Raw genomic sequence first — 144,179 nt, forward strand, 5'->3', positions numbered from 1 at the left:
ACATAACTTATATAAATAAAAACTAATACAGAATTTTGAAGAATATTTTACAGAGGCTTGAAAATTATACTTTTTTATCATTTGCTACACAATGTGTTAAAACACTGCACACTGAGAATGAGAGTGATTGCTCAAAGACACAAATGTGACACAATTTTTAAATATCTGTTAAAACACTAAAGTCATATCTGGTATTAAAATATTTTGGATTCAGGCACAAAGCTCACTGATTTTATATTATTTTATTTTACTTTGAGATATAGTTAACATGTAATATTGTGTAAGTTTAAGGTATACAACATGTTGATTCGATAGATTTATATATTGCAGTATGATCACCATTCTAGCATTGGCGAACACCAGCATCACCAGCATCAGGTCACATAGTTGTCATTTCACTTATATGGTGAGCATATTTAAGAGTATCTATTTTCAGCAAATTGAATGCATACTTAAGAGCATCTATTTTCAGCAAATTGAATGTATATAATACAGTATTGTTAACTATAACCAGAGTGCTGTGCATTAGATCCCCAAAGCTTATTCATACTCTATCTATAAGTTTGTGACAATTGATCAACATCTCCTCAATTCTCCTACCCTCAAAGCTGTGGTAACCACCATTCTACTGTTTCTATAGGTCAGAGTTTTAGATTACAATTATAAATGATATCATACAGTGTTTGTCCTTTTTTGTCAAAATTATCTCATTGAGCATAATGCCTTCAAGGATCATCCATGTTGTCACAGATGGCAGGATTTCCTTCTTTTTTCATGGCTGATTAATATTTCATTTATATATAACATATAAAATAATACTTTAAAATAATTGTTTTATATATTATATATAAATGGAATATTAATCAGCCATGAAAATAACATATATATTATTATATATAATACATATTTTTGTGTAATCTCACCTCTTCTTTATCATTCATCTGTTGATGCATACTTAGGTTGTTTTCAAATCTTCACTATTGTGAAAAATGCTATAATAAATATGAAAGTGCAGGTATCTTTTAAATGTCCTGTTTTCATTTCCTTTGGTTATATGTCCAAAATGGGAATGCTGGAACATATGGTAGTTCTATTTTGAAGTTTTTGAAACACCCATTCTGTATTCCTTAGTGGATGCACCAATTTATATCCCCTGAACAGTGCACAAGGGTTCCCGTTTCTCCACATGCTCGCCAACAATTGTTATTTCTTTTCTTTGTGATGATAGCCACTGTAACAGGTAGAAGGTGATATTTCATTGAGGTTCTGATTTGCATTTCCCTAATGATTAGTTATGTTGCATACTTTTTCATGTACCTCTTGTCTATTTATAAGTTTTCCTTGGGGAAAAAAAAAAGTCTATTCAGTTCTTCTGTCCTTTTAAAAATCTGATTGTTTTATTGTTATTGAGTTGTATAGTTCTTTATATATCTTGGATATTAACCTCTTATTAGATATATGGTATACAAATATACTTTCCCATTCCATAGGTTGCCTTTTCAACTTTTTTGTTTGTTTGTTTCTTTTATTGTGTAGAAGCTTTTTAGTCTGATGTAGCCCACTTGCTTTTTTTTTTTTTTTTGTCTTTTTATTTTTTTGCTCTTGTTACTCTGCTGTAGGGGTCATATTAAAAAAAATAAATCATTGCCAACACCAATGTCAAAAAGCTTTCTTGCTATATTTTCTTCTAGTTTAACAGTTTCAGATTTTATATTTAAGTCTTTAATACATTTGAGTTAATTATTGTGAGTGCTATAAGATTGGCTTCAAATTTTATTTACCACATGTGGGTTATCTGGTTTTCTCAACACCATTTATTGAAGAGACTATCATTTTCCCACTCAGTATTCTTGGCTCCCTTGCATAATATTAGTTTACCATATATTTGGGGATTTATTTTGGGGCACTTGAATCTATCCCATTTAGTTCATGTGCCCCTTTTCATGCCAATTACATACTGTTTTAATACTATAGCATTGCAGTATGGTTTGAAATCAAGAAGTGTGATGCCTTCAACATTATTCTTCTTTCTTAGGATTGCTTTGGAAATTTACAGTTTTCTGTGGTTACATATGAATTTAAGAATTGTTTTGTCTCTGAAAATGCCGTTGGAATTTTGACAGGAATTGCATTGAATCTATAGATGATTTTGCATATTATGGACATTTTAACAATATTAATTATTCTGATTCATGAATATCAGATACATTTCCATTTGTTTGTCTCCTTCAATTTCATTCATCAGAGTCTTGTAGTTTTAAGTGTACAGATTTTCACTTCCTTGGTTACATTTATTCCTAAGTATTTTATTGTTTTTGATGCTATTGTGAATAAAATGGTTTTATTTCTTTTTCAGATATTTCATTGTTATAGAAATACAAACGTTTTCTGTATGTTGATTTTATAACCTGTACTTTACAGAATTCATTATTTCCAACAGATTTTTGGTTGAATCTTTAGGATTTTCTATATATAAGATTAGATCATCTGAAAACAAAAACAATTTTACTTTTTCCTGTCCAATGTGGATGGTTTTTATTTCTTTATTATTGCTGTGGATAGGACTTCCAGTACTAAGTGGAATAAAAGTGGTGAGAGTGGGTATATTTGTCTTATTCTTGATCTTGGAGGACATCTTTCAGTATTTCACTATTGATTATGAGGTTTTCTATGGGTTTGCCATTATATCCAATCTTTATTATATTGAGGTATGCTCTTTCTACACTTAATTTGTTGACAGTTTTTATCATGAAATAATGTTGTATTTTGTTAAATGCTTTGTCTGCATCTATTGAGATGATAATATAATTTTTATTTTTCATTATATTACTGTGTTGTATCATATTTATTAATTTGCATATGTTGAACCATCCTTGCATCCCAGGAATATATCCCACTATATTTTGGTATAAGATATTTTTATTGTGCTGCTGAATTCTGTTTGTTAATATTTTGTTGAGAATTTGTGCATTTATATTCATCAGGGATACTGATTTCTAGTTTTCTTGTAGTTTCCTTACCTGGATGTGATATCAGAGTAACACTAACCTCATAAAGTGAATTTGAGAATGTTCTCTTTTCTTCAATTATTTGGAATATTTTGAGATGGATTTTTGTTAATTTTCTTTAAATGTTTGGTACAATTAACAGTGAAACCATCTGGTTCTCGGATTTTCTTCATTGGGAAGTTTTTATTACAGATTTCATCTTCTTACTATTGATTAGTTCATATTTTTCTCTTTCTTCATGATTTAGTATTGGTAGGTTGTATATTTCTAGGAATTTTTTTCTTTCAGTTTACCCAATTTATTGGCATAGTTGTCCATAATAGTCTGATGATCCTATGTATTTTGGTAGTATCAGTTGTAATGTCTCCTCTTTCACTTCTGATATTATTTGAGTCTTCTCTCTGATTTGTTAATCTAGCAAAAGATTTGTCAATTTTGTTTATGTTTTAAAAAAACTATATCTTAGTTTTGATTTTTCTTATTATTTCTTGGTCTTCATTTCATTTATTCCCACTCTGATCTATGTTATTTCCTTCCTTCTGCTAATTTTCTCCTTAGTTTGTTTCATCTTTTTCTAGTTCCTTGAGCTTTAAACGTAGGTTGTTCATATGAAATCTTTTTTTCTTAATATATACATGTATTGCTAAAAATGCCCCTCTATGAACTGCTTTTGCAGTATCTTATAGGTTTTGGTATGCTTATTTCCATTTTCATTTGTTTCAATATTTATTTTTTTTAATTTCCCTTTTGATTTCTTTGATTTATTGGTTGTTCAGGAGTGTGTTGTTTTATTTCCACATATCTGTAAATTTTCCAGCTTTCCTCTTATTGTTGATTACTAGCTTCATACTATGGTTGGAAAAGATACTTGGCATGATTTCAATCTCCTTAAGTTATTTAAGACTGCTTGAGACTTAATTTTTGGCATATCATATTATCTATACTTGTGAATGTTCCATGTGCTCCTGAGAAGAATGTGTATTCTGCTGCTAATAGACGGAATGTTCTCTTTATATCTATTAGGTTTTTTGATCTACGGTGTGGTTCAAGTCTAACATTTCCTTATTGTATTTCTGTCTGGATAACCTAATCATTGCTGTAAGTGTGGTATTGAAGTCTCTTACCATTATTGTGCTATTGTTTATTCCTCCCTTCAGTTCTGTCAGTATTTTCTTAATATATTTAGGTGTTCCAATGTTTTGTGCATATATATTTAAAGTTGTTATTTCTTCTTGATGAGTTGATCCCTTTATCATTATATGACAACCTTGCTTGTTTCTTGTTACTTGTGGTCACACAGCAGCCTACCCATTTGTCCCCCCTCCCAACCTTTCCCTTAGGAAAGAAAAATCTGTGGGACTGTGCCTCTCTGGGATTGAGTTTATAATACCTGTGTCTCTCCATCTGGTCTTCAAGAGAAGGGTCTGCGGTCAAAGACGAGTAAGATTCCTCACGGGAGGAACAACTCAAGTCAGACGGGACCCCATTGAGACCCCAATGAGCTGTTATAAGAAATAATAGGACGGAGCCTTGCCCTTCCTTCCTCCTTTTTTTGTGAGAAGATGCTGCTTATCTCTGCTGCTCTCTCTCACCTAATTGTGAGAGGTCCATTAGAGCAATAAAATCTAGCTCTTTCTGCTCAGCTCATGGAACAGTTTCACCACGAAAGACTCTCTCCCCCAGGGAGGTGCGTGCAGCACCTTAGTCATAATGGGACTATATGCTTCGTCTGCTTTGGGACAAATAATTGGGTTTTGAAATAATTTTTCTGGCATAGTGTAAGAGTTTCACAGACTCTGCCTCTAATCATGTGATGTTTTTTGTTTGTGATCAATAAATACCGTGTGTAACCCGATTCAGGACTCCAGTCTCTTGAGGCTGCGAGTCCCTTGGTCCTCTGTGATTTAGCTATATTGAGTCTCTGTCTCTTTATTATAGGTTAACCCTGTGCCACCTCCCTCGCCTTCCCATAGCTTGTGTTGTGCAGGTCGCAACAGTTACTTTTTTTGGTTTAAAGTCTATTTTGTCTGATGTAAGTATAAAGACCTCTGCTTTCTTTTGGTTTCCACTTACATGGAACATCTTTTTCCATCCCTTTACTTTGATCCTTTGTGTGTCCTTAAAGCTTAAGTGAGTCTCTTTAGGCAGCATATTGTTGAATCTTCTTTTTTTTAACACATCCAGACATTTTATGCTTTTTGATTGGAGAAATGAAGCCATTTACAATTTGGTAAACTATTGATATGTAGGACTTACTACTGTCATCTTATTGATTTCATTCTGTATGTTTTGTAGTTTCAGTATTCCTTTTTCCCTCTTTTGCTGCATACCTTTGTGGCTTGGTGATTTTTCTTGGTGGCATGCTTTTTCTTTACCTTCTGTGAATATACAACAGGTTTTTGCTTTGTGGTTACCACAAAACTTACATAAAACAGCTTCTAGATATAACAGTCTATTTTATGTTGATAACAGTTTTAGTCTCATACAAAAACTATCCTTCTTCCTCCCTTTTATGTTTCTAATGTCACGATTTACTTATTTTTCAATTGTCTATTCATTAACAAATTATAGTAGATGTCATTATTTTAATAATCTTAATTTAATCTTTGTACTTATAGTGAGAGGTTAACACACCATCATATTACAGAATAGAATTTTCTGGATCAGACTACTTATTTATCATTACCAGTGTTTCTATATTTCCATATGTTTTCGGGTTATTAATTAGTGTCTTTTCATTTCATTTTAACAAACTCTATTCAGCATTTCTTCTAAGATAGAAGAGTGGTGACAAACTCCCTCAGCTTTTGTTTGTCTGGGAAAGTCTTCATTTTCCCTTAATTTCTGAAGGATAACTTTGCCAAATAGAGTATTCTTGGCTGGTATGCACTTTTCTTTCAGGACTTTGAATATATCACCCCACTGTTTCCTGGCCTCTAAGGTTTGAGCTGATAATATGCTGATAGCCTAATGGGGGTTTCTTTGTAGGTTACAAACTTTTTTTCCTATTTCTGCTTTTATGATTTGCTCTTAGTCTTGAATTTTGAGTTCTATTATAATTGGTCTTGGAGAAGGTTTTTTCAATTGAAATAATAAGGTGATCCATTAGATTCATGCATTTGGATGTCCAAGTCTCTCCCCAGCTTTGGGAAATTCTCAGTCAGTTGAGGACAGTGCAAGAAGGCAATCATCTGCAAGTCAGGACCAGAGCCCTCACCAGAAGCCAAACCCTATCAGATCTTCCTTTTGGATTTATAGCCTCCAGAACTGTGAGAAAAATATGTGTATATATCTGCTAAGTAACCCATGTCCTATTATTTTATTATGGCAGCCTGAGTTGACTAACATGGAAAGCCAAAAATAAATTTTCTACATGTCTTATGTTCAAATTTTGAAGAAACCCATGATGATCACATGTATAAAACTTAATAATGTGACAGAAAAAATTTTCACTGGTATGATTCTAAATAACTTCCAAAAATGCATCATTATGCCATAATTGCACTTGTTACTAAATATGATAATTATACAATGTAAAATAGATTTGTGTAGACATTTTTGTTATTTGAGTTTATTTTTACTGTAATTTTTTTCATTATTTTTCATGCTTTTTTTGAAATGGGTAATTTCTCAAATCAGAAAGCATGTATGTGATATTGAAAAAAAGTACAAATGGGTCATGTTGTTAAACAAATAAGACGAGAAAACAGTACTGTTTAATGTCAGACTCCCAAAACCTTGTTGATTAAAAAATATAAAACTAGTAATTAGTTTATATATGAAAAACATTTATAATTAATTTTCAATTTTGAGCTGTGATAGAGTTAAAATAGATCATCTAGCACTAAAAATTAGAAAATTGCTCCAAGTAATAGTAAGTCTCCATGACAAAAATCAGCTCAAATCAAAATTATACTCATATATCCTTCATATACTCTGAAAATAATATTAAATCCAATCACTGTTCTCATGTTTTGGTCTGTAATTTCAACTTTAAATTTTGTACCGATATTTTTAGCATTAGAAAAAAAAAGAAGCTATGAACTTCAACTGTGCTACTTGAAAAATAATACTGTATTATTACTGTACTGTATTATAGTATTGTATTAGTAATACAGTAGTAGTACTGTATTACTGTATTATTAGGGTATTTGATAACTCTGAAGGCTGATTTTTTTTTTGACTAAATTTAGAAATGTTCAAATAAAATATGACTTTTGATAAATTTAAATGATTATTGATTTATTCTTGGCCCTAGTCATGTGTGTGCAAAGGACAAACAGAAGTTTGATTAAAGAGAGAAATGCCTTTTGCAGCTAAGACAAATTCACAGAGCAACACTTATGCCTCGTTCCTGTTTTACCAGTCCAGGGAAGCTGAAACAATACTAGTCATATTCTATCATCCAGTACAGTGATTGCAATAAAACTAGAAGCTTCATTCATTATTAGATAATGTTTTGGGGACTTTAATATCCACTGACCCTGCAAGGAACGGCATAGAATGCAGAGCAAGAATCCCAGCGGACTGTGCCATGGTTTCTGAAAACAATCTGTTAACTCAGAGAAAATATATATATGCCCTGGGACTAAACTGTGTGTTTTTTTGCTCTTCTCTCCACATCCACCATTTCACAAATTTCGGTCAAATTCCAGAGCAGGATATATTAAGCAGGTTTCAGGGTATTTCTTTTTGTTTTTTAAATCCCACAGTCAACATCAAACTAATAATTACATTGTACTTTCCCTTTTTCTAAGGAAAACTAGATATTTCCTTTCACAAATATTATGCAATCAAAGATACCCAAATACACAAAATAAAATATGAACCAGTTTGTCCCACCAAGATAATTAATTTATCAGTGTTCTTTTGGGAAATTTTCCCTAAAATCACACATCTTCATTGTAAATAGCATGGAAAAAGAATAGACATAATGCTAAGCATATCTGGGTAATCTGAATATTAGGTCCATAGACAGTAGCATTGTCTAAAGTCTTACTTTTCTTCTCAAAGGCAGAAGAAATGAATCCTATTAGTAGTCCTGCCCAAAGAAAAGGCCAATTCGAGAGAAAGTATTAATATAAAAAATGGTGTTCTCTCTTTCTCTTTTTTTTATTCCTATAAGGCACTCAAGCTTTATCTGATCTCTCTAACAGAAACAAACATACATATTTAGCAATTATATTGGGGGTCCCCCCAAAAAGTATACACATGACTTGCATTCATCTTTTGCTAGTGTATATATTGAGTATTACAATTTTAATACAGTTTAAATACAGGTTTTAAAATGTGAATACATTTTTTGGCACCTCTGTATATTTCAAATCATACTAATAATCTAGTGAAGAGATTTTTAACTTCTCCTAGAATGCCTCCATTTTAATGTAGCAAAGAGAGGACAGTATTTGACCGAATGACAACAGAAAACATGGAGCTTCAGAACTTACCAACAGGTATATATTTGGATAGCAAATTTTCAAGCTCACATCAGGTCTCACCATGAAGACTCCTGTGTATGTTTTCCCAGCTTAAAAGTATTTCTCAGTGAGAAATGTGGCATGAATTTTCTGACAAATTAGCCTGCAACATTCAATCCCACTCATTGCATAGTCAGTGAATTATAATGTTTGATTACTGAGAATAACTATAACATGGCCAAGACCAAGAGGAAATCACTTGAAATACTTCTGCGTTAGTGCATGGCTTAGGAAATCTTTTAACCGGCAAGCTATCCTTCCTCCCTAGTTATCCTGGTCATAATTCTTGTGTGAAAACTTATTTATCTTGAAGCCAACTAGCACTGGTGCAACCAAATATTGAGTGGGGCTCATTCCCTTTCTTTAGAATGAGCTATTTTATACACAATTGGGAAAATGCAAGATTTGCCTGCAGTCTTTCTGCCTTCACAATCACATTTGGTATCTTCTCTTCATCCTACACTATTGTAACCCACCTTGTCAACCCAAACAGAACTATCAGATAATAAAGGATTTAATAAACTAATTGAAATTGAGGTGTCAATATTTCAAAGTGATTAATTACATTACTACTTTTGAATACTGGTTAATACCTCAACCAAAAGAAAAAAGCATTTCTTACAAAGTAATGTCATTTCATTTTTTTTTTCCTGAAAGTACATTTAAGCAAGAACTTTTTCATATCACTTATATCAGTGTTTTCCAACTCCACTGTACATTAAGGCCTTATCACTTAAAGGGCCGCAAAAAATACTGACCATAAATCTCCCCTCAAGACTCTCTCTCATCTCTGATTTGGTACATCTTGGGTAGGGTCTAGGAATATCTGTTCATGAAGCACAACTGGAAATGGAAACAGCTGATTAAATCTCACCTTTGAAGAGCAGCAGCTTATTCAATTTAAGATTGGTGTGGGTGATTGGATTGATTCACAACAATGGGATTTGATGTGAACTCACCTTATTGCATATTTTGCTAAGGACAGAAGTTTCTACAAGTTGGATTAAAAATAGGTAAAATGAGGCAATACAGGATTAGTTTATATGTATGATGTTACATGTCTGATCAATGATTCTACCTTCTATCAAAAGCCAAGGATTCTCTAAAAAATTCATTGTCACCATATTATTGCTGAAAAGTAGATGCCTCTAAACAGATAAATGTGCACATTTTTCAAAAAAAAATATTTTTTTAACTTGAAAATATTAGATTCTCACTTGTGGTTTTAGTGAGAAAACATATTGGTAAAATGTCTATAAATTAAACAACTTTTTAAATTGTGTTTTTATTGTAGTCATTAGACATACATTTTCAACTAGTACTGCATATTTGTGTGCAATACACTTACAGAAAAATCACATACGTATTCACTAGAGATTAATAGGTAGTTAAAAATGACCCTTTACTCTCCAACTTAATTCAAGGTCTTATGGAAATCTTCATTAATTAGACCACAGCAAGTTTATATAGACATGTTTATTCAAATCAATGTGCCTAAAAAAAAGAGAACAGTCATACTCCAAGTAACAGATGGCAACCCTGGTCGTAGGAAACTGCAATAGTTTATGAAATGTTTTATTTAACATTCAGTGTACCTGCTTCTATAAAATTCAAGCAATTTTTTTGTTTGTTTGTTTTAATTTTGTTTCACAGTTGAGTATCATTGTATTATTCTTTAAGGGTTCAGTTTGTTCTCACTGCTCATCTGTATCGTGCTCAACTATTTTCTGTAACTAGAGAAATCTCAAAACAGGTGTTTAAAAATGCTACTATTTTCCATTTGGCTCACAATAGGAGAACAATGCAAACAGTCATTTCCCCGTTTGGCTCTGCACTAGTGAGAAAGTGCCATAACAGAAGTAATCACTCAGAGAGATAGTAACATGTATTCCCTCTCTGGTAAAGCTATAGGGCACTTGAAAGATGATTGGTTTGTGAGACTAGCATTCTGAAAACGGAATAATCAGGATACAGCTGTGGTGAGAATAGGGAATAAAGAACAGGTTGATATACATATATGAATGTATATGTAGTATTAAAATATGTATGTTTAGATAACTCCACATTCAGGGGTCTGTCATGTCTTTTATTCTTTTTATATCAGTGAACAAAGAGGGCTCAGACTTTTAGGTCATCCTTTATCCACCGCACCCAATCTCTGAATGAGTCTTCAAATATCTGTAGGTAAGGTAGGTGATCTTTCTACTCCTTTTCCATGTATAGTCATTAAAAATCTGCTAAAATTGTTCCTCTCTAGTACTCATAAACCTATGTCTCCGTGTTTTTAAATTATTATTTTGCATGATTATGGTTAGTCTTCAACTTTACTAACTAACATGTGGCATTTGACCCAGTTGATATTTCTCTTCCTTTGATACCCTTTCTTCACATTGTATCCAGAATACTACTATTCTGGTTACATTTCCTACTACATCACTGGCTAATCCTTATCAGTTTTTTCTGCTGATTCCTCCTTTTCTTTATGACATCTGATGGCATTCCATGGGACCTTACAGTCATTCTTATAGTCTTCCTTGGCTTATTTCTCAAACCCCATATTTAGTTCATCAGGAAATCCTATTGGTTCCCCCTTCAACTATCTCTTGAACATGGCCTTCAGTACTGCTTCCTTATTATCAACTTCTCCTACCTGAATGAGAGCAATAGGAGAAAATATGTGATAGCCTTGATTTTCAATTTCACTTTTGTAGAAAGACAAAACTACTGCTACAACGGGTCAGAAGACTGGAGGAAACAACAGATATCTACAACACTTCTCTGCAATCCTAAGATGGGTGAAATGGCAGGGAATCTCAGAACGTTACCCTTTGCCTCGGCAAAGATTATGTATATGCTTACAATTGTCAACAGAGAAAGAAAAATACAATAGCTGTATCTCTCTTTCACTTTCTGACCAAAATTATAAGGTGATTGTACTCACACAGCAAATTCCTAACTATTACACTTCATTTACTCTATTAAGTTTTATTCTACAGTTCAGATATTTAATGGGAGAGACTATTATTTTCAAAATATTGGAAGTTCCTATTCCTATAATATATACAATGTGTGGTATTTGGAAAGAGTTACATAATCATAAAACTATATGTTGGCTAAAGTATAATTCCACTGGAATAGTGCAGTCATAAAGGAAGTTATCTTTAAGCTCATAATCAAATCAGTAATGACAAATATTTCCTGTTTTGACATTATAAGGTAACATGGATTGCTAAAGGCACTTTAAATTTAGAGAGACAATATATAGCTTAACTATTCTTATAATTAAAGTGTTTGTTTTTATAACAACTACAAATACTTGAATTGTTTGAAATATGTTGGTTCTTCTATTTTATTGGATTCTATAAAGTAAAAACTAAACGTTAATTATAACAAAATAAACTATGAAGTTTATGAACAAAAAATTGATAATATATTTTTACTCATTTTAACTCTCTGAAACTAAAAGTATTCATAGTTTGGTATGCTTTCTTATATACAATTGTCCATCCTTAAAAACAAGAAATGAAAAACAGGAAAAGGTCCAAAATAGCAAATAGATAAACACTGTCAGACAACTCCCATGAGCACATTTGAATTAAAACTAAATGAAAGAATGATCAATCCCGAGAGTCATCTGAAGACTAGCTGAACCCCTATAAATAATGATATAAAGGAGGGGGTGGAGGTGGGAGATGAGGGTAAGGGGGATCAAATATATGGTGATGGAAGGAGAACTGACTCTGGGTGGTGAATACACAATGGGATTTATAGATGATGTAATACAGAATTGTACACCTGAAATCTATGTAAATTTACTAACAATTGTTACCCCAAGAAAGAAAGAAAGGAAGGAAGGAAGGAAGGAAGGAAGGAAGGAAGGAAGGAAGGAAGAGAGAAAGAAAGAAAGAAAGAAAGAAAGAAAGAAAGAAAGAAAGAAAGAAAGAAAGAAAGAAAGAAAGAAAGAAAGAAAGAAAGAAAGAAAGAAAGAAGGAAAGAAAGAAAGAAGGAAAGAAAGAAAGAAGGAAAGAAAGAAAGAAGGAAAGAAAGAAAGACGCTGCATCAAGACTGGTATGAGGGGTGGAAATGTGAAACAGGCTGACTCCAAACCCACAGTAGAGCACCAGGAAAGTCACCTTAATGGCAGAAGTCCCTTCTTAAGACTTCCCTTCTTAAGAAGTCCCTTCTTAAGAGTCCCACATCAGGCTTCCCAGCCCCAAAGTCCTGAGATAGGAAGAGAAGTTCCCACAATACCTGGCAGTGAAAATCAGTGACAAGTCTGTCCATTCATCCCAATGAAATGGAAGGCAGATGGAAACCCAGATGTCATCTTAAATGGCCTATGCACAGACTCACTTGCTTGCAAACACTCATTCTAGGCTCCGGCGGGGGGAAGAGGGATCAACTCAAGAGGCACCAGCAACATACCGGGAAAGATTGAGCTGTGTGGCTGCATGGCAGGGGATGGAAGGACAGCCACTATTACCCCTGTGTGGAGCCTAACTCACGTGTATCCTACAGGAGGCCACCATCTTTTCTTTGTTGAATCTACCCCACAGGGCCAAATCTGAGACTGCATAGGTCTGGTAAACTCCAAGCACGCACCACCTTGATGATTCCTTTGGACCCTGCACCACCTTACTAGTTCAGTAGCACTTGGGGCCCTACCCCACATGCTTCTGGAAGCTTGTACAACAGCAGATGGCCAATGGTGGCCTGGGAAATATTATGAATTGGGTGGTCATCCCCAGCTTGCACTGCAGCCTTTCTTGGGTGGCGCTTGGGAGTATGTGGGCCTTAGGTGAGCAGTGGTTGTCCGTGATGATATCTAGGCATTTTTTGGAGTGGCCTCAGATTTAATACTGGCACAAAAACTGAATGTGCTTTAATTTTGTAAAAGCTACCAGCCACACCCTGTGAATCTCTGGGACCCCGCCTCACCTAACTTGGATGCATCACCAGAGGTCCTGTCAACACCAAGTCAACCAGGCCAGCCCACACACCTAAGGAGGCTCTTTCAGTGGCTGTGACTTATGGGCAGCCAGCAGGTGGCAAGAGGTCTAGGGGGACCCTGGGTCTTATGCTAAGCTTCATCAGGCCTGATACTGGTGGCAGCCAGCCTCAATTCACAGCAAGGCCACCCACAGACACTTTCAGGTGCAGCACAGGCAGCACCTAACTGAATATAGCTTTGTAGCTCCTATCAGATAGCCCTGCGCCAATTAGAGGCAAGGCTAAAAATGTCCTGCACAGGAGCCCCTCCTAAGAGGTACCAGAAACAACACATCTGAGGCTGGCCTCAGACTACACTATTAGCCCTGCAAGTGACACACATAAAAGGGGGTCTCAACAGACATAAGAGCCCACTGGGGATTTCCCCTGTGAGGGGTCAGCCGCCACATAGCAGCTCATACACTGCGGGGATAACCAATCCTCACAGCCAGTCAGCCTGGGAGCTGATCCCAACCAGTGATGCACCAAAAGCAATCAAGGCCCAACTACAACAAGAGAATACACACAACAAACATAAGGGACATTCCTGGAACACATGCACAGGTGATCAGGGAGACTGAACCACTGTACACAGAACACTTACTACATGAATCTACCCAGCAAAGACTGAGAAACATAGGAAGTCTACTTAACACATAGAAGTAAACAGAGACAGCCAGAATGAGGAAACAAAGAAACATGTCCCAAATAAAAGAAGAACAGGAGAAAACTCCAGACAAAAAACTAAACGAAGTGGAGGCAACCAACCCACCAGAGACAGAATTTGATACTAATTATAAAAATCGATACTGGTCATAAAGAAGTTGGTGAGAATTTCAACTAAGAGATAGCAAACATAAAGAAGGCCATCGAAGCCATAAAAAGAACCAGTCAGAAATAAAGAATATAATAACCAAAATAAAGAATGCATGAGAAGAAATCATCAGCAGATTAGATGAAGCAGAGGATCAAATCAGATATTTAGAAGACAACGTGCAGAAAATACCCAACTGAAACATGACCACCACCACCAACAAACAAACAAACAAACAACAAACAATTAATAGTTTAAGGGATTTCTGGGTTAACATCAAGCACAAAAATATTCACATCAGATGAAAACCAGAAAAAGAAGAGAGGGAGCAAGGAATTGATAACATATTTGAAGAAATAATGAGAAAACATCTTGCACTCAACCTAGGAGCACCTAAATATGTAAAGCAAATATAGACTGACATAAAAGGCAGAGATAGACAATAACACAACCATCTTAGGGGACTTTAACACCCCATTGACACCAATGGATAGATCTTCCAGACAGAATATCAACAAGGAAACAGTGGCCATAAATGACACAGAATAATAGATTAATTTAATTGACATTTTTAGAACATTTCACCCCAAAGCAGAATCATATACACTATTTTAAAGTGCACATGGAATGTTTTCCAAGATAGACTACATGGTAGGCCACAAAACAAGTCTCAATAAATTTAAGAAGATTGAAATCATACCATCATCTTCTCTGACCCTAATGTTATGAAACTAGAAATCAATTACAATTAAAAACAAAATCCTGAAGAACAAACACAAACACATGGAGGCTAAATAACATGCTACTAATCAATGAATGGATTAACAATGAGATCATGGGGAAAAAAAATTAAAAATATCATGAGACAAGCGAAAATGAAAACATAATGACCCCCAAACTATGAGACACAGCAGAAGTAGTCCTAAGATTGAAATTCATAGCAATGCAAGCCTATCTCAAGAAAGAAGAAATATCTCAAGAAAGAAGAATAAAGGGTATATATAACAACCCACAGTTAACATCATACTATGGGAAAAAGCTAAAAGCATTCTCCTTAAGATCAGGAATAAGACAAGGAAATCCACCTTCATCACTCTTATTCCTCATAGTACTTGAAGTCCTAGCCACAGCAATGAGACAAAAAAGTGAAATAAAAGGCATCCAAATTGGAAAGAAAGAAGTAAAACTGTAATTATTTGCAGATGACATATACTATATATGGAGAACCCCAAATATTCCACCGAAACTATTAGAACAGATATATGAATTCATTAAAGTAACAGGATACAAAACTAATATTCAGAAATTGGTAGAATTTTGATATACCAATAAAAAACTATCAGAAAGGGAAATTGAGAAAATAATTCCAATTATAATTGCATCAAAAATAGAATAAAATACCTAGGAATAAATTTAACTAAGGAAGTAAAAGATCTGTTTTCAGAAAATTGAAAGACATTTAAGAGAAAAATTAAAGAAGATATAAATAAATGAAAGCATATATCATGGTCATGGATAGGAAGAATTAACATTGCTAAAATGACAATACTACAAAGCTATGGTAATCAAAACAGTAGGGTATGGGCATAAAAACAGACACATAGACCAATTGAACAGAATAGAGGGCCCAGAAATAAATCCATGCCTATATGGTCATTTAATCTATGACAAGGAGGCAAGAATTTACATTGAGGTAAAGCTGTCTATTTAATAAATGGTGCTGGAAAAACAGGACAGATACATGCAAAAAAGTGAAAGTAGACCACCTTCTTACATCATGTACAAGAATAAACTCAAAATGCACAAAATAAACTCAAAAACTTAAATGTAAGACTTGAACCACACAACTCTTAGAAGAAAATATAGGAAGTAAACTCTCAGACATTACCTTTAGTATCATTTTTACTGATATATCTCCTCAGACAAGGGAAACAAAGGATAAAATAAACAAATGAGACTAAATCACACTAAAAAGTTTTTTAACAGCAAAGGAAATAATTAGCAAAACAAAAAGACATCCTAGTGAATGGGAGAAGATATTTGCCAATTATACATCTGATTAGGGTTAATATTCAAAATTTATAAAAATACTCATACAATTTAACATCCAAAAAAGCCAAACAATCCAATTAAAAAATGGGCAGAGGATCTGAATAGACATTTGGCCAAAGAGGACATACAGATGTCCAATAAACAAATGAAAAGAGGCTCAATGTCACTGATCATCAGAAAAACACAAATTAAATCAATAATGAGATATCAGAATGGCCACCATGAATAAATCAACAAACAACAATAGCTGGAGAGGATGTCAAGAAAAGGGAAACTTCAAGTACAGTTGGTGACAATGCAAATTGGTGCAGCCATTATGGAAAATAGTATGGTGGTTCCTTAAAAAATTAAAAATAGAACTACCTTAAGACCCAGAAATTCCACTCCTGGGTACTTACCCCAAAATATCAAATCCAAAAACACTAATTTGAAAACATATATGCACCCCTATGCTCACTGCAGCACTATTTACAGTAGCCAAGATATGGAAACAACCCAAATGCCTAGCAATAGATGATTGGATAAAGAAGAGGTAGTACATACCTGTGTTTCCCTGAAAATAAGACCTAGCCGGACAATCATCTCTAATGTGTCTTTTGGAGCAAAAATTAATATAAGGTCCAGTCTTATTTCACTACAAGACCGGGTCTATAATATAATATAATGAATATGATATGATTGATATGATATGATATGATATGATATGATATGATATGATATGATAATATAGTATAAGACCGGGTCTTATATTACTTTTTGCTCCAAAAGATACATTAGAGCTGATTGTCCTGCTAGGTCTTATTTTTGGTGAAACACGGTATATACAATGGAATGTTACACTTCCATAAAAAAGAATGAAATCTTACCATTTTTGACAACATGGATGGATCTAGAAGCTATTATGCTAAGTGAAATAAGTCAGACTGAGAAAGACAAACATCATTTGATCTCACTTATATGTGGGTTCTACAGAACAAAATCAACAAACAAATAAAATAGAAACAGACCCAGATACATAGAACAAACTGATAGTTACTAGTTCGGAGGGGGCTTGGGGGGCTGTTTAAGGAAGGTGAATTAAGAAGTACAATTGGTAGTTACAAATTATTTGTGGAGATGTAAAGTATATTATGGGAGATATGGTCAATAATATTGTTAAAACTATGTATAGTGTCAAATGGGTACTAGACGTTTTGGGGAGATCAATTCATAAATTATGTAAAGGTTTAACCTGTAAGATGTATATATGAAACTAATATAAAAATATTGAATGTCAATTGTAATTTAAAAAACAGTCACAGAGATAACAAAGTATGCATAGGGAATATAATTATTAGGATTGTAGTAACTATGTACAGTGTCAGATGGGTAATAGACTTTTTGAGGTTGTCACTTTGTGAGTTATATAAGTTTCCAATCACTATGTTGTTTTGTGCTTCTGAAACTAATAAAAAAACATATATATATATATATATATATATATATATATATATATATATATGTATGTATATGTATATAAGCTTTCTTGAAAAATTAAAATAAAATCATGTTAAACATATTACTATAAAGATTGATATTTAAAATTTAATAACAAATCATAGATATATCTCTGATACATTTATAACAATCTAATCCACTTTTTAAAACCTTCTATACTGTTTTCTATTATGGATGCATCATATATTATTTAATCATTCCTCCATTACCAAACATTCAGGTTTTTCTAGATATTTGCACCTTTAAAAAATTCTGTCATAAACATATATAAATAGATAGATAGGCAAGTAGATTTATATCTATATCTATATCTATATCTATATCTATATCTATATCTATATCTATATCTATATCTATATCATCATCTATAACTACCTCACCTATAAATTAGATAAGATAGATATGAGATCGATATTTGCTCAGCTCCTTATCTATAATAGTTCTATTTATTTGAACTCATGAGAAATCTTTAATATATTTTTATGTTCCTGTTTTCACTGCAATCATTTGAGTATGATTAACATTTTTCCTATTCTATCATAATATAATTGAATTGTTTAGTGTGAGACCATCAGCAACATTTTTAGTCAAACTTTATTTCTAATAAAAAATATATTCATGAAATATTTTTCATATAAAAATATATGCAAAGAAAGTTAACCTATCATCCCCCTGAAATGTTGAGGATTTACTGAAGAGAAATGCCTAGTTTACATCTGTATGTACAACCAAAATATACTTGTAAGTGGATACTCAGCTTGTGGAGTGCCTAAATAATGCAGTTTCCAAAAAAGCACAAATCAGCAAAGAAAATGTAGTTGCATCTCATTTTAATCTTTAAATCATTTCTTGAGGCCATGTAAATCAGGGTGAAAATAATTTTAATCCATGAAAAGTATCTTAAAACTTTTCTCTAAATCTCACCCATTCTCAGTTTTTCTCTACATGGTAAAATTTTCCCCTCAGGTTTCAATGGCTATATAAACTTACTGTTATCCAGTTCATATTACTTTTTCTTTCATTCCACAGGATATTTCCTAAGTAATTTCTCGCCTATGCTAAGAACACTCAAAGGTTAATATTTTTGTCCCAGTCATACTGATCATTAGATGTTACACTGTTAATAGTTTATCTCATTCTTCTACAGATTTTTCCCATGGTGGTCAACTTTATTAGGAAGATGACAATCTTGATGTGATTCAGTTATTTTCTTTTATCCAAATATTTTATAGATAGACACTTTTTACCTACATAGAAGCATTGAATCTTCTTATAAATTGGGAAAAATATACATGTCTATATAACCTAATATTAGTAATATAATATAGTATAAGATATTATGGCAGACTGTTCATCAAAGGTTTATAAAAGGGGGATGATTAGCACAATTAATTAGTACTCCTACTTTATGTTTCTATTGGAAATTATGAAAAATTTAAAAATAAATTTTATGTATTTATAAACATAGATATAAAAATGTTGCCCTAGACAGAAGGACTTTTAACAAGGTTAAACATTTTCTCTCATATATAGACACACAAAAATGACTAATCAATCTGGAGTAATCTATTCCAATAAATAAACTAATTATTGATATTAGTTTGAAGCTAATTAATAATAATAGATTTATAAATGGACAGTTTGAACATAATTACCGCAAACGTGGTCTTATACAACCATGATGTAGTCTTTGTTATCATTATTAGATCTGAATGTTCTACCTGATAATTATCTTAACATACTCGGCATTTCATATATATTATTAATCCTCTGTAAAACATATTTTAAAATTTACAAAATTCTGAATGGTTGGGACAATTATAATCTTAAACAAGGTTTCAAAATATTTCAAACTCTTAGCCAACTGGATCTAACAAAACTGATACTATTCTCTAGAGTGTATGTTCATAATAATTACATTAGAGGATAAAAACAGATTTTATTCATGTCATTAATTCCTCAATAATTTAATTGGTAAATAATTATTCAAATAATTAGTATTGATTCTGGAACTTGTTTGATAAATGAGACAATCTTAAAAAGTATGAATACTGGATGAAATAAATGATCATTAAATAAGTCAGGATTTATGAAGATGATCCTTCCTTAGGAAAAAAAAAAAGCTCTCTTTTTTAAGTAATTCACTTTAATCTAAATGGAACTCTGGTGTTTATGAGTAAATTGTTGAGGGGAATACATGCAATAAGTCAAGATCTTAGAAAATATAATTTCAAACGTACTTATTGAAAATCTGTCTTGAAGGCTCTCTGTTAGGTACCTCACAGTCTTTTGAAAGTGTGATGGTTAAAGGTGATTCTAAAGTGATAACCTTCTGAAATCATTACTATGAAGACTAGAAGTCCAAAATATATCATAACCTACTCACAGAACACACACAGGCATACACAGATAGGCACAAACTTTTTCATTGGAACGACAGGAAATCAAACATGTACATACAAAGACATTGTGTGTTTGTGGTATATTTTCTAAATTTCTGCTCCTCCTCACCCCTGCTTGTAGGGGACAAAATAGTGTTCCTTCACCTTCTTAGGATCCCTGGCTGGATCTGAATATTAAACAGAGAAAGACAGATTAATAGGAAAATATCATACAAATTTATTTGACATAAAATTTATGTGACGTGGGAGGCTTCATAAGAAAATAAAGACTCAAAGAAACAGTCAAGCCTGAGTATGTTGGGTGGCATTATAAATTGGTGCATCCACAATGGAAAACAGTACGGAGGTTCCTCAAAAAATTTAAAAGAGAATTACCATATGACCCAGCAATTCCTCTTCTGGGTATTTATCTGAAGAAGCCCCAAACACTAATTTGGAAAGGTATATGCATCTCTCTGTTCATTGTAGCATTATTTACAGTAGCCAATATGGGGAAGCAACCTAGGTGTGCATCAATAGGTGAATGGATAAAGAAGATGTGGTACATATATACAATGGAATATTACTCTGCCATAAAAAAGAATAAAATTGTGTCATTTGAGTCAACATGGATGGATCTAGAGATATTATACTGAGTGAAATAGGGCAGACAGAGAAAAGCAAATACCCTGTGATATCATTTATATGTCAAACTAAAAAACAAAATAAACAAACAAAACAGAAACAAACTAATAAATATAAACAACAAATTGATGTCTGCCAGATAGGAGGGTGGTTGGAGAGATGGGTGAAAAAAGTGAAAGGGATTAAGAAGTACAAATTGCTAGTTATAAAACCAGTCATGGAGATATAAAATACATCATAGGGTATATAGACAATAATATTGTAATAACTATGTATGGTGTCAGATGGGTACTAGACAGCGGGCAGATCAATTCGCAAGGTATATAAATGTCTAATTACTATGTTGTACACTTGAAACTAATATAACATTGTATGTCACCTATAATTGGAAGTTAAATTAATTTTAAAACACTGAGCATTTTTATGCTAGGTTTGATGACAAATGAAGAGTCATGGAGAAATATAATAAGGCAAAGAGTATGAAGGTGTAATAAACTGGGGAAAACTTAGTAAGGTTTGTTTGTTCAGGTTCTCCTTCTCAGTGTCCTTCTGTCTTCAGAGATACAGAAGCTCCTCTCCTCTGGGTATGAGGTGAGCACTTCTCATATGAGGATATTATGACCTGATTCAGGAGAGAGGGAAAGAGGGAAGGGCAGAGTAACCTTCATGCTTCTGTCATTTTCTCAAACTCCAGCTTAAAATCTTCAATATGAGAAGAAGCCATATTTTAAGCATGCCCAGAATCCCATCACTAGGTAGATACCATTTCCGCCATTTAACCTAACTTACTCTGTAACAGTTGGTCGCTTTCCATGAGAGATTCTACCATAAGCCATTTATTCCATAATATAATTTATAAAGCATCAGAGGTGATGTGTGGTTGATGTAGCCCTTGTGGTTAAGTAGTGTTAAGAAGCAGTGTGAATAAAATGCAACCGCTAAACCCTCATTGTGGAGTGTGGCCGATAGTTCATCTTTGGGTTGTATGTCAGCTGTCAGCTTGACTTTATTCATTGTAGCTTGTGTTATCCATTAAAACATCATTAAAATAAATTCTATGAAAAAGCACACTCATCTTTGTCTCTGATTACAAAAACTGAAGACTGTATATCAATGCAGATTTTAAATATTTGTGTCATAATTGGACACAAGCTGCTCTGAACATCTGCTTGTTATCAAGAACAGGAATGACGTATCTCTTGCTCTAGATTTGTTTAATGGACAAATTCAGAAATTATGCCCACAATATGCTGAGATTTTGAGCCAGGCCCTCACTTTTAATTTTTTTTTATAAGAATGAGTTGCAGAAACAAGATACGTGAGGAAAAGCGAATATAGACAGTATACAGTTTTATTCTACAAAGTTAGCATTTATGAAAAAAATGATTTTGAATTTGTTAGTCTAAAGTATAACATATTTAGTCATAAAAATCACATTGCCATCAACAGCCCAGGAGCATAATCACTCACTATTTTTATCCCCTGCATTTATTAAAGTTGCCATTACTAATAACAAATTCTTGTTTATTTTTTAATCAATTTTTCCAATATCTCAGGTATTTGTTTTCGTTACTTTAACAATTCATCATTTGTTACTTAAGATGCATACTAATCAAGACATTTCTTTAAAAGCCCTAGTTGTGTATTGCAAACAGAGTTCCCCCACTATGTAGTGCTGTTTGAAAATGTGTTATGCATAATCTTTTAAAATATAAATATGTTCATTCATTCATTTATTCAACAAATTCTTCCTGAACATTTGTGTGTGTGTGACAGACATGTTAAGCATGAAAAAAGTCAGTGCTGAGCAAAGAAGTCTGGCTCTAATTCTACAGAGAAAAGAGAAATTAATGAAGTGATCACTAAGTGATGTATAAACACAAACTGCTGTGTGCTATGACAGAAAGAGCCTCCGTCCTATGAGTAAAGATCACAAAGATTATTGATTTAGACTTGGAGATCAGGAAAAATATCCCATATAATTAAAACTTAAGCTGAGGTCTGAAAGATCTTGGCAAAGGGAAAAAAAAAAAAACAAAGGAGTGGAGGTGTTGTAAGAGTTTCTCAGTAGTAGAAAAGTATGTGCAATGGTAATGTGGTAAAATACAGCTGGACACACAATAGCAAAACAGGTCCAGTGTGGCTGGTGTATGTGGTAGCAAGAGGGTCAGTCACATTGGGAGTTAGGACATCAACATGAAATTTGGAGGGACACAATTCAGTCTATAATATCCTCAATTAATAGATCCAAGCAGAAGTCATTCTTGAACAAAACCCATAATGGCAGCAGAAGGAATGTTATCTCAGTGTTTGAGAATGAAACTATGGAAACTATACCATGAGTTTCATTGTATCCTTTCTGTTTTACCCTTTCAGACAAATTAAATATCATTGAATGTGCTTTACAAATCAGGAAATGTAACTGTTTCAACACACACACACACACACACACACACACACACACACACACACACATTCAACACAGAGATAAAACCAAGTAATAGATTTCAAATGAGTCTCCCATGAAGATCTCTAATTACTCCACTGTTTTGCCAAGCTCGAAAGTTGAAGTTTGGTTTGCTCATTTGTTTTATCTCTAAGAGCAACACAAAGGTTTAAGCTAAGGTCCACTCCATCCGTGGGCACAGGGGTAACACGTGCTATTTCTCCCAAATAACTCAATCACAACCACGTGGCTTTTTGATATTAATGACAGATCATCATACTCAGTCACATTAGGCACAGAGACAGTTTCAGTAAAAATGAATGAAAAACAATGTATATTTTGTAGCTCATAAATGAAAAATAAGTGATTTGAATTATCACAACTCCCAATCCATCAGTTCACTAGTAATATTTGCCATTATCAGATAGTTCTTTTATGGTTCCTTTATGATGATTCTTTTCATGACAGGGTTTACTTGCGCCTCCCCCCCCCACACACCCAACTTTCTAGTATTGGATTTAAGTTTTTCTCTAATAGGAATACTATGTTGAGGATATCCAGATTTAAAAAACAACAAAAAACAAAAACAACAACAACAAAAACTTTCAAAATTATGCACAGAGAGGGGAGACAGAAGCACTTGTTTCTACCCAAATTTTAACATCTTGCTTATCTTAAAAAAATAAAAAATAAAGAATTGGCCATCTCTTCCACAAGAGAATTATGTCACATTTGAACAAGATCCCAATACCACTTCAGTTGTCACCCAATAACTCATTTTATGCACTTCAAGCAAGATTCAGACATACAGCCCTGCCAGTGAGTTGTAAGGGTAAGCATATTACTATGATAAATCTGTCCCTTCAATACTCATACATCTATTGGGCTTGATCATGGGCTCCTTCAATTCCACTAAGGGAAGGGAGAGATCAAAGATTATAATCCTTGTTCCAGGTAAGTTATACTGCATAGACTTTATTTCAGGCCCCAATTTTCCTTCCTTTCAAGATAAAGGCTTAAAGTACTACCATGCTTTCCTGAAAATAAGACCTAGCCAGACAATCAGCTCTAATACATTTTTTGGAGCAAAAATTAATGTAAGACCCAGTATATATTATATTATATTATATTATATTATATTATATTATATTATATTATATTATATTACATTACATTACATTACATTACATTACATTACATTACATTATATTATACCCGGTCTTATAGTAAAATAAGACATGGTTTATATTATATTATGTTATGTTATATTATATGGAACCAGTCTCATATCAGAGTAAAATAAGACCGAGTCTTATATTAACTTTTGCTCCAAAAAATGCACTAGAGCTGATGGTTTGGCTAAGTCTTATATTTGGGGAAACATGGTATTATTTGTCATTGTGATACACTTAAGTATACCTTGACAAATAATAATACTATTATAGTGATTTTTGATCCCCTCAACTTCAAGAGCAATTTTTAAGAATGACTAGGCTAGGTTTTTAAAAAATCTCAAACCTCAAAATTTCCATACTTATTTCAATTATGGATATTCATATTTTGGGGGTAACTACCAACATACTAGTGAATTTAAGCAACCGATATTTAAATAATATTCTCACAGTTCCATGATTTAACTGATTATGTTTTTTTAGAATCAGCCATAATGAAAAGTATTATTTATTTTGAAAGTATTTAAAAGCATGAATGGAAACTTAGTGATCATACTAAACTATTCCCTAATGGATAATTAAAGAAACTTAGAAGATAACAGAGAGAGTCTGTCACAGAACTAGTTGACGTGAAATCATAGCTATAGCCTTGTTTACCAAATAGCAAATTGAATACTACCTCCAAGGTTCAAGAACATATTTTTTTAGAAGAACATGTCATAAAATTTGGTTTTAAAACAGAAAATAGTTTAATTTATTTTTCTATCAAATTATTTTTCTTTATTGTGAAAATTATTTTTTTGTGAAGATTATATATTGTGAAGTTGTGAAGATTAGGAAAGACTAGTAGACAATTAATTAGAATTTAGTTTAAAAATATTTACAAAAACTTTCTGGGAAGCATCTTAATCTTAAAGGCAAAGGAATCCAAAAAGGGGGTAACAAACAGATAAATAATCAATTTTTCATTTAGAAATATCACTCTGGAGACAATATAGAAAATAAGTTAGAAGAAAAAACTACCGAATGCAGGCATAGCTGTTAAGGTTTTACATCATTTAAAAAAAAGAATTGTTTTTTTGTTTGTTTTTCTAAGGCTATTTATATTTAACATTTACTAAAAATTTCCTTTCTGGAACGGTTCTAAGCGCTTTGCCTGCATAATATCATTCTATCCCATTCAGTACCCTAAGGTATCACTATGTCTGATTTATTGATTAGAAACTAAATATTAGAGAATAGAAAGGTTATTTCAATTGGTCAAGATTACCGTCATCAGTGGTTTCAGAATTTGAACCTCAGACATCATCTGTATCTCATCTCATGCCCCCTTCATAATTGTTATTGTCTACTGTAAATGAGGAAGTTTTCCTGATTTCTGTCCTTAAGTTTCCCTGATAGGGACAATAGGAGGAGGATAGCACTTCATAAACTGACATAACAATACATTTATTTAAAAGTATTAACATACCCAAGGTCTACATTATTTTAAAATGATAAAAAGAGTATGACATGGTCATAAGACTTTATTAACTGAATATATTGATGTTTATAGACAGTTATCAGTTACAAAGAAATGTTTAAGTACAACTAGATACGTGCCAAAATAATGTTTAAAAAATCATATGATGTTTTCTTGTTATATATTATAATAGTCATTTCTTAATAATACTATCTTTTTTCAGGAAAGATAAAAGAACAATAAAGGGACAACAAAGACAAAATAAAACGAGAAACTGCTCAGAATGCTTGAGAACCCGACTTATACAACTACAAAATAATACAACATATTACACATTTTTGTTATAGTTAGGAAATAAATGGACATGAAAGTCTTCATACCATCAAAATACGAAGCCCAATCATTATTATTCTTTTAAATCATAAAATCATTGGAGAATTATGGACATTGAAGAAATCTAAAAGAACTGAATTACATAGGGATGAGCCATTCGTAGATGACCAAGAAATGAAGAGGCTTTATAGTCAGGGTAATGTTGGATGCTGGGCAGGCAGCAGAGCAGGCCTACCATAAAAGGACACTCTTATATTAGAGTAAAATAAGACCGAGTCTTATATTAATTTTTGCTCCAAAAATTGCATAAGAGCTGATTGACCGACTAGGTCTTATTTTTTGGGAAACATAGTATTATTTGTCATTGTGATACACTTAAATATACCTTGACAAATAATAATACTATTATAGTGATTTCTGATTTGGAAACACCAGCCAATTTTTTGATAAATCAGTTGGTTGGTGGGCTGTATTTACATCTAGAGTAATACCCAAAGCAGATACAATGCTCTCTGTGAAGTAATTCACCTACATGGGAATTTTGCTGAGAAAGCAGATTGGACACAAGGTTGCACAGTGAGAATGAATCATGTGATCTCGTAGTCTCCCAGTCTTCTGAAATCTGCATCTTGCACTATCAACATCTAGAAAACTATAAATCTCACATAGAATTGCTATCTCACCATTCAGCCATTGCCTTTTAAGCTGTACTTTCACAATTTCCCAGTGTTGAGGTTATACAGTCCCTAATTTCTGTCCCAAAGTCTCATGATCTCATATTGTCGGAGTCTAGCAGATCCAAATCTAGGATCCTTGTGGTTTTAGAGTTTTAAAGTTTGACTGATTAGTATTTTAATGTTTCAAGGTCAATTAGTTTCACAATGTTTAGTTAATTGGCCCTCCTGGAGGAAAGGGCCAGAACTCATCTTTAAAGTCTTTGAAAAGTGAGCTGTCTCATCAATGTTGCAATGAAAACAAAATCTAATTCAACTTCCCATATGATCAGAAGTGTTAAATCAATTGAGGTAGAAGAAAGTGCATATTGAACTGAAGAGAGTTTCACCTGATTTCCTGGTGGAAAAAAAAAAAAAAAAAAAGCCCTGCTGAAATTGCCACCCTGCCTCAAACAAACTCAACTCCTAATTGTGTCACCATAATCAGTCCCTTATTCTAGCTCCTTAGAGGAAAGAATGTTGACTTTTGTAACAAAGAAAAAGACAGGAGGGGGTGAGATAGAGAAAAATAAATGAATACACAGAGGGAGACAAAAAAGTGCATACACATTTTAAGATAACATCTCTTAAAATGTGAATACATTTTTGGCACCCCTCATATAGGTGCACACACACACACACACACACACGTATGCATATGTTTACTTAATGTGTGTATTAGCTTCTACAGCTCTTTAATTCACATATACACACATACAGAGGGTACCAAAAATATGTATACGCATTTTAAGAAAGGAAAAAACTGTTTTAAAATTATGCTGATGGTAACCACTTTGAGCACCTTTTGTAATTGCAGAAGTCAAATGTGACTTGTATTCATCTTTTGTTATCGGTATGCATTATTTCAATTTTACTGCAGTTTTTTCCTTTCTTAAAATGTGTATATATTTATTTGGCATCTATTACGTGTGTGCGTTCACATGTGTGTAATACTCTCCAACTATTTAAGGTTCAATGATGTCTGTAATATGATAAATTCTGAAGTATGCAAAGAATCAGGAAGTCAAAATAAAACTTAAACAGACACAGACACATTTATTACCTTAATTTGGCCAATCTCGATCACATGGCCTCCACAAGGCATTCCTCTTACTAGTAGACTACAATTGTATTCTGATGTGTCTGTATTCTGATACCTGGGGATGGGTGTTGGCTCAATCTGTTAGAATTTCTCCCAGAATCTGCAGTAAATGTACCCACACTAATGCACTTGACTGAATTTAAAGCTGTATTTCTTTTTACTTCTTCGACCACCATCAAAATATATTGTTGTACAATTATCAGGTTACTCTCTGTAAATTGGCAACATTTTACAATTATGTTGTTGTATAAGCTTTCACTTCCTACCTGTGTAACATTTTCTACCTGTGCCCTCAGTACCCACTTGAATCTGAATCTAAGTATTTGTCTCAAGGAAATGAGAAATGACAGAGAACAGCTATCAGAAAATTTGGGATCAACTTGCTAAAACAAAACATAATAACAATAAAATACTTCATCAAATACAGTATCAAACATGATAGGATAAATTTATCAGGCAGGGAATTAGGACCTTTGGCTGTTAAGCACAAAATTATTGGGCAGACTAGAGAAAGAGTGGGTCTTAGTCTCAATCTCCAGGAATGTTTTCTGGAAGTGAGTCACCAGAGAATCTACTCTGCCCACCAGAATTTGAAGTCAAAAATAAATTCCACGCTCATAACTGCAGTCCAGAATTTGGAAATCAAAAAGCCATTGCTCCGACTGTCTCTATCTTTTGATACCCAGAAGCTAGGGAATAGATACTGGGATACAGTTACAGAGAATTTTCATTGTAGAAAAACTTTTCTTACATGAAGAAAAAACAGAAAGAGCCCAAGAGAGCAAGTAGATGGCTTCATCTTTTCATTAACCTCTAACTTTTGCATTCCATGCAAATATATTTAATAGCTAGAACTTAATTTACTCTGCAAAAGAATGGATGATAGCTGTTACCCAACCCAGAATATATACCACACTATACAAGAAAAATCAAAGCATTTAATCGGACTCTTTTCTGGTGTTATACAATGATAAATGGAAAATGTACTTATATACACAGGTGAATGTATGAATATATAGAGATTTTGCCAATATAACAATATAATATAGTGTAAAATAGGTTCATATAGATATTTTGCATACATAGAAATAATTTGGGCATGAATGTGAGCATGTTGTCATAACATCCCTTTGAAATATGTCGATAATTTCATCCCTATGTCACTAATGAGAAGACAGACAGGTGAGTATTGTGATTTCACCTGCCAGCATATTCTGTAACTTGTACGGTAATTAAGCTTTAATATTGTCCTTAGAGGGCATTTGTCTTCCACTTTATTATAGAAAGGGCAACTGGAAGTGCAGTTTTTAAACTGAAATGGCACACGAATCTGCCATTAGGTGTAAATATTTGTGATATCTAATATTCTTCTATATTTGTTAGACATAATTTGTAATTATTTATCTAGACATTATATCAGATTTGTGACTTCTCTATTTTAATGAGAGAAGAGCTGGCCTTTTACACTTTGTGATGTAAATTGTTTCATATATAGTGGAATTTGTGTAGCTATGATTGACTTTTAGACAAAAAAAAACTGTTCCCTACCTACTATATTCATTAACATTGCTTCATTAACATTACTTTTCTTAGCTGGGTTGATCTAGTTGGAGGGATTAGTTTATTATTTCTTTTTCCTACAAAACCTGTTTCTGTTTAAGAGATTTGGGGATCTCAAAAAAAAAAGAAAAAGAAAGTAATTACAGGTAAAATTTGGAAAAATGAAGGATGAGGAATCTGGGCTTGTGTCTAGTATGAGAAGGGTGCTTTAGTAGAGAACTGTCCCCCTTATAGTAGAGTGTTAGAATTGTGTCCCTCCAATACTCATGTTGAAATCCTAAGCTCTAGTATCTCAGAATGTGACTGTATTTGGAGATAGGGTCTTTAAAAAGGTAATTAAGTTAAAAGAGATCTTATAGTGTTAGAGTGGGCCCTAATCCAGTATGACTCATGTCTTTATCACAAGAGAAAACTATGACATAGATGTACAGAGGGAGCAGACATACATCTTCCCTTTATGTAGGTGAAGACATAAGGGGAAGATGCTCATTTATAAGTCAAAGTAGTCATGGAAATGTAGGGTATAACATAAGGACTATTGTCAATAATATTGTAATAACTATGTGTATTATCCAATGGGTACTAGATTTATCAGGGTGATAAGTGGCAGGGCAGTTGGGGGCATAGTGAAAAAGGTGAAGGGGTTAAGAATTACAAATTTGTAATTAAAAAATAACCATGGGGATGTAAAGTACAGCATAGGGAATACAGTCAATGATATGGTAGTAACTATGTATGATGCCAGGTTCATACTAGACTAGTCAGGGGGATCACTTCTTAAATTATATAAATGTCTAACCACTATGCTGTACCCCTGAAATTGATATAAAATAATATTGAATGTCAACTGTAACTGAAAAATTTCAAAAGGTGAAGGGGGATAAGAGGTTCAAATTTACAGGTATAAAACAAATAAGTCAATGAGATGTAATGTATAGCATGGGGAATATAGTCAATAATATTGTGATAGCATTGTACAGTGTCAGATGGTTGCTGGATTTATGGTAATCACTTCTGCGGTATATATATGTTGAATAACTATGGTGTACACCTGAAACTAATACAATGTTATATGTAAGCTATATTTTGATAAAAAAAGTGTTCAAGAAAACTAAGTCAAGAAGCCTCAGAATAAAAAACCCGTGGTCTCGTTGATCTCCGTCTTCCTGCTTATGAATTGTGAGAAATCACACTATTGTTATTTAAGCTATCCAGTTTGTGGTACTTTGTTAAGGCAGCTGTAGTAAACTAATGCATAGGGCTTTGAGACGTCTGCCAGGGGCTGTGAAGTGTCTTAATTAGGATAGGAGTGCCTAGAATGTTGAGCAAATTTTTCCTTAAATTATTATTTGAATGGTACAGAAAAAAATCAGAGTTCTCATTAAAGAAACTTAAAGTTGTGTACTCTACTGTTCTCTCAGGTGCTGTATTTAATGTACAGCTTATATTTCCTAAGAGTTCATGCAACATACTATATCAGATCTAAAAGAATTTCAACACTGTAGTCATTGTTTCTCCTCCTAAGAAGGCCTGAGGCCTAGATTCAGCAACGCATGCGCATTCTCTCTCTCTCTCTCTCTCTCTCTCTCTCTCTCTCTCTCTCTCTCTCTCACTGACTCATACAACTAAAGGTGGACTTACCTGGAAGCTGTTAAAAAAAAAAAAAAGCTTCAGGGCTATCATGTGCTTATGAGACTTTCAAGGCTTTGAACCTAATTTTGTGTTTGTAAATTTATGTTGCCTTCTTGAATTAGAACTAACCCCAATCCTCAAAGTAGAATGTCCCTCTGTGTGTTTGTGTATGTTTTCTCTCAATTAGAATTACGAAGATGACTAGAATTATGAAGATGACTGTTTACCCACTCCTTCCCTAGGCTTTTCAGTGGTTGACTTCTTGATAGCAAGGTCCACATTTTAGTCATTGTTTCCTCAGAGCCTATCAGATTACATGACATATAATAACAATAGTCTACAGGTAGTCTTTAGTGAAACGTAGAGAGGGAAAAAAAAGAAGATAGCATAATCAAAACAGAAACAAAAAATCCCTCAGAAACAACAGTAGTATAGATTATTAAATCCAAAAAAAAAAAAAAAGACCATGAGAGACGTGTTACAAGAATGTAACAGAGCAAAGTAAAGGTTTAAATGTACATTTTTGACAAGATGGTCTCATTGTTAATGGAGATTATATAGTCTCACTTATGACACTGAGATTTCAAATTGTTTACTTCTATTAAGTAGAAAAAAGCAGTGTATTGAATCTGTTTTGTTCAGTTACTATCATTTCATACTTAAATATTAGGTAGATTTTATTGAAATGCATGCTAAAATCAATTATTATGTGTTTTTTCGAACATAATAGAATACTCCTTCAGGCAAGAGTTAAAGATATCTACTAGCTTCACTAATGCCTGCTTCTGTGTGTGCTCTATTAGATTTTGTCATCACTTTCGAGCGCATCAAAGAGACATAGATCTAAATTCAGTAGGTCATTAATGGAAACCCAAACCTGGCTTACGATGTTAGAGTCATAAAAAGTGTGCACAAATTATAGCTATATCCCTTAAGATTCAGCTAATAAGTTAGATCAGAAGACAACCACATAGTTCAGTCTTGATAGAGTTCACATTTCCTGCAGCATAATAAAGAGCAGACATGGAAATAAGTATCAGATGCCAATAGTGACTGAAAGAAATTGGCATGTAAAAGTTTTATGTTGTTAGAATATCTGCTTCCATAGTTGGGTCTCTCTTAAAAGCAAATAAATATATAAATAATCCCCAAGTCTTGATTTCTAGGATCCTATAAAGTATGGCATGTTTGGAGAGTTCAAAGAATGCAATATTAATTTATGAACACCTAGGAAACAAGGAATAGAATGGCAAATGTTTGCTTATTAACAGTGCTAATGGAATATGCTGGCTTTTTTTTTTTCTTCTTGATACACTGGGATGACAAGAATGAAGGAGATGGTCATTAGCTTGTTCGCTTATTTTACACTTATTTTATGTGTAAATTATACCAGAAGCAATGGTATAAAATACTGGGTTATACATGCCATTTATCTTCTAGGCCTATACTTAGCCTTCAAAAGGGGTTGAATTAGATGCTCTCTAATGAATTAAATTAATGATATTTATTTTTCAGCAATGATTTTCCTACCATAAAAGAACTTTGGAGAACCATTTAGAGGTAGCAGGCAATGTGTTTAGCAAACCAAGTCCTATTCCAACTCATAAGGTTGAATTTAGCTTTTGCACATATGAAAGTGAATTAGACACACAAAAACATGCCAAACATTTTATATATATATATATATATATATATATATATATATATATATATATATACACATATATATATACACACACATATATATACACACATATATATACATATATATGCATATATATATACATGCATATGTATATATATATAATGTTTGATATATACACACACACACACACATTTTTTTCTGGTTACTCTGCTTTTTCACAACATGAATATTTTTTCTATGATGTGTAATGGGGAACATTTTGGAGAATCATCAAATTCTCTGCCAGACTTCAAAGTTATAGAGTATTAAAAGTAGAATGAAAGGCATGAGCTTTCAGAGAATGAGAGAGTGAGTAGTAGACTGTTATGTCTGTCTGTATCTCACACTGAAGATAAGGTTGACTATTATAAAATCAGGGAACGGGATTTACCAAAAAAATTAGAATGTGAAATATACCCAAAGTGTTGGCTAAAGCAAAATATATGGGAGAGCATTTGAGAATATTTCTATATAATCATGCAAATCTCTAAACTCTGGGCTGGAAAACAAGGAGGAAAAAGTGTCAGCATATGTTAGAATGAATAGAAATCGATTAAGTAAACAAATAAGAACTTCTAAAATTAAACTTTACATTATACGTCTGCCACATCACCAAGAAGATAATATTCTTACCAAACATAAATGAGTAGATTATAAATGCATTCACTTTAATAAACGAATATGCCTACCTCTTTAATCTTAATCTTTATTTACCTATATTAAGAGAAATAAAACATTCTTGACTGAATTATGCAATTTAAGTAAGTTACCAAAGTATACAGAACAACTTACAAATTTTCTAATCCCTGAAGTGTGAGAATTTCTCAGAAAAATCTAACCTAAAAGAAACTTTGATAAAAGGAAGCAGAGTTTGAAAAACAAATTTCAAAAGATTTATATTGTACAAGTAATATAACATTATTATAGAATAGTTGGAATTTAATGACAGCTTAAATAAAATTTTTGAAGAGTGTTCAACCATTTTTTTTATTCAGACAGTGTGAATCAATGCTTATGGATACTACATCTATTAATAATACTTTAAGGGATTTAAGAGTTAATAATATTGCCATATAGTGCATATTTAAAATTAAGTGTCACCTCAGCTAATTTATTTGTCCAAGCTAGTTATTTAAATGTTACTGTTGACAGAGTATTGTTTTTTCGTGTGATATTCTTATCAAATTTCAGGGACTGTCACAAACAAAGCAAAGTGAAAATATAATAATTCCAACTCATATTCTTGCATGTTTTTGCCCTTCACGATTCTCTCACATTTATTATTCCATTTCACCTTATTGGTAAATCTAATCTTTGGTTTCATTTTATTCTTTACAGATACTGTAATAGAGGGAGAGTATGTAATAGTTACCTCAGCTTATTAATTAGGCTGACATAACTAATTAAAAAAAAGAAAGTTTACATCTTTTGTATAGATAACCTCCATAACATGGAACAAGTCTTAAAATGTTTTAGAAGAATATGGTGTTGATTTGTGTCCCCACTCACATCCCCGACCAGAAAAAAAAAAAAAAAGGAGGCAAGAAGAAGAAAAGGAAAAAGGAAAAGGAGGTGTCCATTTTCTAATACCTGGAACCCATGAATTTGACATTACTATAAAAAAGGGATTTTGCAGATGGAAGAAAGTTAAGGATCTTGAGTTGAGCTCATACTGAATTTAGGGTAGGCCCTCAACCTAATGACAGTGGTCCTTATAAGACTTTATAAGAGAAAAGTAGAAGGAGGTTTGGAAGACAAAGATACAAAGAAACAAACCATGTGAAAATGGAGGCAGAGACTGGAATTATTCTGCCCCAAATCAAGGAATATCAAGAGCCACTGGAAATTGGAAGAGGAAAGGAAGGATTTTCCTCTAGAGTCTTCAAGGGAGTGAAGGCCCTCCTGACACGTTTGTTTTAGACTCCAAAACTGTTACAGAATAAGTTTATGTTGTCTTTATACCCCCTAGTGCAGTAACTTATTATAGTAGCCTTAGAAAAAGAGTACAAAATATTAATTAAAATGGAAATGTGTATGTCAGTCAGCATACATCACTCTTTTTTCCTAATGTTTACCCAAATTGTTGCATATTTGGACAAATAATGTATTTTCATTGTCTAGGCTAAAATTTACAGAATTTGAAATTTTGGATAGACAATTTGGCCATATTATAGAAAATGTACTTATTTTTCTATCATAAATAATATATTATGTCTGCCCTTATATTCTGAAATACTCAGTTAAAAAATAAAGACATGCTCATAGGGCATGTGTGATTGTATTTTGCATGCAAAAATTGATATTTTAAGCCTAACTGTAAATGAGCATTGGGTAATTTCAAGCCATGTGGGTAAATAACTGTCTTTGTGTTTCTAAGAAAGCAAATTAGACATAAAGTTGGTCAACTTTAAGCCATTCCTCCAAAAAAACTTTTGCTCTAGCAGAAATACTGTATTTCCCCAAAAATAAGACCTAATCAGAATATAAGCCCTAGCATGATTTTTCAGGATGACATCCACTGAACATAAGCCCTAATGCATCTTTTGGAGCAAAAATTAATATAAGACCTGGTCTTATTTTCGGGGAAGCACGGTAGGTAGGGCTTTCTGAATAAAATTTGTTATACTATACAATCAACAGAGCATCTCACATTAATCGTTTTCAATTGGTCAAATTTGATGAAGGCAATTATAGCCTGAAAAATGATCATCATTTCCTTAGGAAGCATGGTAAGTGAACATTACAGCTCAACAACAACTTAAAGCATTAGGAATAATTAGTGAGGTCAGATGCAGAGGACATTTCTAACTCAAGATGACTGAGTAGTTAGCTTGAACCAAGAATACCATATATAGTGCCAAACTCAGGCAGCAACTTGACTGTTCTGACAATCAAATCTTTCTTATATCCGTGTAGTTTAATGGTTTCCCAGGACTCTACTGAGTGGCAAGTACTTCAGTAACAAATACATACTACATTACATTTCCTATAGACTAGGGTACCTTGTTCATCATTTAAGAAGTGATTGATTCTTCCACAGGCTTCACTACAATGTAGAAGTTTACTGGTATCCTCTGAATAAATTTTGTCAGTATGTGAAATGTTAAGGATTGTCTCCTAGCGGTATACAGTTTCGCACGTAGCATTGCTTCTATTAAAAAAAAAAAAGTAGACATATGCATATCATACCATTGTACAACTGAAATATGATGAGGTCTGTTTACTTGTATCTATTATTGATGAATTGCATGCTTTTAGAGAAGTTCTCAGGTTTCGAAAAGTAATTTTAAATTGTGTTTTTGCCTAGCTGCCTATCCTGAGCTGGTTTCTAATGCTTTTTTCAAGACTAGTTTTTGCTTTGCTTTTTTTTTTTTCCCTTCATTGTCTACTTCTGCATCCTAGAATATTTTTCCTTGCATATTGTCTCTTTTGATCCTTATCATCACTCCACAAAGGAGTAATTTAACATAACTATTATTATAATCCACATATTTCAAATTTGTGAGTGAAGACTGAGAACTTTATGAAATGCCCCGCTACATGATGAGAGCAAAATGAGGGCATTTCTGCTCTGATGCTCTGTCTTAAACCCCACTTTCCTCACTAGAACATTCTGGTGAGATCATATAGGAAACTGATATAATTACTGGGATTATATACAGGAATTTTTATTGGTTGTCTGGATAGGCAGTAACTTGAACCCGAATTTTTATATATTAAGATTTTAGATAATAATATTAAGATATTATAATATGACTTAGAAGATATAAGAATCCCTAGAAAACCAGAATATAAGAACATAATAAACAAGAAACCAAACTTCAAGCATACACTAGTTGATCAGAATAAGTTGGATTGTGGTGGTTAAAAAATAACCCACAAAGTTAGTGGTTTAAAACAGCAAAGATTATTTCTCATTCACAAAATAATATCCAAAGCAAGTGGATCATGTAAAAGTGGGGAGGGGTTAGTGGGCATTATTCATGTAGTCACAATGGGAACCAGGCTGATAGAGGATCCATCTCAATACATGCTTCCATGGTTGCCATGGCATAGAAAGAGTGTAGTTGAAGAAGCTCTCCTCTGCCAATTGAATACTTCAGTATGGAAGTGATTTGTATCATTTCCACCCATAATTCATTCACCAGAACTAGTCATGCCTAACTACAAAGGGATGGGGAAAGCACAATATTCAGGTGTGTCTAAAAAGGGAAGGAAACCATGTATCAGTGAGAAGTTGCAGTGTATACCACAGACATAAAGGTAAACTTTAAGAAGTCCATGGGCTCATCTTTTGGAATGTAATGTAGATGGCTCAAAATAAGATAACACATGTAGGACCTGAGAAATGAAAAACCTTGGGATTTGCTGAGGCTAGTCTCCAATCAATGCAGAAATCTCTTCTTAAATACTGTCCATGGATTTTTCTTGAATATTATTAGTGATAAGTTGCTATTTGACCTGGTAGCCATTATTTTACTGATGTCTTAATTACTGATGCTTGTTTATGTTGCCCTAGGCCTAAATCTATAAAACTGAAACTCACTTTTTAACCCTGTTCGGCCTTCTAAAGACCATTCAACATTAAAAGTGGATTTGACCCAAAAAACCAAATACTAGTTGAGGTAGTATTTAAGGAACTGTAGACTATAGAGCTAATCCTTGACCACCACATGAAAAACCTCCTGCAAGGTTACAACTGTCTCTTAGGACATAGTATCTTCTTTCTGTACCTCATCAGGTGCTCTTCACCCTTCACATTGCTGTTAATTCCACATAGAAATTCTTAGTTTGGAAATACAGTTTATCTTACATGTTTATATGCTTTAAAAATGCAATCCTGAAACCACAATCAGGTACCATATCACAATAGGTAAAATTGTTAATCAAAAAAGCAAAAAATAATAAGTGTTAGTGAGGATGTAGATAATTTGGAACCCTTTTGCACTGCTAATGAGAGTGTAAAACGGTTCAGCCTCTGTGGAAAACAGGATAGTGTTTTCTCTAAAAAAATAAAGCATAGAATTACCATATGATCTACTTCAGGATCCATACCTAAAATGATTGAAAGTGGAAACTTGAACAGATATTTGTACATCCATGTTCATAGGAGCATATTGACAATAGCCAAAAAGTGAAAACAATTAAAAAAATGTTCATCCACAGATGAATAAACAAAATGGGGTATATACATACAGTGGAATATTATTCAGCCTTAAAAAAGAAGGAAAATCTTATGTAAGCTACAACATGGATGAATCTGAAGACATTATGCCAAGTGAAATAAGCCCGACACAAAGGGATATATAATATGATTCCACTCATATAAAGTACCAATAGTCATCAAATTTATAAAAACAGAAAGTACAATGTTAGTTACCAGGAGCTGGAATGAGTAGAGAATAAGAGTTATTTTTTGATGGGCAGAGTTTAGATGGGAAGATAAAAATGTTCTGGAGATGGATGGTGGGGATGGTTGCGCAACAATGTAAATGTACTTAATGTCACTAAACTATACACTTAAAATGGTTAAAATGATAAATTTTATGTTATGTATATTTTACTACAGTAAAAAAAAGAAAAAAATGCAAGCCTATTTCATATCGAAATATATTTTAAGCTTTATTAATGTCAGAAGGAGAACCTCTATAATCCAAAGTCATGTAAGAAAGAGCTACAAATTGAAGTCATGGTGAAATAAATGAAAGCCTAAATGCACCAAAGATGTGTCAGTTGGTAGTTTGGAGAGGCGTGAGCAAGTAGAATTTGGGGTGCAGATACAAATTTGAGCAAGAATGAGGGGTAACTGGCCCAGGGCAGCTGGCCTTTTGCATTCCTGATAAAAAGAGCAAATTTAGGATAGAAAGATTACAGACTTTGCACAGGATTATTAGATAGATGTTTGGAATTAAGGGTTGTTTCAGTCGTGGGTTCTCAAATTTTCCTTTATTAGGAACAAGTTTTGCTTGTTCCATTTTCAATCTTATCTTTTTTCCTTTCTTTCCACCCTTTTATTCATCTTACCTTCCTTTCTTCATTCTTCTCTTTTCCATCCTCTCTCTATTTCTTTGTTCTTTTCAAAATTTCCCTTTTAATTTACCTATTTTCACTTGTCGTCGTTATTTTTGCATTATTTTCCCTTGGTCCTAATTTTGCATTAATTCTATCTGTATTTTCCACCAGCCCAACTCCATGATCCTCTAATTACATTGTTTCCATTTCTTTTGTCCATTACCTCATCTAGTCCTTAATGTTTTCTAGTAGCTCTTCACAAACATGGCCACTTTAAGAACACTTTGATTTGAACTTAATTCCTATGTTAATCTGCTTTCATAAATTAAATCCTTGCTCCCCAAATTCATAGCTCAGATTGCTTAATACCAAAGATCTATTCTGCCCCACGGTCACCTACAGATGACATATTCCAACACTCCTCACACTGAGAAATCGTCTCTGTCTAAGTACTGGCCAATAGGGTGAGTGGAAGTCATGTCTACAATGTCCAGGTGATTTTCTTAAAGGAAAAGGGTGTATCTTCCACTTCCCCTTTCCTCTTTCCTGATAGTTTAAATGTGGACCCAGCGGATGTGGTGGTAGTGATCCATCTTTGACCATGAGAAGAAAAGCAACATCAGAGAGGATATTGGAATGATAGTATATGAGTATAAGTAGTCTGTACTGCAAGCACCTTATACCAGCCTGTTAGTCTGTGGTTGGTTATTCTGATTTTAAGAAAGTTATTTAAAGGTTTCTCTTATTTAACCTACAATTCTCTTCAAGTCTTGATTTAGGAGTTAAACTTTTATCATTTGAGCGGTCCCTAAGACTTAGTTTCTTTCTCCTATAAAATAGGATTATTATTGCCATATATGAGTAGAGTTGCTGTGGAGCCTAAGTAACCTTACCAAGTCAACTGGAACATAACAGACATTCTTTGAAACAAACATTCAAGAAAGAAGATATTAAGAGTCCATTATTATATTAGGCCTTGTGAGAAATACAAATTAAATATCGGTGACAATATAATTTAATTTGGAATAGACTCCATTATTATTCATTCTTGTGCCCTCAGAATAGCTCTTTATAAATTAACAGATATCAGAAGGGAAGGTATCCCATTAGAAATTAAAATTAAATTGTATATTTTACCAAATATATTTGCCTTTTTTCATGATGGCATTCTGCAAGCAAGTTATACAGGAGATTATCACAGAGCAAATCACACTATAACAGAGAAAAAATTGAGTGTTTTATCACTGACAAGAACTAAGACTCAAATACACCATAAAAGTGATCAGCACACTTATTTTTTTAAAAATGTTGTCCAAGACCTGTAAAGGAATAAAACAACCTCAACAATCAGAAATCTAATCCCAACCTCACAACCTCATCACAACTCCTAACCTCATCACAAGTGAGAAAACAAATCTAGGGAGTTTGATGAGTTTGAATTAGTTCGATAAGTTTAATGAAAGTTTATAAACTCTGACTGGTTATCATCTTCCTTGTAGAATAAGAGAAATTCTAAAAATAAAAAATAAATAAAAAATTAAAAGATTTTCCAAAGCAAGATCCAGGCAGAGGAGTAATAGACACTTGTCTCATAGGCTGGTGAGGAAATTTTCTCTTCCCAGTTCTGGAAAGGATTTTGAAGCCAGTCACTCCTTCTATGTCCAAATCAATTCAACTACATCTTCCCTAAATCTGCCAATGTATATTGGCATTAATATTCAAATAGCTTAAATAAACTTTAGAGTAGAATATTTAAATAAACTATAAATTCTTTACTCATTCTTCATAGCATATAAGACTAAGTAAAATTGGATTTTAATTTGCCTGTACTGTGAACCTCTCTAGATCCATCTCATTATGCTCCCTTTACCACAAGCCCTAGCTCAATCTGGTTATGTAAATACATGCAGTTGTCTGCAGATCTTCCTTTTTTCTTCTTCTTTTTTTTTTTTTCATACACCAACTCTTTGGTAATACATATACATTAAGCTACAATATTTTGGCCTCCCATTATTCTCCTGGTTTATTTCTATTGCTCTTCAGGACTTAATACAGGTATCTTCTTCTGGGTCTCTGTATTTAAGTAATAGATTACATGTCCCTTACATGTTCTATAATATATAACACAACATTTTATGAGAGTTGATTTGCACTTGTCCCTACTACTGTAATTTATTTGGTATTCTCAGGTAAATAGTAGATGCTGAAACAATGTTCAAAGTTAAGCTATAATGAAAGATTAGAACCTAATTTTTTTCACTTTAAATCTACTTTTCATTCTATCACCTTGTTTAACTTCAGTCTTATAAAATAAGCATAAAAGACTTCTCAAGAGAATCCAAATTATTTATATAAAGAATGCAATCCTATTTACATAAAGAATGCAACCATAGTTTTGTGCCTTAACATTTTTAATGTCAGCTATAATCATCAATAACTTCTCTGCTTTAGGCTTAAACAGCAATTTGGAGTAACTTGCCCATAGGTTTGTGAGGGGAATTTGCCATATACAAATATGGCAAATATATACAAATAAAAAAGTTACTTAATAATCTAGGATTATAATAATAGGTGCTGAACATGTGAAATAAGCTAGTAAATTCTGTAATATGAAAGGAGCAAGAAAGACTGTCAGCTTTGATCATTGGGAAAGACGCAATGGAGAAGGAACCATTGAGTTTAATGGAAAAGCTATATATATTTTCAAAAGCTCACAAGTGGGTAGACAATTTTTGCAGAATTTTGTGGTTACAACAAAAAAACAAAACAAAAAGGGAAAGGTGGAAAGTGAGAATTAACCAAATCTATTTTTGCAATATACTTGCTCTGATAAATGTTTAAAAAATCACGGTAAATAATGCTGCACGGCATTTTCAATCAATTAATTAATATGCATTTATGAGGGTTTATCCCTAGAGTCTGGATCAGATTTGGCATTGCAGCATGTCTGCCAATGTGGCCAATGCAATCTAAGTAAAGCAATCAAAAGGCCAATGATATCAGTGTAATCCTCCCTTCATGTCTAGCCATTTCATTATTTCTGTAAATTTGAACAATCTCTTTGACTCCAATTTTTCATTTGTAACAAAATATAAGCAGTTAGATCTTTAATCCCAGAGATGGTAGGTTGTATTTTTATCCTCTCCAAGAGAAAATTCAGGAGACTTTTATTATGAATACTGACTTTAGGATACATCCAACCTGATAACATTTAGTATCAGAGAAAATAGCACACAGGCATTTTGGGTTTGTTAGGATAAATACCCAGAAGTGGGATTACTAGGTCCTTCTTTGTCTCTTGTTATAGTCTTTGTTTCAAAGTCTATTTTTTTTGGTGTAAGTATTACTACCCCAGCTTTTTGTTTGTTTGTTCCCATTTTCATGAAATATCTTTTTTCCCCCCATTTATATTCAGTTTCTGTGTATCATTCAGTTAGTTTTACGTATACTTCGTAGTTATTCAACAGTACCCATCCAGCACTATACTGAGTTATTATCAGTATTATTATTATTGATTCTATTCCCTATGCTAATGATCAGCATGATAAGTTCAGCAACCATTTGATATTACCACGCTATTGCAATATTATTGATCTTTTCTCCCATTTTTAAAGTTTTCAATTAGAGTTGACATTTAATGTTATGCTATTTTTGTGCGGGGTGTCGTGCAAGGTCTCTGTTCCCGCTCTACACATAAGAATGCAGGATGTGGCTAGGCCAAAAAGGAATACCTGTGGAGCCATAGATAGGGGACTCTTACCACTATAGTCTCTCTGGCGGCTGGGTTGGAGACACAGGGAGCAGGAGCCACATGATCCGCAACCTGTCATCTACTTCTGTGCCAACCAACCTCACTTTCTAGCTGCAATCTGCCAGGCTAACCTCAATCCGCTCTTGCTAGCTCAGCCACCATCTTCTTGCTAGCCCCCATTTGCTGCTACTGTAGCCACAGCAGTTATATTAGTGGCCAATGGCTCACTGGTTACAGCTGACGGCCAACTAGCCACAGCTGATGGCCATCCAATTACAGTTTATAGCCTGTATACTTTTTTACAGTTTACTACCCGAGTGAGCACCTTTCCACATGAGGCCGAGAGCCTGGAAACTGCACTCCTGGCTGTGTCCCCACATTCCACCCCTACAGGATCTCACCTTACAATCTACGCGACGAGTGTCTTCCGCAAGGAGTCCTGTGTGAGGAGCCCGGAGGTAAATGCAATATCCTGGACACAGCCAGGTTCTCTGGGCACAGCCAGGCTCTCTGGGCACAACCAGGGTTTCTCAGGATACCACCAGTCCTTCTGGGCACAACGAGACTTCCTGGGCTTCGTAGGGTACCACAAGTCTCCCCGGACACAGTCAGGGCCTCTCACAGCACTGCTACTCTCTTTGGGCAAGGCCAGACTTCTTGAACACAGCCAGGACCTCTCAGAGCACCGCCACTCTCTCTGGGGCTTTGGCCCCACACTCCACCCCTACAGAGCAGTTTCCAGGCTCTCGGCCTCATGTGGCAAGGTGCTGGCTTGGGTAGTAGATGGCCCTTGGCTGTGGCTAGTTGGCCATCAGCTGTAGCCGGTTAGCCAATTGGCCACTGATATAACTGCCGTGGCTGTACTGGAGAGTGGGAGTCGGTCGACTGGCAGAAAAGCGGACAGCAGGTCGCACGTAGGGTGAATCCAGCCTCCAGTGAGACTATAGTAGTATGATTCCCCTACCTATGGCTCCGTGGGTGTTCCTTTTTGGCCTAGCCCTATCCTGCGTTCTTATATGGGGAGCAGGAACAGAGATCCCGCAGGCCACCCCGCACGACAGTTACATTAGTTTCAAGTGTATAGCACAGTGTTTAGACATGTGTAACTATGATGTATACCTGAAACTAATATAATATTGTATGTTAGCTATATTTTAATAAAAAAATTAATAAAAAGAAAATAGCCCACAGGGAAAGCAATTCATTTGAAATCACTGTGGTGGATAAGATAGAGGATTCACTAAAGTGCATTTAATCTATATTTAGTGAACAACAAATATATGTCAGCAATACGCCTGATGTAGAAATAAAGAAGGCAAATGTTGCAAGCCCCTTCTTCAATTAGCTTATGATATGGTTGGTTAAAACATGATGTTGAAGCAGGGAACTGGCATAGTTTCAGACTTCAGACTACACATTTTGTGCTTTATGCTTCAGTTGACCCACCAGAACTCTTCTAGAAAAAAAAAATACTATTGATCGCAAAGCTGCGTCTAAGAGCACAGTTTAACAGAGGCCATTTTTAGTAAAATGGCAGAGAAAATATACTCATCTGAATAAAAGAATGACTTCTTATTAAGTTCGGCAAATAAGAATCCAAAAATCTTATCACATTTTTGTAGACCTGATTAAAAATTAGTGCTTGTCATCGAAACAATTTAATATACTAAAATGAATATGGGGCTGGGTGATGGGACTGGATATCCTACGTCTATGGCCGCTTTGACTCAGTGGGTGATTTGGAGCAATATATACTCTCCTTGAACTTCAGTTTCTTCAATTGCAAAATGATAAGAGGTTTCCCATATGAATCACCTTTCTTCTGTTCAAAAATGCCATAAAATTTTAGATCTTCCATACTATTTTATATCTCAATGTTCTCTGTTTAGAAATTCTTAAAGTATTCACAGCCTTTGTTAACCTAATATAGTAGTTCTTTGATGTTTATAGAAGTTGGTAAATATTGTGTTTAAGAATACAGCTGAGGCATTTTGAGGTTTTCTTTCCACATAACCCATTGAGTTAGATTAGAAAATACAAGGTCAGGCAATTAAGTTCGAAAACTTGTTGCAATGATGTTGCTAACCTTTTTTGATATCAGAGGGATTATTCATTATGAATTTGTACCAGTTGGACAAACAGTTAACCAAGCTTACTATTTGGAAGTGGTGAAAAGGCTGCATGAAAAAGTTACATGAAAACTACCTAAAATTTTGCCAACGATTCAAGACTCTTGCATCATGACAATGCATGAGCTCACACGGCATTGTCTGTGAGGGAGTTTTTAGCCAGTAAACAAATAACTGTACTGAAACATCCTCCCTAGTCACCTGATCTGGTCCCCAATGACTCCTTTCTTTACCCAAAGATAAAGAAAATAATGAAAGGAAGATATTTTGATGACATTCAGGACATCAAGGGTAATACGACGACAGTTCTGATGGCCATTCCAGAAAAAGATTTCCAAAATTGCTTTGAAAGGTGGACTGGTTGCTCGTTCCAGTGCATAGCTTCCCAAGGGGAGTACTTCTAAGGTGACTGTAGTGATATTCAGCAATGAGGTATGTAGCACTTTTCCTAGGATAAGTTCACAAACTTAAGTGTCTGGCCTTGTAAAGAATGTTTTTAAAAGTTGATGAGAACACAAATAGTTTTTGTTTTTGTTTTTAAATAAATGATACAATAATACAATAAGCAACCAGAGGTTAGGGACTCTGGCTTTTACTTCCTTTTAGTCTCCGTAGTGCTGAGCACACTAATGGAACTAATCAAATCTTAGTAGAGTAAGAGTTATTTCATAACATTAAGAACTATTAAAGATCACCCTAAAATAGGATCAGAGGTTGAATGCTTAATGAAATAAAATTCTTTTTTTTTCTTTTTTAACAAACACCTCGTGCCAGAAGACTGTCATTATGATATCTCTTGTCGTCACTGAACAGTTGGAAATACTTTCATCAGGGCTTTTAATATATTTTAAAAATCTATTTTTAAAGAATGAATCTAAGTAACAAATCTACATCATATCTTGCACTAGCAATTATTATTTTGTTTTTTGAAACCTAGTTTGTAGGGTTCATCTCGAACAGATGCTTTCTCAACTTTGAAAATTTTAAATCTCATACAACCGAAAAATGTGTTTGTTGATTCAGATCAACAAGATACACTCACTGTTATCAATTCATATTTCTCATCATGATGCCTACCGAGTAAAACACCAGTGTGCAATTGCCTTTGGAATGCAAAGAGCTGAGTGTTGAGATGGAAGCTGCATCCAGGACCTTGAGGGTAGTGATGCAATTCAGCGACACGAGAAATTCAGTTCTAAGCCTGCGTGTCATATTCTTCTCATATGTGCCTTTTAGTCATTGTAAGATGCAGAAATGTTAATGAAACAGTGCTTATTTCCAAAAAACTGTGGAATTCAAGGTCAATTTTCAGAATACGTGACACTTTGGAGATTAAGGGAGAAATTCAACATACACTGGAAAAAGCATTGTACAGCCTGTCAAATGCAGATCTGTTTAAATTCCAAGTGACCTCTTTGCTCCTGAACTTGTCAATTCACATGATGCCATGATTAAATTTCATAAAGAGTTCAATTTAAATACTACATTAATGCAACGTTAAGGTTGACATTTTAAATCATTAATAATTCTAAGCCAAATAATTCAGAGTTACCTTTCACAGCCACTGTCACCAAGGCAAATTTATACCTCACTTATTTTGCTAATAAATTCAGCTAAAAAATTGAACACATGCACACAAACCAAAACAGTGTCTCTTCTCAAGAAATATGTAATACCAGGACTTTAAAAATATAGCACAAAGCATAAGGACAGTTTCACAATTATCAAGCTCATTTGATAAACAGAGAAATCTGGAAAGCAGGTTAATGGGGACCTGATTTCATTTCTTAAATTTATCAAATAATTAATAACATTTTCTTTATTTTACTATTCGGGAACTACTTAACTACAGTGACAGAGGTTAAATACCTTTTGTTTAATTCACATTTGAGAGGGTGGAGTAGTAAGATATACAGGTTTTTACATTAAAATAGAGATGATTTGTAAATGTTAATAATATTCCTATTTTTTTAAAGCATTAGCTATAGAATAGTGAGACTACAGGATGAACTGTATCTTAGCTCTTTCTACCTGACCATGATTTAATTTGTAAATTTTTGAAACAACCCACTTACAGTCAATTTACTAAGTATACTGGTTGTCTGCCTAAGATCCATTTTCCCCATCGTCCTTCCTGAAGAGTCTTGAGTTTTATTTGCATTTTTACCCTTCTCTCAAGTCGCCTATATGCTTTAGACTTGTGCTATGTAACATAGTAGCCACTAGCTACATGGGGGTATCTACATTTAAATTGATTACAATTAAACATACAGTAGCTACATGTGGCATATTGAATAGTACAGATACACATTTCCATTAATATAGAAAGTTGTATTGACAGTGCTGAGTTTAGATCTTAATGGTAACTCCACTGAGTAAACTAGATTGAATTAAATGTAGATATATTCATTTCACACTAATGTCAAGGTGAATTTTAGAATACTTAAGAGAAATGCTGGAAAAGCAAAGCTAAGTCCTTCATAATATCGTTGAGATTTCTGGGCCAACAAACCCTGAAGTCTGCCTAACCTCTGAACTTCCTAGATAGATGACTCAATTAATTCCTAATAAGCCAACCTTGAATTTTGATCTATTTTTAATTACTTGCTATATTTAGATATCTTAGTGGTACAGTCTACAAGTACTTATTTAGTACCTAATTTTATTACCACTGTGCAAAGCGGAGTTCAAAATTATAAATGTAAAATAGACATAGACATACCTTTAAAGTGTTTGTTCTTTATGTATGGAAGAATGGTTTATTATATATGGATATTAACTGTATATAACAAACTATGAGTACATTTAAAGTTTATAAAGAAACGAGGTCACTGAGGACTAGAGTTTTCCTGAATACCTAAAGATGGAGGTTGGGTTGTCTCAGCCTTGAAGGTCGGCGTGGATTGGCTGAGAGCAAACAAACTCATTCTAATCTACTCTCAGCTAGCAGTTACAGCTAGTAATAAAATGACCTGTGATAGGCTCTGCTAACAAAAAACATGAGTTACTGCTGTAACTCATGACCAGTTCAAATTTCAAAAATAGGAAATATATTATTATATTATTATATTTTTCTTCACCTTCATATTAAATGTCAAAGTGGCATTAAACATGAAAGCAGAAAGAGAATCAAGGTTTAGAAATGGAGAAAATGCAATTTTTAAATTTTATTTGTTGTTGTTGTCATAAATTTTAGTCTAGGATGACAAGCTTGCAAGATAATAACAGCATTCACACTAACAATAATACCACTACTACTAAAAATATAATATAAACATTTTAAAATAGTTCCCAATGCTTAACAAGTCTTATTTAATAACGAAAACATTCATAGCGAGTGACATTTTGCAGATGAGGAAACTACGACTCAGAGTTTAATACCTCGCCAGGGACTACACCTTCAGTAAGTGATAGAGTCAAAGTTTCAACCCATATTTGTCTGACCTCAAGGACAACATATTGAACTATTATGCTATAACATGAAGACATCTCATTCTTTGATTACTAAGGTTAAAATGTACATATTAATTAGAAAGTAATTTCATTAGTATAACTATCAGAAAAGTGGGTATTTAGAGCTTTTCTTACTATTAAACGCACGCTGGACTAAATGTAATTTTACTTCTCATAAATATAATTGAAAACTTTTATGTTTGGAGTTCCTAAAAGCTTACCCAGTACTTTTACCTAGATTCCTATGGCAGGCAGACTCTAAGATAGTGCCAATTATCTTGGCCACCTGTGTTAGCTTGCCTTGCAACTTGCTTCTAATTAATATGTTATAGCAAAGGTGATAGAATGTCATTTCTATGATTAGGTTATCAGAGCTGCAATTTCTGTCTTGCTAACAGACTCTTTCCCTTATTGGCTTTGATGAAGCAAGCTGCCATGTGGAGAAGCCCATCTATCAGGAAACTGAGGGTAGCTTCCAGTCAACAAGTGGCAAGAAATGGGCCCTCAGTCCAACAGTCTACAAGGAATTTAATCCTTTGATTGCCGTCTTGAGAGACCCTGAAGCAAAATATCCAATTCAGTCATGCCTGGATTCCTGACCCACAGAAACTGTGAGGTAATGCATCTGTGTGTTGCTTTATGCCACTAAGTTTATGGTAATTTGTTTATGTAATAATAGCTAGTACCATTAACATATTTGATTATTAGAAAAACCTGTGAGGTAAGTCTAGAAATGCTTTCATTTCTATTTAGCAAAGGAGAAAACCAAGTCTCAGAAAAGTTATATTAGCTGTCCAAGATGTCAAAGATAAGGCTATGACTGAATCCAGGGCTGTTTTTAATACTCTTTCCTACTCTTGTCAATTAAGCAATGCCTTTTACTGGACTTGAATGTTTAGAAAAATGGAAGGCTATGTTTTACCTTACCTATGGTGGAAAACATCTTTTATTTGTATATCTAAAAAAATAAATGCAAATGGTTTGATTTGAATATCTGATTGTGGCTTTAAACTGGTTCATCATCGTCACTTACTTCAATGTCCAATCTCAGTGATCAGGCATTCACATAAACACAGCTGCAAGGTTTAAAAATGGATGGTACAGATAGTCCTGACTCCTCTCACTGCATTCTTCTACCTCTACATCTCTTCAGAGAGGTAGCTATCCTCATTATTATGGATTTAGGCCCAACATTTAAAAAATTCAGATAATGCACTAACCCAAAATGGGTATATATGAGTACAAAAAGTTCAAGTGATGCCAGTCTGGATGACATATTTGTTTGGCTATAAATAGGAATGAAAGACTGATTGTTTCATCAATATTTTCTTTTAGGAAACAGGCTCCAGCTAAGAGGTAGATGGGGGGAAAAACCTCATTCCTCGTAAAGCAAAACTGGATACTTCACACTAAACATTATAACCTTGTAATTTGGCTTATCTGGTTTAGCCACTGGTTGGATCAAGTGGCTAGGTAGCTATCTGAATAGTCATTCGTGATGGCATTTTGACGTCATGTTTTAGCTATGGTGGTCAAACAGTATATTAGTTGCAGTTTTGAGAAACTTACTTTTCTTGCTGAGAACTTATTAACATTGATGTCTGATATTGCATATGCTACTATACAAAACATGACTGAGAAAAATCTTGGCAATTATCTGATATTATATTCTTTACATTTTCAAGATCACATAGCTTAATCTATGCCCACTGTGATTGAAGTAGTCAAAAGCTAGTGATTATAATTTAAGATTTCAAATCATCCTTTCACTAGTCTCTTATTTGTACCCTGTGTTAATCGGATTCTGCCAATAAGGGCGGGGTGTGTCTCTCATGTATCAATCCTTACCTTGAAAAAAGGCATGTATATAAAGCTCTTTGAATCTTAGTGTAACCAGAAGCAATCTATAATTGCTATCATTGACCTGTTTGCTTTGCTAAAATGCTCGTGCATTGTTACAACTGACCCTATTTTTTTCAGTAAATTTCCTGTTAGTAATGATGATACTTGGCCCCAGATATGGACATTTAAGAGTTGATTAGTGAAATGAAAACACCTATAGTTAAAAGATTGATGATATTTCAGATATGTTCTTGAAGTCACTCTGTCACTGCTTGTATACCATGAGACAACTCATGTCACTAAGTTTCAGATTCCTCAATTGTAAAATGGGACTTAATGTCCTACAAGCCTGTGAAAAACATTTATTTTAGCAATATATATCCTTTCATAAGAAAGACTCTTTTTCCAATTTATATGTGTTTAAGACAGTTTGTGAGGATAGAGTCATTGATGCCAGTCAAAATGAATGCTTTGACCTACTGTAACTACCTAGTGTAAATTGAGTAATAAATATTATTATTCAAAGGGACAATAATGCAGTTAACACTCAGTTTTTCCCATAAGCAAAATCTTAATCTTTGAGAAGACATAAATATGATTTTTTGTCTTTACATATACTAGTATGAACTTGTGCCTTTAGTTTTAACAACCAAAATTATCTCACAAAAGAACACACACACACACACACACACACACTCACACACACACACTCACACACACACACTCACACACACACTGGGGGTACCTAAAAAATGTATGCAAGTGGACATTTTGGTCGACGTTGCTCAAGCAGTAGTTCGCCATAATCAGAAGTGTTTGGACACCGATGGTAACCGCTTTTAGCACCTCTTGTAATTGCAGAAGTCAGACGTGACTTGTATTCATCTTTTGTTATCTGTATATATATTGGGTATTACAATTTTAATAGTTTTCCTTTCTTAAAATGTGTATAAATTTTTTGGCTGTCTCTGTCTCTCTCTCTCTATAAGTATATATACATGTATATAAACATGTATATATATACATATATATTTATAATTTATCAATTATATATAATATATAAACATATATAGTAAATTTATATATTATAAATATATAAATATATATATGTATATATATATATTTTTTTTTTCCTTTGGTTATTGAGGAAGAGCTAAACAATTATGGCTATGAGTGCTTTTTATCTCTCACTAATACCTAGTCAGTGCCCTGGGAGGGGTTTTGAAAAGTAGTTACTAGGTTCAATTTTCCTAAGACCAACGTTGTTTATAATTTCTCAGTATTTTATATTTGAGCATAAAAGGCAAAAAAAAAACAACAGTGAAGTAATAAAGTTTTTCATAAAAATTGAATAATATAAATGAAAAGGAAGAGAATTGTCACAATTATATCTAGAAGCATCGAATGGAAAGCAATAAAATAATAAAGTGGCCATTGCAGGAAATACAAATAGCATTGCATTTTGAACTGATTCTATAAGACTAAAAAGAAACAGAAAAGATCATATCAGTATATTAATACACAAGGTTGTAGCTACAAATAATATAATGATGGAACAAGTTTGTAATTTCCTGATTAATGCAATCAACCTACAGTCTCAAACTCCATTATTTAGACTAAAATAGTTTTTTCCATTAATGAAACTAACCAAGCAATTTTCAAATGCAGGGTTTATGTATGATCTATTTTACACTGATATTCTTACATTGCTCATGTATTAATGTATAAATACATATATACATAAATGCTTAAGTTTATAACACTTAACAGAGATTTCATTGGTTAAATCACTTAAGTATGTTCACTTAATTAAATTAATTATTTTCCACAAACATCCCCTTTGGACATGGATCTATTGATTTCCTTTTTCTCATCATTGTGAATTGTATCTGTGCTATGTTAAAGACTTGTTAGATAAGTACCCAGAAATTTCATTTTCAAAATTTTTTGGAATTCTTAAAATTAAACAATAATGTAATATGTATTAACTTGTTAGTTTTTGATAGATATCTTGCTAAACAACTTTTTAATTGAGTAATTTTGTATTTTCTAGGATGGACTTAATCACAATTATGCTGCTGTTCTGAGTACCTTTGGGTGTTTAAGAGTTTAGTGCGCAGTGAAGTTATTAGCTCTATTCCACACAAGAGAAGTGGATGGGACCAGGGAATCCGAATCTGAATAAACGCACAGACAGGTTTCTCATACATAATTTTGATAATACTATCTTGGAATAATAATTCAGTTATAATGGAACACTAATAGCATTGTAAAAGCATATGAGAATAACATGGTTATCATTTTACTCTTCATTACCATGTAAAAACTATTCTTTTCTTCCTCTGTGACTTGTAAACAGTAGAAGAAATCCTTTGGGATGGAATAGCATAAAAAAGAAATAACAGTTTTTCGTGAATATAACAGTTTTGGGGATGAATTTCTCTGATTTAGTCTCCTTCTAGTCCTAATGAATATGTGAGGCAGTTCCCAAGAGTCTGACTAAAAGAAAAATAGGGTGAAAATTTTTGTTTGCAGGAAAGTCATTTCCTCATGTAGATTTTGGCTAACAAAAGTGTTCTTTTACCCTTATCGCCCCATTCTTTCAGGGTGAATTTTTCACTATCAAAAAAATAAATAATTAAAGCCCATGAATCCAGGCTAAATTTTGTCAAGTGAATAAACCCAAACTGGATCAAAGACAATCAGCTCATTTTGAAGCTTGTAAATAACCCTTCATTTTTCACACACTTGAATTGCTTTCAAGTAGTTTGGCAATACTTCAATATATATATATATATATATACATATATATATACACACATATATACATATATATACATATATACATATATGTATATACATGTCTTAATTCCATAGAAATATATATATACACAAAGACACATATATACACATACACACATACGTATATATATATACAAGTGTGTGTGTGTGTGTGTGTGTGTATTTCTAAGTATGTCCAGAGGCGAATAAACATCATCATAAAAATTTCCTGGGATTCAATAAATAAGAAAGTATCATGCTTCCTATGTGATAATATCCTATGTAGCATATGAAATTTTGGACTTCACAAAGATAGGCATTATTGGAGGAGAGCTAGGTATTAAAACAGCTTTCATGTGTAACCAAGAGCTGTTTTGTTTTTCCCTTTAAATGAACTAAAGGGATGTTGATAGAACCTAAAATAATGTTCTCACCCTTGTTTGATTTAGTATGTGACTTGAAGACTGCCATAGATGTGTTCATTGAACCCTGATGGATGTTTCCAATCATTGCTTTTTTTCTAGCTGTATCAAGGCCAAGGTCCACCAGATGTCAGTACAATATAAATAATCCAAATTCTTTTATTTAAAAGCCACATATAGAAGACAAAACAATTGCCATAAAACAAAGCCATTTCATTTAATGTTAAAAATTTTGTCCATACCAAAAAAGGAGAAAGTGCAAAACTTGTCAGTATAATTTACAATATGATTTTTTGCAATGTTTTTTCTCTAATAGCTCTCTGTTAATTTTAATGTAATCTATAAAGCTAATTTAGTATTTCTCCTTCTTCCTGTTTCTCTATTATTTAGTTGTAGTTTATATCAGATGACTTTTTTATTTACTAATGGTTTTATGTATTTACATTTCTACTTTACATTTTTCTTTGATTATTTTTTTCTTTCTAGAAAAGCTCAAATCATGACACCAGTGTATTCCCTGACACATTTCTTTACTTGATCCTAGTTAAACTACAGGTAATTGTAATTGTGTTAAAACCTGGTAACTGAGTTGAGCTCTTGGATTCTTAGATATTCCAAAAACATTTTTTCCCAATATTATTGAAATTAGAATTTTGGTTGCTGATGAGAAAGTTGTTAGTTTACGTCTCTCTCTCTCTCTCTCTCACACACACACACACACACACACACACACACACACACAATACTTAATGAAGGAAAAAAAGAGATTCAGTAAAAGTGAGAGAAAAGTATAACCAAACCCATATTTGCCTCTATTTGTATATGGATTCTGTGTGGAAAGGACATAGGCAGGATTTGCTCCTACTGCTCAGTATCAGGAGCTCTCCTTTGCTCAGATTTGGTTTCTTTCTTTCCAACTGATGCCACTCAACACAGTTTCTACTTCACCTTGCCAGTGCTGATCCCTGTGTCTTATAACTGGTATCGCTATCGCATTGAGACATAAGTGGCAGGATAGAATGGCAAAGTAATATGAAAATGGGACAAGGTATTTCTACCCTGTATGCTTGCAACTCTTAATGATACACTTTTGCTAACCTGGAAATTATGTCATAGGCAGCACCTTCGGCTATTATTTCACCATTTGCTTTCAACAAAACGTTCCACCCCATTCTTTAAGGAAATGTCCAAATTAGTACTTTGGTCTAATATTCAGGAAATTCTTCCCTCAGGCTTTTGAGTATAGTCAGATCTACTTTTGTATTTCTTTTCACACCAAGCATTTGTTTATTCTTTTATTTAAATAAGTGAAATGTCTGCTTTTTGTGCCACATTTTATGCATTCCATTAGTTTATAATCTAGTCAAAGAGACCAGTCATGTAAACAAAGAAGTAAAAGAACATGCTGAATCTCTCGGGACATAATTCTCTGTAGGGAAAAGTAAACTTGCAGAACATAAATGGCACATCTTTTAAGAGGACTAGTTAAGTTGGGCTGAGCCCATGGAAGGCAAGAAAACTCAGAGGTCAGGCGGCACCTGAGGAATGACAACCTGCATATAATGGATAAAGCCAGCTAGTCCAGTCAAATTGGTTGCTAAATATGAAGAAAAGACTGACAAATTCTAAAGAAAATAGTAGTAAATAAAATGTATTACTCTACAGGAAAAATTAAAATACTGCTTTTTAAATATATCACATTTGTTAAAAGGAGAAAAATCATATAATTATTTAAATAGATTTGCTAATACATTTGACATGATGTAACATTCTCTTATGACTTCAAAAACTATAGCCAGTAAAACACAAGTGGGAATTTCCTTAACCTACAGAAAGGCAAAAACAAGCAAATAAATACCTCTAGCAGAGATTCAAATCCTTCCCCAAAGGTGAGGGAAAATAAAATCACGATGTTTCCTGTTTCAAATAGTACTAGGAATACATTCCGTTATGATTTGGATGGAAATCATTCAGTCTAGTCTTCTTCCCACCTGCACCTCCCCATGTCACTTTCTCACCTTCAACACTTGTTCAATGGATCACTATCATCTTCTTGTCTCTTAACTGTCTTTCTTGGAAAAGATTGGAACTTGCCTGCTGTGACTGGAGCTACAGGAGCTCTCACATCTAGGAATAAACTGATTGGAACCATGGGAGTTCTAGGTCCCCCAGCTACATCTGGATTCAAAGGAAATACCAGAATGCAGGGCAGATAATCTGGCTTCCCCCCAAGGCTTCCTATAAATGTCTGGTAACACAACTGAAAAATTTAACAGAGTCAATGCCCTGTAGGACACCATGATAGACAAAGGAAGACTTGGGGATGGCAATTGAGTGCTGTTCCCTTTCTTCTGTTGACAGTGCACAGCCATCTGCTGTTTCCTTTTTCATTTGTTTTACTTTTGTTAACAGCTAGATGGCATACTATTTTGGAATTACTTTCCTTCCTTTCTTGCAACACTTTTTTTCTTTCTTTCACTTTTAGGATTGCAATCCCCCTTAAATAACACATCAGCATAAATTTTTTGATTCTGTCTTTGCTTTCTAGAAAACTTGGATTAAGCAAATTACTTATCAGTGTAACAAGAAAAGGGAAAAAAATTAAAAGATTGAAAAAAATAGTAATCAAACAGCCATTAAGTTTTGGTAAAATTGTCTACATAAATAACCTTAAAAAGATCTGCAGATTAAATATAAAATTTGAGAAAAGAGTTTAGCAATGACTTACGGATACAAATGCAATCTACACAAATTGCTGTTAGTAATAGAATGAATACATTTTGATATGTAGAATGAAATACTCTATTGCTTTGAACAGGAATAAACGGTAGCTTATAAATATCTACACATCTCAAAAATTAGATGTCTGAAAATGTCAAGTCATAGAAAAGTGTTGAAATATGTTTCTGTTTTCATAATTTTCAGAAAGGCAAAATATCTATTCACTTATCTAACATACGCATATGTGTCTATATATGAGGTCAGACTATTAAATTTGCAAACTCATCCTAGAAAAAGTGCTACATTCCTCATTGCTGAATATCACTATAGTCACCTTCGAAGTACTCCCCTTGGGAAGCTATGCACCAACGCCAGTGCCTAGTGCACCCTTCAAAGCAATTTTGGAACTTTATCTGGAATGACCATCAGAGCTGTCATGGTATTGTCCTTAATATCCTGAATGTCATCAAAATGTCTTCCTTTCAATATTTCATTTATTTTCTGATAAAGAAAGAAGTCATTGGGGGCCAGATCAGGTGAGTACGAGGGTGTTCCAATACAGTTAGTTGTTTACTGGCTAAAAACTCCTTCACAGACAGTGCCGTGTGAACTGGCGCATTGTCGTTATGCAAGGGTCATGAAAATTTGGCGTAAAGTACAGGTAGTTTTTGTCTTTTTCACACATCGTTTTCAGCACTTCCAAATAGTAAACTTGGCTAACTGTTTGTCCAGTTGGTACAAATTCATAATGAATAATCCCTCTGACGCCAAAAAAGGTTAGCAACATTATTACAACAAGTTCGTGAACTTAATTGTCAGACATTGTATATTTATATATGTGTGTGTGTGTGTGTGTGTGTGTGTGTGTGCATTGTTGGTAATACCATCAAGAAAAGCAAGGACAAGTTTATGACAAAATTGAGGCCGGTGTTGCTTTATGGGGCATGAGGGAAAAGGATAGGATGAGGACAGTTGTTATGGCGTTTCCAAGAAAATACTAATGGTCTCATAAACTGAGTGGTGAGTGCAAGGGAATTCATTTTATTGCCCTTTTAACTCAATACATAATGGTATACACTCATTATGTACAATATATTTCACATTAAGTCTCTTTGGAAGTTCTTTTTAAAATCTAAGTGATACCAAACCCTTCTCTAGATACACTAAGTTCAATTTTGAGTAAGAGAGGGGAATGGTAGTTCAGAAATCTATTTCAGTAAGCATTAAAGGTAAATTCTGATGCTTAGTTGCAGGAAACACTGGCTAAAATAATAGAGCAACGTCACCTTCAGTTACATATTGCCCTGATGAGCTAGCCTGGAGATCTAAGCACTTTACTGATCTTTTATTTTCCGCCCTTAATTGAAAATGTGTTTCAAGTTCAGAATAACCAACTTATAAACTCTTAGAGGACAACTCAGATATCCATCTGTGGCTGTCTGCCTATGGTACAATATGGGAAAGGTACAAAATACTATTTTCGTGAAATTTTGTATGAATATATCAGAGCCCCTGCAGCATGAGGATGATTGCAAGAATCAACAATAGGTAATATGTGCTTAGAGGTAAAAATTCAGGATATGAAGCTGGCAGTACCTATGGATAGATTTATTTTGGGGAGAGAAGGGGATTTCTTCCCTCTGATATTATAAACAGATGATACCTTTCTTTTATAAGGTTTGCTGATTACTCTGTGTCTTCTGCATGGAAGATGAAGATTTCAAGAACCTGAGTATGGTATTGTAAAGAATTAGAAAACCTATCATAATATACAAAAATATGACAAAATATAAACAGAAAATTCTCATAAATGAAAATAAAGGGAGAAAGCGGGATAGCAGTGGATTATAGCAAGTGCACTTAGCAAATTGATGATGTCTAAAAGAAGCCAAGGTTTTATTGTAGTCTGAGCTAACATGTTGACATTTCTGATTTACGTATTGCACCACATCTTCACTCGAATTTTTTTGATGTTACATGTTTTCTCAGATTAATATGTGCTTCCAGATCTCAAGAGAAATCTCTCCCATCTAGACTAAATGGATTTCTCAATATGATTTTCTCCAAAAATAAAAGAAATACCCTTAATTTCCCTGCATCCTGAAAATTTAAACCACACAGTGGAAATTTTCCATTGAGGAAATAATGGACAACTATGTATATTAATTTGTACCTGAGTTAATGGAATAGGAATGAAGAAAGGAAATGAAAGGGGAAAAATTAATAATAAACTCAGATATGCTGAATTACTGAATGACCCCTTGGTGAATACATCACACACACACACACACACACACACACACACACACACTAAATAAAGAAAACAAACAAAAAAACACTTTCGATTAGAGTGCTGTACTAGTAGCAATGGGTACCTGATCTGTTAAAAGCTCCACTCTGCCCTTTGCTCAGCAGGAACACATAATTGCAATAGCTAAAATTACAGGAAAAAAAAAAGCGTGAAATGGTTCAGCTCTTGAGAGATGAATACAAACAGTAGCTCTGACCTTTAAATCTCAAGTGACTGAAAGAGCAGTGGTTAATCCCATTAAAATAGGTTTAAAAATATTAGTAATCAGGATTTTTTAATATTGTAGGTATCTGAATTGAGTGATCATTTGCAATTAATAAAAAAAAGTCAAAATTGACTATTATCCATCTGTTTGTTAGGTATCTTGTAAAGGGTTTGATGTGGTTGGAAATAATATGTGGAGAGCATTGAGTTTTTTACAGGAAAAAATGCTTATTCGTATTTCACCATTACCATTTCAAAGTGCTTTTAACAACTTTAGAAAAAACAGCAAAATTAAATGAATACAGTATGTGTATCAGGGGAAGTCCATCATAGTAACTGAAAAAGCACTCTCAAGTTCATGCTTCCTTTTCAGTGTAAACGTCTATATGAAACAAGCTCTAGTAGCCACTTGACATCAAAAGACTGCAAAACAGAGAAATGCCAGGGTGATCAGAACAAGTGTTATCAGAACAGAAGAATGAATGAAACCCTTTCTGCTATATAATGCACATTAAGTATGTGGAATTTAGACATAATAGTACAACAGAAATAAGACTGTTTGTGAACAATCTAGTGAGGACCCTAGCCAACCTCCAGGGCCAAAATAATGTATTGGTGTGTACCTGACTCTCCCTGATTGACAAGTTGTTGGAACATAGAAGCAAAATCAAATAGTAGGCAGTCTTTGGGGTTACTCTTTCAAATGATTCTTTTAACGTGAAAAGTACACAGCCTTTGAGTCATAATACATAATAATACACACGTTACATAACAAATCTATAAAGAATGAACTTCTCTTTTGATATCTTTTTTTTTTGTCTTTTTTCCTAAATTTGGTAAATGTGTGACCTTTTCTAATAGCTGTTAGTTAATTATTAGGTTGGTGCACATGTAATTGTGGTTTCGGACAGCAAATTTTAAATCATTATAACTAGGCTCAAACACATCTTTATTAATAAAAATACACTTTATATATATATATATACTTTATATATACATACTTATATATATGCTTATATATACATATATACATGTATATATATACATATATACATACTTTATACACACACACACACACACACACACACACACATATATATACACTTTTTTTGTCTAAGTCATGAATCTTGTTTGTGTGAAAAGTTTCCCCAATGGCTACAGTAGTTCCTGATTTAACTTAGTGAAATTGTACCCACATTTAAATATTTGATACTATTAGTTACATGAGAAACATGCATGCACAAAATCAGATAGCCATGAGATGTATTAGAAAATTGTGTCCTCCTCACAGTTTGTAAGGAACCTGAGAGATAAAGAATCTGATCTCTCAAATGCTTTGTCTTACCTTTCACTGAATAAAAGAGTTTTGGAGATAGAAGAAAGGGAGAGAAAATCATAAGTAATATCAATAGGGACAAAGTATGTTAATTAATTGATGAACTAACTAATTAAAGATTAATTTTTCTTTCTCTGTGCTGAAACAAAACAAATCAAACAGATATAGAACAGGATTTATTTCAGACTCTAGATGAAAGAAACTTGGGAAGAGGAGATGACAAAGGACCTCTGGCATTCCCTAACCTTGTTAAAGTCCACTGGTCCAAGTAGTGAGAGAGTCTTTCTATCCTGGCGTAAGTGGGGGATGTAATTTCTGTAATTTTGGAGGTCCGAGAATAAGAGCACCAGATAGCAGGTGAGAAAATAGAATGTTTTACTTCTACTGTATCAGGAAAGGCATTAGGAAAATCAGCCTGCGTTAGATTTCTGGCATTTAACACAAATTACATACATTAAAGCAATTAGGTAGATAAAAAGGGAATGTTGTGTGTGGGGAGAGAGATGTTCTATGAATATTAGTGAACTGCTATCAGTTCTTTGAAAAGATGGTCCATGTACAGGAAAGTATATTTGCAAAATTTGTTAAGCATTCTTAGTTGTGGAAGGAGATAGCCTAGAGGTAAAGTCTGTGGAAAGTTTCTTTTGTAATCTCAAGTTATCAAGAAAATTGGTTGCAGAAAGATCTTAACATTCTATACTAATTTGAGAGAGAAATCGTGGAAGTTAAGAAATTTTCCCAGGTCATACTACATACAAATACAAAACTAAGACTAAGCAAAGAAGGTAGCCAATATGAGTTAAAGATACTTAACTGAGATGTTTCCCACAAATTCAAAAGCGAAGGATAGCAGAAGGCAGGAGTATATTATAGGAGACTAGGTTACGGGAAGTTGAATATTGAAGCAAAAGAAAATACAGATCAGTAGATCTGCACGATGCTCCAGTTTGATTCATTTAATACCATGCTACTGTTTTTTCCTGAAAATAAGACCTAGCCGGACAATCAGCTCTAATGCATCTTTTCAAGCAAAAATTAATATAAGACCTGGTCTTATTTTAATATAAGAACGGATATGATATGATATGATATGATATATGATATGATATGATATGATAAATAGTGGGTGTTATATTATTTTTTCCTCCAAAAGACGCATTGGAGCTGATTGTCTGTCTGGGTCTTACTTTCAGGGAAACACAGTATTGAAATTACACTAGTGATATTAACTGGAACAAAACCACGGTCAAACATTCACTTGGAACTTATCTGCCTACTCAGTCCCAATAGGCATGAACTGTTCACAAAGAAGTCCCTGAAATCACTGTTATTAATTTTATGTTAGAGCATAGGCATAATAGTTCTGAGAAATAAACATGTTCAACCCTAGGATAGTTTCATAAAAGGTCTAGGATCAACAAACTGGGATCCAACGTCCAAAAAGATCTGAATGCCAGATAAAAGCAGAAGTCTAGGATGGAGTATATCAGCAAAGTGGAAAAGGGTCCAGTCTTTCCAGTTTGACAGGATATGGAACTTTGAGTGCCTGGAGTTATGGGTTGATTTATGGCCTCCCCAAATTCACATGTTGAAGCGCTAACTCCCAGAATCCTCAGAATGAAACCATTATTGGAGATAGGCCTTTAAAGAGGTGATTAAATTAAAATGAGGCCATTAGTGACAGGTATTTAACACAATATGTTAATATTTAACACAAATCCAATATGACTGGTGTCCTTATAAGAAGAGGAAATTCAGACACATGAGAAAGACACTGGGAATGGGTATACATAGAGGAAAGACCATGTGAGAACACTGTGAGAAGATGGCCATCTACAGGCCAGGAGAGAAGCCTCAGTATAAACCAAACCCACTGACATCTTGATGTTGGACCTCCAGCCTCCCGAACTATGAGAAAAGAAAACAAATTTCTGTTGTTTGAGCCACCCATCTGAGGTATTTGATTATGGCAGCCCTAGCAGACTTGTGTCACGCGGCGGACCCTGCTCGCTGCGCCATTTGTCGTGCAGGGTCTCAGCTCCCACTCCCCGCCCAAGAACACAGGACACGGTAAGGCCAAAAAGGAACACCCACGGAGCCATAGATAGGGGAGTCAAACCAATATATTCTCGCTGGCGGCTGGGCTGGAGACACAGGAAGCAGGATCTACATAATCTGCCTAACAGCAGTCCGCGCTTGCCAGCCACCATCTTCTCGCTAGCCCCCATTCCCCTTTCTGCTAGCATAGCCACAGCCGTTATATTAGTGGCCAATGGCCTACGGGTTACAGCTGACGGCCAACTAGCCACAGCTGCTGGTCATCTAATCACAGTTGATGGCCATTTACTACCCGAGCCAGCACCTTTCTATGTGAGGCCGAGAGCCTGGAAACTGCTTTTTGGGGTTTTGTCCCCACACTAGTATGGTGGATAACTCAGGTAGTGCATCAGCACCAAGACTCCTTTAGGGTTTATTTGTTTATTTGCATGTTTTATCTTTGCTATTTCCCTGAGTCCCCTGTGGTTTCTTTTGTGTAAATTATACCAGGAAACCTTGCATAAATTACAGTTTCCTAGATGCAAACCCCGAAATCACATCTCTATAAGTTTGAAGTGAAGCCCAGAAATCTGAACGTTTATAAGTACTCAACATGATTCTGAGTTGGAATACTAAGAATATAGTTTTTGAGATGACTTCCTTGGAGGTCTGTGGAGATATGCGCATCTAGGGAATCTACGCTTGCAGATATTATCTGGTCAGTTGGGACCTGATGGGAGAATTAGGAGTGCAGTGTTGCTTTTCTACTCTCCCTTTAAAATCATAAATACACAGCATGATCCAGATGAATTTCTTCATGATTGAATGATGCTCATAATATTTCATTTAATAAATTAATACATTGTAATGGTTTATTATGCAAGGATAGTTTAAGATCAAACATGTTGTCATGTGTTTCATACTGGGATTTATGTCCAGTTTAATTTACAGCTTGCTTATCACTATGCTACCATACGGCTGCCTTCACAAGTATATGTCCTATATATATAAGTATATAAGTCACTCTGCACTTGGAAGGATGATGCCTTTCTTTAAAGACTCAGCAATTTCCATCTTGAAATTCTTAATAATTGTTTTAATAAGAAGATTTTCATTTTTCACTGGGCCCCAGAAATTATGTAGCTATTTCTCAGTAGCAAAGCAAGTTTAAGACTTATTAGAAAAATTTATATACTTTCTTTGGTTTTCATTTATGTTTTCAGCCTCAGAAATAGAGTTGAATAAAAACCACTATGGTAGGAGTGGTAGGAGTCACTCTTCATGTTTCACTGTCCTAATAATAGGGAGTATGTAGCTGAAGAGTTATACTCATCTACTTTTGTGTTTTTCACAGACTAGTATTCTTTAATCCACACAAAGGCACATAAGAATCCCTGGTGTTAAAAACTATCAGGTGAATCAGGTATGTCCATTTTCTTTATCTGTATTTGTCAACTATTTTAAGACTCTAAGGAGGTTTATGGCAGTTTTATGGCACGGCTCATTTCTCATACTTTAAATATACTAAGAAAAACCATATTAGGAGTGTGTTACTCCTACATTTCAAACTAAGAAACTTTTCTTACCCATTGTTTTCCTTTCTGTATTAAGTGTAATTATGGTAAATGAGATTTTTATCTATTCAAATGATGTGTTTAGAAAAGAATTTGAGTAGCTCTTAAAACAATCTTCAATCCTTTTTTGTTCCCTCTCATTTCACATTTGTTATACTCAAAGAAACAAAATTATATATTATAACTTAAAGAAAATTGCCTCCTGCAAATCTAAATTCTATATATTTAATTCCAGAAAACTGATAAAAGCTTAAAAATAGATTGAAATATATATGTAGTAATGAGTATTACAATTACAATAATATCTACTACATATTTGTATTAATTGTTTGCCAGGCATTTTTCTAAGTACTTTACGTATATCAATTCCTTTGATCATCACCAAAACTATATGAGTTACGTGTTAACAGATATTTTAGATGATGAAAACAAGTCACAAAAAAGTGTAGTCACTTGTCCTGATGTCTAGGGTTATTATTTGCACAAAGGAGATACCTGAACTACAATATGAAGTAGAACAAAAATAGGAATGTTCAAGTACCATTCTTTTTGTTTTAATCAATAAATGTACCTACTGACTTACACACTTTGGGACTTACTTATAAATTCCCAAAGTAGCCACATAGAGATGATCTAAGTAGCAAGACCTATGCAGCATATCCAGAAGTTCTAAGTTAATATTTTTTTAATATTGTATTGAATAAATGTGCATTATGGGCCATTATTCCTCAACATGGGTTGCTAGCACTCAATAGCTATTTGAAATAAAAAGACATTTGGGAACTAAAGAGTGCACTATCTGCATTGTGTGGTACTTTAAATATACTGATATCCCTAAGAAGGAACAATTCTCAAAACATCCCATTGGATGTAAATTACATCAGATCCATGAGCTTAACATTGATGTTGCTGTAAGTATTGACTATCTGATGTTTATAATTACGAAAAACAAAATGTGTGTTTGTGTGTGTGTGCATGTGTGTGTGTCTGTGTCATTGTTCCATGAACATGTCTTTACTCAGTCATACATCATGTATGTATGACTTTATTCAGTCATACATCTCTCCACTGGGAGATGATGAGATCTGAGAAACTCCCCAGGTAGAACATCTGGGAGGTTGCCCCAAACACAAGGTCACCTAACTTTGAGCAAAGTGGTCATGGTTTCCAGAAGCAAAGGGTGTATAACTAGAGAAAAGAGAAAAATAAAGTCCTAGATCTGAGCCATGCAGATGGTCCAGGAAAATTTTGCTGACCTCAAGGAAAGAGGCAACAAAGGGGAAATAAAAAAGTAAATGAGACTAAGACACCAGGAAAGGCTGAACAAACATGAGGCTGCATGTCAGAGTGGGGATGTGGATCATGGAAAAATAACCAGGCTGACCTGAGATGTTTTCATTTATTTCTGTCACCGTAAATTAAGCATACCTAGAATCTGTAACAAAGCAAAGGAGTGAGAAGATTGGAGTAACAGATAGATTAACAGGAGTCCTGTAACTAACATTTTTTTTTTTATCTCAGTTATAATACTTTGGGTAGAATGGAAGTGAAATGAAGTATTATCTCCTCACTCTTGTTTCTTGTGTGTATGGAGGCATCATGACTTGCCTTAAAAAAATATGATCTCATTACCTGAAATTCAAAAGACCTAAGTCAAAGATGGGAAATCACTGCCAATGAATATTTACTGAGTGCCTACTGTGTGCCAGTACTGGTCTAGGACTCTGCTGAGATAGCAATAAATCAAGGAGACAAAAATCTATGCTCTCAAATAACCTACATCAGTGAGTGCTTGGAGTACTGTTTTGAAGGATCCTAAACTACCTTAGCTTTCCAGAGAGGATGAGCCATGATTGCTTAGCAATACCAACCACTCACAGAAAGCATACCTGTGTGTCTGCATCTCTGTGTGTGTCTCATGTGCATGTTTTGCCTGGAGGTGAGGCTGTCCTAGAGATATTGATTGGCATTTGCTTACTGACATAAAGGATTAACAAATTGTGAATATTCTCCTCCCATCTGTCTCTTACTTCCAAATATATTACATTTACCCAAACTTCCAAAGCTGAAGTAGGGGAAAAATTTCCCATAGATAAAATATTATGAATGGCTAACTTGTGCAGGTAAATTAAAAAATGCTAAACTTATGCTGACAAATTTTGACATACAGAGATATTTGGAGCTACTGGTTCACCCCAGCAAGAAGAGGCATTAGGAAGATTTGGAATAAAATTCACTGCTTTTGTTATCTCACTGACAAGCAAATGCATACTAATCAAATTCCTTCAAATCCACATCATACCACTCCACCTTATCCCTTAATGTTTACAAATGAGGTCTCTTTCCTTTTTTGGAATTTTAACCAAGATGCTAATAATAGCAGCCAACACTAAATCCTTAGTTACTAGGAACTTGTCCAAAGGCTTTATATGAATTAATCCACTTAATTTTAAAAATAATTCAGTGAGATAGGTACATGTCTTATGATTACCCGATTTTACAGACAAAGAAACTGAGGGACAGAGTGGTTGAGTAATTTGTCCACGTTTGCACAGTCAGCAAACTTGAGAGCCAGGATTTGAACCTGGGAAGGTACTCTCTGCTTTCAGAGTCTGTTGCCTAAAACTATATGCACATGCTGATTTTTTTTATTTTAACTATCTTTTCTTACTTTACTTTAGTTTGAAATACCTTTCTTTTTTCTGGTCTGATGAAAATGAAGATATAAAAAGAAAAATATAACAATGGAATTGTTCTATTTATTTAACAAATATTTATTGTGTATCTATGTTGTACTTGGGACATATTTGGTACCCGAGATACAGTAAGGAAAAATAAATAAATAAATAAAACCTAGGTTCCTGTTTGTAAGATATATCTTCTAGGTATCCAAACAAGTAATGAGATAAATTATATTTTTCAGGTAGTTAAAAATGTTATGAATTAAAATAGAAAACACAGTATGGGTACTAAGCATAACAGATGGTCCGAGAAAGCCTTTCTGAGAGGTTTCAAATGAAGTGAGGAAGCAGGTCATGAATATATCTGAAGAATTTCTTGACAGAGGCAAGGCCAGCTATAAGGGCTATGGGAATAAAAAGGAAGATACTCAGCAAAGGAAAGACCGGGCAGAGTGATTGAACCCTATGTCAAAGAAGCAGCCAAGAACTACAAAAACACCGGCTTGTAGGGCATGGTAACGCTCTGAATTTTATTCACAAATGAAACAAAAGTCAAATAAAAGGCTTCTGCTATGAAGTGGTAGAACTTTAAAAAAAATTGCTGGTGTGAAAGGCTACAGCTCTGAATTGAAGATTAAAAGGTTTCACTTACAGACTCTGCAGCTGGGAGTTAACTTGCCAGGTTACAAGATCACTCCTTGTGATCTTGTAATCCAGTCTCATTGTCAGGGAACGTTCAATCTTATTGGCTGAGAACTTCAGCAAAGGGGCCTACTTTGGGTTTATCGCAGCCCAAGGGGCATGTTTTGAAAGACAGGGAAGTAGACATGTTAAATTTGCACATTTATGTTCTACAAAAATGCAAATAAAAACAATCTTTATTAAAACATTTGTAATTTTTCATGGTCTCCATAGCCTCCTTTTTCAGAAAGTATGCTTATCCTAATTACCTGAACACACTGGTAAAATTTTGGACATAATTGTGAGCTGTGAGGACTGTGCATATCTTCCTCCAATAGGCAGGCAACAAAAGACTCTATTTCACTGTGCTTGTGAATGCCAAAGACAACTAGAAAGCAAAATGGTTATAGATAGAGTTACAATAAAAATTTTGAAAACTGTCAGCATTTCTATTGTATACACTGGCATTCTGGGGAAGTATTCATAAGAAATCATAAAAAAAGAAAGATGCTTTTGGACACCCATCTCAGTTCTACCCTGCCCTAGTAAGTGTTTTTGTAATGACAAATTAGAAATTTAAAATATATAATCCTAACTTCCAATCATTTAAAAGAATCTTTAAACTCAGATAATATAGTTCAATGTACTATTGAACTTAAATTATAAATTATTATTAACTCCTTGAATTTTTGTCCAGAAACTTCTGAGAAAACATTATTTATTGTGAAAGAAGCATTAGCCCATTCAAAGACCTTCACGACTTTCTGTTTCATCAGAATATTTCCTGTGATTGTTAGAATTAGAGTGGTTTACTAGCTACAAAGGAGTTATTACAGTGCTACTGTTCATGCTACTTAGGCTGAGGCCACATCAGCAGTTTTTCTATAAACTTTTTTTTTTTTTTTGCAGAGTTTTATAGTGCTATAGTCAAACAAAAGAATATTGGGTAAGTAAACAGCTTCCAAAATCTCAGAGAAGAAATCATGATTCCAGTTCCTTATTTCCTATTTCCAGACGTCTAAAGCAAGAGAGCAAAGGTAGCAGTAAATTACAAACCAATCTTTGGGTACCAATAAAGGAAGCATAAAATCTGACTGCACATAGCTCCACAAATACAAATCTGTCTTCAGATGGAAAGTTATGAATCATTTGTAGCAACAGCAAAAGATTTCTCTTTGATGGTTGGATGGATTCAGTCACCAAAGCAAAGCTAATGAAGAGTTTCTAAGGTTTGTATTTCATAAGCTCTTCATTGCTGAGGCTTATGTGAGATGCATGATTTTTTTTCAATTGCAGGTAACATTCAATATTATTTTATATTTGTTTCAGGTGTACAGCATGGTGGTTAGACATTTATGTAATTTATGAAGTGATCCCCCAATTAATCTAGTACCCACCTGGCACTATATATAGTTATTACAATATTATTGACTATATTCGTTATGCTGTACTTACATCCCCTTGAGATGCTTGATTTTTGACAGTATCGTTTATTCCTTTTCCTGGCAAAAGGTAGCCGTAAAAGAGACTTTTGCTATAAGTAATGCCATGCAGGGAAATAAACAAATATACCATATAAACATAATCTTCATGTGGACCAAGCTGGCTATAAGTTCTTCTATTTATCACAACTATGATCTGATGAAAATTCCTCAAATAAAGCAGAAAACTCCCATGCACATATAACTGTTGGACATTAGAGTCCAACATTATGAAGTAGAACAGAAACAAACACCTTTCTCCCCCCAGGTGAGGATTAGTTTATACCCAAATGTATAATACCCATTCTAGCAAGTGAATGGGTAGATAGATAGCTACAGATATTTTTCATAGGATTGCGGCCATTCTCTCACTATGTATGTAAAATCTGGCCTGTGATGAAGTCAATCCTTAAAGTCAGCATAAAGAGGTAGGAAACAAAATGGATTGAAACACTTTATCTTCTTTCTCTAAAAATGAAAAGGCTACTTGTGTCAGTCATATCGGATAGACTAAGCTGAATATGCTTCCACAGAAGGCCTTGTACTGGGCACTACATAAAACAAATTAATGCCAACATAAGTTAATGATGCTTAGAATCTTAAGCCATATATGGTTGTCTCTCATTATTCACTTAGTTATATACGATAAATTTCCCTGGATTCTCTAAATTAGCGGATACTGAATCATTCATTGTTGCTAGGAAAAAAATAACATAGGGTTAGGTACTTATGAGCCTTTGGTCACAACATTTTTATCAGCTAATAATACAAAACCTTATTTTATACGTATTTCTGTTTAAACACACGGTATTTTAATACGCTGTTGATCAATTAACATTGAACTCAGAGCTAATAGTACCATAACTCATGCCCGAAGGAAGCTTCTCTTACACGAGTAATTTCTCTCTGAGACATATCTCACACCGCCTTCTTGAGCATCAGAAAACAACGACAGCACTTCAGCACTACATTTGGAAGGCATTGTAGACAGTGGACTCACCAACAAAATGCACAAGAACACAGAAAATGTAACACTAAATAGACTGCAAACAATACATTGCAGGAAGAGAGCTGATACAAGGAGGAAGAGCTTTGCCTCATTTGTTCCTAGACTTGCTTGAGCAACTCAATCTTTTTTTCCTCTAAGTAAGCGCATGTCTTCAAATGACCTTGAAAGCACCCTGAATATTGATTTTGAGGTCACAAATAAATTTTATAGAGTGGGCAAATTCACAGATATGGAATCAAGGAACTATGAGAATCAACTATATTACAATTGATTCGTTTATTAGAAAAGAAGAACTCAATGGTAAAAAAAAAAAAAAAAAGATGTTTGCAAATTTTATTCAAAAGGACCAGCATCACATTCATTATCTCTCTAAAATCAGTACTAATTTCAAATTAAGTTGTTATTTAAATTAAATTACATATATTATTTAAAGTAACCCAAAACTGACTTCATTGACTTTGTTTTAACATATTCATTTTAAATATGCAGATTATGTAAACTATCTCTTCAGGCTGTTTGTTGAATAATTAAAAACACTCTTATTAGTCCAGAAGACTGAAAAAAAAAAAACAACAAAAAAACATGCCTACATATCCCCTATAAAGCATTTTTAAATGAAAACTAAGAATCTAATATACACACACACATGCAAATATCTTTTTAAAAATAACTTTACTCTGAAAAGTGATCTTTCTCAACATGGCTTCTGAGTCAAATTCTCCTCTATTTGCTAAGGCATAGTGTGGGAGGATAGAATGATCTGAACTGCAATTTCTATTAGTTACATAATCAGTGAGATATGTAAAACTTGGATTTCAGTGAAATTATATCCATTAGGAGATGAGAGAGGTGAGTGGGAGAAGACTCTGGATATCTCTCCCTCGATTTTGATCGTTTTTGCCAAAGCTACCCTAATTCAAATGATTTGCTTTATGAATAGCACGCTTTTCTCAGTTTTTCATAGAGTGATAATAAAAACATCTTTAGAAAATGTTGCTCTTTTTAAAGTGATCTGTATATATATTATAAGTGAAAATGTGCTGCCCCATGTAAAAATAGCTTCAACATGAAATCCCTACCCTTTCCTCCAACTGGATTTGAACTTCTAAAAATAACATAAAACATTCTGAATAGTTCATGAATTGTCAGAAATTATGAAAGAAACGGTGTTCATTTTTAAAGGAAGTGAGTACCCAAAGGTTTTCTTTAGCCAGAAGCATGTGATAAATTAGAAACCATGATGTGATTTTTAAATAAGCTTTTAAAAAATTTATTACAATGTGTTTCATAGCCAGAGGAAATGTTATTTGGGGGAACATCCTAAGTACATATTTAAGTCATGAAAGAGAAACAGCTTTTGTCAAGCAAATAAAGCAGTCTCTACCACCTCATGCATCCAATTACCACAAAAGAATAAAAAGGAAACGAGCAAATTAAATAGAAATAATTATACTCTCAATGGTGAATTCAAAGTCACAGATAGAACCTACCCTACTTTAAAGGGGAAGAGCCAGTTGACTTTCTCCTGAGAGTGGTTCACATTGCTATTCAGAGGAGGTTTAATATGGATATGGCCCTCTAGAGTTTGTGGGACAGAAACATTACATGAATCTTATCAGAATACATAGTTTCTAATTAGTTATAAATTTCTTTAGGGCAGAAAGAAGTCATATCATAAAAAATAAGCAACTAGGCCAGAATCAATTCTAGGTATGGTAAATTATAAGATTAAATCTCAACCAAAATGCATTTTCGATACGTAATATTGTAACAGTGATCCTGTATCTTCTATTTTGAGATTTAAAGCTCTGGTGTAATTAGATTTGACAGTGTAGTTTAGCTTGGGGCTTTTTGAAAGATTTTTTTTTTCGTTTTTTTTCTTCTTTGTTCTCTTGCCCTCCCGCCAAACCTTTATGATTCTGTTTACTATACATTTACGATGCATACCAGTTTCAGTGGTCCTGTTTACTTCGGGGTAGTGTGCATGTCTGTCCTGGTGACTTGGGAGAGGTTTTTGCATGGATCCACTCCTGACCCTATGGCAGGCCAGCTTCTGGGGAGCGCCTTTCTTCTGGGGTTGCCTGACCAACTTCTCCTTTCTTCTGTTCTGCCTCCTTACCTGCCTACCAGCCTCTGGAAAGTGCTTATTTTATTCAGGAGTTGCCCGACCAACTTCTCCTTTCTTTTGTTCTGCTTCTCCGTGTGTGCCTCTGAAACTTTTTGTTGGTATTTAGATCAGGAAGACAGTCTTTGTGACAAGGAGCCTACCATCTTTCCTTAATGCTGGCATTTTTGGAATAAACCTCCTTTTCTTTCTACTAACTTTGTCTCTAATTTTGGCTTTCGTGAGGCAAGCAGCTGGATCTTCTGACATTAAATTCAATTTGCATTGAATGACAAATGATATTTTTAAACACCAGCATTCCTTTATCATTTATATCAATGTCAGCAATAAATATTTAGTGCTATATGAAGAAATCATTTCAAGAATATTTATTTCCTTGATGGAAAACCTTGCCTTTTACAAGAAATGACAAGCTATGTGTCAGGGTGAGCTAGCAAATGGAAGGCATAGGATACATAAATTATACATATATATATAATATACATATGTATATATAATATACATATTATATACATATATACATATATATATATATATATATATATATATATATATATATATATATATATATATATATAAAATTTGGAGGTTTTGTATAAGAAGGAATTTCTTTTTCCAAAGTATTATTTGAACTACTGTAACTGAGTTTCAAATTTCACCTTTGGGAATTCATCAGGGTCTCAATAGCTTGTTGATCTCCAAGAATTATTTATCAAACTATGAAGAATCTTAGCATAATATCTGAAAGCACAAGGAAGATAACAAGCTAAGACTGCCATTCTGTGGGAAGGATACGGAGCATAAGTGCCTGGAGGGAATGGAGTGACAGGAGAGTCTTCCTTAAAGAGTACACGGACCTTTAAACTTGGCCTAGAGCTACCTCAGAAATCTGTGAAGCTTGTTTTAAAATACGGTAGATAGATAGATAGATAGATAGATAGATAGATAGATAGATACATGGTATTGATATGCAGTACCGTATATCTATATCTACATCTATCTCTCTCTATATATATATAGTTTCTAATACATAGTTTCTAATACATAGTATATATATATATATATATATATATATATATATATATATATATATATGTATATATGTATATACCATGTTTCCTCAAAAATAAGACCGGGTCTTATAGTAATTTTTGCTCCATTAGGACTTATTTTCAGGGGATGCCTTATTTTTTCATGTACAACAATTTACATTTATTCAGATATAGTCATGTCATCTTCTGGAACATTGTCAAAACATATTAAAAAACATATTAAATGCATCCATCTGACTGAGAACTTAACTGTGTGTATATATATATATATATATATATATATATATATATATATAGAGAGAGAGAGAGAGAGAGAGAGAGAGAGAGAGAGAGAGAGGACTTGATTACATGAACAATGTTAAATGAAGATACTCTGGGAAGGAGAAAAAAGTCCAGGTGAATTTTCAAATTAAATTTTAAGAACAAAACAAAATTTCACAAACATATTACATGTCCTTTATCTTCCCATTTACACTTTGATGTCTCAGGCAATTTTTCTTTTCTACTAATAGTTTTGCTGAAACCATAAACAATTCGACACTAGGGCAGAAATGACCACAATAGTTTTCTTGGATTTAAAACACCTAAAGCTTCTTTTAGCCATATCACTCAAATAAAGAAAATTGCATTACTTGAAAATAAAAGAAAGAAACTAAATCTATCTCTGCAAAATATCTTTGCTCCTAATTACTCAGTGCAATTCTAGCCTTATCTGTAATGAGAACATTTAGGTACAAAAGAAATGGTGGTATGGCACACGTTATCTCATTTGCTTGTCATAAATCATTAGTAGGACTGGTTGGCCACATGCTAGCATCCAAGAAAAAGTGAGTCTTTAAGAAGTCAAATGTTTTCCCTAAAGTCACTTGTTTCCTAAATAAAAACTATCCAGGATTAGAAAGCAAGGTTTCCGCCTTTCAGACCTGTTCTTTTTCTTTTAGTCAGAGCCACGACACCATATTATCTATTTCAGACGTTCTTAAGCCAACCTAGGCTTCTTACAACATCATTTAATGGAGATCTTTGCATGTCATCTTGTAATCACTTTTCCAGGTTCTTTCTGCAGCTCCAACCTATTCAAGCGGTAAATCAATAAGTATGATGAAGTAAGAAATAATAGTAAGAAAGAGATACAAATCCTACTCATCTTCACTGCATCCATATACACTGCTTGATCTATACCTACCTAAGTCTTAGGAAAAGTTAGGATAAATAAAGGACACTTGCTATAAACAAAAGACTGCAGCAAAGAGAAAGAAAACATGTGATTGAAGACTCACATAGGAATGGACTAGTTTATTTCTATAGACTTTTTAGCTATTAAACACCTTACTCTACTTCGCTGGTCATTTAAATTCCATTCAATCAATGGAATAATTGGAAATTGCTCAGGAACACTGAAGATGGGATCCAAACACTCATCATGGGCAGCCTAACTGAAAACATTCCCAGTGGACTTGGGTTTAGGCGTGATCTCTGTCTGATCCATGGCCCTGGTTATTTGCACTGGATCCTGCAAAACCTCCTCACTTCAGTTCTGCACTGAATAATTGCGCTTAAGTGCCTGAGACGAACACAATTACCTTTTCCCACAGCATTCGGGCAGCTGTCTATATGTTTAATTAATTGCTTCTTCCTTTTTTCAATAATAAATTTTGTCAGACAGGTTCTACATCAGAAATGAAAGAGGAAGGAAAAGATACAGGTCACTGAAATTTGGAGATCAGTGAGTTTGCTCTCCATGCTAACCCTTTCTGCTGAATGATACGTGGGGCGTTCAAGCAGCTAAAACTGTGGATTGATTCTGAGCAGATGAACATACTCAAGAGAAGGAAAACTCCATATTCAGAGTATTACTTTGCACTGAGATATCTTAGTGCTGAAGGTTAACATATGCACATATGCATACACACACACACACACACACACACACACACACCAATAGTGTATTACTAGAAACAGCTTGGACTTGTAATAGTATCTCATTCTTTGAAAAATACTAGAGAGTATAACAAAGTATTAACTTTATATGAGAAGCACTTGTCTCCACTTAGCCTATCTCTGCTTTCTCCAGAATTACTTCCAAGATATCATTTGTTCTTTTACTTTTACTCCATTCCCAAGAATGAAAATTCAAAAAGTCTAGTTTTAAATGATACAAAATAAATGAAAAACACATCTTAAAAAAAAAAATCGGATCTATTAACATCAGATTTTTCAAGTTGTTTTTTGTTTGTTTGTTTGTTAGTTTACAAGGTGGATTCTTTTGCTAAATGGTAAACTGTCTAGGCCAAATTGTATTTTTTCCCCTCTTTCCCTCTTTTTGTGGATCTACCACAGCACTGGACTGGGCACAAGTTAAACACTGAATGAATACATCACAAAAACAAAACAACAACAACGACCAAACAATTCTCAGATATCGTAGTTATTCCTTTTGTTTTCTTTTAGTTTTTATTTGACTCTAAAATTGAAGGTGTACTATTACTATATTTTTTTTTTACATGTTGAACTGACAAGGCTGAAGATGATAGCACACTAGAAAAAGAAATTCTTCTAACTCTGTCCCTGTTGGGGTCTATGTCCAAAGATGACTACACTATTTAGATTAGAACTGTTCCATATAAACCACCGAAGCAAATATCTCTGTGACAAAATAGCAATATTTATTTCAGAAATGGCTCACCTTGTGGAATTATGGAATTGTGCACTTTAAAATTGTAAAGATATTTCCTAGTGAGCTCAGTGCATCCTGAAAAAGCAGCAAGGTGCAGTCAGAGGACAGAGATTCTTCAATGTGGGTGGAGCCCAGACTGCCTTTCCGCAGTGCGAATGTGAAAGTTTGAAAGTCTCCACAATGTCATCGCAGCGCAAGAGCCAATCAAGTGGATGCGTGTTATCGAAGAGGTGTTCTGCTGTTGGACATGATACCGAGATCTGCCAATATTTCTAGCTCTTGTCTATTTTTTTAAAGGGCAGCAAGTGGTCCTGAATATATACTGATGAAGTATATGAGGGTTGACATTTTAAAATTCAGGCAGCATAGCTGTGCTATCGTCTTAAATGATACTCAGTGTCTATAGGGCTTCTTCCAAATGCCATTGGAATTATACTACTCCATGCCCTGTGAGGAGAGTCAAGAAGAAAAGCCACCGACAGTTTTACACTAAACTAGCTTGTGACATAAACCCCATAAAGACAGGACTGAATCTGTGAGATGAGAAAGCAAATTTATATTTAATCCTAGTGTCCCTGTGATCTCTTTTAGAATCCCTGTTACCTCTTTTATTGGCATATCTGGTCAACTCAACTCTTCTATTGCCCAGTGCCCAAGCCTTCCTTATCAGAGAGTAAAGGGGGTAATAAAAATTCATAGTGATATTTTAATATTCCCTGAGACTTCTTCTGTATTTCTGTAAAAATATTTTCACAGACATTTTAAACTGTCATCAACTTCAATAACCCAACATATTTTATTGTTTTCATTTTACAGAGAAGAAAACGAAGATTCAGATGAAATAGAGAATTTAACCAAGATATCTGCAAACCCACTCCTTGCTTCATGCTGGGAATCTCTTCAGTATCTGTTTATTTGCTTGTTCCCCTAGGGAGAAAACAAAATGAGACAACTAAGGATGAACAAATTCCTTTCCTTCTTGGGCACCCTTATGAACGACTGTTTAAAGAAATTAAAATTGTGTTACGAAATCACCAAAAAGTCATAGTAGCATCAAAGAGGAAAGCAGCAGCATAGAGCGTTTTGGGAAACCATACTGAATCACTCACATTTTTTATAAGGAGAGCAGAAAGCTGTGATAGCACCTCCAACTCAACATCAAGCCTGGCCTTGTAAGGATTTTAACTGAATGAGCAAAGGTCATACAATACGCAGAACTAATAAGTATTCTTCATGGTCCGGTTGGAAATAAACATTTTAGAACAGGAAAGAACTGTTTTAAGGAACAGATGTTCCTTTTAGACCATGGGAGGTTTGTGAGGTATTAGAAAAGAGAGTCAAAAATAAGTAATTTTCTAGTCCACCTGACTAAGAATTCCCTAGCTGAGCTTCCCCTTAGGGGCACAGATTTATTTCAAACATGAACTATTTCCCAGACTTCTATGGAGGGCTATTTTGTTCAAGCACCTTAAAATGAAAGTAAAGGAGTCAATCAGATGACAGGTTTTAAAGGCCGAGGACCACACTTGCAACAAAACCTGGCTAGGAATTACCTTACTTCCCCCAAATAACTTAGGGGAAAAAAGTGTCAGTATCTTACAGGCAAATAATTTATAATTCAAATATTACTCCAGCAGCAACATTAAATTTTCTAGAATTTGTAAAGACTTCTCATTAGCTATTGGGATACTGAAGTGCTTTTAAATGATTTCTGGGTCTTTTTGAGTAGTATTATGTTCAGAATTATGAGTGCCAAGCCTTATAATTCAGTTAATTTTAACTAGGCAAATTTGCATAGACACAAAAATAGTAATAACTGTTTCCAAGAATTATATTGAACCACAGACTATACAGCAAATAATAATCCACTGTACAAAGTGAGGAGGGTGGTCAAGCCTTATAAGTCTCTTTTCTCAACACTTACCATGATTTTAGTTACTCGTTTAGTGCCTAGCTTCTCTACAAAACACTAAACTATGTCTTAGCTGGCTCACTGCTATAGTTTTAGTCCTCAACATCAAGTGGGTAATGCCTGGCTGATGGGTGGTTGCAAAATTGAAATAAGGAAGAGTAAAGCAAAAGAAAAATACACACTCTTTCACCACTAAATCCCCAGACAAAGATTGCCCCCTTTTCTTACTCCACAACTACCTAATGTCTCACATTGACATTACCACTATGGCACAACTGAATCTATAGTTTTGCCCTGGGCTCACAAATTCTTTATTCTGCTTAAAAAAACAACATAACAAAACAACAACAAAAAATAAACAAACAACAAGTTTCTTAATACTCCAGAGATGAGCAAATTCTTAAGAAAAAATAATTTAATAAATTCACTGATAATAAATTGTGTTTTTAAGTAAGGAGGCTTCCTAAAAATAAATGGCCTTGGATACCATATTTTAATAGAGTAACCTGTCATTTTTGATATCTGTGTTTGCTTTCAATATTTAATAATGATTTTGAAACCCCACAATTTTGGTAACCCACTGGGTATTCTGGGGAACTGGTTGTCTATGCAAGAGAAAACAAATGTGACATATATCCAAATTTTGTTCTGAAATTAATATATATATATATATATATATATATATATATATACATATATATATATATATGTATATATATATATATGTTAAAATCTTAGAATTTCATGGTTCACTTTAAAGATCTAGATTTCTAATTATTTGGGGGAAAACAACAAACAGTGTATCTGTTAATGCTATTCCTGAATTATAACATGACAACAATCCCTTGGCCATGAGGTTTGACTTATCCTTTTGTTTCTATGCTCTTATTTCTCTACGATCCCGTCTTACCATCCCCATCTTACTATGTATCTCTTGTAGCCATTTGACTATATTATATCTACCTATTAATAAGACTAACGGGAACTGATTGTCAGAGTTAATTGGGTAGATAAAATTTGATAATTTAGAAACCAATTTATTAATTGTAGGTCTCCTTGAATTATCTTTGCATAGCTCTAGAGTAGATATTTGTATTCAAATAAATAAACATAAAATCTTAGTAAACATGTTCTAAGAAACATAGTAAGTCATTATACGATTTCCAAAGAATTTAGTCATATAGCCAAGAAGAAGTAGTCCACAAGTATGGCCTTCTTTTGGATAGATGCTTTCCCTGAATATTTATTATTTAGGTGTATTTTAAAATTTATTTTAACAGGACATATGTTTTATCTTTGAAATATATAATTCACCAAAACGTTTATATATTTTTACATAATGCTTTACTTCACAATACATTTATATACTTATTGTCATAGTTATTAAGATATCAGAAGCAATACACAAGGTCTGACAATTAAGATTGAGAACTTGTTGCGACGATGTTGCTAACCTTTTTTGATATCAGAGAGATTATTCATCGTGAATTTGTACCAACTGGACAGTTCACTAACTTTACTATTTGGAAGTGTTTTTTGAAAAGGCTGTGTGAAAGTGTTAGATGAAAACTACTTGAATTTTTCGCCAACAATTCATGGCTCTTGCATCATAACAATGCACCAGCTCACAGGGCACTGTCTGTGAGGGAGTTTTTAGCCAGTAAACAAACAACTGTATTGGAACACCGTCCCTACTCACCCGATCTGGCCCCCAATGATTTCTTTCTCTACCTGGAGATGAAGGAAATATTGAAAGGAAGACGTTTTGATGACATTCAGGACATAAAGGGTAATATGACGACAGGTTTGCTGGCCATTCCAGAAAAAGAGTTCCAAAATTGCTTTGAAGGGTGAACTAGGAACTGGCATTAGTGCTTAGCTTCCGAGGGGAGTATTTCAAAGGTAACTGACTGTAGTGATATTCAGCAACGAGTTATGTAGCACTTTTTCTAGGATGAGTTCATGAATTTAATTGTCTGACCTTATAGGTTGAAGCAGTGAATGTCCTCAATAACATTTCTGTACAGAGAGTGGTATGTATCTTGTTTTAATATATACATATGCAGAGAAAACACCAGTTCATCCTTTAGCCATGTAAACAGTATGAGAAGCCTACAAAATATAGTTGTTGTATAAAGAAGTAAAAGAGTCAGAAGCTTTTTTAATTCTTGCTCATACAATTATTCAATTTATTACTCCAGTGATTCAAAAATTCAGGGAACACGGATATTAAAAATATATATATATATATATATATACTGCTTCACCCCAAATGAAACTTAACTATTTCAACCACTCTCTTGAGATGAGACATTTCTAAAAAATTGTTGTGACATGTTGAAAAAAATTGGAAATGTGAAATGAAAAGGATATGTGAATTATGCCTACATAACCAATTAATCATATATTTGCTCTATTACACCTATCACTAGCTCACATATAGGATAAAAGAACTGAATGAGGGTTCAGTTCCTAAAGAAGCCTGGCATCAACATCTTAATAGATTTCTAAATATTATAGAATCACTTCAAAAATACTCATAGACACATCATTTTTCATCTCACCTTTTTTTTTTTTTTTGGTCATTTTTAGAGACTATATTGGAAATATTAAAAAAAAAGAAATCCGGGAAACTGTGAGGGGACAAATATATCATTTGCATTAATCAAGTTAGAGGTAACACATCTTATGACAATTTTTAATGAGTAGTGCAATCTGATAATATTCCTCTTGTGTCTCAGTAATTCACTCTCTAGAGATTTACCAAACTGAGTTTGACATTTGCTTTATTTTTCTGAGTTATATGTTCATAATAACTTCTTAGCATGTTTGAATCAAAGTATTATCTTTCAGGGAAGTTTTATGAAACTAACTATAGTCATTTAGAATAAGAAAACTAGAAAAGAAAAGAAAATTATCTATACTGACAAATCTGATTAAACATATAATGCAAAATGAATTTAGAAATGACAGACATTCCCATAAAATTTGCAGATAAATTCAGGCTCCCCAATCCACTGAATTAGGAGATTTAATATGACACTGCATTTTATCACTATCATTGCAAACTGTGCTGCTTGGATTCTGGCATATACTTAGGTTGTTGAATGTTGTCATTCAACTTATATTGCATAACTGCTAACATGTAGGAAAATGGAGAAATTGATGATAATTTCCACATAATGAAATTAAAGAACAAACAGTGATGGAAATTTGGAATATTAACTTCAAATCTGCCTTCACACAAGGTTATATGAAAAAGAGCCAACAAGCATTTAGCAGAATAGATAGGAATGGGACTAGAGTATGAGACATGTTATCTGATAATTTATCTTACCTGTGTCCTAAATCTTTATTCCGATGCTGCTATCAGAGTTCTGACCATTCTTACCTGAAATACTTTAATAGCTGTTCAACTGATCTCCTTACCTCCAGTCACTTCCTGACTCTTCATTTCTCACACATTGTTAGACTCAACACCCTGAAACACATTTGTGTTCTTGGCTCATCTCAGCTCAAAAACTGCAGGAGCTTCACTTTCCTACAACTTAGAATTGAGATCCTTAGGCTGAATGAAGTGTTTCAATATCCTGATATGAACCTTCTTGTTTACTGATGTTACCCGATATTCCAAGGACCTTTCTTTCCAGGCACATAGAACTAATCACTATAAAGTATCACCCTTCCATTCATTATTGGAATGGCTTTCTCTCATCAAGACATGTACAAATCTACCTATAATTTAGGGCCTATTTAAAATGCCAACTCATCTCTTAAATGTTCTTATAATTTACACCTCTTCTGTAAGCAAACTTTTCCTCCTGTAAATAGAACTGAAACTCTGCCTGTCAGTATTTGATAAAAAAAAACTTTCTTCCCTTAAAATTCATTTAGTTAAGAAATATTTATCAAGTAACAACCATGAGAGTGTTTATTTACGTGAACCATTTTTTTTACATGTAAATAAGAACATTTATGTAAAGCATTAGCAGAAGACATCCTACTTTGTTAGGTACTCAGTCAAGGAAGCAGATGGGAAGAAAATATCACTCTCTTTCCTACATAAAATACATATAAGAAATCAATGTTCATGTATATCTAATGATATCAGTATATAATGAGTATACAGGTATAAGGAAACACATCATTGAAATATATTACATATATAAAGGGCACTGATACTCATATATAGCTAAAACTGAGATGTTTTGCTGAACATCATTCTAATTGAGAAAGAATCAACTATGTGTTTGAGAGAAAGGTTCAAAAGCAAATTAGAAAGGATACAATTGCTTTCCCCAATACTCAAGAGACACATAATTGAGTTTATCATCTCCTAACCTACTTTTACAGCATTTTATAGAACATGTGACGTGTTCAGTAATATTGTGGATGCTTTAAGTGATACATAAATTGTATTAACAGATCTCATCTTCAAGGAAGTTATAAATTAACACACGTGGAAGAGATAGTATTATACAATTTTTAAAGCCTAAGGTAGGTTATTGGATTGCATAGCTAATTAGTTTGAGAAAGTTCAGCAAACAATTTTAGGGGTATTTCTGTGCATCTGGCTGATTGAATCATTTGGAAGGCTTATAATAATTACTTATTCATGCTGTGTTTTCTAGAACATGTTTACCAAGCTTTTCCTGTGTTGGTTGGTATAAAACTGTCTACCCTGTATCTACTCATAGATAATTGTAGAAGACATAAAATTAATAAAATATTAATATTTTTATCACCAAACTTTTTCTATTCACATTTAAAAATAAAATTAAGATCTTCCAGTTTTAGCTTTACCCTGAAAATTGTTTGAAAGTCATGACTCTTCGATGCATCAGAAAACTGAGATGGCAGGGAAAACTGCTACCTAGAAGTCTACAGAGTTAGGCACACCCAGAGAGACACATCCAAGATAAACTTACTGGAACAGAAACTGTTGGGGGAGGGGGCATAAACTGGTAGGTACATTTAAATAATAATTTTATGAGTTGCTAGAGGCTGAATGTGAACTAATCTTATAATAAAAAATTCCAGGGAACTGCAGTCAGAGAAGGGGCCTAGATTTTAGTGAGCTTTACTTCTAAGAACCACACCAAGATCTCATAAAAAACCCCTCTTGGCCTGGGCAGGGTCAGGGAAGATTAATCATTGTAAAATATGCTCACATATACTCCATAACAAAATCCTGTTCTCCAAGGTAGAAGAATTTGTCACAGCCTTATCCTGAGGGAAGAAAAGTCTTCCTACTCCTGCCCCATCCTACCTTTCTGTCTCATGTAAGAAAAAAAAGACATGCCAAAAGACAAGAAAAAAAAAACATAAGTCTGAAGAAACAGCACAATCATCAGAGCTAGACTCAGATAATACATGGATTTTTGGAATTATCAGATGAAGAATTTAAAATAATCATAATAAATATGTTAAGAGCTACATTGGAAAATGTAAACAGCAGATAAAAAATAGATGGATGATGTAAGCAGAGAAATGGAAACTACAAAAGTGTGAAAAGGAAATGCTAGAAATCAAAGACACTAAAATACACATGAAGACTGCCTTTTATGGACCATTAGATTCAAAAAGTCCAAGAAATAATAAGTGAGCTTAAAAATGGGGTAGTAGAAATGTTCCAAACTGAAATGTAAAAAGAAAAATTAACACGAATTTTTACAGAATCTCTTCCAGAATATAGATGAAAAGCTCTTTGTAAGTAATTTTATGATGTTAGTATTCCCCAGGTATAAAAAGTAAACAAAGAGAATTGAGGAGAAGAAGAGGAAGAAGTAGAAGAAGGAGAAGGAAGAGGAGGAGGAGGAGGAGAAGAAAGAAGAAGAAGAAGGAGGAGGAGGAGGATGAGGAGAAGAAGGAGAGGGAGGAAGAGGAGGACTAAAAAGAGGAAGAGGAGGATGAGAAAAAGAAGGAAAAGAAGAAGGAAGAAGAGGTAGAGGAGAAAGAAGAGGAGGAGGATGAGGAGGAGGAGGAAGAAGAGGAGGAGGAGGAGGACGAGGAGGAGGAGGAGGAGGAGGAGGAGGAGGAGGAAAGAAAAATGCTAGGTCAATATCTCTCATGAACTTAAACATAAAAATCCTCAACAAAATATAAGCACACTAAATCCAAAATGTAAAAACAATAATTATACATGAGAAAGTGGGTTTATTAGAGGTATCCAAGACTGGCTCAACATTTGAAAATAAATCAATGTAATCCACCATATCAACCACCATATCAATTGACACAGAAAGAAAATTTGACAAAATCTAAGAAAAATTTATGATAAAAATACTCAAAAAATTAGGAACTAAGGGAAACTTCCTCAACTTGATAAAGAACATCTACAGAAAACCTACAGCTGATATATCATGATGGAATGATGTCCTTTTAAGATTGAGAACAAGGCAAGGATGCCTGTCTCTCAACACTAGTATTCCACATAGTACAAGAAATTCTAGCCACAGAAATAAGGATAAATAAATAAATAAAAGCCATATTAATAGGAAAAGAAAAAAAATATAGAGCACTCTATTTGCAGATGGCATGATTGTCTACATAAAAAAAATTAAAACAAAAATAACAAATAAATTAAAAAAAATACTTCTAGAAGTAATGAGTCCAGCTACATTGCAGAATATAAAAGAAACACAGCAAACTCAATCACATTTCTACATACTGATAATGAACATACAGAAACTGAAATTAAAAGCAAAATGCTATTTATAATCACTCCAAAGAAAAGAAATACTTAGGTATATGCTTAGCAAAACATATACTGGCTATGTAAGTGTAGATTATAAAATGTTGAAAAAAAATAAATGAAACAACCTAAATAAAAGGAGAATAAACCATGTCCATGTATTGAAAGACGGAACATAGTAAAGATGTCAATTATTTCCAAGTTGACTACAGACTTAATCCAATCCTTACCAAAATCCCACAAGATTTTTGTGTATATATACAAGCGGATTTTATAATTTATATGTAAAGGCATATGATCTGTTAAATAATTAAAATAAGGAAGAATAAAGTGGAAAGAACCAGTGTATATGATATTAAAGCTTACTCTATTTATAGTAATGAAGACAATATGATATTGATGGAAGGATAGGTACATAGATCAAAGTAAAGAATAAATAGCACAAAAAAGACCCACACAAATATATTCAGCTGACTTTTGATATGAATAAAAGTAATTCAGTGAAGGAAGGAAATGCTTTTCAACAAATGGCACTGGATCTAGTGAACATTCATAGGTAAAAAAAAATAAATTTCAAACTAAATCTCACATCTTACACAAAAATGTACTAAAAATGGGTCATAAAATGTAAAACTATAAAACTTTTAGGAAAAAAACAGGTGAAAATCATTGGCATCTATGGCTAGGCCAACAGTTCTTAGACTAGACATCAAGAGCATAATCTACGAGGTGAAAAATTGATGAATTTGCCCTCATGGAAATTATAAGCTTTACTCTATGGAAATCTGTATGAAGATTATGAAAAGACTGGAAGGAAACATTTGCAAATAACATAACAGACAAAAACTAGTATATAGAATATATAAAGAACTCTCAAAACTCAGCAGCTTAAAAAAAGATCAAAATGAACAGAAGTTAAGAACAGACATTTCACTGAAGAGGTTATACAAATGGCAAATAATCACATAAAAATGTGTTCAACATCATTAACCATTTGGGAAATGCAAATTCAAACCACAGAGGATATCACCACACACCTATCAGAATGGCCAAATATAAAATAATGACAACACCAAATGCTATCTAGGATATGGAGAAAATGTATTATGCATACACTGCTGGTGGGAATTGAAATATTACAGCCTGTAAATGTTATACTCTGAAAAACAGTTTGTCAAATTCTGATAAAAGTAAACACATACTTACCACACGACCCAGCAATTGCATTCTTGGACATTTATTCCAGAAAAATTAAAACTTATGTTCACATAGAAATGTGTGAACATGAATGTTTCTAGTAGCTTGATATGTATTAGCCAAAAAACGTAATCAGCTCAGATGCCTTCAACTCAATATTAAAGAAACTGTGGTATACACACAGCAATAAAGAGGAATAGGCTATTAACATAAACAACTTCAATGAATGTGCAGGGAGTTATATTGAATGAACATATTATTCACCAAGACACCAGCTTCATTAAGGGGTTCAATGCTGGCTCTTATCTTCAGGCACAAGTTTAAATGTGAAAATCTTTAATCCACTAATTTACAGCACATGCAGAAGAAAGCTATAGAATTTACAATTATGCTTGAAACTGCAATCTTCATTTACATTGAATATTATAATTCATGTGAATAAAAAGTTTATGTCAAGCATTTCATAGAGCCTTGCTACTCAAAGTATGGTCTTAGGATCAGCTTCATTGGCATTATCTGAAAGCTTGCTAGAAATGCAGAAAATCAGCCCTCAAACTGATTAAGATCTTCATTTTGCAAGATCCCTCTCTGTACATTAACTTTTGAGAATCATTACTCTACAGTAATGGAAAGCTTTATGGTGAGTAAATGTGCATTATGGTTACAAAATCACTGTGAATATGTAGTGGTCTTTCTTTCGTATACGGGAGTTGAGCTACCATGTAAATGCCAAATCCTTGTATATCACAGGACACAATCAATAAAATGAAAAGGCAAACTATAGAACGGGAGAAAATATTTAAAAATTATATATTTGATAAGGGGTTAATATTCAGAAAATACAAATAACTCCTACAACAAAAAAAATCAAATAACCGATTAAAAAATGGTCAAAGGACTTGAATAGACATTTCTCAATAGAAGATAATCAAATGACCAATAAAACATGAAAAGACACTCAACTTCATTAGACATTAGGGAAATCAAAACCACAATGAGATATTACCTCACACCTGTTAGAATGGCTGCTCAGAAAAACAAACAAAAACAACTAAACAACAAACAAAAAACAGAAGAATAAACCCTAGTTTACTGTTGGTAGGATTGTAAAATGGAACAGCTGATATAGGAAACAGTAAGGAAGTTACTCAAAAAATTAAAAATAGAGCTACCATATGATCAAGCAATTCTACTTCTGTGTATATATCCAAAAGAATTCAAAACAGAATCTCAAAGACATATTTGCATTCCAATGTTCATTGCAGCATTATTCACGATAGCCAAGACATAGAAAATACCTGAATATCCATGAACAGATGATTGAATAAAGAAAATGTGGTATGTACATACAATGGAATATTACTTAGCCTTAAAAAAAGAAATCCTGTCATGTGACAGACAATATAGATGAATCTGGAGGACATTATGCTAAGTGAAATAAGCCAGTCACAGAAGGACAAATACTGCATGATTCCTCTTATACGAGGTACCTAAAATAATCAAACTCATAGAAACAGAGAGTAGAATGATGGTTACCATGGACTATGGAAGTAGGTGAACTGGGAGTCGCTTTTAAGTTTCAGTTACACAAGATGAAAAAATTCTGAAGATCTGTTTCACAACAATGTGTATATACATAATACGACTGAATTGTAGACCAAAATTTTGTTAAGTTGGTAAATTTTGTTACTTTTCTTTTACCACAATTAAAAAATAATCTCGGGTGTCTGGTTGGCTCAGTATTTAGAGCACAGTGCTCATAACACCATCACTGTTTTGATTCCCACATAGGCCAGTAAGGTGCGCCCTCCACAACTACATTGAAAACAACCATTTGACTTGGAGCTGAGCTGTGCCCCCCACAACTAGATTGAAAAACATCGACTTGACATCCTGGAAAAAACACACCATCCCCCAATATTCCCTAATTAATAATAAAAAAAAAAAAAACTCAGAAAAACGTTGCATAACCTTTGTTCTACAAAAAAAAAGAGGAAAATTAAAAAGAAAACATTGAAAAATAACATCTGGAATCTGTTCCCAACCAATCTTGCTTACCTTATATTCAATTTTTATATACTAATATTTCATTTTAGAAACTATTTTACATCAACATGGAACCACACTGAATTCCTTCAACTTTATTAGACATGATGATTCTCACCTCAATTATATCTTATCCCTGCCTCTATGTATAGCATTTCTCTTACCACAATATGTTATAAATCATTGTGTCTGAACTAGTTTTCTTACTCCTTATAGTTGGGATCAGATCTTATTCATCATTATATGCCCAGCATTTAGCCCCCCAAACTAGGTTTTCAATGCTAATTAAATGAATAAAAACACTACAACTTCTGAAATTTTAACCATGCATTTCTCCATTTAATACACACACATTGTTTACCTAGAATAATCTTTTTTTTTTGTTTTGCATCTCCCTTGAATTTGATCTTCCTTAATGATTTGGCCCATTTCTTATTTCTCCAATCTCTTACTGTCCTTGTGAAACTAATTATAGACTGGCTGATACTACTATTTAAGTGTTTATTTCTGTATAGCTTCTCTTTAAAAAGTAAAAAGAGAGAAAGTATTCTTTATAAGTTTTTCGTTTCCCCCTGGCCCTTAAATGAAGACCATGAAGTAATTAATTTCTGACATATAGATATATGGATTTTTCTTTAAAATTAAATTAAGATGTTTAGTTTCATTTTTAATTTCTTAATTAATAACCCATGGGGGTGGTGGGTTGACACAGTCTGAGGAATATAAATGATAAATGTCTAAGTATTACTTTGTTTTGTGCACCTGAAATTTATATATATATATATGTATATTTTATATATATATATATATATATATATATATATATATATATAGAGAGAGAGAGAGAGAGAGAGAGAGAGAGAGAGAAATACAAAATAAAATTGAAAAAAATAAAAAATAAAAAAAAGTAACCTGACTTTAGGCAAGCCTTTTGGATTGAGTCAGGCAAACCAAAATAACAAATGAGATGCAACTGGCAGGAAGACAAAAAAGACAGTAAAAAAGTGGCTCAGTGACTCCAGCATAAGCAGAGGATAAAGGAACCCATTGCCCCTTCATTACATTGAGAGAAAAGCAATAGCAGTGGATACCAAAAAGCCATAGGTTTAAAGTTATTTTGTTGAAGACATTATTTTTCTCCAAACTGAGTCAAACTTCACAGCTGAGAAAAGAGGATTAGAAAAAGGGCTAGCACTCCAAAGAAACTGTTCAAAATGCTCTTCATATTGTGACTTCATATAGTACTTATTGTCTAACAACCTTATTTTGAAACATAAACATATATTATCATGAATTTTATCTAATTGTTTAATATACACATACATAAATACATTCACTTATCTATTAGTGTATTCTAATTAGATTGTAAATTACTTAAACTGCTTTATACTTATTTCACTTACACTAGTTTCTAGCTCAGAACAAAATGGGTGGCAGATACTCTACAATTTATGTATTTGTTAAATTGATTAGGATTAGTAAAATATCTGATGAAATTTAAAATAAATAAATAAATAAATAAATAAATAAATAAATAAATAAATAAAACTCGACTGAGAAATTTCTCTCTGATATGCGTTTCTGTAATGAAAAACATGCCTGGGAATTATTTATTATATTTTGGATTAAACCAATTGAAATGGTCTATTGATGAATTCACTGAAACTCTGCTCTCATTCAGGGCTCAGATTACTATGGCCATTCTGTTTCTAGATAGGTTGCCATTTTCTAAACAGCCCCTGATACGCTATTACTTGCTAGTGGATTGTTTTCATAAGAGACACCCAAGTCAGAATTTATTTCCATTAAAACAAACAACACAATATGACAACTTATTTCTACTCAGTCCCAGAAGCAGAAGATACATACTCAATAAAATGGGCAAATTAGTATAAAAAGTCCAAATCATTGGTGTGGAATATCAAAGCAAAAATATTTAATAGGAGAGAGGTCCAAGATTGCAGATTAAGTAAATGTTATGCCTACTGTATCCCAGGATCACATCAAAATTACAAATAAATTATAGAACACCCAACCTCAAGAATCATCTGAAGACTAGCTGAACAGAACCCCTTTATATCCTATGACTAAGGATATGAAGAAGAGGCCACATTGAGACGGGTAGGAATAGGGGAAATTATCAGTGGGCTGACCCCAAGTGCATGGATGGTAGTTAAATGTAGAGAGGAAAACCTTGGTGGCAGAGGTACCCCCTGAAAAAGGAAGGGTCCCAACACTATGCCCGGTTCCCCGGCCCAAGGGTCCTGTGACATGGCATCTGGCAATGAAAATCAGTGAGGACTCTCTCTACCTGTCCCTGGAGGGTGGAGGGCAGCTGGAAGCCCAGATACCCTCTTATAGAGCCTGCACACAGACTCACTCACTTACAAACACTCACCTGGTCTCTAGTGAAAGGGGTGCAGCTGGGGAAGCCCAAGGATATGTGAGGAAAGACTCAGTTCTGTGGCTTTGAGTTGGAAGCTGGAGGGTCAGGAGCCACTGTTGCCCTGTGTGGAGCCTGACACACATGTGGCCTACAAGAGGGCACTATCTTTTCAGTGTTAAGCCTGTCCCTAAAGGGCCAACTCTGGGCCCACATTGGTCTGGTGGAATCTGAGTTTGCACACTGACTTAGTGATACCCTGGGTCCCTGCTGCCCCGCACAGCTGGTATAACATTTCTTGGGACACTCTTAACTGCTGGGCTCCTGGACCCACCCCCACAGGCTGCAGAAGCCTTTTTGACACAGCTACAGGCCCTTGGTGTACAGGGAAATGTTCGCTAGTGGGCAGTAATCCAAGAACTGAACCAGATTGTCTCTTGGGCAGTCCTACAGGCCAGAAACATGCAGTGGCTGGCTGTGGTATTCTCAGGGTAGTTGCAGGCCCAGAATTGGTGCAGGAGCTGAGACTACAGTGACTTTGTAGAAACCACCAACCATGCCCCTTAGCTCCCTGGAACCCCACCCTGCCCACCTAGAGCTTCATTGATAGGAACATACACTGAGCCTCGGCTGTCAGCCCTGCCCCACAAGCCACGGAATTATTTTATAGCAGTGGGCAGCCTTCAATGGCCTGGGAGATTTTGTTGGTAGACAGTGACCCAAAACCTGCACCACAGCCACTCTTGTGAATCTCCTTGAAATTTGTGAGACTGAGGCAATTGGAGGCTGCCTGTGGTGTTCTAAGGGCATTTCATGAAGTGGTCACAGGTCAGGCACCACCCTAAGATGAGTGTTGGCTGGCTGCAGTGTTCTCAGGGTGCTGTGCAAAGTGACCACAGGCCAGGCACTGGTGTAAGAACTAAATCTGCCTTAACTTTGTAAAATCTAGCAGCCAGATATCATGACTCACAAGGACCCCACTCTGCCCAGCTAGTGTTGCATTACTGAGGGCAATCTCAACACCAGGTCAACCAGCCTGGTGCACACACCAGGAGTTTCTTTCAATCGCTGGGGCTGACAGATGGCCAGTGAGTGATAATAGGCCTACAGAGCCCTGGACCTTTGGATAAGCTGCCTCAAGCCCAGTACTGGTGGCAGCTAGTCTCGGTTCACAGAGAGAACACATCCAGATCTAGTACAGGCAGTAGACAGTCATATATAGTTTTGTGGATCTTACCAGGTAGCCACGGACCAGTAACAGGCAAGGCAAATTGGCCTGCATGGGAGCCTTTCCCAAGAGACACCAGAAATAACACATCCAGAGGCCAGCCCCAGACCACACAAGAGCACTACTCAGTTAGCCCAACAAGTGGCACACCCAAAGAGGGGTCTCTACATGCACAAGAGACAATAGGGGTGAATCCTCTTCTGAGGGGTCACCCCCTACACAGCAGGTCATACACTGTGGGTGTAACCAATCCTCACGGTCAGTCAATCAGGAAAGTTAATCCCACCCACTGATGCACCAAAAGAAATTAAGGATCAGCTTCAACAGGAGCACACACACAAAGGACACTCCTGAAACATACATACAGGATATCAGGGAGCCTATGCCATTGGATCACACAGAACATACTCACATAAGTCCACCCAGCAAAGACTAAGGGACATAGGAGAGCTACCTAATACGTAAAAAGCAAACACAGAGAGGCAGCCAGAATGAGTAAACAAAGAAACATGTCCCAAATAAAAGAATAAGAGGAACCTCCACAAATAGAGCTAAATGAAATGGAGGCAACAAACCTACCAGAGACAAGTTTAAACCACTGATTATAAGAATGCTTAAAGAACTTAGTGAGAATTTCAACAGAGATAACAATCATCTTTATAGAAGGACATAGAAACAATCAAAAAAGAACCAGTTCGAAATAAAGAATACACTAACTGAAATGAAGAATACATTAGAAAGAATTAACAGTAGAATAGATGAAGCAGAGGATCAAATCAGCGATTTAGAAGACAAAGTAGCAGAAATCACCCAACTAAAACAACAAAAAGGAAAAAAAAAGAATGAAAAACAATGAACATAGTTTAAGGGATGTATAGGAGAACACCAAGCATAACAACATTCACATCATAGAAATACCAGGAAAAAAAAAAAAAAAGAGAGGGAGCAAGGGATCGAGAACCTACTTGAAGAAATAAAGACTGAAAACTTACCTAACCTGATGAAGGAAATAGACATACAAGCCCAGGAAGTGCAGAGTCCCAAATAAGAGGAAAACAAGCAGGTCCAAACCAAGACACATCATAATTAAAATGGCAAAGGTTAAAAACAAAGAGAGAATCTTACAAGCACCAAGAGAAAGACAACTAGTAACTTACAAGGTAGCTCACATAAAACTATCAGCTGATTTCTCAGCTGAAACATTGCAGGCCCGAAAGGAGTGGTAGGAAATATTCAAAGTGATAAAAAAGAAAGGGCTACAAACAAGATTACTTTACTCAGCAAGGCAATCAGTTAAAATTGAAGGAGAGATAAAGACCTTTCTAGATAAGAAAATGCTAAAAAAAAAAAAAAAATCAAAAAAAAAAATCAGTACCACCAAGCCAATATTACTAGAAATGTTAAAAGAATTTCTTTAAGTAGAAGAAAGGAGAAGCCAAAGAAACAAACCAGATCATAAATGGTAATAATAAAATGGCAATAACTATGTGCCTATCAATAATCATTTTAAATGTAATGGATTAAGTGCTCCAATCAAGACATAGGGTAACTGAGTGGATACAAACATAAGACCCATGCATATACTGTCTACAAGAGTCCCACCTGAAATCAAAATACACATACAGACTGAAGTAAAAAGATGGAAATAAAATATTTCATGCAAATGTAAATAAGGAAAAAGTAGAAGTAGCAATATTTATATCAGACAAACAGCCTTTAAAGTAAAGACTATATTAAGAGAAAAAGAATGACATTACATAATAATCAAAGGATTAATCCAACTAAAGGACATTTTCATAGTAAACATTTATGCACCTAACATAGGAGTGCCTTTACGTATAAAGCAAATATTGACTGGCATAAAGGCAGAGATCAACAGTAATGTAATCTTTAAGACCCCACTGACATCCATGGGCAGACCTTCCAGACAGAGAACACAGAAATAGTGGCCATAAATCACACACTAGGCAAGATGAATTTAATTTATATTTTTAGAACATTTTACTCCAAAATAACAGAATATACATTCTTTTCAAGTGCGTATGGAACATTTTCCAAGATACACCACATATTAGGCCACAAAACAAGTCTCAATGAACTTAAGAAGATTCAAATTATATGAAGCATCTTCTCTGACCACAGTGGTATGAAACTAAAAATCAATTACAAGAAAAAAAATCTGAAAAATACACAAAAACATGGACTCGAAATAACATGCTACTCAATAATGAATAGATCAACAATGAGATCAATGAAGAAATCAAAATATACCTTCAGACAAATGAAAACAACCCCAAAATCTATGAGAAACAGCAAAAGTGGTCTTAAGAGGGAAATTTATAGCAATGCAGTCCTCCCTAAAGACACAAGAAAAATCTAAAGTCAATTTATCTTCACACCTAAGGGAACTGGATAAAGAATAGCAAACAAAGCCCAAAGTGAATACAAGAAAGAAAATAATAAAGATCAAAGCAGAAATAAACAAAATAGAGACTAAATAAATAAATTAAAAATATACAAAAGATCAGTGAAACCAAGAGTTATTGTTGTGAAAGATAAAGGAAATTGATAAACCTTTAACCAGACTCATCAAGAAAACAACAGAAAGGACAGTAATGATACAGAAGTGACAACTGACACCACAGAAATACAAAAAAAAAAAAAAAAAAAGAAGGAAAGAGAATACTTTGAGCAACTATATGCCAAAAAATTGGACAATCTGGAAGACGTGGATAGACTACTAGAAGCATACCATCTTCAAAGAGTGAATCAAGAAAATAAAACATAAAATCTGAACAGACTGTTACCAACAAAATTGAATCAGTAATCAATAAGATCCAGACAAACAAAAGTCCTGGACCAGATGGCTTCACAGGTGAATTTTACCAAACATTCAAAAAAGAATTGACACCAATTTTCCGCAAACTATTCCAAAAAATCCAACAGGTGGGAAGGCTCACAATTTCATTTTCAAGGCCAGCATTACCCTGATTCCAAAACCAGACAAGGACATTACAAAAAAAAGAAAATTAGGCTGACATCCCTAAAGAATATACATGCAAAAATCCTCAGCAAAATATTAGCAAACCAAATTCAGCAATACATTAAAATACCAGTAAACTCATGGCACTGTACACCAGAAGTTAAACAATAATGAATGCCAACTATAATTTTATATATATAATGTGATGGCTGGGTGCGAGGTCGGAGGGATAGTGGATGGGGTGTGGGGGGTCCACAGTGTAAGGGATATAAATGATGAACATCTAAGTATTGCCTTGTCTTGTACACCTGAAACTAATAAAAAAAAATACAATTATAAAAAAAAGAAATACCAGTAATGAATCCAACTTTGTACCATGATAAAGTGGGATTAATTTCTGGTATGCAAGGTTAGTTCAATATCAATAAATTCATTAACATAGTACAGCATAGAAATAAAAAGAAAAATAAAAATCATATGGTCATATCAATAGATATAGAAAAAGCATTTGACAAAATCCTGAAACCATTTATTATAAAAACTCTTATCAAAGCGGGAATAGAGGGAACATCTCAAAATAATGAAGGCCATATATGGCAAACCCAGATCTAATATCATACACAATGGGGAAAAGCTAAAAACATTCCCCTTAAGAACAATAATAAGACAAAAACATCCACTTTTACCACTTTTATTCAACATAGTACTGGAAGTATTAGCCACAACAATCAGAGAAGAAAAAGAAATAAAAGGCATCTAAATGGGAGAAAAATAAGTAAAATTGTCATTATTTGCAGATGACATGATACCATATTTATACAGAATCCCAAAGATTCCACAAAAAATATTAGAACAGATAAATACATTTAGTACAGTAGGATACAAAAATCATATTCAGAAATCAGTTACATTTTTATACACCAATAACAAACTATCAGAAAGAGAAATTAAGAAAACAGTCCCCATTTATAATTGCATCTAAAATAAAAACAAAATATTTAGAAATAATTTTAACTAAGGAAGTAAAAGACCTATACTCAGAAAATTATAATACACTGAAGAGAGAAATCAAAGAGGGTACAAATAAATGGAAATATATACGATGCTCATGGATAGGAAGAATTGATAGAGTTAAAATGTCCATATTACCCCAAATAATATATAGATTCAAAGTAATCCCTATCAAAATACCAATGACATTTTTCACAGAACTAGAACAAATAATCCTAAAATTTATATGGAATCATTAAAAACCTGAATAGCCACAGCAATCCTGAAAAATAATAAAAAATTGGAGGTATCACGCTACTTGTTATCAAATAAACTACAAGGCCACAGTAATCAAAGCAGCATGGCACTGGCATAAAAACAGAGATCAATGGAACAGAGAGCCCAGAAGTAAATCTACGTCTATATGGTTATTAATTATAAAAAAGGAAGTAAGAATTTACACTGGGGTAAAGACAGTCTGTTTAACAAAAAGTGCTGAGAAAACTGGATGGATACATGCGAAAAAAATGAAACTGAACCATCTTTTTACTCCATATACAAGAAGAAACTCAAAGTGGATTAAAGACTTAAATGTAAGACCTGAAATCATAAAACTCCTGGAAGAAGCTATAGGAAGAAAACTCTCAGACATTACCCTTAGCAATATTTTTACTGATATAACTCCTGGGGCAAGGGTAACAAAAGAAACAATAAACCAATGATACTACATCAAACTAAAATGTTTCTTTCACAGCAAAGGAAACCATCAACAAAACAAAACAAAAAACTCCCATCCTACTGAATGGGAGAAAATATTTTCCAATGATACTACTGGTAAGGAGTTAATAACTAAAATTTATAAATAAAAAAAAACTCATACAACTCAACACCAAAGAAACAAACAACCCAATTAAAAATGGGCAGAGGACATGAAGAGATATTTCTCCAAAGAGGACATACAGATGGCCAACAGCCATATGAAAAGAGGTTCCATGTCACTGATCATCAGAGAAATGAAAATAAAAACCACAATGAGCTATCACCTCACTTCTGTCAGAATGACTATCATCAATAAATCAACAAACAACAAGTGCTGGTGAGGATGTGGAGAAAAGGTAACCCTCAGGCACTGCTGGTGGGATTGCAAATTGATGCAGCCATTATGGAAAACAGTACGGAGTTTCCTTAAAAAATTAAAAAATAGAACTACCTTATGACCCAGCAATTCCACTCCTGGGTATTTATCCAAAGAAATCCAAAACACTAATTCGAAAAAAAATATATGCATCCCTATGTTTACTGCAGCACCATTCACAATAGCCAAGATATGGAAACAACTGTAATACCCATCAATGCATGATTAAATAAAGAAATTGTGGTGCATATGCACAATGGAGTATTACTCTGCAATAAAAAAATAATGAAATCTTACAATATTCAACAACATGCATGGACCTAGAGGATATTATACTATGCTAAGTGAAATAAGTCAGACTAGGAAAGACAAATACCACATGATGTCACTCATATGTGGTCTCTAAAGAACAGAACAAATGAGCAAACAAAACAAATAGATTCATAGACACAGAGAACAAACTGATGGTTGCTAGATGGAAGTAGGTTTGGGAGATGGGTGAGAAAGGTGAAGGGATTAGGAATTACAAATTGATAGTCACAAGACAGTCACATGTGTGTGAACAATTTGGGTAATATGATGAATAATGTTGTAAAGGCTATGTAGAGTGTCAGATAGGTACTGGACTCTTTGGGGGGACCGTTTAATAGATTATATAAATGCCTGACCACTGTGCTGTATACCTGAAACTAATGCAAAATAATATTTAATGCCGACTATAATTAAATATTTATTTATAAATAATTATTTTATAAATATTTATTTATATATAAGCATATATATATATATATATATACAGAGAGAGAGAGACAGAGAGAGAGAGAGAAAGATGAATACTAGTCATGTGTATACATTTTTGGGCACGTCCAGTATACACACACACACACACATGCACATATGGTCATATATACACATATACGGTTGCGGGAAGTACAAGTACAGCACGGGGATATAGTCAATGTAATAGCTATATACGATGTCAGATGGGTAGTAGACTTGGTGGGTTATCACTTTGCTAGGGGTGTAAATGTCTAATCATTACGTCTTTTTTCTTTTGTACATCTAAAACTAAAAAAAAAAAAACAATTAAAAATCAAATAAAAATATTCAATGGTGTAACAGTACATGAGGGTAAGGCTTGGACTGACAAACTAAATTTATAGGTTTGCCCTTTTCTTATTTTTGCACGGTTAATTCTTGTCAATATTGAATTATGTAAGCTATTGTGGTTAATTAATGGGAAAATAAGCTCATCATTGTTTCTACAGAATAAACCCAGATTGAAAGGTAATTTTCTGACATGAGTTTAATATATGCTGATTGCAAAAACATTTCCACAAATGGTTTTTAAAAATCATTGCTAATAATTTAAAAACATTTTATTATGCATTAATTTTTGAGTTTAGCAAATAGTTGTCTGAATCATGAGGAAGTATACTAATAAAGCAGAACAATTTTTGTCCACTGTGGAAGGTTAGATTTTTGTGATTTCATAACTGAAATCATCATCAGCAGCAGCAGCATCTTCACTTTATCATCATCATCCTTGCTGTTCAAACTACGGTCTTTGGACTAGCAGCAGCAGTATTACTTGGAAGCTTTTTGAAAATAATTCACTTCAGTTCTTACACCAGCCTTCTGAATTTTAAAAAAATGCCTCCAGATGATTAGTATTTACATTATATTTTGAAAATACCTGATTATCATCATCATCACCATCATCATCACTCTTCATATTGGTTACTTAGAGCTCTGTGTGCTTTTCACAGTGCTTTTTCTTTGCTTTTGTTGTTTTGCATCTACTAAACCATTAAATGTGTTCTAAGTGGCATATAATTAATGTGTATTACTCACATGATAAAATGGCATATTACTGATAAATGTAAATTATTTTAGTTTTTTGTTGTTGCAGTTGTTTTTTTGCTTTTTCCTTACAGGTAGAGTTTACCCATTCCCTAGAGCATGGCTTCTCCAACCTAAGGTACACAGGACATGGGGAATTTGTGAGAATGGAAATATTGGATCAATAGGTGTGGGATGGGCCTGAGCTTCTGCTACCTGAGATGCTAATCCAATACGATCAAGCTGACATCAGTTACACGACTAGTTTCCCCACTGCAGAACAGAATTATTTCAGAGTTCAGTGCTAGCCACACTGTACATAGGCTGAGCATATAACAGTGCAAACCAATCACACTTATGGAGAGGTAACCCTTATTGTTGAATTCATGAGCAAGTTCTTTCTGGTTCCATGGACACTTTATACATGAGTTCATTGAGAAAGTATCAGCATATCTGGGGGATCAAATGGCTGATTGATTGTATAATTAATAATAGCTTCTTTTGCATAGAATGCCATGATTTATAATTTAGTTTAGACACAAATAACCTCACCATCTGTCAATTTTGAAAGATTCATCCACATATCTCTTCCTCTGACCAACCTGTTACAATTCTCTAATCTTTTAGTATTCAAATCCAATATCATATGGTAAAATTATCAGTCACTGTCCACAAATATATATTACATAGCCATACATGTGGCCCTGTCTGTATTCATACCAAATGATGACCAAATATAATGCTCTAAATTCTGCTTAATGAGAGGACACTCTTTACCATATTTAAGGACAATATCTGAAAGTGACTATATTATTTTGGCAATCTACTTCTGACTGTCACCAGAAAATTGGGAAAGCCATCTATGTTAGACAAAATAATGGCTTCCAAAGATGTTCACATGCTAATACTTGGAATTTTGGAATATACTGTTATGTTCCATGACAAGGGGGAATTAAAGTTGCAGATAGAATTATATTTGCTAATCAACTGACCTTGAGGAAAGGAAATTAGCTTAGATTGCCCAAGTTGGCACAATGTAATATTCATGAGGGTCCTTTTAAGAGAAAGAACCAGGCAGGAAGGTTTGAGTCAGAGATACTTGAAGACACTATGCCACTCTTCTGCCTTTGAAGATGGCACTAGAGGCTGTGAGCCAAAGAATGTAGACTTGTAGCACCTGGAAAAGGCAAAGAAACACATTCTCGCCTAGATCTTCCAGAAGGAACACAGCCCTGCTTATACCTTGGTTTCTAGCCTAGCGAGAACCATCTTGTACTTTTGACCTCCAGAGCTGCAAGGTAATAAATTTGAGTTGTTTTACTCAACTAAGCAATTGGAAACTATTTTACCATCTTTTTTTCCCCCCTGTGCTAACTGATGATAGCAAACTTCCCATGAGAATGTAAGAATCATTTGAAAGAAGAATGGCAATGAGGCAGAAATGGTTACTGTGGAAATATGAAAAACTTGCTCATGCAATTTACTTAAGTTTTCATAACTATTCAGGCCTTATATCAAATATACTACTTCCTCTTTATATTCAGCACTATTTTCACTGAAATTTATGACTTTGTGGGATTATAAAAGATCCAGTTAATAAAAAGCAAATCAAAGTTTCTGGTTACTTGGCATTCCAAGGTTAATAATCAGTTTTAACTAATGTCCAATAGCAAAATGAAAGCTTTTCTCAAGGAATTGTATTTAATTGCAAAAGAAGAATGCATTTATTTCAGCACACTGAGGTATTTTGCTGCAATTTTCTTATTGGGACTTTTCACAACTCCAAGCAATAAGCTACCTGCTATTTCAGCAGAGCAAAGGGAAGATGGATTCGAGAAAACACAATGCAGTACTTTGAATTTTTAAAGCCCTGCATTTCTACCCAGCATCCTGGAATCTGAAAAATAAGTTTAGTTCTCCTCATCCATGAGAAATAGCTAGGAATTAGGGGGTCAATTGTGTGGGGAAGGGGTCTTATAAGAAATTTCACTCTCATATACCTACACACAGATTGAAAGAAAGACTGTAGAGGCTGTATACATAGCTCATTACTTACTTTTTTCCCCTATTTAATTAAATTTGCTTACCGTAATGATTTTTTTTTTTTTACACAGTCACCAATACAATGAAATAGATAAGAACAGGGCATGATACAACAATGATAAAACTGTAGCTACATAGACACAGAATACTATTTGTTCATCTTTAAAAATATCCACAGGCAAATTTCAGCTCTTGATTTTGAACAAACATCTATGCAATGAAAAGAAATATACATATTTCTTGGCTTTCTAAACTTCTCCAGTTAGAATAACCCTGTCTCAAAATAGTCATATTCTGAGATTCTAGAGATTAGACCTTCAACACATAAATTTTGAGGGAGGGGGAAATAATTTAGTCCATAATGATACTCATCAGAAATGCATCTCTCCGTGTGTGTGTGTGTGTGTGTATACACACACATTCCTTCCCAATGTTTATTGTGGTACTAGTCACATCTCCAAAATACAATCTATTCAAATAAGCATAACAAACAGAATGAGTAAGTAAATTTTGATATATTTACACAATAAACTATAGCAATGAGAATATATGGATAAATTTCACAAACAGAAAGGGACAAACATAAAAGAGTACACACTGTATGATTTCATTTATGTAAAGTACAAGAATAGGAAAAAATAACCTATAATGTTAGAAGTCAGGATAGGAATTAGTCTCGGTGTTGAGGGGGTGAGGGGTAGATTGTGTCTATCCTTGGGTGGTGAGGAAGCATGGGGGTACTTCTGAGGTATTGGTAATATCCCCATGTTTTGTTATTTTAATCTAGGTGTTCAGTTTGTGAAAATACATTAGGGTGTTCACTTAAGAATCCTGTGCATTACTGAACATATTTTATACTATAATAAGGTGAAAATAATAAATGAAACCCTGTCTGATTGAAACTACTATTGTTGGTTTTAGTAACAGGATACACTATTTTGCACATTTTGGGGCAGACTATAGTAATGATTCAACTAATGTTCCCAAACTGAAATCTTGACGACATATTCTATGTTCCCTCTCTGGCCCTTAACTAGATTTATGACCTTGAACAAATATTTTTAATTCACTGAACCCCTGATTACTCCTCCTTAAATTAATGACTTTTATAATAACTGCTTTTGAAGTTCTCATTCAGTTTTAGAATTCTATATTCTTATTAATTTTGGAATTGAGTTGTTGATTTGGAGTAAAAATTATCTTTAAACATTTGATTAAGAAAAAGATAAGTTTTTGTACAGTGAGGATAACGATCTATTTCTTTACTATAATTGAAATAGTAGGATGAAGTTCAGTTGTAGAATTAAGGTTAATTACCAGATAGTCTATTTCGTTTTTAATTTTGACAAAATGATTGCATATATATTTCCAGAATTTATTTATGTAAAAATCATTAGGATAGCATATTTTTGTTATTATTTAATTATCTTGGGTAAAGAATGCCCCCTTATTGATAATATTGAAACTCAGCAAATATTTTCTAATAATGTATATTCTTATGTGATAGAAAAATTTGGAACTATTTCCAAAGCCCGTGAAAGAGAAATATCAATTAAATATGATTCAGAACCATCCCAAAGGCCAGAAAAAAGAAAAGCATGAAGTGAGTTGCCAAGGATCATCAGTGGTATTGAAAGAGGCCTGGTGGTTATTTGAGGTCAAAAACTGACATAGTTAAATCAACTGAAAATAACGGGTTGTTGTGTGGGGGCAGGGAATCAGAATATTTACAATCAATCAAATCCAAAGGAAAATGAAACAAAATGTAAAACACACCAGTGTGTAAGCAAATGTCAGTCTTTGTACACATTGAATAATTTCTGTAGCTAACAAGAAATAGGAAGTTGTGATTCATGGGTTGACTCATATATTGCACAGCAAAACTCAGAATGTAACAGCTATATTGAGCTTTTTGCTTTAAGTACCCATGTGGTAATATTTTACATGGAGACCCGCTATAAAAATAAAACCTATGTCAGAAAACAAGAAAAAGTAATAGAAAGAAAGATGAACTGAAGTCACCCTTAAGCATCATTTGCCTGATACTGCTACACTTGCTTTCCAGAAATATTCATAGAATATAATTTATGTTAGATCCATCAAGATTATTGCGGTTGAAAACATGTGGAGGAGGAGAATGTGAAATGTAATGAATAGCTTTCTGTTTCTAAATGCAAGCAGAGGTTTAAGTGTTTTACACTTCTTTTGAGTGGTCACGCAGTAACCTTTTCAAGCTTTGTGACAAACAGCCTCACAGTTGGGCAATAATGTTGCCATGTGAAAAATGCCAAAACACTTCAATAACAAAACCTATTTCTCATATTTCAAATCCTGAATTTTTTCTTGCCTTTTTACTTTAGTTTACCTTTTAAATGTTAAAACAGTAAAAAACGGAGAGAACACAAACGGAGAGAAGTGCAGTACAAATACTTACAATGGTTTAAAAAACTATACATAATTGTAAGACATTTGAGATGATGAAAAGGATTTATAGCGTGAGAGATATAAATAGTTTTTTTCTTAAAAAACAATCTTTCTTTTATGTTTTTCTTGAACTACACCTTTTGTCTTTAGGAAGATCATTTAAACTTTCATACATGATTTTATCACTATGTATTAGATTAATGGTATTAATGACCAACTTAAACATGATATAAAGAATAAATACAAATGGTATAAAAGTCAGTGGAAAAATTTTGTTATTTCAATAGTAGTCATAATACCAGGGGAATGTTGTGATGAGTTCAACTCAGACCAATTCAGAGTTTACATTTACTCGTGACATATTAAGACATTAAACCTGTTCAAAGTTTCTTTTAAAGATCAGTAAATGAATAAATATCCATTGTTGGTGACTGTTATTTTCTTTTACTATCTGTAGCCAAGGTTATTAAAAATAGCTTTTACTACACAAAGAGGAAAAAATCACTCCTTATACTCTGTTGTTTATTCCCAGTGCTTAGTCTTATTAGTCAAATAACACTGAGCCATGTGCAGATTGCATTGTTCTGAAGAAGACGTACAGGATCCAATGTCCACTGGTCAATGATCTTATTCTGTTATAATGCTGAAGTGAATGGTAGTCTGTAGGACTTAGTATTAACTGCTGAAGCCCACTACATTGCTTTTGGTTCAAAAGTGATTGATTAGAATGTAGAAAGGCATGAAAAAAACTTTCAAGGGACAATTGAAAATGAATATTTTTGCCTAAATATGGAGTCATGTATCTCCTCATTTATAGTCATCAAACATTCGCTAAGAACTTATAGTGTCAGGGCCCTCTTTTTCTGGTGCTTAGATTCACTAGCAAACATATTAGATGAATGTCCTTTTCTTTCCATTTTACTTCCTAGTGAAAGAAGGCACAATTAAATAACAATAAGGAAATTATATAGTATATTAGCTATTGATAGATGTTATGCTAAAAAAAAAAAAGCAAGAGATATAAGGGAATGGGGAATGCAAGGTGGTCCAGGATAATCGGGGAAAGTTACAATTTTTAACGGGGTAGTTAAAGCAGTCTCAGTGGTAAAGTATTATTGTGCAGACTTGATGTAGGCAGATACTTGAGAAATAAATATTCCCATAAAGAAACAGCCAATACAAAAATCCTAAAATTAGAGCATCCTGCTGAGTTCAAGGGATAGCAAGCAAACCCATGCAGATGGAGGAGGGAAATGACATAAGTTGAGGTGTTGAGGCAACGGGGCTTGTCCCTGACGGACCTAGTAAGTTATTGTGATGGTTAATTTTACGTGTCTCATTGACTGTGTGTTGCAGTGCCCAGAAATTTTGTTGACATTATTTTTGTGTATGTCTGTGAAGGTATTTCCAACTGAGATTAGCATTTGAATCAAGAGAGTGAGTAAAGCAGATTGCCCTCCCCAGTGTGGGTGGGCATCACCTAATATGTTGAGAGTCTGAATAGAAAAAAAGGCAGACGAAAGGAGAATTCATTCTTGCTGACAGACTATTTGAGTGGGGACATCAGTCTTCTGCCCTTGGACTAGAATTTACACCATTGGCTCTCTGGTCTCAGGCCTTCAAATGTGGAGTAAAATTGCACTACCAGGTTTCCTAGGTTGCCATCTTGCAGAAGGCAGATTATAGGACTGTTATGCCTCCATAATCACAAGACCCAATTCCTTACAATAAGATATAGGTATAGATATAATTCTTTCTTTGAAGAACCCTTGTATAGGCATTGTAAGGACTTCAGCTTTTATGCTTAGACAATGGGAAAGTCCTGCAGATTTATGAGCCATCATAAATACATGATTGGTTGTTTTTGGAGATTAAACTATAGAGAGTCAATGTAACAATCGATACTACAGATGACAGTTTGGTATAAGGAGATACTAGCAGAGATGGAGAAAAGCGGTTTGTTTCTTGATATATCACAGATAAAAGAACTTCTTCATATAATGGATATGAGGTGCAAGAGAAAGATAGTGGTCAAGAATTACACCAAGTTTTTGACCTCAGTAATTTGAAGGATGCAATTGCCATCAACACAGATAGGGAAGACTGTTGTTAGAGCAACCCTACAGTGTTTCTGCGAAAATAAGACTAGCCAGACAATCAGCTCTAAAGTGTCTTTTGGAGAAAAAATTAATATAAGACACCGTATTATTTTACTATATTTCTTATTTTACTATAAGACTGGGTCTTATATAATATAATAGTATAGTATAGTATAGTATAGTATAGTATAGTATAGTATAGTATAGTATAATATTGGGTATTATATTAATTTTTTGCTCCAAAAGGTGCATTAGAGCTGATTGTCTGGCTAGGTCTTATTTTTGGGGAAACGAGGTATGTTAGAATCTCTCAAATTCCCATGAGGTTTTCAAAACACCATGATTCAGATGAAAAAAAAAAAGTACCTTGAAATAGCACTAGACTAATGCCATGTACAAAGGTATTTATTTTTAATTTATTTTTATATAAATAATTTTATTGCAAAGAAAATAAAAGGGAAAGAAATAAAGGAAGATAAAGAGATGGGCAAGATGGAAACTTTTTAGGAAACTACAATAGTGCTTTTTAGACAAATCACAGGTAAACCTTCTTTTAACAATTATGACAACACTGCATGTACTTTTAGACCATTTTAGTTTGTAGAATAAGCAGAAAATAACTTAGTTACAATTCTACTACAACAAGCAAAAAAGCAAATACTTTTTGGAACAGTGGTTTTCAAATTGCTTTGTAGAACCCCAGGGTTCTCAGAGATCAGGGTGTGCTCACAAAGAAACAAGCAGGATGTAACTTTATTTTCATTGCTTTTTATATATTAGCATTCTATAATTGAATTTATATACAAAAAATGGTTACTGCTGTCATTTGTTAAACTATGAAGACCACTGTTGTAGAGAATACCACTCATTTTATTGCTCCACTGAAAATGTGAACTTATTTTCTCTAATATTATCATAGATTTTGAATTTGAAGCAAAGTGGGAATACAGGGTTAGTAACAAGAAATTCATGTATATGAATATATATATATATATATATATATATATATATATATATAAATATTCATTATACTACATTTGACCACTTTTGTGATGGAGGATGGCCAAAATCCAGCAATAATTATTTCTCTGTTCTTAATAGAAGAAATAACAATTGTGTCAATATTGTGAAATCTAATTGTCGTTGTATTGCTTTTAACTTACTTATACAGTATTTGAATTTAAAGTTTCCCAACGAAGAGCTCAGAAATATTTCTAAGTATACATGATATTAGCTTCCTAGGGACCTTGACTATTATTATAGGAAACGTAAATGGGTTATATGTCCAGTTGCCTCTCATTCATGGATTTGTTAGTTTCACAATCCATGAGATAAGTTTTAATTTTAAAAAGGGCTTTTCAAAGGAAAAAAAAATCTAATTTCGATTAAGAGTGTTGTAAAATAAAATATGAATAAAATTATAATTATTAAAATTTCAAATAACATACAGCTCAGATTATTCACAGGGTTTCTTTTGAACACAGAAAAACGAAGAAGCAGCCTTAATAAATAACTCCATAAAATGCTATTTGCTTTTGTATATACAGATGTGGTAATTTTAATCATTTCATTTAAGTGAATTACTAAGAAGCCAAAGATCAGTTAATAAAAGTGGCCTGTTGACTTGTATCTGAGGCAGGAAAAATGATTTGTTTCAGTCTAAGTATGATTTAAATCAGTTGTAATAGCACTGTTCCCTCTGGAATGCATTACTATAGCCTCAACATATGAGTACTTACTTTTATATCAGAAACATCCTCGTTTTTTATAAAAACAAAAAACATAGTTTACTATCTTTGTCAATAGTTATATTTTACATATTAGTTATTTTGCCAGCAATTGTAGTTCTCTGCATTATTCTTTATACTTTAGTGAAAGTTTGCCCTCTGAAAATTTTCATAGCCCCAATTTTTAATGAGTATAAAATCTGCACTTATTTATAATATTACTCACATCAGAAATTGCAATCTCACATATCAGTAAAGCTTTTAAGGTCTCTAAGGAACAACTAATTTAGTAATTAGCAATGAAAGTTTTGCAATTATTTTCCATAAGAACATTGAACAAGTTATAAAATAAAAAAGAAAATATTCTATAGGTGGAAATAGGATATTCTTTGGAGGGTTTTCTTTTCTATAATTTCATGTTATTAATTATGGCCATGCTGTTTATGCCAGGAAATATTCAGGTCACTAGAATACTAACTTACAGTCATGGGTCACTTAAGAAAAGGTTTCATTATGCGAACATCATAGATTATACTCACACACACCTAGATGGTACAGGCTACTACACACCTAGGCTGTGTGGTGCAGCGTATTGTTCCTGGGCTACAAGCCTGTACAACATATTACTGTACAAAACAACACAAGGTGAGTCAAGCACAAGAGAAAATGATGCAATCAGTAGACACAGTAAACACCAGATGTATGAGGCTGCTGCCAGTATAACACGGCATACTGTTTAAGAGCAAACATTTTTCAATAAGTAAAAAGAGACAACACTAAAATAACGATAAAAAGTGTACTGCAGTGAACAGATAAACCAGTAACAAAGTCATTTATTATCATTAAGTATTATGTATTGCACATAATTGTATATGCTGTAATTTTATAGGACTGGCAGCACAGATGTTTAAACCAGCATCACCACAAACATGTAAGTAATGGGCTGCATGATAACGTTACAAGGCTACAACTGCTAACACTAGGCAATAGGAATATTTCAGCTCTACTATGATCTACTATGAGTAGTATATGGGACTACTGACAGACATGCGCTAATCTGTTGACTGAAATATTGTTGTGTGTTACATGACTGTATTATGATTAATTGGCACCAACGGCAGAGCCTTGATAATGTTTTTTTTTGTATTTGATACAATGTAGCATTTTAAACTCTATAAAAATTATTTCAACAGTATAATTACCTATAATACATTCACCTAAAGTTTAAAAAATTGCATTGAATGTCATTAAAATACATTTGTATTCAATAATCTTTTCACAAGTGTTGCAATGACAAGAGTAATTAAGGTTTTGAAGATAGAGCAGTGAGATTTATCATTAAGTATTAGCAGCTATTATAGATTAAAGACTAATAAGGAATTAAGGGATCTCTGTTTGGAGGTGATATTGAACAGATAACCGACTAAAGTGAGAAATGAGATAGACAAAACCATGCAGATTAGCTAAGGTCCAAGTATATCCAAGGATATTTGCTTAGTTCACATGGCTGAGTACGAACACATATGTGGTCAGAGGAAACTATGTTTTACAATTGTGCAGCTCAAAGATTTTCAGCTTTATTTTAATACACAACAAGGATTTATGAGATTATTTTAAGAAAGGTCATGACATGATTAAATTTTATTTTAAAATACTCATGGTGTATTTTAATGTACAGCATGGTGACCACAGTTAACATAACTGTACTGTATATTTCAAAGTTGCTAAAAGAATAGATCTTAAAAGTCCTCATCACAGGAAAAAAAAAATTCTTGTACCTGTGCGAGGTGATGGATATTAACTAAACTTATTGTAGTAATTATTTTTGATACATACACATATTGAATCACTATTGTACACCTTAAGATGATATAGTATGTCAATTGTATCTCAATAAAACTGGAAAAAATTGTCATTCTGGGCTTGTAAAGATGATACAAGAATTTAGGGAAAACTGAAGTTGGCCGAGAAATTGGATACCACCCCATTTAGTCAAAATGAGCTATGGCTATAAATAAATGTATATATATATGTATATGAATATGTATATATATGACTATATACATGCATGTATACTCGTATGTGTGTATATCTTAATGACTGCAGGTGTAGAGATATTTTGGAATGCACATAGAGGTAAATGATCTAAAATACTAATGTGTGACTAAAACACAAATTTCTTAACATTGTAACGTATTCTTTCCCTTTCATGCACATTATATAAACGTTTAAACATTAAACATAGTAACTTATCTAAAGCCCAACATAATAATAAATGTCACATATATGCGTAAGGTGTGAATAGGGGAAGGAAAATAATTAAATCTTAGTTTCTTGTCTTCTGATACTGTCCTGCCAGTGACCTATGTCATTCAAACCTGAGTGCACAGCCTGTAAATGATTCCCATATGTTTTACTCATTCTTTCCCAGAAATTCCAGTAGATGCACCCAGCCATAGGAAGTGGAAAGTTGGGATGGTGATTAGAAATAGATGTAACTAGTCACTGAGACTAGAGAAGGGAGGTAAGGTGGATAACAGGACATAGGAACTTTTTTGACAATTAGCTCTTAGCACAGACCAAGAAAGCTGAGTCCAAATACGTTTTTAATGAGCCTCAGAAATGGATTTCTATGTGCTACAGAAGTGGGGGGGTTGTGCTCACACCTGTGTCTGAGTGGATTTCCCTCTCAGTTTATAATGTGAATTTTCCTGAATGAAATTAAAACTACAGTTCTGTGTAATTGGAGAGGGGAGTGAAGAAATAATCTGTCACAGTTGCTGTTGCCTCCTTAGTGATGTTGGGCTAGAGAAGTTAATTAGGCGATTCAGTATTTTACCTACAAGAAGTGTGCAAGTCCCTACATGTTTACAGTGAGTAGAAAACAAAAGAAGGCATGTGTTCTTTGGAGTTAGGCCACAATGTTTTGTGCTCCTATTTAGGTGCAGTTAAGAGTGAGTACGTTTAATGTTCCAGGCCTCATCTGTACACTGGTATGATAATACCTTTCTTCCAGTATTGTTGGGAGAATGACATGACATGAATGCATATAAAGTAACTGGCAAGTAATGGGCACTTAATAATGCTTAGCAAATACTAAGCTTTCAATACGTTAATTTCATTCTTGTTCTACAAGATTTAGAAAAGAACAGTTTGGTCTCATAGGAAGAATGAGAAATACATTTTGTGATGCTGAGAAGATCCAAGAACTAAAACTCCAAAACAAAAAGGGACAGACACAGGCCCAGATTTTAAAGGAAGTACGCTGGGTGGTCAGTAGAAGGTTCAGAAACCTGAGCGTCCTGGAAAACTCGTTAATTCTAACATGGATAAGTGTTTTTTTCTATACAGCACTGGTATCACCAAATAAATGTTGCCAGAATAAGAATAAAGGAATGTTTACAATTTTATAAAAGGTTGTGGTAGGAACACTGATAAAAGTTTGCAAGATTGGCAGAAAAGAAATGAAGTAATATTGCTTTGGAGAGAGACACATGAATTGAGTATTATATTCTGGATAGAAACTCCTCTCCCTCTTCCTCCACAGCCTCTCCAACACTTGTTACCCTTTGTCTTGTTGATGACAGCCATTCTGACTGGGGTGAGGTGATATCTCATTGTGGTTTTTATTTGCATTTCTCTGATGATTAGTGATGTTGAGCTTTTTTTCATATGTCTATTTGCCATTTGTATGTCCTCTTTGGAGAAATGTCTCTTCAGGTCCTCTGCCCATTCTTCAATTGGGATGTTTGTTTTTTTTTGTTGTTGAGCTTCATGAGTTCCCTGTATGTTTTGGATATTAGCCCCTTATCAGAGGCACTGTTTGCAAAAATCTTCTCCCATTCAGTCGGTTGCCTCTTTATTTTGTCGATTTTTTTTTTTTTTTTTTTTTTTTTTTTTTTTTTTTTTTGCTGTGCAGAAGCTTTTAAGTTTCATATAGCCACATTTGCTTATTTTCGCTTTTACTTCCATTGCCTTTGGAGTCAAATTCATAAAATGCTCTTTGAACCCAAGGTCCATAAGTTTAGTACCTATGTTTTCTTCTATGCAGTTTATTGTGGCAGGTCTTATGCTTTAGTCTTTAATCCATCTTGAATTAACTTTGGTACATGGTGACAGAAAGCAGTCCAGTTTCATTCTTTTGCACGTGGCTATCCAATTCTCCCTGCACCATTTATTGAAGAGGCTCTCTTTCCTCCATTGTATGTTTTTGCTACCTTGTCAAAAATTATCTGTCCATACTTATGTGGTTTTATTTCTGGGTTCTCAATTCTATTCCATTGGTCTATGTGTCTGTTATTCTGCCAATACCAAGCTGTTTTGATTATTGTAGCCCTGTAGTACAAGCTAAAGTCAGGGAGTGTGATACCTCCAGTGTTGTTCTTTTTTCTTAAGATTGCTTTGGCTATTCGGGGTCTTTTGTGGTTCCAAACAAATCTGATGATTTTTTGTTCTATTTCTTTAAAAAATGCCATTGGGATTTTGATGGGGATTGCATTATATATATATATATATATATATATATATATATATATATATATATATATATATATATATATATATATAAATATATTGCTTTAAGTAATATGGCCTTTTTAACTATGTTGATTCTTCCAATCCATGAGCACAGAATATCTTTCCATTTCTTTATGTCTTCTTCACTTTTTCAAACATGTCTTATAGTTTTCAGCATATAGGTCCTTCACATCCTTGGTTAAGTTTATTCCTAGGTATTTTATTCTTTTTGCTGCAATTGCAAAAGGAATTGTTTTTTGTATTTCTTTTTCTCAGATTTAATTGTTAGTATATAGGAATGCAATGGACTTTTGTACGTTGATTTTGTAGCCAGCAACTTTACTGTATTCATTGATTGATTGTTTCTAACAGCTTTTTGGTGGAGTATTTAGGGTTTTCTATATATAGCATCATGTCATCTGCAAAGAGTGATATTTTAACTTCTTCATTCCCAATTTGGATGCCTTTTATTTCTTTCTCTTGCCTGATTGCTCTGGCAAGGACTTCCAACACTATGTTGAAAAGCAGAGGTGATAGGGGACAGCCCCGTCGTGTTCCTGAACATAGAGCAAAGGGCTTCAGTTTTTCACCATTAATTATGAGATTAGCTGAGGGCTTGTCATATATGGCTTTTATTATGTTAAGGTATTTTCCTTCTATACCTATTTGATTAAGTGTTTTAATCATAAATGGATGTTGTATCTTGTCAAATGCTTTTTCTGCATCAATTGATATAATCATATGATTTTTGTCCTTTATTTTGTTTATGTGATATATCACTTTGATGGATTTGCGGATGTTGAACCATCATAGTGTTGGTGGGAATGCAGACTGGTGCAGCCGTTATGGAAGGCAGTGTGGAGGTTCCTCAAAAAATTACGAATAGAATTATCATATGACCTAGCAATCCCTCTCCTGGGTATCTACCCCAAAAATTTGAAAACATTTATACATAAAGACACGTGTGCTCCAATGTTCATTGCAGCTTTGTTTATGGTGGCCAAGACATGGAAACAACTAAAATGTCCTTCGATAGATGAATGGATAAAGAAGTTGTGGTATATATACACAATGGAATACTATTCGGCGGTAAGAAAAGATGATACAGTAACATTTGTTACAACATGGATGGATCTTGAGAGTATAATTCTAAGCGAAATAAGTCAGACAGAAAAAGCAGAGAACCCTATGATTTCACTGATTTGTGGTTTATGAACCAAAAACAACAAAAGAACCAGACAAACAAATGAGGAACAAAAACTCATAGACAGAGACAATAGTTTAGTGGTTACCAGAGGGTAAAGGGGGGTGGGGGGTGGGAGATGAGGGTAAGGGGGATCAAATATATGGTGATGGAAGGAGAACTGACTCTGGGTGGTGAACACACAATGGGATTTATAGATGATGTAATACAGAATTGTACACCTGAAATCTATGTAATTTGATTAACAATTGTTACCCCAATAAATTTAAAAAAAAGAAACTCCTCTCCCATCAACATAGAACTGACAACTGAAATCTGGGGGTGAGAAGGAGAGGGTATCAGAACTTCTCCAAAAGCATCAGCAGTCATGGGAACAAATGTGGATGAGGCAAAGGTCATAGAAAGTGCAGATTTGGACGCTGGATGATTGAGAAAAGCAACAGCAAGAGAGCAATACTGATACCCAAGGAGAGTGACTAAACATCCAGTACACTTATGAAATGAATGGATGAAAGTCATAGGAATCGCAAACCTAACATTTGTATGGAATGGGGGTTCAGAACCATGGGAGATTTCCATTGACATTTTTGTGATTCTCTTGTTGTTTCAAAGAAGTGACATATGATAATGAATTCTCAGTGATGCTTAGAGATAAACTGATAAATAAAAGACCTAATACTTACCACTTAAATCTGTAAAAGATCCTGTTCTCTTTTTCTGGAAGTAGTAAAAACGTGGGGACAGATCACCTGGATTAGAATATTGTCTTTGCCAATCATTTTCTTTGATATATTACTTAATACTTTTATTTCTCACTATTTCTATAAAATGGAGGTAATAAGATAGTTATATAGGTTAAATGAATTAATATGTGTGGGGCACATAATAATACTCTATAAGCTTAGTGGTCATTATTTTTATTATGGCTGTAATTATTATTTTTTATAATCATTACTCAAGTAGGAATAGCTTTTTATTTCAAATGTTAAGTCTGACCTTAGTTCCTATATACTATTTATGACCAGTCACTTCTAGTTGGTCATTTTACAGATTTCCTTTTCATATAAAGAAGTGAAATATATATTCACGCATTAACCAATTTAAATCAAGATGTTCTATCTTTGAAATTCATGTTATTATTATTTAAAGTATGTGAAATAATGATATAAAACTAACATCATTAAGAGTGATGAACTACTGATTATTCATAATAAACAATTGAATACATTATTACACTAACTGATTACCTTTCTGAAATGTATGTAATTCAGTCTTTATTAATGAGAATCATTTGAGTCATTTATGTGCAAGTGATGCATTACTTATATGTAAAAGAGAAAAAACCACAGCTATTTAACTTTCTAGACAGTAAAATTTTATCCTAGATGAATACATACATACATACACAGACACTATTACAATTCACATAAACAAAATGCACACACATAATTTTATATACGTAGTATTTTATTAATGAATTTTAGTTTGTGTATCTGCTCTTTTGTGGGACAAAGAAGGATTTCACAAGCAATGATATTTTTTTCATGGATAACATAGTAAAAGATTACAAGAAACCGAATACAAAACCCAGGTAATGGTACTAACAAGCTTTTCGATTGTGGGCCATGCAACACTCTTTTGGATTAAAAAATAACTTTAATCATATTAAAATTTAATCTTTCAAATGTATAATTATTTTAAATTTGGAATAATTATAGCTTTCTCCTTACAATTTGTTCATTTATATTCACTGCCAAATAATATAAAGTATAAGTGAATATTCCAATATTAAATTACATAGTTTTAGTTTTATTTTTTTTTCAATTATAGTTGACATTCAATATCATTTTATATTAGTTTCACATGTACAGCATAGTAATTTGACATTCATATAATTTATGAAATGATCCCTTGGATTAGCCTAATACCCACTTGGCACTACACATACTTGTAATAATATTGACTCTATTTCCTAGGTTGTATTTTACGTACCCATGACTATTTTGTAATTACCAGTTTGTACTTCTTAATCCATTCACCTTTTCACCCAGACCCCCAAACCACCTCTAACAATCATCAGTTTGTTCTCTGTATCTATGACTCTGTTTCTGTTTTGTTTGTTGATTTATTTTGTTCTTTAGATACCACGTATAAGTGAGATCATATGGTGTTTGTCTTTCTAGGTCTTACTAATTTCACTTAACATAATACCCTCTAGGTCCTACCATATTGTCACAAATGGTAAGATTTCATTATTTTTTATGGTCACATAATATTCCATTATATGTAGCACTTCTTTATCCAATAGTCTATCGATGAGCACTTAGGTTGCTTCCATATATTGGCTATATGTGCTGCATATTGGCTAAACAGTGCTGCACTGAACATAGGGGTTCAAATTAGTGTTTTGGATTTCTTCCCATAAATACCCATAAGTGAAATCGCTGGGTCATAAGGTAGTCCTATTTTTAATGTTTTGAAGAACCTCCATACTGTTTTCCATAATGGCTGCACCAATTTGCAATCCCACCAACAGTGCATGAGGGTTTTTTTTTTTTTTTTTCATATCCTTGCCAACACTTGTTGTTTGTTGATTTATTGATGATGATCCCTCTGATAGGTGTGAGGTTATCTCTCATTGTCGTTTCAATTTCTTGTAGTTTTAATCTGATGATTAGTGACATTGAGCATCTTTTCATGTCTATATTCCATCTGTATGTGCTTTTTGGAGAAATGTCTATTCAGCTCCTTTCCCTATTTTTAATTGGATGGTTTGTTTCTTTGGTGTTGATTTATATTAATTCTTTATAAATTTTGAATATGAATCCTTTATCAGATGCATTATTGGTAAATATCTTTTCCCATTCAGTAAATTATCTTTTCATTTTGTTGATGGTTTCCTTCACTGCAAAAAACTTTTTAGTTTGATGTAGTCCCATTTGTTTAATTTTTCTTATGTTTCCCTTGACCAAGAAGATCTATCAAAAATATTAGTAATAACAATGTCAGAGAGTTTACTGCCTGTTTTCTTGTAGTAATTTGATGTTTACATTTCAATCTTTTTCTTGTAGTAATTTGAGTTTACATTTCAATCTTTAATCCATTTTTCAATTTATTCTTGTAAATGGTTAAGAAGGTGTCTAGTTTTACTTTTTGCATATATATCCGTTCAGTTTTCCCAATACCATTTATTGAATACATGTAGACTGTCTTTTCCCCATTGTATATTCTTGAATCCAATTCTCGAATAGATTAATTGACTATGTAGGCATGGGTTTATTTCTGCACTCTCTATTCTGATCAATTGATTTGTGTGTCTATTCTTATACCAATACCATGCTGTTCTGATTAATATAGCATTGTAGTGTAGTTTGATATCAGGTAGCCTAATACCATCAACTTTGTTCTTCTTTCTCAAGATTTCATTGGCTGTTTGGGATTTTTTGTGGTTTCATATAAATAATAGGATTATTTGCTCTAGTTCTGTAAAAAATGCCTTTGGTATTTAAATAGACATTGCATTGAGTCTATAGATTGCTTTTGGGTAGTACATTTTTAACTATGTTAATTATTCCTATTCATGAGCATGGCGTATTCAAATAAATGGATGGAATTTATTTGAATCTTCAAATTCTTTTTTCAATGTATTATAATGTCTTGAGTACAGGTCTTTTAGTATTTTACCTCTTTTGTTTGTTACCAGTTATTTTATTTTTTTTTGATACAATTTTAAATGGAAGTGTTTCATTAATTTATCTTTGTGATAATTTGTTATTGGTGTATAAAAATGTAACCGATTTCTGAATGTTAATTTTGTATCCTGTTATTTTATTGAATTGATTTATCAGCTCTAATAGTTTTTTGGCAGAGTCTTTCGGGTTCTCTCTATATAGTATCATGTCATCTGCAAACGATGACGATGACACTTCTCCCTTTGCAGTGTGGTATCTTGTTTATTTTTCTTGTCTTTTATTTATTTTTCTTGTCTGACTGTCAACTTCCATTACTATGTTGAATAAAAGTCGTGGAAGGGAACATCCTTTTCTTCTTCCTGATCTTAAGGTAAACACTTTTAGTTTTTTTCCCATTCAGTATGATGTTAGCGATGGGTTTGTCATATATGGCCTTTATTATGTTGAAGTATGTTTTGTCTATTCCCATTTTCCTGAGAGTTTTTAATATACATGATGTGGGATTTTGTTAAATGCTTCTTATGCATTACTGCTATGATTGTATGATTTTTATCCTTCATTTTGTTTATGTGGTGTACGGCATTAGTTGAATTGCGAATATTGAACCAATCTTGCATCCCAGGAATAAATGACACTTGGTCACGGTGTATTACCTTTTTAATGAATTGCTGAATTCAGTTTGCTAATATTTTGTTGAAGACTTTTGCATCAATGTTCATCAAGGATATCTGTCTATATTTTCCTTTTTGTAACATCTTTGTCTGTTTTTGGAATCATGGTAATAGTTGCCTCATAAAATGGGCTTGAGAGCCTTCCCTCTTCTTGAAATTTTTGGTATAGTTTGAGAAGTATAGGTGTTAATTCTTCTTTGCATGTTTGTTAAAAGTCACCTTTCAAGCCATCTGGTCTAGGACTTTTGTTTGTTGGGAGTTTTTTGTTTTAATTACTAATTCAATTTTGTTAGTTGTTATTGATCTATTCAGATTTTCTGTTTCTTCCTGATTCGATCTTGGAAGAATGTATGTTTCTAGGAATTATTCCATTTCTTCCAGGTTGTCCAATTTGTTGGCATATAATTGTATGTAATACTTTCATATAATTTTTTCTATTTCTGTCATTCAGTTGTCAAGTGACTCTTCATTTGAGATTCTGTGACAATTTCTATTTCTTGTCATTTCTTTTTGATTTGATTTTAATTTTCTCTATGAGATTTTTTTGCAATCTCTTTGAGTATACATAGTTAATGTTATTAAAATCTCTTTTGTGTTTTCTTTCATATTTAATTTAAGCCTTTATTGAATTTCATCTTAAAGAATCAGGAGAGAAAAACAAAACCTGGGATAATTTTCAAATTAGTCACACACCAGGGCTTATATTCACAAACTTTGATAAGGACTGCTTATGATAAATCATATAAATTATATCTTGGAAAGAGGGAGGGAGGGAGGAAAGGAGAGAGAGAGAAAAAGAGAAAGAGAGAGAGCAGTATCCATGGTTTTACTTACCATGGTTTCAGTTACCAATGGTTAACTGTGGTCCAAAATTATTAAATAGAAAATTCCACCTCACCTCATCTCATCACATAGGCATTTATCATCTCACATCATAGTAAGAAGAAGGATGAGTACTGATATTTTGAGAGAGAGAGAGAGAGAGAGAGAGAGAGAGAGAGAGAGAGAGAGAGAGGAAGAGACCATGTTTGTATAACTTCCATTACAGTATAGTAAAACATATTTTATTTTATTATTAGTTTTTGTTGTTAATCTCTTACTAATCTATAAATTGAACTTTATCATAGGTATGTATGTATAGGGAAAAACAAAACAAAACAGTATACATAGAGTTCAGTAACATCCTTGGTTTCAGGCATCCTGGGGGACTTGTCACGTATACACTGTGGATAAAAGGGAAAGACTGTATATAAAAATTGATGACATGAGTGGCTATTCCAATAAGAAATGAGATATTCAATTAAATCTTACTCTACCTTAGCTCATGTGTACACATGCACATCCCTACTGACTTTTTCAAAGTCTTCATAAATAAATTAGGACATTCCTTTATGTAGTCAAATAGAGATCTATAAAGACTCCCAAATTATATTCTATATATTAATTTACATTTTTATTTTTATATTCCTAGGAATATATGTTCTTTTTATAAACTTCAAACTATTTGTATATAATCTTTTACCTGGGTAATTTTTTTAATATAAAATAAGTCCAGGATTTATTAACCTTGTCTCCAAATATTTGCATGACATCTTATTCTGACTCATCATTTTGCTACCTATAGTACAAAAGTAAAAACAACTTTTTGGTGATTCAGAATATATTTCTTACCAATATGTTTGAGCTTTAGTGTATTTTCAAAATAAGATATGATTAACTTATTAGATATACTATCAATAGACTAGAGGCATCATTTACTCTTGGACTCTGGACAAACGTCAAATTAATCACTCAGTTATTTGAGACACAAACCATTAAGAACTGCCAGTCCTTTGTTTTCATTATCAAAATTTCTTTTAAACCTTTGTGAAATCTTGTGTTTTCCTATTTAGGCTCCTAGATTTTTCTCTGAAATTTCTCTGAAAATATAAAGGTGTTCTCTTGGTTTCTCTCCTCGTATTTTTTCTAGAATGTTCTCTAAAATCAAATCTGGAATATGATATGAGTACAGGAACTGTAGTACTCTCTCAAAATAATTCTGCTAAATCTTTATTTTACTGATCCACATGCTTTCCACAATGCATCTATATTAAGCATGTCAAATTCAAGTATGCAACACAAACACTGCTTTCTTTGAACAAGACATCCTTCATTGTTTTAGTCTAGTCATAAACACTATTACCATACATTTTGATGACACTTATAAAATCATATTCACCTTCTCATTTTAAAATTTGCACTTTTTTATCACTCGCAAATAATATTCTGGCCCCTCTTTTCTGTTTTCTACTCCTAAAAATTATTACATTTCTTTTTCAGCCATATAATGATTAAAGTTTTTTATCTGAGCATGTCTCACTTTTCTCCTCAAATATGTTTCTAATCTTCACACTACATAATCCATATTTTACCAGGAGCTCTTTTTTGGTATCAGAATCCACAGAATCCAATATTATTTATGACATTATCTCATGCACTATTTATGCTTTTCTTTCTAAAAACATCAACCAGAGCAGAGATGAAAATATCATACAGGTTTCATGGTCTTTTGAACCATCAATGGGACTTCAAAGCTTGGCTCAGCATTTATTCTCAAACAAATCAACAAAATACTGGTTGTGTTCAAGAGGTGTGATGGGCCTCCAGCTGTGCAGCCTTATATTTCTGATATCTTTTTTCCACACTACTGGTATATCCAACTTTCTAAAACAAAAGTCTGTTTATGCCATTGCTTGTAAAAGCATGTATGTGACCACAAAGCACTCCATACTTCTATCTAATTTTGCTCTCATTTTATGATTTAATATTTTCTTTACTAGTTTATCTACACTGCAAAGTATTTTTGCAACCATAAACAATGTCTTATCCTAATTTATATGTCCCTCACACTTAGAACATGCTAATTACTTTTAAAATTCTGTGGTCCTTGATATGTAATTAGTCTTGTCAAGATTTCAAGTATTGCTTTATAGTGCTTTTAGGATGTATTGCTAAATGTGTTTCTAAAATACCACACACAAAATAAAATCAGTGCCATCCAATTTTAAGTCCTGGTCATAATCATAGCTAAATCATTCTATCTATATAATGGTGTCACTAACAATAATCTCTCCATAGGGAATAGTGACCTAGTTCTACTTTGACAGCACCTCTTTTTCTGTGACTGGCACAGAGTATTGTTGAATAAAGAAACGAAGGAATGAAGTTTCTTCTCTTAGCAACTCTGTGATATAAAAAATGATTAAAATGATGTAAGTGACTTCAAAGATTTCATGGTTTGTGTATGCATTTAAAACATGACACATAAACTACAACAAGGAACAGAAGAAGTAGAAAATATTAGACTATTAGGCTCACTTCACGAAAGCTAGGGTATGCTTCAGAAAAGAATGTTTAAGTGGTACCATGATTTGGAACTTCCCAGACACCCCAGAAAGAGTATATATTCCAGCGACTACATCAGTTCTGAATTACTAGAACTAGACATCAGTTTTAGTCAGGAGAGACTAGGTTCTGCAGATGATGATGGGTCAGGTCATAAAGAAATTAAAGAGTTTTAATATTACTTCGGTGAGGAGGAGCTATAGACATTTTCCAAGCATGGATGACATTAATAGCTTTATATTTTAGAAGATATCTCAAGGGGAAGTGCACACCGTGGAATGGAGAGGGGACAAGTTGAATGCAGATGGCTCAGACCAGAGATGATTAAAGCTTGAACAAAGAGGGGCCAATGAAGCTAGATGATCAAACTGTGACAACTGTTTATAAAGAGATGCAATAAGACACTGAGAGGAAAACACAAATATTCTGGTATGTGTTTTGTCTGTAAATATGTAAGTGGTCAATTTTACTAATTACTTCCAAAATAAAATTAAGCAAAAATAAGATTACATTTTATTCTCTCTCAATGTGACATTATATAACTTATAAATTTTTGGACTTCTTATAAACTTTATATTGTTCTCAGATATGTTATTATTTCTTACTATAGTCAGCCTCTATCTACTTCACATAATTATAAATTGTTACCAGAAAGTAGTTCATTTATTTACAAGTCACTTACTCAGCCATGGAAAAGCACCAAGAAGATTTCAGGAATTTAAAAACCAAAATGACACATAGAGATTGGAAATGTCCCTGAAATCTGTGAGTCCTGGGATAAGGCTGGTTTCTGTGTCCTACATGCGGTCACAGCTAAAGAGGTGGCGTAATCTCATACCTTCCTCGGGAATGAACACCAGGTATTCCAAGAGGTGGATTTCTGATAGCCAGGCTCTTAGCCTTGCTGAGATGTGACAGGTCGAATTACTGATTCTCTTCTTTTCCCCAATTTGATACCAAATGAGAAATAACAATCAGAGAGATGAAGATTAAAGTAACATAAATGTGTCGCCATTTGTCCAGGCATTTGTCTCAGAATTGACCTGATTTTCCTAATCTCAGATGGATCTAGACAACTATAGACCTTTTGGTGGCCCTGAGTCTATTTGAATAAGCTTACCACTCAGAGGAATGGAGAAGTTGGCATAGTAAGGGCAAGATCATCCAAAAGAATGAAACTAGAAGACATTGAGTAGCACATGACCAATTCCTTCTCCAAACCCTTCTTCATTAGGAAGTCAGAGAGAGCTATTTATTTTTGAAAATTCGAGTAGTAGAAGATTTGTGGTCCTCTTTACATCCAGTGATTTTTCAATCAGGAGTTGCAACTCCATGCCCCACCAGAAAAATTCAGATACGTGGAAGGGAAACTTAACAGTTGTCATTTGACTGGAGAATGCTATTGACATTTGTTTCCTGAAAGAGGAAATATTAAACACCCTACCCTCTCATATGTGGTGTAAACTGACAAAAATAAAACTTGTCATTGACCAAAATGCGAATTGTACCTCCACTGAGAAATACTTACTATTGGAATCTAACTCTGCAAGAGCACCGTAGGCCTCCTGAAAGGCCACAGTCTTTTTAGTTATTTTCTTCCCAAAATATTTTGTAGATAGCATCAACATTTTTTCTGTATTTGGTGATGTTTCACCTTCTTCTGTGAACTAGATTTGCTATTGGGGATATTAAAAAAAAATACAAAAAACACACAATCTATTTATTTAGAAGAGTCTATATTCTTTATCTACAAATAGGGTCATTTCAGGCATATGTAAGATGATTAGAAGTGCTTCTAAGATGTGGAAATTTTAAACATGAGCTGAATAACCATAATATGGAATCTAAAAGAATGAAAAGAATACACTCTCAAACTGAATATGATTATGATGGACTTTGTACAGTATTTTTAATATTCAGCCAAACAGCAAGAATCGGAATATTTGCAATTTTCTGTGATTGTTTCAACTATCCAAATATATAAAATAAGGTTGTGTTCTATGTGTATTATTAAACCTGTATCGAACAGATAATTAGCTGTTTTGAAAGTAATAATAACTTTTAAAATCCCCGTAAGAATTAATCTCCTTTAATAGGTACAGCTAAAATAGTCAGATAAGCTGAATTAAATTTTCTTTTCTATTGGTACTCCTATTCTGTTAAGCTTTCCAGTGCATTTGAGCATTTGCTTCTATTTTCTTTGTTTTTAAACTGATCCCTCTTTAAATGTTTTCTGAGATTGGAGAAGAATTCTCTGTTCTCCACTCAAACTTTAAAAACGCTTTCTTGTGCTTTACAGTTCTAACTCTTGTGCTTTACAGTTCTATTAATATTGTCTTCAGAACTAGAATTTAAGTTCATTTTTAAGTGATTTGAAATCAAAATGCCTACTAAAATTTAAAATTTGGACAGATAATTAATTCCTGTCACATTTGGGGAGTCAGGAATCATTTTTAATTTGATAGATAATAGAGATGGACAAGTGTGAAATATCTTTAGCTTATTACTTAAAGAGGGTAACACAGTCAAGAAAACACCTTTATAGGTTAATGAGAAAGTTTCAATACTCAATAAATGAAAGCTGCTTATCAGAAGCATCAACTGTAAAAGAGGAAAAATAATTAAAAGGCATAAAGATGAAAGATGTGAAAATACCTAAGAAAACATTATAAAGTTTTAAAATCTCTTGACAAAGTTAAAAATAGGTGATATAAATAAATACAGATTTAGTTATCTGGAAAAGAATACTAAAATTTCTATAATTTTGCATATTTTATCTTCATTTTATTATACTTTAAAATCATATACTAAATAACATGGCAAATTATAATAATAAAAGTAAAAATTAGTTTTACAACTATATTACATATAATATAACATACATATGACATATATACGTCACATCATTAAATTTGCCAGGAAGTAGATGGAACATTGATAAGTCCAAAATAATAAAGATTTTGATAAAATGTACACAGGAAAAATAGTTAAAAGGATGAAACTCTTTTGTGGTTTCTACTATTTAAAGACTTCTTGATTTATCATTAGGATATAAAGCCACACAATTCATCAGATTTTAGTGAATTAATTGGGTAATACAAATTTGTTAGCCTCAAAAACAATTCTGTGGATAAAGTAAGCCCCACATTTATATATATATATATATATATATATATATATATATATATAAATTAGAGGATGGCATCAAAAGTACCCATCAATATAATTTTCCTAAATGCAATATTATCAAATGCCTCGGAGAAATATGATCAGATATTTGCGGTTTATGCTCACTCTCTCTTAGAACTAAACTCTCCTGTTGATTTGCTATGGGATTTTGTGCCCTGGTATATAAACAGCAATTTGAGTGTTCTGCCCAAGTGTTTATAAACAGCAATTTGAGTGTTCTGCCCAAGTGTTTGTATTTGTTAGTGCATTAAACATCATATTTGAGGAATGTGTCAGACTCGTTTTTACTTCTGTATCTTTTCTGAGATCATTACTAGACATGACAATGGGTATTAACACTTCTAAAATAATAATAGTTACTCATAACTTAGATCGATTTTATACTGAAAAATAAAAGACAAAAAGATAATTCCATGTAAATTTCTACGATCAGAAAATTAAAAAGTACAACAGCACCATGTTTATACAAATAAACCCCATTTTAGCAATTTAATCTTCTGCAATACGACAAAAAGCCAGAAAGACTCAAGCAGCAGTAATAAAATTAATCTATCTAGATATATTTATTTTGACTTTCAAAATTTGGACATCTCTGAGAAATATACTCCTCATTTAAATACCATTGAAGCAGTCACTGACAGCCAAGCCCATCTGCATGTTCTTAAGCTAATTTCTGTCACCTTACTCAGTGGAAATGTTTTGACTAGGTTTCTCTTTATTTATGTAAGAGATTTAGGATAGTCCTTATATATGCAATTTTTTTACATCTTCACACCTGGGGCGGTACCTTTTTATCATGTAATTTGAAAGATATCTATTTATTCCACAATCATAGAAGATTATATTATAATCACTGTGTAAGTCCACAGACCTACCATGGTCTTGAGACTTTAAAAATCTGTTCTATATTTCTAATAAAATCAGTGAAATCCAGAGTGTTCGTTACCACCAACTTTGATATAACTAATTTCTGAGGAGAATAATTGAAAATTCTTTTGGAGATACCAGTGATTACACACTATGAACATTAGAATTTCTGTAAAGACTCCATCCTTTAATTATAGTAAATGTCTTTAGCTGTTGCTTTGTCACAGGGCTTAAAAGGAGTTTGCTAGGTTACATAAGAGAATTTGCTGGGACTAGGGCTAGTCAAAGACCATCTGCTGTTTATTACCAGCCCACTAGATAGGTATAGGAAAAGTTACAACAATATTTGATATATTATTAAACAGGTTGCAGAGCAGTTTAGTTGTAAAACTTAAGTGGTGAGTTAAATGAGGTGTGGATTACTAGTGATGGTCAATGAGAATACAAATCTGTTGACAATTTAACAGAAAAATGAAGTACTGGACTTTCCCCACAAATAGTTTGGTAAGTACTATCTGTGATAACAGTGGCTCAATTTAGGGATACCACATATTATTTTATGTCTAAATGTTTTAATTCTATTTTCAAATAGAAAATTAATGAAAAGAATAATTGTGGCGTGAGAAGAAGTTGCGGGGAGAGGATAATCCAAATCTAAATATGATGTATAAAATACAGACAAAAGTGTTTTGCTTTAATAGGCATTTTTGAAGAGTTGTTAATATTTTAATGTTATGAAATAATATAACAGATATTAAATATTTGTTGAGTTTTATAGCTCCATCAAAATAGAATGCAGTATTGTTTGCTTCGTCTTGCTGGCATATGGAACTTACTAAATAAAGATTAGAAGTATATGGGGCACAAATACCATGCTTTTATTTACTTATTTTTATTATGGATGACCCGAAGCTAAGCATATGTTATTTATTTTCTACAATTGTTATCTCAGTCGATCTCTGTGCCAAATTGTTTCATAACATTCAATAAAATAATTCTCAAGAAATTTAAAGAATCGAAATTATGTAGGATATATTCTACCATATATAGATATATAGATACATTCTACCATATATGATAGATAATATCATAATTCATTATAACTGAATTAAAACTAGAAATTAATAATAGAAAGGCCACAAAAAATCTGCAAATGCTTGAAAATTAAACAGTACATAGGTCAAAGGGGATGTCTCATATACTTTATAATAAATTATAGAATATATGAACTGAATGAAATGGAAATACAGTCTACCAAAATATGCATGATCTAGCCAAAGCAGTGCAGAGAGGGAAATATACAACATTAAACATTTACCCTTAAAAAGAGAAAGAAAAAAAATTCTCATTTCAATAATGTAAGCTTCTAGCACAAGAAACTAGAAGAGAAAATAAACCAAACACAAGCAGAAAAAAGAAAATAAATAAACATAAGAACAGAAATTTATACACACAGAAAGAGTCAAAAAAATGTATATACATTTTAAGAAAGGAAAAAACTATTAAAATCACGCTAATCGTAACCACTTTGAGTACCTCTTGTAATTGCAGTAGTCAAACGTGATTTGCAGTCATCTTTTGTTATCGGCATATTTGAGAATTACAATTTTAGTACAGTATTCTTTCTTTTTAATACAGTATTCTTTTCTTAAAATGCGTATACATTTTTGGCACCCTTTGTATATATCATTCCACTTATATAACCTTCTTGAAATGACTGCAAAGTAATTGAGAAAAAATGTTCAAACCAAATGCTGATTACTTCAAAACATCAATAAAATTGGTGAAGCTAGAATGACAAAAATAAAACAGAGAAGATACAGACCACCAACATTAGGACTGAAACAGGCTATCACCATAGACTATGAAGCCATTAAAGGATAATAAGGCAATAATACAAACAACTTTATGCTTATAAATGTAACAACACAAAAGAAATAGACTGATTCCTCAAAAACCACAAACTACCAAACTCAACTAATATGAAATAGACAACCTGAATAATTCTATAACCATTAAAAATATTTAATTTGTAATTAAAAATTCCTGAGCAACAAATATCCAAACCTATATGATTTCATTGAATCATTTTGCCCAACATTTAAAGTAGAATTAAAGCCCACTTTATATGATCTCTTCCAAAAATAGAAGAAAGGGAATATTTTCCAACTCATTTTATGAGCCTAGCATTACCTTGATGCCCAAACCAGACAAAAATAGGAAAGAAAAAAAAAAGGAAAAACAAACAAACACTATCTTATTAACTAAATCACACAAATAATCAACAATATATAGTTAATCAAATCCAACAAAGAATAAAAAGAATTATACAACATGACTAGTGAAATTTATTCTCAGTATGCAAGAATGGTTCAACACAGGAAAAAAATCAATCATTGTAATATAACATATCGATAACCTAAGGAGAAAAATCATATTTCCTATGAGTTGGTACAGGAAAACATTTAACAAAATTCAACATACATTCAATATAGACAATCTCAAAAAATTAGGAACAGAAGGGAACCTCCTTAATTTGATATAAAGCATCGACAAAAAACCTACAGTTGACACCACATTTAATAGTGAAAGACTGAAAACTTTCCCACTAAAATTGGGAACAAGACAAGAATGTCCAGTATCATCCCTCTTATTCTGCACAATACTGAAAGTTCTAACCAAAGCAAGAAAGCAAAAAAAAAGTAGAGTAAAATGCATACAGATTGTAAAAGAGCAATAAATAAATTGTATTTGTAGGTGACACGATTGCCTAGTAAAAATTCTCAAGATATCTACAAAATAGTTCCTAGAAATAGTAAGCAAATTCAGTTAATTGACAAGCTACAAATACGATGTTAGGCTGAGTGAAAAGGCTAATCTCAAAAGGTTACATTCTGCAGGATTCCATTTCTATGACATTTTTGAAATGACAAAATTGTGGACATAGTGAGGAGACGGTAGTTGCTAGGAGTTTATTGGCATGTTGTGGGGGAGGTAGAAGTTGACAGTGGCCATAAATGCATAGGAAGAAAGATCCTTGTAATAGAACTTTTCTGCATCTTGACTATGGTGGTAGTCATACAAATCAGCAAATGTGATGAAATTATGCAGAATTAGATATACTCCCCATATACACACAACTAAGTGCATGTAAAACTGGTATAATCTTCATAAGATTGATGGACTATACCAATGTCAGTATATCAATGGCAAGATGTTACAATTGGGGAGTTGGCTATATCTGGTTGTATCATTTTTCACAAGTGCATGTGAAATTCAATTTCAACAAAATTAAAAGTTAAAGTCTAAAGGAAATGGTTTTGTCAACTTTTGCACAGTTGCTGAGGGATAATGAGAAGAATGGAAGCTGTATTTCATCACTTCTACCTTGGGACTCTTTTCCTTTCACAACGACAAGGGCTCAAGGTAAATTATGATATAAAGTTAAAAATAATTCATATTATTCCCAGTTATATGTTTGAACTAATGTTATTTTTATGAATTCCTCTAACTAACTGAAAATAAATATATAATATCATGCAATTACAATAGTCAAAAAAACATAGGCATAGTGGAGCTATAGGAGAAAGTTGAGCCAGCAAGTGTTCTTTACTGTGCAGAAATATTTTAGGATATGGAAATATAACACCGCACGCCATGTGTAGAGTTATTGTACTGCTGACCCACTTGTACTTTTTCCTTTTCTGGATGACATAAAATTACCAAATTTTTAAATTATTAATAATTATATTTAATTTGAAAATGGGAAGAAAGAAAATTATCTGTGTTATCTGGGTATATTAATTTTCTATTGCTGATGCAACACGTTATCACAAATGCAATGAATTCAACAACACAAATTAATTTTCTTATGCTTCTGGTGGGCGGAAATGGATCCTCCTGGCTAATATCAAGATGTTGGCAAGGTGGTCCTTCTAAAGACTGTAGGCAGAAATCCATTCCTTGCCTTTGCTAGTTCATAAAGGATCTATATTCCTGGGCTCGTGTCCCCCTCCAGAAATGGCTTCCGACTTCTGTGTCTGTTACCACACCTCCTTTTTTTGACTGACATTTCTGCCTCTCTTTTATTATATAAGGACCCTTGTAATCACAAGGTAATCTAGGGTAAACATCAAGATTCTTAATCACATCTGCCAAGTTTCCATTGCCCCTTAAAGTAACATATTCACAGGTTTGTGGGGTTAGCATGTGGATATCTTTGAGGGACCATTATTCTGTCTACAACATGGATAAACTAATACTCAATAAAATCTCATATTTCAATATGAAAATAAAAGGCGAGGTCACTGAGTCAAATCAATGAACTAGTTCAGAACTTAAAAGTGCATCTTCGTAATTCTTCCAGAATTTGGTATTATGACCCACTCCACATAGGGGTCTCCAATATAGAGTATATGAATCTGAAATGATAAACAATTATTTCTTTAAGTAAAAAATAAAATATAAAATAAACTAGGGTTGTGATTAAATTGTATCCTTTTGAAGTGGATATATTGACAAGAACTCATATGTTGGATAATCAGCAGGAATCTTCATAATGTGAAGCATTTCTATTAATTGTTATTTTTGAGAAAATAGAGTGCAAGACTGTGCATTATGTAGTATAAATAATCATATATAGACCAATGTCCTTGTATAATAGTTTATACAGGATAGTTTTTCATTTTGAATGCAACACTGCATGTTTAATAATTGAATAATAAAATACTTCCAACCTGAATGATGAATGTGATGTCTGCAGCCATTAAAATTCAAACTTTTATAAATGATTCATAATTATAATGATAATTATTGAATTTCACCCACTCCTTGCCTCAAACAAAAAGAAACTGTGGATCTTCAATGATAAATTGTTCCACCATATTCTATGCATAAAATTTCTAACAACAACTAAGTGTTAATTCTCCTCTAATCATCTGGCTAAAAATTAATGATTTATGGAATATTGGTTTTGCTTCTTCATTTCATTAATAATTAATGTGGAATAAAAATAAAAAAAAGAAGTCCCTCATGTGCCAACTGTAGTGATCTTAAAATATTTGCATAGCTAAAGGCCTGTTTTATAAGTAAACTGCATCGATCTGTAAGGCTTAGGTACTGGAAGCCATTTGCTATTTCACTCTAGCTCTTTAACCGCTCTACTCAAGTACTGCAAAATGTTTGGTTGGTGAGGCTCATACTGTTAGGAGCTTCTGTTTGTAATTTTATTTGAAGGATTTCCTGAAGGAAATTAAGTTTTGAACCACATATCCAAATTTTTTTTTGTAGTCTATTCATGTATTGAATATTTTTATTAAAATAATGGTGATAAAGGATTTGGTCCTATTGTAGTGATTTAAGCCATGTAAAGCAAAATTAATTTATTATTTTGTAAAAAATGACAGGTATTTGCAACGGGAAGTATTAAATGTAAATAAGGGGCCTAAAGTGATATACAGGCATTTAAGTCTAAATGAAAATTGGAGAAATACTCAAATTATTCCTTTAGGCCTAACTTTTCTTTCCCATTTATCTCTTAGAAGACAGTACTGAAATTAGTGGTGAAACATTTTGTACTGAGGCTCTAGCCCTTAGACAACTAAATCAACTTAGATAACTCCAATAAAAGGAATGAGATTCATTCTTGGGCCACAGAACTGAAATGTCTTATTTCCTCAGGTCAGTCCATAACGCTTAGGGATTTCATCACTTTGTTGTTTTAGGAAAATTGAGAATTAAAAAGGTTGTACAGTTGGCACCAGATAATGGCTGTAATTCTGTGTTTAAGAATGTTTAGAAAGAATAAATAAATAATCCCACATCCATAAATATTTTAATGGATGAGTCCATAAACTGCATAAAAAGCACTAGCTTGCCAGACTAAGTGAGGAAACAGCATGAAGTAAAATAGACTCACCATGAGTTGAAACAATTCATATTCTAGGACACTTATCAAAGGGAAAATGTCCCATTTGTGGAGAAGTAAACAGCTCTCTGGAAAAGGCTACAGCAGCACTTAGTGTGCCCATGCCTGACTTGCTACACATTTAGCAACTCGTTGTGGAGGACATTTTCAGTCTCCAAATTAGTATTATTAATGATTGATTAAGTTGAATCTTTATGGAGGGAGTATTCCACACTGCTCAAAAATAATTTAAATTGTGCCTCTTTCTTTATGCTCCTTTTTATAAAGTATGGCCTGCAGCAAGGTGGCTACTATCCATTTCATGTGAGACTTTAACCTCAGGATATTGACAGAAGGGAGAAAAATAAAGCATTGTGAAAAAATGCTAAAGTATAGCTGAGGATGTAGTAAAGGATTTTTTAATGAAAATGATAACATTGTTTGGGGGGAGGAGGGGATGTCTTCATTACACAATTTTACATATGTACAACATCAGTAGTTTTTGCATCAGTGATGATGCCATTATTATCTAAACCTAACAGAAGACAGAAATGTTTTTCTTGTCGTCTAGCAGCTAAAGACTGAAATGAACTTTCCCTCTAACAGTAAAGGTTGGCTTTCTTTCTTTCTTCCCTCCCTCTCCTCCTCCTTCTGCTCCTTTAACAAAGAAGTCTTGTTCTTCTCAGTATTATTATCTTTACTACTAAAGATTTGACTAACTATACTTGATAGGCCCTAATTGTAAACACAGGAACTATTGTGGTGAGTCAAATAAATATATGTAAGAGGATGGGGAAATTATACATAAATAAGGGAAATAAACTGTAATTTTTAAAAACTACTTCAAATACTTTGCAGAAGAATGTACTATGTAAAACACATATTCCAACAAGAACAATCACTATATGATTTTTCTGAGAAATTATTGGTGCATTTAAGTTATGATACTGTACACAATTGCTCTTTAAAATTTCACAATTTTAAATAAATATTTCTATTTGTGCTAGCTGTATAAAATAACACCTTTATAAGAACAAATTGGAGATTCAGATAAGCACATACCGTGCTTCCTCGAAAATAAGACAGCCGGAAAATCAGCTCTAATGCTGATTTTCTTTTGGAGCAAAAATTAATATAAGACCCGGTATTATATTATATTATATTATATTATGCCCGATATTATATTATATATTATATTATAGTATAGTATGGTATAGTATAGTATAGTATAGTATAACATAGTATAGTATATGACCGTATTATAGAAAATAGGACAGGTCTTATATTAATTTTTGCTCCAAAAGACGCATTACAGCTGATTGTCCGGCTAGGTCTTATTTTCGGGGAAACACAGTACTTACTACTGCCATCTCAGTAAGTATATGATTACAAACATCTATTAAATAATATACATATTGGAGAGAGATATCATTATATTGAAGATAAAAATATTTCAGATTATCAGAGGTATGTACATAACCATGTCATTTAGCATCTGTAATCATTAATTATACATGTAACAATTAATAACAAAAGTGTTATATTGATTCTCTAAATCTCTGACCATATTTCTAATCCTTCCTACCCAATTTTTCAGATTTATAGAATAAAATATTCTATTAGTTTTGTTCAGTAAAAGTTAAGCAGAAAAAGAATAATTTCATATCTCTTAATCATGAAAGAGGTTCTCAGATAGAAGACCAAATATGGGAAATATAAAATGTGTCTGAAAAATTTGCTAAGGCATTATAATCCTATTAAGAATAAAACCAGTGTTCTCTTTAGAAAACTAAATAGCACACTTAAACATTTAAGATTAAAAAAAAAAATGTGATTGATCCTGCCATTATCTACCACTGACTTTTATGGATAATTTGAAGTTACATGATTCACAAAAGCACCTCTTTAAATACTATTTAAAATTCAAACAGAGTTTCCTTAAACCTATAAATGCAGTGTTTGATATGAATAAATGATATCACTATAAATGTATAAAGGTCACTCTGTTGGACAGGTATAGATAGATAGATAGATAGATAGATAGATAGATAGATAGATAGATAGATAGATTCATAGACATGTATCTATCCATATTATCAATCTCTCTATGCTAAAATGATAACTTTGTCTTTAGGGTACTCAAAATGAATAACAGGGTTCATTATTTGAAAGAGGGAGATAAGTGTTCTTCCTTCACATACATTCATATTCAATGTTGATAAGACCTCCTTTTTATTTCCCCAGGCTATCAGTTTTTTTTCTCCACAGCCACATGTATATTCAGCTCAAAGGAAGATTGATTAAGTTGTAGCTATTCTTAAGTTTTCATATCATTTAAAGGAGTGGATATCTAAGGTTGCAAATTTGCTTCATTTAAAACCTTAAATGGAAAAAGAAATAATAAAAGGAATAGGAGGAGAAGAAGGTAAAGAAGGAAGAGAAAAGGTGAAAATGAGGAAACAAATAAATGCACAGTAAGCTCTCCTCTCTGCGTACGAAATGGGACAGATCATTGTTTATATTTTTTTCCATATCTTCAGCTCCTATCACCTTACCTATAATGTAAATTTCCTTCATCTGGAGGGCAGAACACAAGGTAAATGTGATGGCTATCACTGTCTTTTTCAAGAAGCATTCTAATCTAAGTCAATGTAACCTAAAATATTTCCTGATCTAGTTTCTAAGATATCAGAAATCTCAGAGAGTGTTCAATGATTAAGGATAATTTTAAAATCAGGCAAAAATGTTAGCATATTTTTCTTTATTCATTTTGAGGTAAAGACCTGTATAGCATGGCGAACAGTGTGTTGTTCCCTTATAGTGAGTGAAAGAAAAGGAGAGAGAGAGAAAAAGATAGATAGAGAGAGAGAGAGAGAGAGAGAGAGAGAGAGAGAGAGAGAGAGAGAGAGAGAGAAGAAAGGAAGGAAGAAAGGAAGAAAGAGAGAAAGAGAGAAAGAAAGAGGTTGCATGATACAGAAAATGGGAGTACCCCAAAGAAAATTTAACTTGTCTACTCTATGACATGTCCTAAGAGCTGACTTTGACAAGAGTTTACTTTTAATATCCCTGTGAAACTGTGGTATTATTTTTAATATTCCTGTCAAACAGAATGAACCTCACATATTTCTTATTTATTGATTAGAATGAGAATTGGAATGTGCATCTCCTTCCTTCTTGTTCGAGCCTTTTTTTTAGAAGTCTGTAAAGCAAAGATGTCCTAGGTGGCACAGGACTTGTATACCATACTTCATGGTGCTAAAGAAGCTTCGAGAACGTCCGCTACCTGGGGAATTGCTGAAGTGGAGTCCAAGCACTTGCCCGCTGCGTTTGCTGCCTCACACACAGGGGATCACCAAAAGAACTTTCTTATGATTGCTTTTTAAAAATCACTACACAATTTGAGGTCCTTAAAAATCATAAATGACATATGCAAATTTATCAATGTGATACACCACATAAATAAAGTAAAAGACAACAATCATATCAATAGATGCAGAAAAAGCATTTGACAAGATACAACATCCATTTATGATTAAAACACTTAATAAACTGGGTATAGAAGAAAATATCTTAACATAATACAGGCCATATATGACAAACCCTCAGCAACTATCATAATTAATGGTGAAAAACTGAAGCCTTTGCTCTACGTTCAGGGACAAGATAGGGCTGTCCCCTCATACCACTACCATTCAACATAGTACTGGAAGTCCTAGCCAGAGCAATCAGGCAAGAGAAAGAAAGAAAAGGCAGCTGAATTGGGAATTAAGTTACATTATCACTTCTTGCAGGTAACGTGCAAGAAGGTAACTTTATATAGAAAACCATAAAGACTCTACCAAAAAGCTATTAGAAACAATCAACAAATACACTAAAGTTGCTGGTTACAAAATCAATATACAAAATCCATTGCATTCCTATATACTAACAATGAAATCTCAGAAAAAGAAATTAAAAAAAAATAATCCTTTCACAATCGAAGAAAAAAAGAATAAAATACTAGCAATAAAATTAACCAAAGATGTGAAGGACCTATACGTTGAAAACTACAAGACTTTTTAAAAAGAAATTGAAGAAGACTCAAAGAAATGGAAAGACATTCTGTGTTCATGTATTGGAAAAATCAATATAGCCATATTACCCAAAGCAGTATACGATTTAATGCAATTCCCATCAAAATCCCAATGGCATTTTATAAAGCAATAGAACAAAAACTCATCAGATTTGTATGGAACCACAAAAGACCACAAATAGCTGAAGCAATCCTAAGAAAAAAAGTATAATGCTGGAGGTATCACACTCCCTGACTTCAGCTTGTATTATAGGGCAACAATAATCAAAACAGTATGGTATTGGCAGAAAAATAGACACATGAACCAATGGAATAGTATTGAAAACTCAGAAATAAACCCACATAAATAGGAACAGATGATTTTCAACAAAGGAGCCAAAAACATAAAATGGAAAAAAGAAATCCTCTTCAATAAACGGTGCTGGGAGAATTGGGAAGCCACGTACAAAAGATTGAAACTAGACTGCTGTCACTGTTTACCAAAATTAACTCAAAATGGATCAAAGACCTAAACATAAGACGTGAAATGATAAACTGCATAGAAGAAAACATAGATGCTAAACTTAAGGACCTTGGGTTTAAAGAGGATTTTATGAATTTGATCTCCAAGGCAAGGGAAGTAAAAGCTAAAATAAATGAATAGGACTATATCAAACTAAAAACTTCTGCACAGTGAAAGAAACCATCAACAAAATAAAGAAACAACCACCGAATGGGAGAAGATATTTCCAAAGGATTATTGACTTTTGATGAAAAGTACATTAAAAATATAGGGAATTAGAAAAAAACAACAAACTAAACATTGTATGATTATCCTGCAGAAAATGGAAATGAATTATCATTTTAGGGAGATTATTAATATAAAAGCATGTGATCTATTATATATGATTGACACATAATTGAACCCAAATATTGTGCATGTATCCTGTTTTTGATATGTTGATCACAATTTATTATAAGCATTTTATCATATCCCCTCATTTTGAAAAATTGCATATTTTCATGATTTTGTTATAACTCTCCAAATACTCTTATTTTATAATTTAATATTTTTCTGAAACATAATTTCTTAAGAGTATATAGTGAACAGCAAAATAACCTCTTAAGAATAAAAAGATAAAGCCTGTGTTTATTGGATAAGAGGAAGAAATTTTACATGAAATGTTGTGTAGTGAGTATATGATGCTGTCGGGGTAAGAGCCAGGCGGAAATACTATTTTGCTTTTCAGTCATTGGAAGACCTTATCAAAGCAACTTGTTAGTGAATGAAATAGTCAATTTATGCTTACAGCTGTATACTCTCATTTATCCATAATGTTCTGTGTCTGCTATGTGAACATCTGGAATAAAAATGAGAAAGCATTTTCAAATGAAACAACGAACATTGGAACAGAAATCAGTGAGCTTTTGAATGAAAATAAAACATTTCTTTGAAAATGTAGTTTCTAGCAAGCCTAGGGTTTTCAGACACTCATGTTAACATCTCTCTTTAGATTTAGATGACATTTATCATAAATATTAATGATAATTTCATTAAAATCTGATTTTCTACACAAGTAGATTATTCTTTTATTCATTTCTACAATTTAAAACTGCTGTTTCCTGTTGAATATGTACAACATCATACAAAATTGCAATGTGAGGCATATACTTTATTACATGCATGGAAAAGCAAACATTTTTCAAATTATAGATATTTACAAGCAGGGAGAATAGAACAGACAAACATTTGATATCACGGGTATCGATATGTTCAGATAATTCTGAAAGTGTCACAAGTAAAAGTGTCAAAACAGATGGGAAGTCAGATAATTTCTTAGGTAGGCATACACAGATCACATCTTTAGGAAAATACTCCTCCTGATTTCCTTCTCCATTACGTTAATTAATCCACACTAATGTTCAATACACCAAAGAAATGTTTTCACCATATAAAACTTGGTCATATAGGAGGAAATCTGATTGTGTCGATTTTAGTGACTATACTTCAGTCAGTATAATAGTCTTACTGTAAGTGATCCCTTTACAGAAAACATATAAATATGATGGTTCCCAGCATTATGATATCATAGCACCTATAAATACAAGGGGAAGAGAAATACATCCTTTTAAACTGAGAGTTTATAGTTCTCTTGTGGATACCTTCCAGCTGAAGATGAGCCTCTATAATTCTTCTTTGACAGAATAAATTAGAAGTACATGATTCCTATCATGTATTATAGAAAGGTCCAGATATCCTAGTCCATATGATACACTGTTGATGAGCTATCTGACCCAATTTTTATACCCTGGGGGGAACTTACAAACGATTGTTGACAGATGTAAGTGATACTAACAAGATAATAAACTTGACCTAGTAATTTTACTGGGTGATTGCTGCCATTCAAATATATGATATTATCTTTATTCATGTGGTATATACAGCCATTTTCTCTACATTCTAGCAAGCACCAACAATCTTTAAGTTCACCATCTCCCCAGCTATAATTTACTCTCTATGATAACCATTTCTGGTTTTGAAATGTCACATTAATAATCTGATGATATCTTTAAAATGTCAAGCCGCTACATATCATGATTTTTGCTGTATACTACATATCACTCCTTTGCATGATGACTGCAGAGTGGTTATTGACTAGCCATATGAAAGACCATTTCCTCAGTAACCTGTTCCAGTTCGGGAGTGGTTCATGGATGCTCTGTTATTGTAAATATGCCTTTCTATCTCTCAGTTCTGTTGGCAACTAGCAGCACAGAACAGTTGCTGACACATATCACTAATCATTTTACTGAAACAACTCTTATGCTTAGACTAAAGGAAAAATACAGGTGGCGATTTATATTATTTCTAGAAACTTCAGAATTTAGGTAGCAAGTTCTGACTCAAAAGGGATTTATTTGAAAATTACAGGATAAAGATGGACTTGAATCCAGTTCACAGAATTAAGATGAACTTTAATATGACTGTGTGTGTGTGTGTGTGTGTGAGAGAGAGAGAGAGAGAGAGAGAGAGAGAGAGAGAGAGAGAGAGAGAGAGAGAGAGAGAGAGAGAGAGACACCCAACTGCTCAATATGTCATGCATAGCCATATGGTACTAGTATCTAGTTCTTAACTCCATTCATTTTCTTTGTTTTTAAATTGTTCTTTTTCAATAGTGTTTTGTTATAGAAATCAACACTTTAAAAACAAGCAAGGGTATAATGCAATCTCGTGCTGCAAGGCTTTTCTGAGTTTTAACAAAATTGGTGGTTAGACATGGATTTCGTAAAACAGAAAAAAATAAATTGGCTTCGGTTTTGGAGTTCACGACCAGTGTGTGTGTGCCTATCATGGTGATAAGCCAAAATGTCAATTCCTCAAACATATATTTTGGGAAGATGCCAAAATATCAATTCCTCCAAAGACAACAGAGATTTGGGCTCTTGGTATTAACCATTGCATTTGCCTTTCATACTAATCATTGACCTGATGTCAATTCCCTTTTCATTTCTATAGTCACCTACATCACTGCCTTATCATCTTCTCCTCCCTCGCCCTCCAGATTGTCAAAAGCCAAAGGATTTTTACTTATGTGACTTGGAAAGGCAGCTAAAAATGAGCTTTAAATAGGCTGTAAGTTGTGGGAGAAGAGTACTACTTCTCAGCTATTATGATGAATCGTGGTTTTCATAGCAAGGAGGCAGGAAACAACAGACGGATTAAAGTATTTCAATGTCATTTTGAGAAGGGTGTTGTTTTTCATGTTGTTACTTTTCCTTAATTTCTTACTCCTAGATACTTACTTTTTATTTGTATATATTCAGTATAGCTTCCAATGCTTAATCTCATTTCTTTGCAAGAGATAAAATAAAGATGTACACATATAGATAGGACTGCCATTCACATTTTCTAAGAAGGGAAATGACACTTATTATATCTCTTTGCTTGCAGGTTATTTACATGTCTTATTTCATTTATTTCTCATTAAGAAACTTATAGGTAAATATTATTCCCCATTTTATGGATGTAAAAAGTGAGACTCATTCATGTTAAAAATCTTGCCTAAGTTCACTACCACCTCTTAAATATCAGTGTTCTTTTCCTTGGATTTAATCTAGTACGTGTATAACTCTCCTTTTGTATTCTAATGATTATTTTTACTGTTTTTTTTTCCTAATATGGAGACTTCAAACATACATCAAAGAAAGAGAGTATAATAAACTTCTATCTACCTTCATTCAACCTCAACAACTATCAAATCATAACCACGTCCTCCTTTGCTACTCCCAGATTATTTTGAAGCAAATCTCACTCATATTATTTTACCTGTAAGTAGTTTAGTATTATACCTAAAAATACCAAATATTTTAAACAAAATCATAATACCATTAAAATAAATTAATAATATAACAATAATAAAATATCAAATATCCAGTCATTGGATAAATTCCCACTTGTCTCATAAATGCCTAATTTTATAATTACACTGATTTAGGATCCAGAGGTTTCACATATTATGGCTGACTGATAAATTTTTAAGTTTCTTTTAATCCATATGTTCATCATATATATATATATATATATATATATATATATACACACATACATATACATACATATATATGTATATATATACATATATATATATATACTTTTTAAAAATTTTTCCCTAGAAATCAATTTGTTGAAGAAACTATATCACTTGTTCTATAGAATTTTCAATAGTCTAGATTTTGCTGAATGTTTCCACATGTTGTACTTTAAATGTGTTCTTTCTGCCTTCATATTTTCTGCAAATTGGCATTAGATCAAGAGGCTTGAACAGATTTTGGTTTCAATTCTTTTTAAAGAAAATTGTAAGTGGTGTTACCTTTTACCACTGGGAGAAACATATGTCTGCTTGACTCTCTTTGTTCTGTTAGCAGCTATTGATAATCAATGTGTTTTTCCATTAGTTTATTGAGGTTATAAAATAATCTTTAATTTTGTCATTCCTTTTTCATTTGGTCACTTGTATATTTCTATATTAAGAAATGTTTGTGTCTACCATTTGGTTATACAGTGGTAAAATTTGTATAGGAAAAGCAGAATCAAATGCTCGATTCTTTCCCATTAATTACTAGCTTTTAAAACAGTGAGTTATTTCGTCTCACTCTCCAATTACAGCTAATTAATTTTTTTGTGCTGTTATGACTTCAAAAATTTAAACATATATATCTAATCGATTGCTGTAATGTTTCTTATCGATGCTAGAAAGTGTCCCATTTTTTGCCTATGCTACTTCTAATTGGCTCCTGAGTCCTTTTCACATGACTAGAGTGATCTTTGATAGTTCTTTATCTGAATGCACAGTATGTTCCAGGTTTATACTATATATTTAATGTCCTAGAGCTAGAATCAAACATTTTTCTAACGAGTCCTAGTTTAGTAGGAAATATATGTTATTTAATGACTTCTAAATCCCTATTGTTAGTCCTTAGACTCTAAAGCTAGAACCTTAGACTCACAGTACTATAGTTTAAAAAAAAATCATACTGATATTTATATGTTCAAAAATGAATTGATATTCTTATCCCCATGAAGTTGTAACCATAACAACAAAGCAAGAAAGATTTTCTTGTCTGTGTTCCCAATATTAATACCCAGTCACTCATGCCAGAAACTTTGGAATTATTCAGAATAATCTTCCCTTCATCATATTCAGTGCTCAAATTCACTTAATTTCATTTCCAAAATGTTCATAATTCTTCACCTATCATTTCACTTTTTCTATGTTATGCATATTACTTTTATAGTTTTTGTCCCCCTCTTAAGTGACCAGAATATACAGAACATTGTTCATTATATTAAGGAATATAGGCTTTTTTCTATAGGAAATGGAGATATCTTGAGTACTGTCCAGCCTCTAGTTAGCTCCTCTTTTAAATTCACTTCCACATTGCAGCTGAACTATTCAGTCTAAAATACAGATATGGCAATCTCTTAGTATCATAGATCCTCCCTGTTTTTTTTATTTTATTAAAGTTTATTGGGGTGACAATTGTTAGTAAAGTTACATAGATTTCAGGTGTACAATTCTGTATTACATCATCTATAAATCCCATTATGTGTTCACCAACCAGTCAGTTGCCCTTCCATCGCCATATATTTGATCCACTTTACCCTCATCTACCATCCCCCCACACCCTCTGGTAACCACTAAACTATTGTCTGTGTCTATGAGTTTTTGTTTCTCATTTCTTTGCCTTGTTCTTTTGTTGTTTTTGGTTTATATACCACATATCAGTGAAATCATACGGTTCTCTGCTTTTTCTGTCAGACTTATTTTGCTTAGGATTATAATCATAAGATCCATCCATATTGTCACAGATGGTCCTATTTCATCTTTTCTTATCGCCGAATAATATTCCATTGTGTATATATACCACAACTTCTTTATCCATTCATGTATCGAAGGACATTTTCCATGTCTTTGTTGTTTCCATGGTTGTTTCCATGTCTTGGCCACCGTAAATAAAGCTGCAATGAACATTGGAGCACACGTGTCTTTATGTATAAATGTTTTCAGATTTTTTGGGTAGATACCCAGGAGAAGGATAGAGTTACTGTACAACCCAGCGATTCTCTGATAATGGCTCCTCATTCCAACAGAATGATACCCAAGTTCCGTAGAATCCCACTCTTCCCCATTCCTGATTCTTTGTGTCCTCAAAATAACAACTGGGTAGATGCTTTTTATTTCCTTTCAGGCACAAATTAAGGCATTTTTGGTGTTTCTGCTCCCGAAATGTCTCCTGAGTAGTAAAAGTCCTCTTAGCCCGTGTGTCAGTGCAGCCTGGAAGAGTGAGAAGTTAATGCCCTCATTCAATTAATGAGAGTGGAAGAGGGTAGAACTCTGATCTATATCCCTATTATCTGGAGGGGTAATTCTAAGGTGCATTCTGCACAACTCCTTAAAGGGTTTCAAGGAGAATTGAGCACCAGTTTGTTGCCCATTGTGGTAAGCAGCTGACAATGCTCCCTTTGACTTTTCTTCCTTCTTCATCCTATTCCCTCCTCCCCATCAGTCCCCTTCCCAAAAACTGTCTGCCAACCTCTCTACTCTTTGTCTGTATTGATGTGCAGGCTATATGTACTGACACCCAGACTGTCTGTATATTGATGTAGACATTGTCTGTATTGGTATATAGGCTCTGCTTTTGAGAGAACTGAAAGTAAAGCAACAGTTTATCCTCAAAGGCACAATGTCAGTAAGCAGGCATTTCTTCCTCCTTTCTGGTTATCCTGCTCTCTAAGGGAATGTATCTATTGCTGGGACAAAGCTTAAATTAATGGTCTATAAGAAAGCACTTATAGCTATTATTGAGGTGTATGTAGCCTTAATAGATAACGGAAGATTGGTAATTATGTATTTAAACTGAAATATATATTTATATACATATATATATATATGTGTGTGTGTGTGTGTGTGTGTGTGTGTATGTGTGTGTGTATGTATGTGTATATATATACATATATACATATATATGTGTGTGTATATATATATATATATATATATATATATACACATATATATATAAAATGAATGATAAAACTGAGCCAAAAAAAAGTTAAGTAATTTCTCTAAGATAACACAATTAGGTATGGTATATTAGTATCTGTGAGTGAATATTATTTCTTCTAACAGTGAAACAGTTTTGAGAAATAAATACATGAAACAAATAAATGAATAAATGAATAAATAAAAATATTCAAATAAGTGAATGAACAAAACATACTTCCCTGCTTAACATGCTCCAATGACTTTCCATTGTCCTTAGCATAAATAAAAACCCCAACCTCTATAAACCTGTAACACCTTTTGCCTTATGCATTCTCCATCTATCTTCTCACACCATTAATCACTTTGCCCTCCCTTAGAAGATGTCTTCCATTTATTTGAACACGACATCCTGCTAACATCTAAGGAGTTTTCCATAAGGTTTCTCTGCTTGGCTGATAACTCATCTTTCTTTACCTAGGTAACTTCTTCATAACTTTTAGATTTGAATTTTAATGTTCTTTCTGCAGGGAAGTCTTTTCTGCCCACACAGATCAGGTTACATTGAACTGAAGTGCTTCTTCACAAAATTCAAGTCATTAGGAGTTGTTCATAAATACTTACTGAGTGCTTAATACATGAAGGACATTGCTCTTGGTTGTTGTGTATAGAGAACACAATACTTTCTAAACTCAAATAGCTTAATATTTGATTAAGGTATGTCTTGCAGCAAGATTCTATACTCAAGTAAAAGAGATTATGTCTGCCTTGCTAATCACATAAGAGGTTGCTCAGTAAGTAGTTGCTGAGCTTTTCAGTGTCTGTAAAATCTTTTGGAAACATAAGTAAGCTTCAGCAGCATTTGTATTCTGGAAGCTCTCTTCCTCTCTTGTGAGTTTATATTAATGAACGTACTGAAAGATATACATACTAAACAATACTCGAGAGAGTATCACATATGGCGTGATGCGTGTGTGAGCAACGTGAAGTAAAATTCTTGATGTGCATATTAACCTGGCTCAAAGAGAAAGTGCTCATATTTGATATATGGTCCTGTCAGTGAGTTTTAATTCTGTTTGACTGGATAAGACACTATGCTACGAGGAGGCAGGTATGTGTGTATGTGAGAGATGGGGCAGGGAGTCATGGGGGATTCTGCAGCAATAATCTGATGCCTAGTACCACCCAATGACCACATATGCCTCTGATTATTTTTTAATAATTGCCACGTTTTCCATTCAGCATTTCTTATGGATATAATTTCCAGTATGAGATGGTGCCAAGTGTATGGGGGAAAAGCCATTTTTACATGGCAAATAGAATATGTAGCTTACGGGAAAGACAACTAGCTGAGAAGCAAATTACATTACTATTAAGCAAATGCAATAGTGGAATATTTTAACGCTTTTTTTTTTCTTGAAGCAATAATATAACAAAATTAAGCCTGATTTTGATAACTTTTTCTGAAATTTCATCTCTCTAAGTCATTATTTGGTTCAGTCAGTGGCTTCCTTAATCCCGCATTCTGCTACCAGAAAAAAAAAATAAATAAATAAAATGAAATAAAATTTAAAAAGAAAGTAACTAATGTTGGCTCCACTTCATGTCCTTAGGCTATGAGGAAAGAAGTTAGGCTTATCAGAGTTTTACAGGCATTCTGGAAACTGGCCTATTTTGCAGGTCTGGTTCTGCCTTACATGAAGTGTGCACTGGCATATAGAAGCAGCTGCTGGAACATTCTCCTGAGTCCTGGCAGCAATTGGTGTGCCACCATTTGGTCACAAGCAATAGCTTGACAACTACAGTGCTCTCATTTGTGTGCCACTTCTCTTGTGGGTGTGGACCCATACCAGTTCCACTCTACCCAATGCTCCTAATCATTCTGTGTGGGCCACACTGATCTCACCACTGAAGAGCCACACTCTTTCTCCAAATTGTTTCATGGCCTCTGAAATATTAAATCTTTGCACATGGCTGCCTTAGCTGGCTGTGTAAAAGGCTCTCACAGATTTGACAATCCACTCTGACATCAGACGCTCCCTGGAGGACACATGATTCTGAGGCACTTTAAAATTGTGTTACATGATTGATTCAGTACTTGTTAATGATTATAAATGATCACTAAACTTTCTTTACAAATAAACAACAACAACAAGCCTTACCATAAATAGGCTTCTATCCTGAATCTGCTATTTTTATTCTGAAAAGAGGCTTATTATTTTGGTTGTATCTCACAAATTTATTTCATGTTTGATAATTATCTTTGAGTTGGTTTTAACGCTGCCAAGTGCTACATGGTCACTCAGCTACTTTTCCTGTCTAACACAGACAGATTAGGTGTAATATCTTTCTGTTGAATAACTTAAGCAGCTTAAAGCATTTCTTGAATGTCTCAGAAATTCCAGAAAGGCAAAAATGGGTATGTCATGACCTCAGCTTCCTTTTACATCTTCCAGATTGGGTATTTACTTCTTCGATGAGATTAACTTTTCTTTACTTGAAAAGATTCTGTAACATAATGGAAGGAACGAATATTTGAGGACCCCTGAGATCTGGGTTCAAATTCCAAGTTACTCTTTTGGCTTAAAAAAGTCAAAAATAAGGAACTGGGGGAAAGCAAGCATATCAGAGCACTTTCCTCTGCTTTGATATTCTTGTCATTCTCTGTGTCAAACATGCTATTCTAGTTTCTGTCATCTTTCTACCAGTGAATGGGAAAAAAGACTAAGGTAGGAAATAAATAGCTAATTCTTTTATGAACAAGTCCTTGGATAAGAAACCATCATATTTTAAATATAAGATTGATTAAACTGATTTATATGAGCACACTAACAATAAAATGAGTAAGAGATTCACATTTAGCTGGGTGGCCACATATTGGTCCAAATTCTATTAGTAAGATAGAAGAGAAGAATGAATATTGGCAAGCTTGGATTCTTCCTGGTTCTATTTTCTTTCATTTTAACCCCATTATTCTCTAAAAATAAACTCTGTTTTGTAGATTAGAGTGTTTATAGTGTTCTCCTTCCTGTAGTTGTTATAGTTTTAGGATAATCATTAATGTTATTATTTTACTGCCATGCTATATATGACATCTGTTATGCATGTTCACTTAAGTTACAGTATGAACACTTAAAATATGAAGGTTTAGACATTCATAGAAATGTCTTACACACTTAACAATCTTATTCCAATCTATGTTCTGACTGAA

This window comes from Rhinolophus hipposideros (assembly GCF_964194185.1).
Source record: "Rhinolophus hipposideros genome assembly, chromosome: 2".
Taxonomy (NCBI): Eukaryota; Metazoa; Chordata; class Mammalia; order Chiroptera; family Rhinolophidae; genus Rhinolophus; species Rhinolophus hipposideros.